General features: G+C 40.6%; 2 protein-coding genes across 8 annotated transcripts; both read left to right on the top strand.

Annotated features, from left to right (window-relative positions):
- The first annotated feature begins 10,774 nt into the window (after positions 1-10,774).
- On the top strand, positions 10,775-59,837 carry usp48 (ubiquitin specific peptidase 48). 6 transcript variants are annotated; one of them, XM_083938384.1, is made up of 29 exons: positions 10,775-10,877; positions 11,077-11,139; positions 11,272-11,409; positions 11,932-12,052; positions 12,237-12,378; positions 13,005-13,132; positions 13,548-13,672; positions 18,589-18,697; positions 22,657-22,790; positions 23,008-23,093; positions 23,438-23,617; positions 23,920-24,057; positions 24,294-24,443; positions 25,667-25,867; positions 27,240-27,351; positions 39,923-40,062; positions 42,965-43,039; positions 43,197-43,321; positions 45,133-45,255; positions 45,656-45,717; positions 45,989-46,099; positions 47,199-47,329; positions 50,202-50,308; positions 50,438-50,536; positions 52,592-52,774; positions 52,991-53,116; positions 53,243-53,291; positions 53,400-53,426; positions 59,236-59,837. In XM_083938384.1, exons 3-29 carry the CDS (start codon positions 11,276-11,278, stop codon positions 59,256-59,258), a joined length of 3,141 nt encoding a protein of 1,046 aa, XP_083794510.1. In that variant the 5' UTR covers positions 10,775-10,877; positions 11,077-11,139; positions 11,272-11,275; the 3' UTR covers positions 59,259-59,837. The 6 variants fall into 6 exon arrangements, 4 of the variants coding, with proteins under 4 accessions (XP_083794510.1, XP_083794509.1, XP_083794511.1 ...); XM_083938383.1 differs by having other exon boundaries at positions 10,804-11,139; XM_083938385.1 differs by lacking the exons at positions 52,592-52,774; positions 52,991-53,116; positions 53,243-53,291; positions 53,400-53,426; positions 59,236-59,837 and having other exon boundaries at positions 10,804-11,139; positions 50,202-50,343; positions 50,438-50,508.
- Positions 59,838-63,376: 3,539 nt separating this feature from the next.
- Positions 63,377-99,896, top strand: zbtb40 (zinc finger and BTB domain containing 40). Of its 2 annotated transcripts, XM_083939971.1 has the most exons (13): positions 63,377-63,486; positions 64,526-64,690; positions 69,523-69,953; positions 81,562-81,734; positions 81,823-82,021; positions 82,124-82,224; positions 82,366-82,516; positions 90,791-90,997; positions 91,368-91,532; positions 91,777-91,991; positions 92,081-92,237; positions 97,465-97,685; positions 99,660-99,896. In XM_083939971.1, the coding sequence occupies exons 1-13, from the start codon at positions 63,389-63,391 to the stop codon at positions 99,867-99,869; spliced, it is 2,493 nt and encodes an 830-aa protein (XP_083796097.1). In that variant the 5' UTR covers positions 63,377-63,388; the 3' UTR covers positions 99,870-99,896. The 2 variants fall into 2 exon arrangements, with proteins under 2 accessions (XP_083796097.1, XP_083796096.1); XM_083939970.1 differs by having other exon boundaries at positions 82,124-82,516.
- Positions 99,897-108,636: the final 8,740 nt, after the last annotated feature.

The following is a 108,636-nucleotide window of genomic DNA, read 5'->3' as shown; positions in this document are numbered from 1 at the left end:
ATTGAACAAATGTATTTTCTGACTTCACATTTTAGATTCACATCTAAAAAGAAATCATTGACATGATGTGAAAAAATAAAGTTTGACAAATATATTTCTGACTCCAGATTCATCTTTGCTCTCCTCCACTACAACACAAATGAACAGACTTTCTTACACAGACGCTGATGATCAGCAGGCTTTAAATAAAGGGCTTCATATTTTCATATTCATCCGTATCAGCGAATCATGTATAAAGTAGTCCCATACACTGGGAGGAAAGGAAGATGGAGAGAAGAACTGGGGCTGAGGAGACACTACATGCATGAGACCCTTAAAAGGATGATTTACTAATATAACAGTTCAGTAAAATGATGATTTACTAATATAACAGTTAAATAAAATGATGATTTACTAATATAACAGTTAAAATTATGATTTACTAATATAACAGTTAAAATGATGATTTACTAATATAACAGTTAAAATGATGATTTACTAATATAACAGTTAAATACAATTATGATTTACTAATATAACAGTTAAAATTATGATTTACTAATATAACAGTTAAAATTATGATTTACTAATATAACAGTTAAAATTATGATTTACTAATATAACAGTTCATTAAAATTATGATTTACTAATATGACAGTTAAATAAAATGATGATTTACTAATATAACAGTTAAAATTATGATTTACTAATATAACAGTTTAAAATGATGATTTACTAATAAAACAGTTCAGTAAAATTATGATTTACTAATATAAAATTTAAATTATGATTTACTAATATAAAAGTTAAATAAAATTATGATTTACTAATATAAAAGTTAAATAAAATTATGATTTACTAATATAACAGTTAAATAAAATGATGATTTACTAATATAACAATTAAAATTATGATTTACTAATATAACAGTTTAAAATTATGATTTACTAATATAAAAGTTAAAATTATGATTTACTAATATAACAGTTAAAATTATGATTTACTAATATAACAGTTAAATAAAATTATGATTTACTAATATAACAGTTAAAATTATGATTTACTAATATAACAGTTAAAATTATGATTTACTAATATAACAGTTAAAATTATGATTTACTAATATAACAGTTCATTAAAATTATGATTTACTAATATGACAGTTAAATAAAATGATGATTTACTAATATAACAGTTAAAATTATGATTTACTAATATAACAGTTTAAAATGATGATTTACTAATAAAACAGTTCAGTAAAATTATGATTTACTAATATAAAATTTAAATTATGATTTACTAATATAAAAGTTAAATAAAATTATGATTTACTAATATAAAAGTTAAATAAAATTATGATTTACTAATATAACAGTTAAATAAAATGATGATTTACTAATATAACAATTAAAATTATGATTTACTAATATAACAGTTTAAAATTATGATTTACTAATATAAAAGTTAAAATTATGATTTACTAATATAACAGTTAAAATTATGATTTACTAATATAACAGTTAAATAAAATTATGATTTACTAATATAACAGTTAAAATTATGATTTACTAATATAACAGTTAAAATTATGATTTACTAATATAACAGTTCATTAAAATTATGATTTACTAATATGACAGTTAAATAAAATTATGATTTACTAATATAACAGTTAAAATTATGATTTACTAATATAACAGTTTAAAATGATGATTTACTAATATAACAGTTAAAATGATGATTTAATAATATGACAGTTAAAATGATGATTTACTAATATAACAGTTAAAATGATGATTTACTAATATAACAGTTAAATAAAATGATGATTTACTAATATAACAGTTCATTAAAATGACGATTTACTAATATAACAGTTCATTAAAATGACGATTTACTAATATAACAGTTAAAATGATGATTTAATAATATAACAGTTAAATAAATGATGATTTACTAATATAACAGTTAAATGATGATTTACTAATAAAACAGTTAAAATGATGATTTAATAATATAACAGTTAAATAAATGATGATTTACTAATATAACAGTTAAAATGATGATTTACTAATATAACAGTTCATTAAAATGACGATTTCTAATATAACAGTTAAAATGATGATTTACTAATATAACATTTAAAATGATGATTAACTAATATAACAGTTAAAATGATGATTTACTAATATAACAGTTAAATAAAATTATGATTTACTAATATAACAGTTAAAATTATGATTTACTAATATAACAGTTCATTAAAATGACGATTTACTAATATAACAGTTAAATAAATGATGATTTACTATTATAACAGTTAAATAAAATGATGATTTACTAATATAACAGTTCAGTAAAATTATTATTTAATAATATAACAGTTAAAATTATGATTTACTAATATAACAGTTAAATAAATGATGATTTACTAATATAACAGTTAAAATGATGATTTACTAATATAACAGTTAAAATGATGATTTACTAATATAACATTTAAAATGATGATTTACTAATATAACAGTTAAAATGACGATTTACTAATATAACAGTTCATTAAAATGACGATTTACTAATATAACAGTTAAAATGATGATTTAATAATATAACAGTTAAATAAATGATGATTTACTAATATAACAGTTCATTAAAATGACGATTTACTAATATAACAGTTAAAATGATGATTTACTAATATGACAGTTAAAATGATGATTTACTAATATAACAGTTAAAATGATGATTTACTAATATAACAGTTAAATAAAATGATGATTTACTAATATAACAGTTCATTAAAATGACGATTTACTAATATAACAGTTCATTAAAATGACGATTTACTAATATAACAGTTAAAATGATGATTTAATAATATAACAGTTAAATAAATGATGATTTACTAATATAACAGTTAAATGATGATTTACTAATAAAACAGTTAAAATGATGATTTAATAATATAACAGTTAAATAAATGATGATTTACTAATATAACATTTAAAATGATGATTTGCTAATATAACAGTTAAAATGATGATTTACTAATATAACAGTTCATTAAAATGACGATATCTAATATAACAGTTAAAATGATGTTGATTTACTAATATAACAGTTAAATAAATGATGATTTACTAATATAACAGTTAAAATTATGATTTACTAATATAACAGTTAAATAAATGATGATTTACTAATATAACAGTTAAAATGATGATTTACTAATATAACATTTAAAATGATGATTAACTAATATAACAGTTAAATAAAATGATGATTTACTAATAAAACAGTTAAAATGATGATTTAATAATATAACAGTTAAATAAATGATGATTTACTAATATAACATTTAAAATGATGATTTGCTAATATAACAGTTAAAATGATGATTTACTAATATAACAGTTCATTAAAATGACGATATCTAATATAACAGTTAAAATGATGTTGATTTACTAATATAACAGTTAAAATTATGATTTACTAATATAACAGTTAAATAAATGATGATTTACTAATATAACAGTTAAAATGATGATTTACTAATATAACATTTAAAATGATGATTTACTAATATAACAGTTAAATAAAATTATGATTTACTAATATAACAGTTAAAATTATGATTTACTAATATAACAGTTCATTAAAATGACGATTTACTAATATAACAGTTAAATAAATGATGATTTACTATTATAACAGTTAAATAAAATGATGATTTACTAATATAACAGTTCAGTAAAATTATTATTTAATAATATAACAGTTAAAATTATGATTTACTAATATAACAGTTAAATAAATGATGATTTACTAATATAACAGTTAAAATGATGATTTACTAATATAACAGTTAAAATGATGATTTACTAATATAACATTTAAAATGATGATTTACTAATATAACAGTTAAAATGATGATTTACTAATATAACAGTTAAATAAAATTATGATTTACTAATATAACTGTTAAAATTATGATTTACTAATATAACAGTTCATTAAAATGACGATTTCTAATATAACAGTTAAAATGATGTTGATTTACTAATATAACAGTTAAATAAATGATGATTTACTATTATAACAGTTAAAATGATGATTTACTAATATAACAGTTAAATAAATGATGATTTACTAATATAACAGTTAAAATGATGATTTACTAATATAACATTTAAAATGATGATTAACTAATATAACAGTTAAAATGATGATTTACTAATATAACAGTTAAAATGATGATTTACTAATATAACAGTTAAATAAATGATGATTTACTAATATAACAGTTAAAATGATGATTTACTAATATAACATTTAAAATGATGATTAACTAATATAACAGTTAAAATGATGATTTACTAATATAACAGTTAAATAAAATTATGATTTACTAATATAACAGTTAAAATTATGATTTACTAATATAACAGTTCATTAAAATGACGATTTACTAATATAACAGTTAAATAAATGATGATTTACTATTATAACAGTTAAATAAAATGATGATTTACTAATATAACAGTTCAGTAAAATTATTATTTAATAATATAACAGTTAAAATTATGATTTACTAATATAACAGTTAAATAAATGATGATTTACTAATATAACAGTTAAAATGATGATTTACTAATATAACAGTTAAAATGATGATTTACTAATATAACATTTAAAATGATGATTTACTAATATAACAGTTAAAATGATGATTTACTAATATAACAGTTAAATAAAATTATGATTTACTAATATAACTGTTAAAATTATGATTTACTAATATAACAGTTCATTAAAATGACGATTTACTAATATAACAGTTAAATAAATGACGATTTACTAATATAACAGTTAAATAAATGATGATTTACTAATATAACAGTTAAATAAAATGATGATTTACTAATATAACAGTTAAATAAATGATGATTTACTAATATAACAGTTCAGTAAAATTATTATTTAATAATATAACAGTTAAAATTATGATTTACTAATATAACAGTTAAATAAATGATGATTTACTAATATAACAGTTAAAATTATGATTTACTAATAAAACAGTTAAAATGATGATTTAATAATATAACAGTTAAATAAATGATGATTTACTAATATAACAGTTAAAATGATGATTTACTAATATAACAGTTCAGTAAAATGATGATTTACTAATATAACATCTCATCTCATCTCATCTTCATCCGCTTATCCGGGGTCGGGTCGCAGGGGCAGCAGCTTTAGCAGGGGACCCCTAACTTCCCTTTCCTGGGCCACATTAACCAGCTTTAACTGGGGGATCCCGAGGCGTTCCCAGGCCAGTGTGGAGATATAATCTCTCCACCTAGTCCTGGGTCTTCCCCGAGGCCTCCTCCCAGCTGGACGTGCCTGGAACACCTCCCTAGGGAGGCGCCCAGGGGGCATCCTTACCAGATGCCCGAACCACCTCAACTGGCTCCTTTCAACGCTAAGGAGCAGCGGCTCTACTCCGAGTTCCTCACGGATGGCTGAACTTCTCACCCTATCTCTAAGGGAGACTCCAGCCACCCTCCTGAGAAAACCCATTTCGGCCGCTTGTACTCGCGACCGCGTTCTTTCGGTCATGACCCAACTTTCATGACCATAGGTGAGGGTAGGAACGAAGATTGACCGGTAGATCGAGAGCTTTGCCTTCCGGCTCAGCTCTCTTTTCGTCACAACGGTGCGGTAGAGCGACTGCAACACCGCCCCTGCTGCTCCGATTCTCCGGCCAAACTCACGCTCCATCGTCCCCTCACTCGTGAACATGATCCCGAGGTACTTGAACTCCTTCACTTGGGGTAAGGACTCATTCCCTACCTGGAGTAAGCAATCCACCGGTTTCCTGCTAAGAGCCATGGCCTCAGATTTAGAGATGCTGATCCTCATCCCAGCCGTTTCACACTCGGCTGCGAACCGATCCAGTGAGTGCTGAAGGTCACTGACCGACGATGCCATCAGGACCCCATCATCTGCGAAAAGCAGAGACGAGATCCTCAGCCCACCAAACTGCAACCCCTCCCCACCACGACTACGCCTTGAAATCCTGTCCGTGAAAATCACGAACAGGATTGGTGACAAAGCGCACCCCTGGCGGAGGCCAACCCCCACCGGAAACGCATCCGACTTACTCCCGAGGATCCGGACACAGCTCTCACTTTGGGTGTACAGAGATTGGATGGCCCACAGAAGTGACCCCCTCACCCCATACTCCCGCAGCACCTCCCACAGTATCTCCCTAGGAACCCGGTCATATGCCTTCTCCAGATCCACAAAACACATGTAGACTGGATGAGCATACTCCCAGGCCCCCTCCAGGATCCTTGTGAGAATGAAGAGCTGGTCCGTTGTTCCCGTCCAGGACGGAATCCACATTGTTCCTCTTCAATCTGAGGTTCGACTATAGTACGAACCCTCCTTTCCAGCACCTTGGAGTAGACTTTACCAGGGAGGCTGAGTAGTGTGATACCCCTGTAATTGGCACACACCCTCTGGTCCCCCTTTTTAAAAAGAGGAACCACCAGCCCGGTCTTCCACTCCCTTGGCACTGTCCCAGACTTCCACGCAATGTTGAAGAGGCGTGTCAACCAAGACAGCCCCTCCCAACCCAAAGTTTTCAGCATTTCTGGACGAATCTCATCAACCCCTGGGGCTTTGCCACTGTGGAGTTGTTTGACTACCTCAGTGACTTCCGCCAGGGATATTGACAATGATTCCCCATCAGCCTCCAGCTCTGCCTCTACAAAAGAGGGCGTGTTAGTCGGATTAAGGAGTTCCTCAAAGTGCTCCTTCCACCGCCCGATTACCTCATCGGCTGAGGTCACCAGCGTCCCGTCTTTACTGTAAACAGCTTGGACGGTTCCCCGTTTCCCCCTCCTGAGATGTCGAATGGTTTTCCAGAAGCACCTTGGTGCCGCCCGAAAGTCCTTCTCCATGGCTTCTCCGAACTCCTCCCACACCCGCTGCTTTGCCTCTGACACAGCAGAGGCTGCAGCCCTTCTGGCCTATCGGTACCTTGCGACTGCCTCCGGAGTCTTCTGGGATAGCATATCCCGGAAGGCCTCCTTCTTCAGTCGGACAGCTTCCCTGACCACCGGTGTCCACCACGGTGTTCGAGGGTTACCGCCCCTTGAGGCACCTAAGACCTTGAGGCCACAGCTCACCGCTGCAGCTTCAGTAATGGAAGCTTTGAACATTGCCCACTCCGGTTCAATGCCCCCAACCTCCACAGGGATGCCAGAAAAGCTCCGCCGGAGGTGTGAGTTGAAGATCTCTCGGACAGGGGCCTCCTCCAGACGTTCCCAGTTCACCCGCACTACTCGTTTGGGTTTACCTGGTCTGTCCAGAATCTTCCCCCATCCTCTGATCCAACTCATCACCAGATGGTGATCAGTTGACAGCTCTGCCCCTCTCTTCACCCGAGTGTCCAAAACATGCGGCCTCAGATCAAATGATACGATCACAAAATCGATCATCGACTTTTGGCCTAGGGTGCTCTGGTACCACGTACACTTATGAGCATCCTTATGTTCGAACATGGTGTTAGTTATAGATAATCCGTGACTAGCACAGAAGTCTAATAACTGACGACCACTCAGATTTAGATCAGGGAGGCCGTTCCTCCCAATCACGCCTCTCCAGGTGTCTCCATCATTGCCCACGTGGGCGTTGAAGTCTCCCAGCAGAACTATTGAGTCCCCTACTGGAGCCCCATGCAGGACTCCATTCAGGGTCTCCAAGAAGGCCAAATACTCTTAACTGCTGTTTGGTGCATATGCACAAACAACAGTCAGAGTTTTCCCCCCTACCACCCGCAGGCGTAAGGAGGCGACCCTCTCGTCCACCGGGGTGAACTCCAACACCGCGGCGCTCAGCCGGGGGTTTGTGAGTATCCCCACACCCGCCCGGCGCCTCACACCCTGGGCAACTCCAGAGAAGAATAGTGTCCAACCCCTATCCAGGAGAACGGTTCCAGAACCGAGACTGTGTGTGGAGGTAAGCCCCACCAGATCTAACTGGTAGCGCTCCACCTCCCGCACAAGCTCCGGCTCCTTCCCCGACAGAGAGGTGACATTCCACGTCCCAAGAGCCAGCTTCTGCTGCCCGTGTCTGGTCCGTCGAGGCCCCTCACCTTCACTGCCACCCGTGCAGCAGCGCACCCGACCCAAGTGGTTCCTCCTGCGAGTGGTGGGCCCACAGGATGGAGAGGAGGGAGGTGCCACGTCACTTTTTCGGGCTGTGCCCGGCCGGGCTCCGTGGCAAACCCGGCCACCAGGCGAGCCCTCCTTCTGGGCCTGGCTCCAGACGGGGGCCCTGGGCTTCCTCCGGGCAGGGTCTCTCTTCCTCTTTGTTGTTTGTCCATTGAGTCTTTGTGAACCATTCTTAGTCCAGCCCCTCGCCTGAGACCACTTTGCCATGGGAGACCCTACCAGGAGCATTAAGCTCCAGACAACACAGCCCTCAGGTTCACAGGGACACACAAACCTCTCCACCATGATAAGGTGATGGTTCCCGGAGAGGACTAATATAACAGTTCATTAAAATTATTATTTACTAGTATAACAGTTCAATAAAATGATGATTTACTAATATAACAGTTTAAAATGATGATTTACTAATATAACAGTTCATTAAAATTATTATTTACTAATATAACAGATCATTAAAATGATGATTCACTAATATAACAGTTAAAATGATGATTTACTAATATAACAGTTAAAATTATGATTTACTAATATAACAGTTCATTAAAATTATGATTTACTAATATGACAGTTAAATAAAATTATGATTTACTAATATAACAGTTAAAATTATGATTTACTAATATAACAGTTCAGTAAAATTATGATTTACTAATATAACATTTAAATTATGATTTACTAATATAAAAGTTAAATAAAATGATGATTTACTAATATAACAGTTCAGTAAAATGATGATTTACTAATATAACAGTTAAATAAAATGATGATTTACTGATATAACAGTTAAAATTATGATTTACTAATATAACAGTTTAAAATGATGATTTACTAATAAAACAGTTCAGTAAAATGATTATTTACTAATATAACAGTTAAAATGATGATTTACTAATATAACAGTTAAATAAAATGATGATTTACTAATATAACAGTTGAGTAAAATGATGATTTACTAATATAACTGTTAAAATGATGATTTATTAATATAACAGTTAAATAAAATAATGATTTACTAATATAACAGTTAAAATGATGATTAACTAATATAACAGTTTAAAATGATGATTTATTAATAAAACAGTTCAGTAAAAATTATTATTTACCAATATAACAGTTAAATAAAACGATGATTTACTAATATAACAGTTGAGTAAAATGATGATTTACTAATATGACAGTTAAATAAAATGATGATTTACTAATATAACTGTTAAAATGATGATTTATTAATATAACAGTTCAGTAAAATTATGATATACTAATATAACAGTAAAATGAAATGATGATTTACTAATATAACTGTTAAAATGATGATTTATTAATATAACTGTTAAATAAAATGATGATTTACTAATATAACTGTTAAAACGATGATTTACTAATATAACAGTTCAGTAAAATTATGATATACTAATATAACAGTTCAGTAAAATGATGATTTACTAATATAACAGTTCAGTAAAATGATGATTTACTAAAATAACAGTTAAAATTATGATTTACTAATACAACAGTTAAATAAATGATGATTTACTAATATAACAGTTAAAATGATGACTTACCGATATAACAGTTAAAATGACGATTTACTAATATAACACTTAAATAAAATAATGATTTACTAATATAACAGTTAAAATGATGATTTACCAATTTGACAGTTGAATAAAATGATGATTTACTAATATAACAGTTAAAATGATGATTTACTAATATAACAGTTAAAATGATGATTTACTAATATAACAACACAAACAACATTTTCATATGATTTACCCCAATATTGTCTGTCTGAACCATAGGTTTGCATAAGAGCAAACTCGTATTGCATTCAGAAGATATTGTTTATGTTACGCACTTACATGACAACTAATAATGCGGTTATATCATAGCCTACTGGGCATCTCTTTGCATTATCTGGTGATATCAGCTTAGCTGTGCTATCAATACCCTGCCATTGAGGGACATGTCATAGTCATGCTGCAGCATTGCATATCTGCATTCTCTACAGACTGCTGAAGCGTGACCCAATGGAAACAGTTGAAATTCACATCATGTAGTTAGTTTCCAAGGTTTGAGTGGTAGATAGTTAGCACATTCTAATCAATTGGATCACCAAAAATATGATGTGTCTGGAGAGCCTATGGCTGTGTGGTGAGGTGATATAGGCCCAATCATCATGGCAAGTGGCTGCCTGCATGTGTATGATCACGTTTCAGAGGCTGCTGCTGTTTACGTGTGCGCGTGGTAATGCGCAGTTTAAATTTAAAATATGTTGACGACAGAAAAACAGACAGCGATTGAGTGAACAAAAGGCCCTGTTATGATGGGCAGTTTAGATGATGCGACATTTAGGAATACACCACACAATAAAAACCACAGAAAGTGTCCTCTGAAGGCTGCGCGTGTGTCCGTTCCTCCCTTACAGTCTATGGTCATAACAAAGAGACGTCGGCTACGTCACTTCTTGACGTCGTGTCGATTTTGACCGGAGAAATAATTTATTTATAAATTGACGTAAGGGCGCTAAATCTAAAATAACCCGTGAAGAAAATGTGAAAATACATCAAATATTTTGGTGAAGCAGCTGCACGCATGCAAGGATCGATAATATTTCACCTCAACACAATAAAGTCGCTACGTTAGCGTCAGGTAGCGTTAAATGGGAAATGCAGCAAAATGTCTTGCTAACACTGCCGGTCGGGCTAGCTACATTTACCTAACATTAGCATGAGTGTTGTCCTTCCTCGTGTCGTTACGCTGCAAATACGTCTGTCGTTTTTGGTTGTATTTCAGTCTTTTTATTGGCGCGTTGTGTGGTGTGATATGGTATCTTTTTTACATCCATTAGGGTAGGAAGGAAACCAGTAAGATAATATTAGCTGGCTAGCTAAAGTAGCACCACATAGCTCCGGTAGGTTGATGACTTGCCCCTGTTAGCACGCTATGTTAGCATTCCTTGAAACAGTTTGGCTAACCTTGTGCTATAGCATTGTTGCTTTTTTCAACTCATAAACCTGACTGTGTGGTTCATTTTACATCGCAGGATTATGGCGCCCCGTCTACAGCTGGAGAAAGCGGCTTGGCGTTGGGTGGAAACGGTGAAACCAGAAGAAATCAAGCAGGTGCACATCGAGCTAGCATATCGCATAAATCTCCCGGCCTGCAAGAGAGGAACCTGCAGGTAACGTTACATTATATGTTATTAAAGAGTGGTTGAACAAATCTCTGTCGCGCTAGCATGTGTCAGTAAATAATACCAGTTGCAGATGTCTAGTTTGATTTCAAAGTCGAGGGCTTAATGGCCAGTTCCGGAGAGGTGTGCTAATGTGCATCATATGTCTGATTTGTTTTCTTGCTTGTGGACAAGCCTTTATACTATGCATGGAAGCTCTTTAGACTTTTTATCAAAGGTAACGGTGAACCACAGCACTCTTCGGCATACGAAAAAATAGCTATAATGTATTCACTAATTCGTACAGTTGAAATGTGACTTAACTTTAGCTTGCTCTGTGGCTCCTTACTGTATATCAAAGGCTCATTTCAAAGTGTGTGCTTAACTTTATGCAAAACCTTATAAAACTGTAATAATTTAAGGAGTTTGGCTTGACCTTTGTTGCCGCATTAGATACAGACGCAGTAACATTCTTATAAAGTAGGTATTGTAACAGTAAGATTAATAATACATAATGTAATTTTATTGCAGGAGGAACTGTAAAGGGAACCCCAACTGTCTTGTGGGTATTGGTGAACAGCTGTGGCTTGGGGATATTGATGAAAATACTTTCCACAATATTGACGACCCAAATTCAGAGCGTCGAGACAAGGTATTTCTTTTATCAGCCAAACATACTGCAAATATTTTCCTCACCTGTCTTTTTTTTTCTCAGAATCTGTTACAGGTGGACTACTTAGGTCCTGGGACGTTATCAAAAGTCCAGAGATAGAAGAATATGTAAAGAGACTGTTGATCATATCTCTCTCTGCATCTGTCTCTCTGCCCTCTTTCAGAACACATTTGTTGGCCTGACCAACCTGGGTGCAACATGTTACGTCAACACATTCCTGCAAGTGTGGTTCCACAACCTGGAGCTGCGTAGGAGCCTCTATCAGTGCCACAATTCCCGAGCACAGGAACACAATATTGAGTCTGGTATGACTGAAAACTAAATACTGGGGATGCTTCTTTATGTTTGTTCTTGATTTATTTCAGCATGTTTAGACAGATTTAGTTAAGTATTTGTGCATGCACTTCCTCCATACAGCTTTTTTTATTATTCTTGGGTTTCACCGTCACCATCAGCAGAGGATTCTAGTTGACTTTAAACCCAACTGTAATAGAATAACATAACCCAAACACATATAATATTCATTAGATTGACATTTTTTCACAAATTAAATTAGAAGGCACTCCACCAATACAGAACAATGTCCCATTAGATTATACCTGAAGAAATCATCAACATCAATTCATATGAAATTTGTTAATTTGGATTATAATTATTTTGTTAAATGTTGTCTTTGTACCAATGACTTATTTGTACCCAAACATTCTAATGTAATGTTAATATGTTCATAATACAAATTTGTTGACGCACACTAACTGAGCAACAATTGCTGACTTGTTGAAAGTTATGACAGTTTTTAAATGATTTAACAGAAGTCAAAGCCACCTTACATATTGGCTAATATTCAAACATGACACTGCAAGCTCATACTTTTTACACGTATTATATGTTAAAAGCATTCTGTCAGACAGACGTCTCTTGTCTTTTTCAGATTACGAGCCTCAGTCCATCTGTGAGCATCTGCAGTATCTGTTCGCACTCCTGCAGAACAGTAACAGAAAATACATCGACCCTTCAGGACTGGTCAAAGCACTAGGCCTGGACACAGCACAGCAGCAGGTAAATCTGTACATATAACCCTGTACATGATCATGACTGTAAGTTAGAAATACAGGGTTTCACAGTTTGTTGAAAGACTCTTGGATATTTATTTCATTATATTTTGTGAGAATTGTGTTCAGAGTTTTATCACGTCCCTGTAGAACTCTGTTATATCCCCTCAATATGTAAATGGCCAAAAATAACAAACATTAATATCATCAGAAGTTACCATGACCCAAAGGGATGTATTGCAATTGGAACTAAAAAGATGGTTTTGAGGGGAAAAGACAACTATTATTACCCAACCATTAGTTTCAGCATTACACTGCAGAATCAACACATAGAATGGGAGTACCAGACTGTTTGTTAGTGGTGATGTTTTGGACACTTGATTTCTTTACAGTGCATTGAATTTAAACCTTTTTATTTTCAGGATGCCCAGGAGTTTTCAAAGCTTTTCTTGTCTCTATTGGAGGACACAATGTCCAAGCAGAAGAATTTCAACCTGCAGAATGTCATCCAGCGGCAGTTCTGTGGACAGTTCTCCTACGTTACAGTGTAAGAACACAAAGTACTCAACCCTTTTTATTATTATTATTATTATTAATAATAATAATGATAACAATAATAATAATAATAATACATTTTATTTGTAAATTACTTTTCATTATTAAAACAATCTCAAAGTGCTATAGAGTACGACAAAGTTAAAAACAAGTGCAGGCAGATACAAAGCTAGAGAAAGCTTTTTTAAAAAGAAAAGCTTTCAGACTTCTTAAAAGAGTCAGTGGTTTGTGGAGCCCTCAGGTGGTCTGGGAGGGATTTCCACAGACGAAGAGCAGCTAAGCAGAAGGCCAAATGGTGCAGAGATTGGTCCTGGGGGGCTGGAGGATGATTTGGTTCCCAGTGCGGAGGTTACGTGTCGAGGTTTGTGGTGTGAGTAGCTCTCTGAGGTAGGGAGGGGCATTTCTGTGGATGCTCTGATGGGTGAGTAGGAAGATTTTGTATTCAATCCTGAAAGAGACAGGAAGCCAGTGTAATAAGTGGAGGATGGGTGTGATGTGTTCATATTTTCGCACCTTCATCAGGATCCTAGCGGCACTATTCTGAATGTATTGCAGTTTTTGTAGGCCCTTATTAGGAGTCCTGATGAGGAGTGCGTTGCAGTAGTCCAGCCTTGAGGAGATGAAGGCGTGGACCAGTTTTGTTGCATCTGAAAGTGTGGGACGGAGTTTGGCAATGTGCCTGAGGTGGTAGAAGGAGGTCTTGCAGATATGTTTGATGTGGGTGTCAAAAGTTAGAGGAGTGTCAAATTTTACCCTCTGGTTGGTGACTGTTGATTACCGGGGTATGTTTTGACCAGAGAATGTGATGTGTGTGGGACCCGGTGTGGTGTGCTAACTAAAATATTGAAGTGTAAACATATCATAATGAAGTTTTTGAATTTGAATATTGTTAACTGTGTACTATTGCAACCAGAGGCTACATTAAACTGAATTTAGTTGATATTTCTGAACAAATCACAAAGAGTGTGATATTTAAGCAGATTAGGACATTTTATATTCAACTTTTTTGTGAGGAAGAATTGAGAGGAGGAGGAGGCGGCTAGTTTGTCCCATTAGTAGTACACAGGAGATAAATTGATAATACCGGCTTGTCAGGCAGGCGTGGAAAACCTCTAATAAAACTCATCACACTCTGAAAGGATTTTACTGTGCATTCTGCCATCACCCTATATTATTGCCAAGCTGATTTCTAGTGCGCATGCGCAAAGTTGCATGCTGCCTGTTACCGCTCCGGTCTTTGAGTTCGCTTTTTTAAACTTTCTTAACTTCTATTCTTCTTTGTTTGTTTCTTCACCCTAACTTCTGTGAAGTTCTGCCCTCTACAATGAGGTTACTTTTGATTGTTTTCGTGTTGTTTTTAACAATGCCGCTTCCACTGCGACACGCTATCTTTGTTTACTCCAGAGAACAGCTGATCGCACTAATGCCGGCCGGCCGGAGGAGAAGATTTAAGCAGTGTCTCCCCTCTGTTGTTATGGGAAATGTACGGTCTCGGTACAACAAAATGGGTGAACTGACGGCGCTAACGCGGAGCCACCTGGAGTACCAAGAGTAGGCAGTCTGATGTGTTTCACGGAGACATTGCTGCACAGGGACATCACGGACCAGAACATCTCAGCTCACGTACTGACTTTCAACTGTACGTGAGCTGTCCTACCAGAGAGGAGAGGACTCTGAACCTGATGTATGTTAACTTTAAGGATGCATACATCTCTTCTCTCCCCCCTTTTGGGCAGCTCAGATCATAACCTGGTTCACCAAAGCCTACGACCACAAGGCCTGTTCTACATCATGTCCTCCACAACCTGATGACCTCAGCCCTCCCCCAATGGAGACCTCTACAGTGTCCTTCACACCTGACCTGGTGAGAAGACAGCTGACGAGACTCCACTGATGGTGTATTTCCCAGGGTGCTTAAAGCCTGTGTCCCCCAGCTGTGTGGAGTACTGAGTCAAGTCTTCAGTCTAAGCCTGGACCTCCAGAGATACCCTGTACTGTGGAAGACGTATTGCCTCGTGCCTGTGCCAAAGACACCGCTTCCCAGTGGCTCTCGGGACTTCCGATTGGTGGCCCTGACGTCCCACATCATGATGACCATGGAGAGACTCGTCCTGGAGCAGCTAAGGCCTATGGTCAGGCCCTTCACTGATTCACTACAGTTCGCCTACCAGCCCTGCCTGGGAGTTCAGGACTGCATCACCTACCTGCTGAACAGAGTCTACAGTCATCTGGACCAGCCTGCGAGCACTGAGAGAGCCATGTTCTTCTGACTACTCCAGTGCATTCAACACCATCCGTCCGGCTCTACTGGGTGAGAAGATGGCTGCGATGCAGGTGGAGGCCCCCATCGTGTCCTGGATTATGGATTACCTGATGGGCAGACCACAGTATGTACGCCAACAGAACTGTGTGTCTGACAGGGTGGTCAGCAACACTGGGGCCCCACAGGGGAATGTCCTCTCTCCCTTTCTCTTCACCCTCTTCACCTCAGACTTCAACTATTACTGCTACTATCCTGCCACCTTCAGAAGTTTTCTGATGACTCCGCAATAGTTGGCTGCATTGGAAAGGGGGATGAAAGTGAATACAGGCCACATCTCATATCTACTGTGGCGGATATGATTGTATAAGTGTGCACTTTTTCAAAGGTGGCATGATACTGCCACCTTTGAAAAATACATTTGGTAGTAGGGGAGACCAGGTACAGTTGTATGAGGGGACGGTTGTAAGATTGCTCCAATCAGAAAGATACATTTTACTGTTGTGTTGTGACATGGACATAAAACAGAAGTGCACATTGCAGCGTCGTATGTAATGCAGCAATGAATTTCATTTTTATCTGTGACTTTGCCAAGAATAAGATAAAAGGAGCGTTGTTGTCCGGTAATATTTCTCCTATTAACCGGCAAAAGGAGCAGTTAGAGCTCAACTGCCCTTTGAAGATCTTCTGAATGGTAACCAATGACAACGGCCCATTGGACTCAGTGGAAAAGGGTTAAGGTGGAGGAGTCACCTGAACAGTGTTTACAGAGACTGCAGAAAGTGCCAGAGGACAGGAAGAGTTTCCCCAAAATCGACATTGTTTATTGGGCGGTGAATCGTGTCAGGCTGCTCTATAGGAGTCATGAATAATAAATTAAGACCAGAAAAGTAGTACAATAGGTGACCTTTAAGGTACAGAGACGGAATGGGGCTACAGATCTGTTCTGCTCTGAGCCATCAGCGGAGATAGTCACAGTTCCGCAATAATGCAGAACTGACATCTGTGCGAAATGGACAGCCAGCAGGGCAGAACAACACACAGTAGTGATGTGGGAGTCGACCTATCGGAGTGTCAAACCATGACACACAGCATTCAGAGTTCAGTTCTGTAAGTTATTATCTGGGTGTTGATTAACAGTGCAGCTTTGCTGACTTTCACCAGATGTCGACACCGTGTTTGGTCAAAATAAAACCCTTAATTCATAGAGTTGGATGTGAAAATGTGGTGCACACTGTTTTTCCTGCTGTTTCTCTCTGCCATTGCAAGTTGTGTATCTGCCCGCTGAGCAACAGAACTCACTGCCGTTTTTCAGTGGTTGACCTTTAAATTAGCCTAAAATCACCCCCCAAAAAAGCAACAGGCATCCACTGATCCAACCCTAGCTAAACATCAATTGTGAATGAGATGTCAGACCTTAGTCAATAAATAGGGCAATAGTATCGGCCTTTGTGTTTTTCACATGAAACTAATTAAATGATTCATTGGATAAAGAACATTTACGTTGGTCATTTTCCAGGTTCTGTTAAGACTCAGTCATGTGTGTCATATGTCAGAGTAAACAATAATATGAAATAGAGATGCTGTGGAAAGAAGGGGCAGAGTTTTTTGTTGCATAGAGGGATGTGCTGTTCCATTCTTTCTTAAGGACATGTTTTTAAAGTTATGCTGTCTGGTTGTTTGACACTTTTATCAGATGTGGTGCCAGTCAGAGGTGAAATTAAGTTTAGCAGCCATTTATTTAACTTTCTTGAGGGAGATGAAAGCCGTATTGTTATGTTAATGGAGCATACTAGATACCAGGTATTTTTACAAGACTTGGTTTAGTAAAGGTTATGTTTTTATTACAGTCATCATTTGGATTGGGACCAGAATCGTGCAGAGGCCTACAGCTATTTTTTGGTCGACTTGCTTTTTATAAGAAGAGTTGTTTTGATTATAAGTATTAAAGATGTACTCCATAAGATTTTCATCTATTTAATTGTCTGTTAAGTTACTATCTATCAAAGAGTGAGTTAAAACAGTGGTGACTGATCATATGACCCACTTATGAAAGCACTTGTTGCATTTTTGCAGAGAATTAAAATATCCATGTCTGTGGTGACGCTCTTGGGCCAGATGTAAATAAGCCGCCATGTTAGTGACGCTGTTGACAGCAGTTGGTCTGCTGCATTCAAATGTGATTTAAAAATTTGGAACTTCCAACTTCTGAGTCAGGCTTGTAGTAAGGTCTTAAGTGTAATAGGAACATGCGTGTATGGATTTAAGAGGGTAACATATAGGGGACAGGCCGGAAATAGAGAGGTGAATGTGTTTCAATGAAGTTTACAAAGGAGCAAAAAAAAGAAAGTCAACACACAGTGACTTTTAATGTGACAAGATGGAGGACTCTGAAAGTACTGGCTCATCTGCAGTTACATCTTACCGCCAAAGAGGCCACTGGAAACAACTTATCTCAATTGTTCTGGAGTACAACTTTAAGCCAGAAAAGTGGAAACTTAGGATTTGCACCATGTTGAATTGAAATCATTCAAATTGAAATCGCATTTGAAAACTTAAAAATGACTATTACCTATTATAGCCCATACAAAATAATTTTTTATGCAGTGAGGATGAAACCTGTTATTGTTGGTTTGGCCTTTGTCCAGATGTAACCAGTGTGGACGATCATCTGCACTGCTGTCCCGATTCTACGAGCTGGAGCTGAACATCCATGGCCACAAGATCCTCACAGACTGTGTCACAGAGTTCCTGAAGGTAGCTTTCATTCCTTGAAATCTAGGCACTAAATTTCCAATGTACCAGTTGACTCCCAGCGTGCCGTCATTGCCAGCAAAGTAATGAAGCAAATTTTTTAGCACCACCTGAAACTAATGTCATGCCATATTTTATGATGTCATGACTCTAAAAAATATGCAGATAAATCATTTGATCTCTTTTTGTAAAAATGTAAGTCATTTACTAGATGCCTAATGTTGGAGCTAAAATGGATAAATGCTATTTATGTTGTTCTGGTTGCTATTATTTTAGACCGCCCTGGTATTGTGAGTGTGTGTCTCCATTTATGGTTGCCCAGTGAGAGAGCATACAGTTTTTTGACCACAGTGTAAATGTTGTTTTGGAAACTCACATAAGTCATAAATTGTTACAGAAATGTGCAAGGACTATGGCTTGCTAGTCGATGTTATTAGTGTTACACAGTCATTGGGCATACACAAATTACATTTCTTGCCCACCTTCCCACCTCCACAACCCTTGTTTTCCTTTTTTCTATACAGTTAAAACTCATTTAGTTCATTTTTGTGTATCGGCGCCCATGTGAAAGTGTCTGATCCGCTCCGTACAGCAGCACAGACTAGCAGGAGTCAGACTTCACTTATCAAGTGACGAAGCCAACAAGATGATTGCTGAGTATTTGTGTCAAGTGCAAAGCAAAACTGCAGATTCAGTGACTTCGATAATATATATAACTATCACCACGGCAAAAGTCTGCATCACTCAGCCCCAGCCAACATTCAAGTGCATAACAAGGCTTTGTGTCGCATCGCTTCCGCCTCCTGTTTCAAATAGGTTCTTGGCTATATGATACATTAAATGAAACAGGTTACAATTCAGTATATTGTAATACTGTAAGCAAGGCAATATATTGTTGTTTTTTTTCTCTTTATCATAACACTGTCATAGTATAAAGAACTTGCAAATATTGCTGGAGTTTGGAGGCAGAACTAAAACAATGGATGTTTAGATTGTATGAAATGGAATAATTGCATCTGAAAAAGTCTTAACCTGTGTTTTACTTCATTTCGAACTCAGGTTATTACTAACGCTACCAAGCTGTCATCGGCAGCGTTGCTGAATAAAATTTATTTAGAAAACTTAACACCACCCAATGTCTTGGCCCAGATGTCAGGTGATAGACTATTGTGTCATGACGCGCCTATGCCCGAGGCTATAACAGACCCTGGGCACCTGCCATCTTCATTCGAGCTTTATTCAACCTGTTGCAGACATCTTGTCTCGTCACCTTCTAACCCATTGGTTAATTTGCAAAGAATAATTCCTCATTTTCGTCGCAACCCCTTCTGGACAGACGGCCTCGCCTTCGTTTGAGCGCCGAAAATGTAAAAAAAGGACGCGTCTTCTCAGGTTAGGTAAAGTTGGTCAGAGTTAGCTAGCGCCTTAGCCACTCCACCGGCTAACCTAGCCCACCACTGAAAAAGTATGTCAGAGGTAAAGGTGACGCGTTGCTCCCAGTGTGGGAGGCGCACGTCCGATACTGACAGGACAAGATCTGTGTCCTATGCTTAGGACAGGAGCATGTGGAGTTGTGTCTATGTGACCCCTTTTTCGGCCTTTTATGCTCCCGGCTACCTCTCCCGACGCTCCACCATCGAGCTCAACACTTTGTTCCCGCCACGGACAGCACAGCTTACACCAAGCCTGCTAGCCTGTGGACGGAGGCTGACAACCCTCCCTTCCTCCAGCGCACCCGCAAGCCAGCCTTCCCCCCCTCGGCTCGCCGAATTTCATAGCGACCAGTGGTCGGCCAAGACGAGTGAGGAGGAGTATGGTGAGGAGGAAGATGGCTCCGCGTTTGGCCATGGCGAAGAGAAGGGAAGCTCTATGGAAAGCGCCACGGGGTCTGTGTTGAAGGAGGCTTTCCACAAAGAGTTTATGGAGGTGATGGCCCAGGCGGTGGCTAGACTGAATATTTCATGGCCTGTCCCCCCCCACACGCAACCCCCTTCAATGATCAGCAGGGCATATTTTCGAGGTTCAGCTATGCAGCCAACCACCTGCCATGTTGCGACGACATTAAGTTGCAGGTCCAGCTCTCCTGGGGTGCTACGCACCAAACGAGAGCCCCCATTCAAGCCTTTATGGGATGGTCTTCTGTGGTCTTTGAACCAGAATTGGGCTACCTATAATATGCCACAGCTGGAGGCTACTCAATGCCTCTGTTGCCACTGCTGGCCTATTCTGCCCAGCAATACAGGACATCGCACACAGGTTTGAGAGGCAGCAGGAAGACTCTGCAGCCTTGTAATCACTGATGCCGCGGCGCACCCATAACCTGGTAGTATACACAGGCAGTTAGCCTGGCTGTAAGAGACCAGCCGCTGTTCCGCCTCAGTGTATCGATCCCATAGAAAGGATGAAGCTGCCCTCTTGTGGCGAGAGGCCGGTGCTGTCAGACAGGTGGAAGCCGCGTGGAGGAGGCTTTGCCATCCTTACCCGTGGATCGCACACACTCTAAAGAAAGTCTATGCCAGTTTGCTAGCAGTCCACCAGTGCAGGAGATATCCTGCCTCCTAGAGAAAGGTGTCATACGCCCAGTGAGTGAGGCAGAGTGAGACACAGGCTATTACCCCAGATAACAGCAGATTTCCTCATCCCGAAGAAAGATGGATCGAAACGGCCTATTCTCGATTTGAGAAAATTAAAAAAATCTTTGAGGAAAATGCTGTTCCCAATGTTGCCGCAACGCCATCTGTTCAAAATAATCAGACAGGCGGTTTATTTCGGTATTAATTTATCGGGGATCTGAAAGACAAGTTTTTTCACATACCCATAATGGAAAGACACAAATATCAGTTTTTTGTCCTTCCATTCAGTCTCTCCCTCAGTCCGTGGATGTTCACGGTGTGTGTGAACACTGCGTTGGCCCCTCTCCGCGAGAGAGGAATAAGAATTTACTGTTACCAGGAGCCATGCCATTACGCACACCAAGACAATGAAAAATAACCTGTAAGAACTGGGTTTTCTGAAAGACTGGAAGAAAAGTTGCCTCGCACCCAAACAAGTGACAACATTTTTGGGTCTGGAGCTGAACTCCCGGTTAATGCCTGTGCACCTGTCTGCGGACAGGCGGCTGCGTATTGAAATGACAGCTCGGGCGATGTGCCAGAGTCACGGTCTCAGCGTGTCAGTGCATGGTGATGCTAGGATGCAGGCTCCACTGATGGCTCGTTGCGTAAGCATACGCTCAGACCTGACCGCTTTGTTCCTGCAGTGATCGTGTATGACCTTTTAAGCTGATACAAGCTGTTGCCCAACAGCTTGTATCAGCTAGTTTCAGATCTATGCTTGTGGAGCATTTTGCCCCCCTCCTTTTGCTTCAGCAGAGGAGGAGCGCTTACATAGACTGTCTCCAGTCTGTGTGCACTGGGCATACTTGGGAAGGGCGCGCAGCCAGACATTGATACATTGGCCTCATTAGCATACCGGCTTTTATGCTGCTAAACAAGGGATGACATGGACAGTTGCCATGGTTCCCGTGTTGCTTCATACTGTGGTCAGAAGGGTTGCACGGTGCCCTCTGAAGGCCAGCAAGGGTGGTGGTATGCTTTGTAGTAAAGTCTGAACTCAAGTTCAAAATGACGTAAAACGTTAGGGTTGTGCTACAACCCAGGTTTTACGAGTGAAGAAAGAGAGTTCTTACTATTTCAGCCTTGTTGTCCCACTGTTGGAGCGGGCTGAAGTAAAGCTGCTGCCAACGACGATGGCAGGTGCACAGGGTCTGTTATAGCCTCGGGCATAGGCACGTCATGACGCAGGAACCTATTACCTGCCATCAGAGCCAAGACGTTACTTGGGTTGTGTTAAGTTGCCGATGACAGCTTGGTAGCATGAGTAAGAACTCTCGTTCTTCACTCGTAAACCTGGATTGTGGCACAAACCTAACGTTTTACTGTGCGTTGCCCTACACCTTGCAGGAGGAGAAGCTTGATGGGGAGAATCGATACTTCTGTGAGAGCTGTCAGAGTAAACAGAGCGCCACTCGAAGGATCAGACTGCACAGCCTTCCTCCAACCCTCAATCTGCAGCTCATGCGCTTTGTCTTTGATAGGTTAGCCATTGTAGTACTGATTAGGATGTATTTTATTCATCCCTAATTACAGAAATTACATTTTCTCTGTTATTGTTGTTATTCATTACAACACACTAAGGCCTGAAAAACAAGTCCCTACAAACTGAGCTACTGCTGCCCCAATACTGATGCCATTAGTGTATACTTTCCAATGGTGTGAGTAGAAAGGTTTACTAAACCGCGTTGTCCTCCCCAGACAAACGGGCCACAAGAAGAAGCTCAACACCTTTATCAGTTTTCCAGAGCAGCTGGACATGGGACCTTTCTTGGAAGGAAATCCAGGTATAAGCAGTATGAATCTCTGTGATAGAGAGACACATACATTCTGCACAGTGCTTTAATCATCAATGCATACTGACGTGTCACCTATACAGAAGAAAGCAACTGCATACACTAGTATTTTCATCTCTCTTTAAATTTAAAGGACTGAGAACAAGTTGTTTGTATTCAGAAAGCAAGAGGGACATTTCCAATAGTCTTCTGGGGCAAACGTGGCCAGTAGTGTCAAAGCAGGGTCTGTCACGTGTTCACTATACTATTACTACATCTTATCCCCTCTCAACCAATATTTTTTGAAAAGTAAATGTGTTTATGTCTGTGTGTCCTTGGACGGACTGTTTCTTCAGACCAGAAGTGTGTTTATGAGCTGAGTGCCGTGCTGATCCATCGGGGCATCAGTGCCTACTCAGGCCACTACATCGCCCATCTGAAGGATGCTCGTACCAGTGACTGGTACAAATTCAATGACGAGGAAATTGAAAAGATGGAAGGCAAGAAACTGCAGCTTGGCACTGAGGAGGACATTGGTGAGTAGTACTAAATGGACACTGTATAGATCCACTTTAGTTACCATAGGTAATCTAACGTTCTAGAGGTTTTATTGTTATGTAGTATTATTTTAAATGTAGAATAATATTCTTCACTGTTAAAAAAAACTATTTTCATCTGCATTCAAGAAGTTTATTTGTTGAAAATGGATAGTCACCATGAAGAAGAAGGTGCTTTGGTAAAATAAAGATGACCTTTTACCCACCTGAGGGTCATGTCTATAAATGTGTACACTTTCTCAAATTTGTTACTCTTACTTCTTGGTTATTTTGGTCCATAGCTGAGACAGTAAAGTCCCAGACACGAAAGCCTAAGTGCAATAAAGGCTATCACTGCTCCAGAAATGCCTACATGCTGGTGTATAAGGTCCAAGAAGAGGAGAATTCAGATCCCTCCTGGACCAACATTGAGGTGCCAGGTGAGAAGTAGAATCTTAACTAATTTTACAGTTAGCATGTTTGTGTATAATGTCTTATTTTTTGATACAAACAAAGATGGCAGCCAGACAAGGAAGCAGTGATCGTTTCGATCTTTGTTTTCACTAAGGAATTGAGAATATCTTGATAGATGTGGTTTAATAGATAAAACACAGCCTGTAGCTTGGCCCATGTCTTCTTGTCTGATGGTTCCTTTTCCCTCTGTCCTGGCTCCCAGCCTTCCTTCAGAGGTTGGTGGACCAAGACAACCATAAATTTGAGGAGTGGTGCAGTGAGATGGCCGACATGAGAAAACAGAGTGTGGATAAGGGCAAAGCCAAGCATGAGGAGGTGAAGGAGCTCTACGAGGTTTTACCCGCAATAGAAGGTTGGTAAAAACATTCCCTATTCACCCATCGTCCACTTAACAGAAACAATAAACAGAGTGCTCATGTTTGTTGTGACTTTAAATTAAAACACACACCAAAAGTACAGACAGTGTAATAAAAGGCACAGTTAAATTGATGGGGGGATATTGCTTAATTTGTACAAGAGCTCCCCCTGGTAAGTACAACACAACACCAGGGTTTCTCCTGCATTATAAATTTTGAGGCATATAGGAATTGTCTGCCACCACAGTGAAAATCATTGTAGTGCCATGGAAGCTCAGTGGCGATGTTTTCCTCTGTGTCGTCTAATAAAATAAAATAGACCTTATGATGAAAATAGCCCACTATAGTAGACTTGTGTGGTTGCATTACAAGCAGCCACACATGCAACATCGTAGCAGTGAAAACCGCAAAATGTTGACGTGTCCACACTGACAAGTGATAATTTCAGAATCAAACTTAAAGCAGACTGACTTGATAACTTTAAAATCAAACTTATAGCAGACTGACTTGATAAGGTCAAGTCTAACAATTATCAAACCTGTGACAAGCTTCAGCTGCTTGATAATGAGCACATCAATGCCACAAAGGATTTATTATTGTCTAACAAAAAAAAACTAAACTTGAACCAAAACAACAAAAGGGTCAGATGGGCTGGGGAAAATAATAACTGGTGCTCTGGCCAACCACACTCTAAGACTACCTAAATAATAAACTAAACTAGAAACAAAGCCACTAAAACACCAAAGCTAGCCCATCCTTCCCAACCAAAATAAGATTAAATTAAACTGCCTCAAATCAAAACAACAGGCTACTGCCACAAGGGTGAGAGAGGGAGAGAGCTCTCTTTATGGTTGAGGCCTCATTAGGTCAACATAGATAGTGCAGCTTGGGTCAATCAGCCAATCAAGGTTCAGGAACAGCAAGACAGCCTGGGGTAATGGGGGAGCAGAGAGACAGGTTAATACAATACTAACACCAGCAGATGGAGCAACAGTTAGAGCAGGGAGAAACCTAAAACATGCAGGTGAGTGGCCCTCTAGGAGCAGGATTGGACACCCCTGGCCTAGGGGAAACACTGCATGTGTTAATATATGGATATGTTAGAAATAATATACATAAAGCCAGTTGCCATCAAAGAATGAGCCTGAATTTAATTAATCAAAATCAGAGGTCTTGTATCTTTTTATGTTTGATGTGTTGCTTTGCGTTCCCTCCTCAGGCCAGCCTTATGAGTTTATCCCCCTGGACTGGTTGAAGAAGTGGCTAGCGGACTCCACTGCCACTAAAGAGATTGACAACTCCCTCTTCCTTTGTTCTCATGGCAAATTGCACCCAGACAAGGTGGCAGACTCCAAGAGGGTTTCTCTGCAAGCTGCTCAGCTCCTCTATGAGCGCTACAGTGGAGGGCCGCGATTGGAAGGTCAGTTAAACAGAGGTTGTGGTCTCTTCTCCAATCATGAGTTGAGAGTTTTAGTGCTTCCAACTTAATATATGGCTTATAAATCATGCATGTGATACTACTGAGAGAAATAGTTAAAGAAGCAGCTGCCACAGCACACTAAAGAGGTTTAAGTTTGTTGAACTTAATTGATCAAATTCTGTTGCTTAGGAGGTTCGCCGAGATCCACCAATCAGTGCGTTTACATGCAGTTTAAAAGTGTTAAGGGCATACTCCGGTTCCTAAAACACCATGTAAACACTTTACCCCGGGAGTTCTCATACCCCCGTTTACAGACCTAGATAGTTTCTTTAGTAACCGGAGTTATCTTGCATGTAAACACTTTACCCGGACATCATCGTGTTTCTCATCTGCACAAGTGCCGTGGCGGTGGTTTAAAAAAAAAAAAAATTAAGATTATTATTTTGGCAGTTTTTTCAAGCCTTTTATCAGATAGGACAGACAGGAAATGGGGTGATAGAGAGAGGAATAGACATGCAGCAAAGGGCCGCAGGTCAGAGTAGAACCCGCGGCCACTGCCTCGAGGACCTTCAGCCTCTTTACGTGGGGCGACTGCTCTAACCACTTACCGCCCCGGCGGTGGCTTTTGACCTGGAATTAGAATAAACATTGAAGCAACAGTGCCAAAACAATGTGAAAAAACAACCACAATAATAGAGCGTTACCTTTAAACAGAGGGAGGACTTCACAATGGCAACTAACATCACTTCCAAGAAGACCTGTTTCTGTCATAATTCTGTTCAAAAGTCTGCCGTTTGTGATTTTGACAAAACAGCTGTATTCAGTCCAGCTGTATGTTGGTGGAGCTCCACCTACTGTACTGAAGGAAGAGTTACTCTGTCATTTTCCCATTCAACCCCCTTTCATGGAAACAAGGGGAACTTCAATAATCTGATTATTCCCTTAACCGGGTTAGGCCATTTTCGGGTTACTGTTGTGCATGTAAACGCACTGATTGATGCTTTGTCATGTTTCTGTGATGTTTTGCATCATTTGACAAACACGTCCAACACGTCTCCATGGTGAAGAAGCCAATCACTGCTCATGTGCACACGCTGCCTGCATTGCCATGGCACAAAGTTGGAAATCAGAAAAGTATCCCATTAAGGGTGATTATTCAATCACTGATAAATCATTAACATCCATAGTTGACTCACATATGCAAAGCTATGGTTGAACTACTGTAATTTGGGGAAATACTCTTGTTTACAGTCAGATTAGATACATTGTACAAAGCACATCTCAATGCCTAGAAATGTCTCTAATTTTAACCGCTCTATAAAACCACAACGGTTGTCTTCTACATTTATCCCACTTATGTGTGTTTGTTCAGGCTCTTCTCTGTGTAGAGAGTGCGTTAGCCAGCGTTGCAGAGTGCTGCGGCTGAAGAACCAGCTCAATGAAGACTACAAGGAGGTCACCAACCTGGTCAAACGCACGCTCAGGTAAACACACTCTGGAGAAGTTAGGTAAAATCGATTGAGGTGTTAGGCATCAAGTCAAGTTTAGATCAAATTATATCAGAATCAGAAATACTTTAATAATCCCCGGGGGGAATTATTTTTGTTGCACATCTCCAAACTACAAATATTATACAGACTAAACTTATATCAGAAAAGACTGAAATTTTAATTTACAGAAATTAATATTTACAGTAGTGAAGTATATACATGATCAAAGGTTGTCTGTGGTTGAGTCTGAATTACAGAGAGGAGGTGACAGACTCTCCTAGGGATGCATTGTATAGTTTAATGACCACAGGCAGGAAAGATTTCCTGTGGAACTCTGTGGTGCATCTGGGTGGGAGGAGTCTTCTGCTGAAGGTGCTCCTCTGCTGGGCCAGTGTGTCGTAGAGAGGATGGGAGACATTGTCCAGGATAGACCAGTGCCTGGACAGCATCCTCCTCTCTGCCACAGTCGTCAGGGTGTCAAGCTCATCCCCCTCCTTATCAGTTTGTTCAGTCTGTTGGTGTCTGCGACCTTCAGCCCACTGCCCCAGCATGTGACAGTGAAGAAGATCGCACTGGCCACAACAGACTCATAAAACATCCTTAGCATCGTCCGGCAGATGTTTAAGGACCTCAGCCTTCTCAGGAAGAAGAGTGGACTTTGGCCCTTTTTGTAGACAGCCTCTGTGTTTCTAGTCCAGTTCAACTTATTATTGAAGTACACCCCCAGGTACTTATACTCCTCTACAGTGTCCACAGGGACCCCCTGGATGGAGACAGGGGTCACAGGTGTTTTCACCCTCCTCAGATCCACTACGAGCTCCTTTGTTTTAGTCACGTTGAGCTGCAGATGATTCAGCTCACTCCAAGTGACAAAGTTGCCCACAACAGTCCTGTATTCACTTTCATCCCCCTTTCCAATGCAGCCAACTATTGCGGAGTCATCAGAAAACTTCTGAAGGTGGCAGGACTCAATAGTTGAAGTCTGAGGTGAAGAGGGTGAAGAGAAAGGGAGAGAGGACAGTCCCCTGTGGGGCCCCAGTGTTGCTGACCACCCTGTCCTGTTGGCGTACATACTGTGGTCTTCCCATCAGGTAATCCATAATCCAGGACACAATGGGGGCCTCCACCTGCATCGCAGCCATCTTCTCACCCAGTAGAGCCGGACGGATGGTGTTGAATGCACTAGAGTAGTCAGAAGAACATGACTCTCACAGTGCTCGCAGGCTGGTCCAGATGACTGTAGACTCTGTTCAGCAGGTAGGTGATGCAGTCCTGAACTCCCAGGCAGGGCTGGTAGGCGAACTGTAGTGGATCAGTGAAGGGCCTGACCATAGGCCTTAGCTGCTCCAGGACGAGTCTCTCCATGGTCGTCATGATGTGGGACGTCAGGGCCACCTGTCTGTATTCCTGGGAGCCACTGGGACGTGGCGTCTTTGGCACCAGCACGAGACAGGAAGTCTTCCACAGTACAGGGACCCTCTAGAGGTGCAGGCTCAGGCTGAAGACTTGACTCAGTACTCCACACAGCTGGGGGGCACAGGCTTTAAGCAACCTGGGAAATACACTATCGGGGCTTGCAGCTTTGCCAGAGTGGAGTCTCATCAGCTGTCTTCTCACCAGGTCAGGCGTGAAGGACACTGTAGAGGTGTCCATTAGGGAGGGCTGAGGGCATCAGGTTATGGAGGACATGATGTAATTAATTTCAATTCAATTCAATTTTATTTATAGTGCCAAATCATAACAAAAGTTATCTCAGGACACTTTACAGAGTAGGTAAAGACCACACTCTATGACTTATTTATGATTTACATAGATCCAACAATTCCCCCGTAGAGTACGGTGGCAACGAAAACCTTCCCTATAACAGGCAGGAACGTCAGACAGACCCAGCTCTGTGGAGGATGGCCATCTGTCTTGACCGGTTGGGGAGGAAGAAAAGGAGAGAGAAAGAGAGAAAAGATGGACAGAGAGAGACCAAGACAGACAGAGAGACAGAAACACTTCCAGAGATTCAAGCAACCAAAAAGTAACAGTAACTATAATAGTATATATAGTAATGTGAATATGACTTGTATGTTAAGGCAATTAATATAGTAGAATAGTAGAAACAAGCGCAGCTAAGGTGATAGAATATGAAAATGATAATTATGGTGGCAAACATGATCAATGATAAGTAGCGGCAATAGCAGCTACGATACAGCGAGACATACCACTGATGGTGTTTTTATGGCTACACATTTTTATAGTTTATACGACCAGTGATAGTATATATGACTAATAGTTATAATAGTAGCAGAAAGCATCATGCAGGACCACGGCAGCCGGCACCACCATAATCAGCAGAGATCTGCGAGAGAACAAAACACAAACAACACTGGGGAAGAAGTTGAATTAGTAACATGCATTGATGAGACATGAACGATACAGACACAGAGGATAAAAGCTCAGAGTATCAGCAACAGTATTATCCCCTGGCAGACTAGGCCTATAGCAGCATCATTAAGCAGAACAAAATCAGATTAAAAATAACAACATAGCTAAGGGCTGGTAAGCCCTAGCTGTAAGCTTTATCAAAAAGGAAAGTTTTAAGTTTACTCTTAAATATGGGGACAGTGTCTGCCTCCTGAATAACACTTGGGAGTTGGTTCCACAGGAGAGGAGCTTGGTAGCTGAAGGCTCTGCCTCCCATTCTACTTTTGGAGATTCTCGGAAAGAGAAGTAGCCCTGCATTCTCAGAGCGCAGCGATCTCGTCGGGTAATACGGTACTATGAGCTCTTTAAGATACGATGGAGCCTGACCAATAAGAGCTTTGTAGGTAAGGAGAAGGATTTTAAATTCTATTCTAGCTTTTACAGGTAGCCAGTGCAAAGAAGCTAATACAGGAGGAATATGTTGTCTTCGATTTGTTTTAGTTAGTACTCGAGCTGCAGCATTTTGGACCAACTAGAGACTCTTAACAGACTTATTGGAGTAGCCCGATAATAAGGAGTTTCAATAGTCCAGCCTAGAAGTAACAAATGCATGGACTAGTTTTTCTGCATCTTTCTGAGACACAATGATCCTAATTTTTGCAATATAACGTAGGTGAAAATATGAGGTTCTTGTTGTTAGTTTTATGTGAGAATTGAAGGACATATCCTGATCAAAAATAACACCCAGATTCCTTACTGTGGTGCTGGAGGACAACACAACATCCTCCAGAGTAACAATATCTTTAGATATTGAGTTTCGGAGGCCTTTGGGGCCAAGTACAATAACTTCAGTTTAACATCAGAAAATTTCAGGTCATTCAGCTTTTTATTTCCTTAATGCACATTTGATTTTTATCTAACTGATCGGTTTCTTCTGGTTTGATCGACAAATATATTTGTTTATCATCAGCATAACAATGAAAATTTATGGAGTACTTCCTTATTATATTTCCTAAGGGAAGCATATATAAGGTGTATAGAATCGGTCCAAGGACAGAACCCTGTGGGACTCCGTGACTGACTTAAGTGTGCATGGAAGATTGTCATTAACACGTACAAACTGAGATCTCTGATAAATAAGACTTAAACCAGCTCAGTGCGGTTCCTTTAATGCCAATTAGATGCTCCAGTCCCTGTAGCAGGATGCGATGGTCAGTAGTGTCAAAGGCAGCACTAAGATCTAGTAAAACAAGTACAGAGACAAGTCCTTTGTCTGAAGCTACTAGAAGGTCGTTGGTCATTTTTACCAGTGCTGTCTCAGTGCTATGATTCGCTCTAAATCCTGACTAGAAGTCCTTAAATAACTCATTATTATGTAAAAAGTCACACAGGTGATTGGCGACTAATTTCTCGAGGATCTTAGAGAGAAAAGGAAGGTTAGATATAGGTCTATAGTTGGCTAGTACCTCAGGATCAAGACTGGGATTTTTAAGAAGAGGTTTAATTACAGCTACTTTAAAAGACTGTGGTACATAACCTGCTGATAAAGACATATTAATCATATCTAGTACAGGAGTGCTAACTATAGGTAACACTTCTTTAAGTAACCTAGTTGGAATAGAGTCTAAGAGACAAATAGAAGGCTTTGATGCTGAAATAGTTGAGGTTAATTTGTTAAGGTCAACTGTAGAAAAGCAGTCCAAGAATATATCAGGTCTTACAGTTGTTTCTAAGGTTCCTGGGTTTAAAGAAAAATTGGTGCCAAGCGAGTTGATTTTGTCTCTAATAGTTATAATTTTGTCATTAAAGAAGGTCATGAAGTTGTTGCTACTGAGGGTTATAGGAATACATGGCTCAATAGAGCTGTGGCTCTCTGTCAGCCTGGCTACAGTGCTGAAAAGAAATCTAGGATTGTTATTATTCTCATCTATTAAAGGAGAGTAATAGGCTGCTCTGGTATTGCAGGAATCTTGAATATTAGGATAAAGCATTTAATTAAATGCAGATGGAAACGCTTCCTTAAATTTAGTCATAGGACTATCAGATAAACATCTAGTGTAGAAACTTTTGCCCAGAGGTGAGTAGTCCTGTAATACCAAGTCAAATGATATTAAATAATGGTCTGATAAAATAGGATTCTGTGGAAAGACTATTAAGTCATTGATTTCCACATCATAAACCAAAACAAGGTTGAGGGTGTGATTAAAACAGTGAGTAGGTTTATGTATACTCTGACTAAAACCAATCGAATCTAATAGAGAGATAAACGCAGTACTAAGGCTATTATTATCAACGTCCACGTGAATATTAACATTTCCTACAATGATTACTTTATCAGATTTAGGGCACACTCACACTGTCCTACCGTTTTTTCAGCTAAATCCTAGTGCGTTTGACCAGTGTTAGTGCACCCGCTCCGCGCATAACTGCGACCAGCGGGCCGTCCACGGCCCGCCTGAGAGAGGTGGGCTTTTGTAGAGCGTGTTTGCACATGTACGAGCACGCGCACGTGTACGAGCACGATCACGATGCCTACGGCGGTTCTGACATCATTCATGTGCGCCTGTTCGGACATAGAAATTAGAAGGACGGACCATGCACGGACATTTAACAACAACAACAATGGTGGCGAAAGGTTCACGTTGGTGTGATTGGTCGGATGAAAATATTCAAAAACAGTCGGACAAGACGCACAAAAACTCTGAGGTCTATGGAAAGATTTGTAAACAAAGAGACGCTTCGCGATGACGTCAATCAATGCAGGCAGTGTGAGTACAAACGGGCCTGGGGCGCGGGGGGAGAGGGAGGGGGGACAAGTACCCTAAAGCCCGGGGCGCGGTGCGGAAGGACAGTGTGAGTTCGCCCTGAAGGACTAAATTTGACAGAAACTCTGAGAATTCAGATAGAAATTCAGAGTACGGACCAGGAGCACGGTACACTATAACAAGTATAATTGCCTGCACAGTTTTCCAGGTTGAATGTGAAAGACAAAGAACAAGACTTTCAAATGAATTATAATATAGTTTAGGATTAGGGTTTATTAATAGGCCTGAGTCATAAATAGCTGCAACGCCTCCTCCTCGACCACTCCCTCGAGGAATATGAGTATTAATATGACTGGAAGGAGTGGATTCATTTAGGCTAACATATTCTTCAGGACACTGCCAGGTTTCAGTCAGACAAAGAGCAAATCAATATGGTTATCTGATATCAGATCATTTACTAATACAGCTTTAGATGGCAGAGATCTGATGTTTTAAGTCCACATTTTATTTTCTGATTTTGTTGCATTATCGCAGATTTGGGGTTGATTTGTATCAAGTTTTTCTGTATGGCTCCTCTTCTGTTAATTGTTGATTGAATTAATAGAGATGACTGTGAGGCACACAGCGTTTGTATAAGATACTGAGCTGGAAAATGCTTCACAGGGAGCGTGGAGAGGTGTGTAAGACTGCAACTCTACTAACTCTGCATCTTTGGTAAGGGCAGCGCAGAGAGGTGTATTAAACATTGACTCTGCTTCCTGATCCCAACACTGGGTTTTCATGGTTTTAAACCGCTAACAACTGCGTCCAGGATCTTAGATATGAGAGCTGCACCCTCCAAAGTAGGATGAATACCATCGCTCCTAATAAGACCAGGTTTTCCCCAGAAAGACTGCCAATTATCTACGAAGCCCACATTATTTACTGTGCACCATCCAGACAGCCAGTGACGGAATGATGACATGTGGCTATACATGTCATCGCAAGTCATGTTGGTCAAGGGACCAGAGAAAATTACAGAGTCCGACATAGTTTTTGCATATGCACACACCGACTCCACATTCATTTTAGTGACCCCCGATTGACTTAATCGGGTGTCATTACTGCCGACGTGAATAACAATCTTACCATATTTACATTTATCCCTAGCCAGAAGTTTGAAATAGGACTCAATGTCGCCCGCTCTGGCCCCTGGGACGCATTTAACTATGGTCCCTGGTGTCGCTAAGTTCACGTTTCTCAGAATGGAGCTGCAAATAACCAGTGTTGTTTCCTCAGCAGGTGTGTCATTGAGGGAAAAAACTTGTTTGAAACGTGAACGGGCGGATGGTTAACCATGGGCTTCTATTTAGAACTATGCTTTCCTCTCACAGTCACCCAGGAGGACCCGGGCTGCTCAGGGATTGCCGGGCTTTGTGGCTATGTGGCTTTGCACCGGCTAAAGTTATAGGTGGCCGGCTAGCTATTGTAGCACAAGACTGAGCTTCCATGGTGCAGAGCCGTGCCTCTAACTCACTGAGCCTCGCCTCCAACGCTACAAATACACTACACTTATTACATTTACCATTATCACTAAAGGAGGCAGAGGAGTAGCTAAACATACGATTCTCCAAGCAAGAGAGAGCAGGAGAGAGAGCAGGGGAAGCCATCACCAGCCGAAAAGCTAACTGCTAAGCTAAAGTGGCTAACAGCGTGTAATGTTTGACACTATGGAATTAGCAAGAAAGAGACTGAAAGAAGGAGAGCTGTGAGTGCTTGAGTAGAACTAGTGGATGTTTAAATGTTACGCTGTAGTTAGCCGCTGTGGTGAATATTGTAGCAAAAACAGCTGAATTTAGTGAGAGCAGCAAAGAGTGAAACAACGAGTGACCAACACACAAGCACTTGAAATTACATAATACGTCACCCTAACACGTCAGCACGGGGGGAGGGGTGGAATAGGTAAGTGTGAGGTGATGAGGGGCAGACAAAGGGGCTGTTAGCAGCAGAGTCCTGTGGGGGATGGACCGCAGTCTCAAACCTATTGAAAAATAGGTTCAGTTCATTGGCCTGGTCCATATGGTCCTTGTTCTACCAGTCTTCTGGAATCCGATGATGGTTCTCATGCCACTCCTCACATCCCTCACATCGTTTCGCTGGAGTTTATTCTCCAGCTTTCTCTTATAATTGTCTTTAACCTCCCTGATTTTAAGTTTCAGTACCCCCTGCACTCTCCTCACCTCATCACGGTTGCCATCTCTGAATGCTCTCTTCTTTTCATTCATGGCCTTAATGTCCTTGGTGATCCAAGGTTTATTGTTGGCGTAGCAGGTTACAGTCTGAGCTGGGACATTGCAGTCCACACAAAAAATAATGTCTGTGATGCACTCAGTGAGCCCATCGATGTCCTCCCTGTGCGGCTCACAAAGTGCAGGTCACTCAGGTCACTTCAAAGCAGCCTTGCAGTGTCTCACAAGCCTCCTCATACCACCTTCTTACAGTCCTTGTGGTCGTAGGCTTCAGTGAACCAGGTTGTGATCTGACCTGCCCAGAGGAGGGAGGGAAGAGGAGATGTATGCATCCTTAATGTTAGCATACATTAGGTCCAGAGTCCTCTCGTCTCTGGTAGGACAGCTCACGTACTGTTGGAAGGTCGGCAGAACTCTATCCAAGGTGACGTGGGATCTCTCTAAGCAGACGGTATGGACTGAGTCCGACAGCCAGCAGTTCAACATCCGGGCTACAGAGCTGTTCTTTAATGTTGATATGACCAGGATCACACCATCTGCTTTTTACTATAAGGGCAAGCCTCCTCCTTTCCTCTTACCGCTCGCAGTGCAGTCCTGGTCAGCCCGAATAGTGTGGAAGCCATCCACGGAGACGTTCTGGTCTGTGATGTCCCTGTGCAGCCATGTCTCTGTGAAACACATCAGACTGCCTACTCACGATACTCCGGGTGGCTCCGCATTAGGGCCGTCAGTTCACCCATTTTGTTGTACAGAGACCGTACATTTCCATAACAACAGACGGGAGACACTGCTTGAATCTTCTCCTCTCCATAAGCCCGCCCCGTCTCAACCCTCCTTTATGCCCCGACGTTGCTTCCCACCTCTGCGTCCCTGGTGTGTTTTTCTCCAGAGTTCGGGTGGAATATTGGCTGGTCTGGCCGCTAGTGCGATCAGCTGTTCTCTTGTACCGTGTATTAATCCATTATTAGTTTCCTTGTGATGCAAACTATCGCTCACCATGATAATCTGGTCTTGAGTCGCATTTCTCATCCATGTTCAGGCACTGTCTCACACCCTCTTTCTCTCCTAGTACTCAACTGACGTTCCAGTAACTTAAGTTTTTCTTTTCCTTTTTTTTTTTGCGGTGGCGGTTAAGATTCTGCCACGGTTGCACATCACATCAGAATGTTACCAGCAGAAAAAATGCAAAGTATGAACAACATAACCTAGCGTAAGGTTATTTGCACACTGCTCCTAAATTCATTTTACGTTTTGCACACATCTCACTGTTGAGCCCTGATGTTACATTTATTATGTACGGTTAGGTATCGTTTGTGTTTTTTACGATTCCGGTGCTAAAACTATACTTTTCGCACTAGATACTTTTCGCAGTACCGTATTTTTCGGATTAAAAGTCATTTTGATTGGTTGACGTGTGTGTGTGACGATTGCTGATATACGCCTAGTCTCTTACGTGACTGAGATAAATAATAGCCCGGGCTATTATTTGATATTTTACGGTAATGTGTTAATAATTTCACACATAAGTCGCTCCAGAGTATAGGTCGAACCCCCGGCCAAACTAAGAAAAAAACTGCGACTTATAATCCGAAAAATAAGGTAGATACTTTTAGCACTAGATACTTTTACTTTAGACTTTAGATACTTTTTTTAGCACACAGTTTATTATTGCTCTGGGTTATTGGTATGGTGGCTATGTTAAGTTATGTGGCCATATTGTTTATTATTGGTGGAAATGCTTACAAAGCATTTCCAACCTATGTTATTCAAATCTTTATTATTATTCCTACCTCTCCCGTACGTCTTTCAGTCGTTTCTAGCTGCTGCATACTTTCAGCTATAAAAACCATTCAACTATCAAAATGTTCAGCTCATTTATACTCACCTTCGACTTTTTTTCTGCCTTTCAAACTTTCTCATATATTCAGCTTTCACCATCATTTTTTTATAATGCAAACCAATGGAGATTATAACTTTAAACTCTCTATAACATGCCTCTCTTTGAAATGCCTCTAGTTTCACCTACTTCCACAGACTGTATTACAACTTTAAATGGTTCGCAAGACTTTTGACCTATATTTCACTTCCATATCTTTTACAGTTTTTCTATAACTATATGGTCTGTTTTATGTTTTTTTTAGACCTCATCAGAGTTTATAATGAGTGTGTATTGCGCGGCAGAGTGAAGATAAAACCCTCACTTTCTGACTAAATCTCCTATAGCTTCCACTACATTCACATCTCAGATATAATTTCTATCTCAAAATGTAGGCATTCTTGTCTTCTTTCAGAAAATGTGCTCATTGTAAGACTGAGTCATATTTTTTTAATTCCTGTAGCTCAAAACTACCAAGAAGTTCTTTCTGCTCCCACATTTGTTCAACTGAACGATCGGCGAGTGAGAGATAACTTCATGATTTTAAAACTATGATTTATCAGGCATTTGGGTATAACGCGAATAAACACATTCATTTCCTATACATTGTGGCAGTCAGCCCCCCTGGAGCCGAGTGACAGACGGGCAGAGACGGTTATACAAAGTCGCTGTGGATTAAAGATAGACTATTAGCGCGCCACTCAAGTGTCGTGTGAGGATTGCCTGCTAACGGGAGGCTAACATGACCTGCTTACAAGTGTAATGTTGTTATCTAACGCTAACCGTACATTACTCACATGCAGTGAAGCTTCGTTTGCCACCGGGGTGAAGTAAATTTAAAGTTGATCTCCATAAGACTTGAGATACGTTTTTTCTGGCAGCCTCTTTGGCGGTAAGATGTAACTGCAGATGAGCCTGTTCTTTCAGAGCTTCCGTCTTGTCACATTCAAAGTCACTGTGTTGACTTTTTATTTATTCATTTTTTATCTTTTGTAAACTTTGACACATTCACCTCTCTACTTCCAGTCCGTCCCCTATAGTTTACCCTCTTGAATCCATACACACACACACACACACACACACACACACACACACACACACACACACACACACACACACACACACACACACACACACACACACACATTCCTATCAACTTCTGCCCTTACTACAAGCCTGACTAAAGTTGAGGGTTGCCAATTCCAACCAACAACTGTTAGCCGCGTCACTCACATGGCGGCCTATTTACATCCAGCCCGCAAATGTCTCCACAGACACTGGAATACTCGACAAAGAGGCAACAGGTGCTTTCATTAGTGGGTCATATGATCAATCACCGTTGTTTTAACTCACTCTTTGATAGATAGAAACTTAACAGACAATTAAATAGATATGGAGTACAAACCGGATTCCAAAAAAGTTGGGACACTACACAAATTGTGAATAAAAACTGAATGCAATGATGTGGAGATGGCAAATGTCAATATTTTATTCAGAATAGAACGTAGATGACAGATCAAAAGTTTAATCCGAGTAAATGTATCATTTTAAAGGAAAAATATGTTGATTCAAAATTTCACGGTGTCAACAAATCCCAAAAAAGTTGGGACAAGTAGCAATAAGAGGCTGGAAAAAGTCAATTTGAGCATAACGAAGAGCTGGAAGACCAATTAACACCAATTAGGTCAATTGGCAACATGATTGGGTATAAAAAGAGCTTCTCAGAGTGGCAGTGTCTCTCAGAAGCCAAGATGGGTAGAGGATCACCAATTCCCACAATGTTGCGCAGAAAGATAGTGGAGCAATATCAGAAAGGTGTTACCCAGCGAAAAATTGCAAAGACTTTGCAGTTATCATCATCAACTGTGCATAATATCATCCGAAGATTCAGAGAATCTGGAACAATCTCTGTGCGTAAGGGTCAAGGCCGTAAACCAATACTGGATGCCCGTGATCTCCGGGCCCTTAAACGACACTGCACCACAAACAGGAATGCTACTGTAAAGGAAATCACAGAATGGGCAAAATGGAAGACTGTTCTGTGGTCAGACGAGTCACGATTTGAAGTTCTTTTTGGAAATGTGGGACGCCATGTCATCCGGACCAAAGAGGACAAGGACAACCCAAGTTGTTATCAACGCTCAGTTCAGAAGCCTGCATCTCTGATGGTATGGGGTTGCATGAGTGCGTGTGGCATGGGCAGCTTGCATGTCTGGAAAGGCACCATCAATGCAGAAAAATATATTCAGGTTCTAGAACAACATATGCTCCCATCCAGACGTAATCTCTTTCAGGGAAGACCCTGCATTTTTCAACAAGATAATGCCAGACCACATTCTGCATCAATCACAACATCATGGCTGCGTAGGAGAAGGATCCGGGTACTGAAATGGCCAGTCTGCAGTCCAGATCTTTCACCTATAGAGAACATTTGGCGCATCATAAAGAGGAAGGTGCGACAAAGGAGGCCCAAGACGATTGATCAGTTAGAGGCCTGTATTAGACAAGAATGGGAGAGCATTCCTATTTCTAAACTTGAGAAACTGGTCTCCTCAGTCCCCAGACGTCTGTTGAGTGTTGTAAGAAGAAGGGGAGATGCCACACAGTGGTGAAAATGGCCTTGTCCCAACTTTTTTGGGATTTGTTGACACCATGAAATTTTGAATCAACATATTTTTCCCTTAAAATGATACATTTTCTCAGTTTAAACTTTTGTTCAGTGATTTATGTTCTATTCTGAATAAAATATTAGAAGTTGGCACCTCCACATCATTGCATTCAGTTTTTATTCACGATTTGTATAGTGTCCCAACTTTTTTGGAATCCGGTTTGTACAACTTTAAGTTGGACATTTACCTGATATTCACTTCGGTCCCAGCCGCTAACTTAAAACTAACCCTGTAACATCCGTTTTGGAGCACCAAAGAGCAGCACAGGCATTTAAGTGGTACCAAAATGAGGCACCAAAATCTGCATTGTCATTCGGTATGATAGATACCATTTGTTTAGGAACTGGTGCCATATAGGCACCTTGTTTAGGTACCTAATCCTAATTCCATGTCTGAAAAGTGCTTTGACTTTGAAACTTGTGTTGTTCCAGCTGACAATATATGATCCAGCAGAGAGAAAATTGGTGTAACCAAAGTCAATAAGGGATATTTCAGGACTAGTAAAATTCCTCCACAAGAGAGAACCTAAGTATTTAAGGGACTATACATAATTTACTATCTAAGATAAATATGGGTATTTATCTTTTTTAAATGTGTGTTATATGTGTGTCTCAGTGGTGAGGGCTACTGGGTGGGCAAAACATCTCTGCGTAGCTGGAGGCAGTTGGCTTTAGAACAGCTGGAGGAGGACGAACACGGAACCAAACACAACATCGGCCAGACCAATGGAAAGGGACCACATAGCAACAGCAAAGGTAGGAGTAATGGGTGTTTTTTTCTTTCTCCTTCTGTACTGTAATGTAGTCTTTTTTTTTTTAATCTGTCAACAAAATTGGGAACTTGTTGCATTGTGTATAATATATTTGCTGCTTTTAATTGTATTGTTGTTAATGTAATACATTTGTTTTTGGGAGGTTTGTCAGAAAGAGAAGCTAACAACTTCTAATGGATGTTGGTACTGTTCTACTGTGTGGCTGATAAAATTTGAACATCCACTCATTTGGCCAATAGACAAAAAATTCCTTAAAATTGAATGGTGATTTTGGCACAGTGTTTCCCACAGACCAGGTAGCAATATGTGGTGTGGGCCGTACGGAGACCTTTTGATGGGCAGGGGCTCTGACCTCTCCCCTGTGCAGACTCTGACAACAGACAATGATAGATTGCATGATGACATTCACCCAAACCTTAGCAAATGTACAGTTCTGCAGGGAAAGGAGACTGGCACGTGTTACAGTTTTGAATGAAAGTGAGGAAACAGGACAGAGTAACACGGTGGATTGCTCTTTTTTTTTTTTAAAGCTGCAGGAGGAATAGTCAGCTTAAATTTTAATTCTACATACACTATACACTAAGGTTTCAAAAGCACTTGCCCTATGGGTCATTTTTTAAATTCTATTTATTTTATTTAACCACATTCTTCTTGCCTGAATGTCATGTTCACTTGCCCAAATAAAATCAAAAGCCTGTTAAACAACAATGAGTATAATTTAATTACAACGTTTAGCAAGCAATGTCTCACTCATTACTAGTCACATCCTGACCACAGAAAACTTTGGGTTACTTAACGTAACCTCGGTTCTTTGACAACAGAGTGAGGTGCAGACTTTGCACAGGAAAACACAATCTTCTGCTTTATGCCGAACCCATGGAATTTCCACTTTCAGTCATCAACAAATGTACGCAAATTCACAAATAAGTGTGTTTACATGTCCATGAGTATCCAGTTTATGAGGCTTATGATCATATTCAGATTATGGTGTATACATGAGCACAGAGAACTCAGATTATTCATATTCTCGTACACATGATGAATACCATTCTGTTAGCAGAGGGGCTGTTTACAGAAACAAACCAGCATCAGGAAATATGAAACATTTACTAAAACTTAATCAATAATTTGTTCTCTGCTCTGTCCCCTTTTCCCCAACTAAGTCAGTTTTTTAAGAACAGCATCGATAAGTGCTCCACAAAGGAGATGTGCAGCCACCTGAACGAAGAACCTAGAAGAGCACTTCGCTACCTATTTCTCAGACGTAGATATGTCGAAGTTTGACTGGGTATGAGACCCATTTCCCTGTGATGCAGGCGCAGTGGACCTGCCTGCCATTGCTGTTGAAGAGCTGATTAAATTTTCCTATGACCGAACGCATCAGGGATTACTACATTCGCGAGTTACAGTGGTGGAAATCTCGTTTGAAGCAAGAGATGAGTACCCAGAGATCTCACTGTGTGCTTTAAAACGGTTTGTTCCTTTTGGTACCGTTCCCGACTGGATGTCAGAGATGAGATGCGCTACTACAGCACCTGACTTTGAAAGGCTGCAGCGCGGTGCGCAGACTCAGCCATCCCATTAAATATGGTGAGGTGACTCATTCTTTCAAATTTTCACCATGGCTAGTAATAAATAAATATAAAACCTAGAAGAGCACTTTGCTACCTATTTCCCAGACGTGGAGTTGTTGAAGTTTGACTGGGTCATATATAATTCATTATATGAGAGTGTTTGCTCAGTACACAGTATAACAAACATGGTAAAAAAACAAATTCTAGAAAAAGAAATATCCCTGGGGTCACCAGAAATGTATGATATCCAAATGGGATCACAGTCCATAAAAGGTTGGGAACCACTGCACTACAGTCTTCACTCACTGCACTGGTCGGTGAAATAGAGTCAATGAATCAGTTAAACAGTGTTGATTTCTTTCTGTGGAGCCAACATGAAAACCTTTTTGGTTTAGAACATTTCTGTCAGTCAGCTGATGAAGACAGGTTATCCAGCCGCTGTCACTGGATTTTTTTTGAGGAAATCTGCCTGGAACGCAAAGGGAAACACACCACAGAGCTCCGGGGCGAAAAGTTGCAATGTGAGCTGGCCTTTTTGTGCAACATTATCAAGCATCTCAATGCGCTGAACCTCAAGCTTCAAGGAGGGGGGTTTGTGATCAGACATGTATGATGCAGTGATAGCTTTCCAAGTCAAGCTGTGCGCCTGTGGGAGACTCAGATGCAGCATGGAAATTGGGTCACTTTCCGAGTAAACCATGTCTCCACCTTGTGTTTACGACTGCGCATTCATCTGATTAACTGGGCGCACAGAGGTCACTCTGTGAACTGCTCAGCAACGCGTTTGTAGTTGATGTTTATAGAGTACCTGTGAACATCCAAATGAAGCTGATATACCTCCAGGGTAATAACATACTCAAGGAAAAGTATGACCCTGTGGGTGCTGCACAGTTTACAGGCCTCATCCCTGAAATGATGTCTCAACTCCACCTACATGCTACTCTGTGATCAAGATGAACAAAACCCACACAGGAGTTGTCTCACTGATGCACACCTTCACTCCATCTTGAGTGTTTGAACGGAACAGAACCTAACTCCAATCTGACACATATGCATAGAAAAATGTATCCTTCTTAAATATGTTTTCTTTTTGCACTTAATCCAATATCCTCTCTCTCCTGTTTAATAAATGATGACCTCTGTTTGGCCCTTAACGTAGTCCCAGTTTTTAATGTTGGCCCTTTCTCTGATTGAGTGTAACACCTCTGGTCTGGACCAAAGTGCTGGACCAACAAACCGACTGACTGACTGTCCATTGAGTAAATCTGTTTTGTGTCAACAGAAAACATTTAGTGAATTGTTTGCTTGCAGAGTTTGGTCCAGAGCTCTCAGAGGGCAACAAGGATGGAATGAAGACTTTCAACGAAGACATTGTCTGCACTCACGGTACTGTCCCATCATCAGCATCGAGAATGATCTTACAAAATACTTTTAACAATGACATGTTAAAACGTACAATTCTGAAAAAAAATTGTCATTGCTATAATATAGTTAAATCTTTAATATGTTGGCTCTTAAATTTGTACATTTGTTCCTGCTGTAGGGGGTCTGAGTATTTTGGAGACTGAACGAAAGCTGGTATCCACTGAAGTTTGGACCAAGCTGAGGGAATACTTTCCCAAAGCCCCAGAATTCACCCAAAACCAAGAGTCTTGTCAGCAGTGCCTGGTGAGTAGACAACCATTTTTCCACTGTCACACGACTGCGAGTTAGGGCGAACTTCGAACCAGGCAAGGTTAATAGCCCTGGTACTGGAACTGTGAGAACTAAAAACATCTGCACGTCGATAGCCCTGCGGTATTGCCCTAAAACCCAGCCAAAAACATGTCTACCTGGTGTAAAGCCACCCATCCCACATCGCAGATAACAAACTTGTCCGACTCATGTAAATTAAGATGGCTATGCTGGAATTACTGTTATACAGCCATTCATAACATATAGGCTAACATTAAGAAGTGTCCAGGTGAAATGCTTTAGCTGTTTAGCTAGCAAAATATATATATTTTTTAAAACCCACCAACTGAACCTGCATCTGGGGACCTGACTATGGTGTCCCTGCCTGGGCAATCTCTCCGACGGCCCATTAATCTGAAACATGCATAGTCCAAATAAAGTCCCATTGGACCTGAGTAGTCCGACGGGACATTATCCAGAAAACAAAAGTTCAGTGCCGCGACGTCTCTGACGCATTGTCAATAACTGCTCTGAGCTCCAACCCAACTGTGAAACTAGGCAGTGCTGATAAAATATGAATGAAATATACTGTTACTGTATTGCATATTTCTCACATAGTTTTTTAGAAACATAAAATGAGGTTTGTCAAAGGGCTTGGTTTTTGGCTCTACCTGGTCACAAACTTTCTGTTGCAATTATGCAAATTAAGTAGGGGTGTAACGGCACACTAAAGTCACGGTTTGGTACGTACCTCGTTTTTAAAGTTATGGTACGGTTCATAGTTTAGGAAGAAAATTTAAAAACAGCATGCTTGTCAGAACGAACGTAAGTTTAATTAGTAAACAATCCAACGCAACAGTTAAACAGTTTTATCTGTCGGTATGAAACATACAAATAAAATATATAACAAATATAAATAAAATACTTCCTAAATAATTGCACCTGAAATAAAATCTTAAATAATTTAGGTCATGGCATATGTCCATTCTGAATTCCCAGGTAGGGGTTGTTGAAATAGTGTCAGGAGCTGGGTTTGCACAGCTTGGTTTTTTTCACAGCAACAGTGATAGTAACCATAGTAACACCCGGATGATGCCTTTTTAAATGTGTGTGCATGTTCATAATTAACCTGGAATCTGAAGTTATCCCACACTTAGGATTTGAATGACAGGGGGACAGGGTCTGCAAGCCCCGGTTTCATGTTGTGGTTCGCCATGCAGTTCCCTCTCTGTTCGCTAGCCATTGGTTTACACAGCCCTGCTCGTGGGAGTGCGGGCCAGCCTGCTGCCTGTTACTCTCACTCGTTGGCTGCTACTGAGCACATACAAGCCGAGCAGGAGACTAAACAGTCTAGGGGGAACTCCGACTTCAAGTCTTAAGTTCCGCACCGCAAAACAAGACATCACATTGTACATTCACCATATTAACGCTATCATTTACGGGCCGTGGTCCACCTTTGTACCCGCCCAGATGTGCCTGTACCGTGACGGTTCTGTAAGAATACGTGTATCGTTACACCCCTAAAATGAAGGTATGATGTCATCTGGCAACTTTTCATGTCTTTTGGAGCTAGTGCAAGCTACTTTCGTTGGAAATTAGTTGGCAACACTATGTGCATAGGCTCTGTTAATGCACTGTAACCCCTTAACGTGGAACTACAAATCAACCCTACGGATAGAAGCTATAGTCAGACAGCAGGCACATACAGTAATGAGTCATGGCGTCCACAGTTAGTAGATGTGTCTAAATAGAGTGAATTATTGGGTTAGTTGTGGAATTAAAACTTTTCCTTCTTGTGTTTACAGACATTAGAGCAGGAAGAAAAGGACAATGAGGCAGTGAGTAAGATGATGGCTCTGGATCAGAAGAACCAATTGCTCAACCTCTTCCATGAGAAGAACCGGCCAACACTCACCAAGTGGCCTCAGGTAGACACAAAGCCAAGCTCTTCACACCAAGACAGAACAAATAGAAATATCTCAAATAAATCATTTAGCAAAAGAGGTTCCATATTCAGATTAGAGGACAAGGACACACACACACACACACACACACACACACACACACACACACACACACACACACACACACACACACACACACACACACACACACACACACACACACACACACACACACACACACACACACACACACACACACACACACACACACACACACACACACACACACACACACACACACACACACACACACACACACACACACTCACTCTCTATCTCTTTGGTTGTTCTACTGGAATAACATTAATTTTACAAACATAGGTTTCAGGTAAAGATAGTAAATTCCTCTCGTTTGTCTCTCCAGGACACAGACGTACTTTACATAGTACCTCTATTTTTTGTGGATGAGTGGAGAAAATTCATCAGGTATGTTTGTTTCTATAAACCAGTGAAATAAACAAAATTTCACTGTGTTTGTTGTCATATAGTCAAAATAAAGTTTAAATTTATGCACTTCCATAAAAGGAGTCAGTTTGGCATGGATATTAGATTCAATTGATTTAGTTTGCATTAAGGCTCACCCTTTCATTTCTAAGTTGGCCAGTCCCTAGTGAATATAATGATTATGACTGACTAAAAATTCATGTCATCCTTTCAAATGGTAATTTTTCCTCCCATCTGTGTGTGAATTTTGAAGGAGGCCCACTAAATTCTCTTCGGTGTCTAACGTGGGAAACACTCTGCTGCTCTGTCCCCATGGAGGCCTCATGTTCACCTATGACTCCCTTATCAACGGAGATGCACAACAGTGAGTTCTGCTAATTTAACTCACTAATAGCTGCTTTTCACCCATAGAAAAATCTTGAAACAATTCAGATAAATTGTTTTCTTGAGAATTATACTTCTAACAGGATAAACAACTGTAACAAGCAACCAAACTTCACTGCCCATTATAATCATACTTTCGTTAACCTTAAACCCAGTAAGGCAGCATTGGCCCTTTTATTTCACATCTTGTGCATGCACGCAGTCTATTCTTTCAATTTATTAGTTGATTTTTTTTCAGAACTAAACAAGTGTGCTAGGTCAGTTGTTGTGTAATCAGCAAATGGTCCATTTTCTTTATACACTACAAACAATTCAGAATCAAAAACTATTTGCAGCTTTTAATTTAACTAGGCAGGTTGCATGAATAGAATGCACTAAAATGGAAAAGAAACAGGATTTAAGTTACTTAAAACATGGCATGGGTGTTAGTGCCAGAAGGGCTGAAAATGCAGATCTACTGGGATTTTCAAATTCAGCCATATCTAGGGTTTACGGAGAATGGACTGAAAAAGAGAAAATGTCCAGTGAGCCAAAATGCCCCGCTTGATGGCAGAGGAGAATGTCCTGACTAGTTTGAGCTGATAGAAAGGCAACAGTAACTCACATAACCACTCGTTACATCAGAGCAGATGGGCTACCGCAACAGAAGACCACACTGAGTGCCACTCTTGTTAGCTAACAGGAAACTGAGGCTACAGTTGGCCCAGGCTCACCAAAACTAGACAATGTTCCCTGGTCTGATGAAACTTGATTCCTGCCCAGACATTCAGATTCTGGGGTCAGAATTTGGCCTACAGAACACGAGAGCATGGATCCATCCTGCTTTGTATCTAGGATGGATCCATGCTTAATGTTGTGTAGGCCTAATTCACCTTTAGTGTGGTGAGTGAGGTGATTTCTAGCAACTTGTTGAATCCATGCCACAAAGAATGAAGGCAGTTCTGAAGGCAAAAGGGGTCCAACCTGGTACTATCTATGTGTACATAATAGAGTGGCCTGAGAGTGTATATAACCCTGAACTGATGTATTACGGATTGGACACTGCTGTAGTCTAATGCTGTGCTGTTTATCCTGCACAGTGTAGCTTTGCTCTGGCCCAGTGAATGGGAAGTGATCAGCAGACTCTTCATTGTGGACCAGCCAATCTCCATCCACTGCTGTAAACAGACCATAAACAGTGGGCCCACCACCCCGTACGCTACTCAGCCTGGTAAGAGTGCAAAGTTGGAGGAAATGTTTTTTTTGTTTTGTATCTTGCTCTTTTGTCCTTTCTCCATTTTTAAAACATACAATGGAGATCAAATTATTATTTTTTAGTATTAAAACTTGATTTATTCTAAAAATACTGTTTATCGTTCATAATTTGATAGAATATCTGCTGTGGTCATACCACTGCTGTCCTATAATGTTTTTTTAAATAACTAAGGCACTTTAACAAAAACCTTTATTTTGTGAAAAAGATTTCAACAATGTTTTCTTCGGGCTATAGGATTCAAAAATCACACATAAGTGTGTTTCCATGTTCATGAGTATCCAGTTTATGAGGCTTATGATCATATTCAGATTATGGTGTTTACATGAGCACAGAGAACTCAGATCATTCATATTCTCGTACACATGATGAATACATTCTGTTAGCAGAGGGGCTGTTTACAGAAACAGGAAATATGAAACATTTACTAAAACTTAACCAATAATTTGTTCTCTGCTCTGACCATCACCAGCTACAACTGTCTGCTTTGACTTCATCCTCTGTCTCTCTCTTCACCTGCACACACGTGGACTAGCCTCCGTTGCGAACTGAGCTATTCCTGAAATGACCAACGTAACAACTTGCTCCGCACTGCTGCCAGCCTGTGTCACTGACAGCGTGTAGGACAGGGAATCAGTGGATGAAGATACACAACTTCTTCACTTCCAAAAGACAAAACTGAGTTAGAGCCTCTGATAAAACCAGGTCCCGAGGACCGGAGCTCTCATCGTATGCCACCATGGTCTTAGCAGCCAAGCGCGGTACTGCAGCCCTCGCCTGTTTAAGAAGCATATTCACCCATTCACTCCCATACATGCAGGGAAAAGGAGATCTCTACTGAAAATTTTTAGATACAAATCAAAAGGCTCATAATTATCTTCAGACCCTCTACTAAAAAAATGTATGTTTTCATCATTTTAGATCCGACCAAAATGGAGTTATGGTTTACTCTGCTGCTCACACTTTAAAACATTGTGTCCAATGTTTTTTCTATAGTTTATCTAATGGACACAATAAAAGTTTTTTCTAGCAGCATGACCTACATGAAACTGATAAAGGTTGTTTCAGGCACGGACGTATTGATTATAAGAGATGATTTCTAACATTGTTAGTTGGCTAACATAAACATTATAACTTGATACACTACACTTGTTTATTTTTTTAGCCATGTAGTCTATGCCAGTGTACAATTTAAGTGTATTACCATATGGGTAGTGAAACCTCATCATACTAAATAGGCCTACTTGTGTTTGTATTTGATTTAGTTAGTACTTGGTAGACATACTATTTCTAATAAATATATGAATAAAATATATGAATATATTTATTCCTGTTATATTCAAGATAGTCCTTAGGACAGGGAAGTAAAACTACTATTTCTATTTTCTTTAGATGGTATTTTGGCACATTTTAGTCATGGGACTGAAATTTTAAAAAAGCCCACTAAAGAATACAAACATCACTTTGCTTGAGTCAAACCGTTAATCCAGTATATATAATATTTTATTTTGGCTAATAAAAACTACTTACTGTCGAGCCATAGACCATGGACAGAAAAGATAATACGAAAACAGAATAAGAGGCTTCGCTCGTGCTTGGCGCTCGTGTCTCCATCCGGCAAATCCTCCGTCGTTCACGAGTAAAATGGCGCCGTCCTCAGTGGAGCCTGCGCCACTGAGCAGCTTTCCATAGGAATGAATGGGGCGCCATTTTGTGTCCTCTGTCCGTTCTTTTTTCTATGGCTATGAGCCTGCGTCACGGAGCAGCTTTCCATAGGAATCAATGGGGCGCCATTTTGTGTCCTGTGGCCGTTCTTTTTTCTATGCCCATGGATAAAACAGACCAGCGCGTCCTGGTGCGGCCGCCGCCATCTTTGCCTCGCTGTCTAATGAGAAGAACTTCGGAAGTCAAATCTGATTCATCTGATTCATTTTAACCACTTTGAACCAGATTTGAACTGTCTCATGATGCATCGGTCCAACCCTAGCTCAGATTTTAGCACCAACGAGAAGTTAGGGGGAGAAAACTGCGGGCACACACCGCAGACTGTCAGCACACACACACGCAGGCTGAGAGAGAGAGAGAGAGAGAGAGAAAATATATATCTATTTAGTGTGAAATAGCCAAAACACATTGTTTTGCAGTCTATAAACACTTATAGCCTTTATTTTAATAGTAATCCATCAAACGTCCACTTGCCCGCCCGGGCAACCAGAAAACAAGGTCAACTCGCTCGTTTTTTTTACTCTCCCCCAACCGTTAGGTTCATTGCCTGGTGCGTCGATGGAGACGTTTCTGCCCTAAATGTAATACTCCAGATCATCAACGGTTATGCTGCGTTCACTTGTAATCGGAAAAATGGTGAATTTCCAACTTCTGAGTCAGGCTTGTAGTAAGGGCAGAAGTGGAATAGGAACATATGTGTGTTAATGGATTTGAGAGGGTAACATATAGGGGACGAACCAGAAGTAAAGAGGTTAATGTGTGTCAAAAAAGTTTACAAAAGAGCAACCAAAATAAAGTCAACACACAAAGTGACAGTGAATTTGACCATATGGAGGCTCTGAAAGAACGGGCTTACCTGCAGTTACATCTTACCTCTCTCCAAAGAGGCCACTGGAAACAATATGCCTCAAATCTTATGGGGTGCAAGTTTAATCTTAACAGTGATAGAGTATCATAATGTCTATAGAACCGGTATGAAGTGAACTATGAACTTTCTAACACCCCTTCTGTTTGATATTACGAGTGGAGTTTTCTTTGTCCTTTTTTGGCTTTCAACATCCTTGATGTATTTGATATTGATGTGGGTGCATGTTCGTGTATTCAGATCTCTGTTGGGAGTGCAGAGAGAGCTACCTTTTCCAACAGCAGAGGGACCTCAGAGAGTATACTCAAGCAACTATCTACATTCGCAAAGTCATTGAGGACCAGATGGTATGAAAAAAAGGACAATTTAGGTCATCCAAACAGTGAGAACTGTTTTTTTCACACAAAGTCTAAAATAAGATCCACCGAATTACAATTGTAGATGCAATTTCCATTGTTGTCCACTGCATGATGAAGGATGCAACTCCAGAACTGAACGCCAGCAGCCCTGAGGCAGAGGAGGAGAAGGAAGAACAGCCAAAGGTGGATGGAGAGAAAGACCCAGACATCAACCAGGTAAGTCCATTACAACGCTGTTGCTACTACTGTAGCGACAGCGTAACAGTAGTTAAGGCGGCTTTACTTTACGGGCTTCGGGGACATCCACCATAAACTCTCTGTGATCAGTCAACATATCACATGACTGTGTGTCTATCTCTTTTTTTGTTTCAAGTTAATGTCCTTATTTTTATGGCAGTAGATAGAGTAAAACAAGTGGAAGTGACCATCTTTAGATGAGAGGACAGAGCCGGGAGGAGCTCCAAGCAGTTTCAGGCGGCAGCACACCGTCATTTCCATGGTGCTGCTGAGATAAATGCTATAGAGGGAAACGGCTCACATGACGACATTGAACAATTATATATTAAACACTGAATATTACATAATAATAAAACATTGTAATTAATTAATAATACGTTTTTGAAAATAACATCTGGAAAAAGAACGATACAAATATAAATAAATGAAGTGCTAAACAGTAACTGAAACAAGAGGAATTTTGTTCAATTTTAACACACTGCAAATATCGCTGAGTCCCCACACTGACCATCCTGGACTGTACTTGGACAGCTAGGATAAAAAGAGTTTCACATTATATCATACATTATATATACACATTACATTATATTGTGAAACAAACGTGAAGCCTTACATCTAATGGCTAATTGATTAGATACCTGTACCTACCTGTACAGTCTAATGCAAACCAACAGCCCTGCTATACAAAGCTTTACAACGTTTATAACGTTATGTTTTTAATGGCAGTCTGAGATCTGTTAATTCAATTATATGTTGAATATTGAGGTGATAGTTATCCTGAGTGAGTTAGTAGCAGTGAGTTACGCCAGCCTGTATCATGTCTTAATTGTATTCTAGATATTATACATTATTGTAAATGTGTTGACATACACTAATGTTAGATATAAGAGTAAATTTGCACTACCTGACGAACGACAGAAAGGTCTAAGGTAACACTGCGAGCCACAGTCAAGCACAGCTGCTTGAGAGGTCTTTAGCTCCGGGTCTGCACCGCAGCAGGTACATCTATCCTCTTATGTCTTGCCGTTTCTTCCAGAACCTAAAAACACACAAACATTAAAAACATCACAACCACTAATACTCACTATCAGCTACTACTGCGCATTGAGCTCAGGCAGAGTCAAAGAACGCGACTCCCTTCTCCTACGTATAATGATGCGTTTGACGTATGATGTTGAAAAAAAAAGTTTTTTTAGAAGCACTGCTCAAAAAAGCCACTTTTACCTCTGATTTAGGCCCACACGTTTTGTAAACCATATAAAATCCTACATTTATGGTATGGTATTTATGGTAATGGTCATTTTCATTGAAAGTTTAAGTGTAAATTTAGTAAAAAAATTAACCTGCAAGTTGCTCTTTAACTGACAGAGCAGCAACTGTCACTGTGACGCCTGTGTTTCCTCTGCAACAAATGTATATCAGTGGGAATCAAAAATCTAAATTGATTAAGTAATTAGTAACTTAAGTTATCCAATAAATGTAGTGGAGTAAAAAAATTAAAATATTTCCCACTGAATTGTAGTGGAGTAGAAGTGTAACTTTGGTACTACTTTCAATATAAAAATAAGGAACATTTCAAACACTGTAAGAACACTGAACAAACAGGGCAACCGGTCACAACCAGCTATTAAACTAAAAATGCAATGCCGTCGAATGTGTGTTAGTATGATGGATGTGTATACATTTACATCCCCTTAAACGGTGGAGCAACCCTGACACACCGCCCTCATCCTATACATAACTCTTTCTCCGGTGCAGTTGTAGAGCTTTTATTCTACAAAACATGCATTAATCTTAATACCTAAATACCTGTGTTCTGCATGTGGCTGTGTCTACAGGCATGAATACACAAACTGTTCCAGCCTAGGTACACACAGATTACCTTAATGTTTGACCATTTGTGGTTTCATCTAAATTGCTTTCTTTGGATTGTCTTCATTGTTAAACAACTTTTGTGTGTGTTGGTGTTGGCAAGGATGAGAAACAGAGGCATTGTCAGCACTAATAGATAAAAATCGTATTACTTTCTTTCAGTCACAAGATGGTGCAAAGCGGCTCAAGTTGAGTGACAGCAGCACAACGTCGGCAGCTGCAGTTCCTGTGACCAACATGACCAAACCAGGTGGAATCAGGAGAAGCACTCGGCACAGGAAACTCAAAAGAGAGAAAGCACTTGTTGTTTCAGCTAATCAGACACTTAAAGAGCTGAAAATCCAGGTGAGGGCTCCAAATGACTGGGTGCAATTATGGGATTGCTGAATACAAGTCTGAAGCATTTAAAATGATTGTGGTTTATGACATCTGGAGGATAGATAGTTTCATAGTTTTTTACAGAATCAGCTGTTTGAAATCCCTTAACCAGACTGTACTCTGTAGGTAATGAATAGTTTGTGTTCACAAAAGTAGCTTTGCTGTGCCTCTGGCCCCATATAGATCATGCATGCCTTCTCCGTGGCTCCATTTGACCAGAACCTCTCTATTGATGGAAAAAGTCTGGCGGACGACTCAGCCACACTGGGTAGTCTGGGCATCATCCCTGAAAGCATCATCTATCTAAAGGTACTTCATACCCTAATTTTGATCAACACAGAAATCTTAATCTTGACTCCTATCAGATCATCTTGATGGTGATTACAGACATTCTCCTTTTAATCTGAAACATTGCTTTTTATTGTTTCCTTACAGGCTGATGAGCCAATAGCAGACTATGCTGCAATGGATGATGCCTATCAGGGTAAATGCTGTTATCTATTCTACATCTCCACTATATTAGAATTACTTTTTTTGGTTTATTTTAAGCTATGATTATGATAATATTGTTTTTCATCTACTTCCTTCACAGTGAGAATGCCTGAAGAGGGATTTAAAGGTGAGAATTGCTTTTCTTTATTTGTTTGGAAACTTTTGTTTTCTTGAATGTTTTCACCCAGTAGGAAATGCACATCTTTATTATCTATATAGATGAGAATTACTCCAATAATAGTACTGAATTCACCTAATTTTTCTGTTTGGATTGCTGATCATTGTTGTTATATCTCATCATAAAATTGTTATTTATTCTTGTGAAGGATTTGACCTTCTCTTGAGAACTTGGTATTGAAGCCAAATACTTTTCAAGTATTTGTACAGCTGAGTTTTATAATAACATAAGCACTGAAAGTTGACTTGATGTTCGGCCTTTTCCGTAAAGCGAGTTCATCAAATAAACCCGACTTGTTTCAGTTGATTCGGTTCCATAAAGCAAGTTCAGAATAGTTTAAGTTCAGTTACTATGGCAACTAATGCTGGCAAAGCAACCTGGTCCGGGGCAGGCTAACTGTCAGGCTAACACTGAGTTGGTGCCTAACAGAAGGTGTTTTATTCAGAAAAGCTCTTACATTGACGGCGAGGCAAAGGCTGTAATTTGACGTCCTGTCTATGTGAAACCGAGGTGTAATATTCCTCTTTTCCCAAAAGACAGCTTTCTGGGATTAAGTTCTTTAATTTGCTGATCACTTGGCAAATTAAGAAGTACTAAGAATGGCTCCAGGGGGGCCTGGAGCCGATCCCAGCTGGCATTGTGTGTAAGGCGAGGTACACCCTGGACAGGACGCCAGTCTATCACAGGGCACACAGAGAGCTGGAGAGCTCAGAATGTGTTTTGTTTTATGTAGTTTTTGTTCTGTCTTATGTGCGTTTGGGCCTCTTTTTTTTTCGTTTGTTCCTTCCCCCCCACTCTCTTCCTCCACTACTACAGATTACTTTAAGGTCATGCAGTTTCATTCTAACTTATTATTATTGTTCCTATGGCTAATGCTGTAAAGAGGGCATGAACAAAGCAATCAAAATCAGTAAGGTCCTAACATAGTTGCAGCACCTTCAGGGGGATGTGATGTGATGTTTCTGCAGGAAACACATCTCAAAGCAGCTGGCACCTCACGTATTAAGAGGGTGTGGATGAGCCACTTATTCCATTCCAAATTAACAGATAGTTAGAGGGGCAGCTATCATCATTCATAAAAGGGTCCTGTTTGAGCCAACAAATATAATTCTAGATACTGATGGCCGCTATGTCATTGTTTCGGGCACACTCCAGAACACACCAGTGGTCTTAGTTTCGGTTTATGCGCCCACCTGGGACAATGAACAGTTTTTTACAAGGCTATTTGCAAAAATCCCAAACGTCATCGCATCATCATAGGCAGAGACTTCAACCTGGTGCAGGATGTGACTCTTGACAGATCTTCTCCTACACAGGTTACGCTATCCACATCAGCACACACAGTAAAAACATATGCATCACAGTTGGGAATTTCTGATCCCTGGAGGTTTAGAAACCCCCATGGGAAAGCTTTCTCCTTTTTTTCCCATGTACACCACACATTCTCCCGAATTGATTTCGTCTTACTCGATAACAACCTCTTCAACTGTGTGAATGCATGTGAATAGCACCCAATAGTCACTTCTGACCACGCACCTACCACAGTTGACATTAGTTTTCCACAAGATACATTTCCACGTTCACCATGGAGGTTCAGCTTACCCTTACTGTCGGATGGTAGTAGCGCTAGGTGCTGAGAAAGCCTTCGACCGGGTAGAGTAGGGCTTCCTATTTTATATTTTGGAGTAATTTGTCTTGGGAAATTTTATTTCTTGGGTTAAGCTTCTGTATGTAACCCCCTCTGCATCTGTAAACACTAACTGCGTCTGTTCAGCCCATTTCCCTCTCAAACGTGGGACGTGGCAGGCCCCCACTACAACTACTAGTTTTAGTGTGTTTTTCTTTTCCTTTTTTTATCTGACTTTATCTACTTATGTTACATGTTATTCGATTACTTGTTTTTTTTTTATTGTGACCATGTCTGACGTGGGTTGTTGGGAGGGATAGCGGGATTCATGTTGGGGTTTTTCTGTTTCTGTCTGTGTTTTTCTTTTTCTTTTTTCACCTTAAAGCAGACGTACTATACATGTGTTATACCTGTTTCTGTGTTCCATTCTGTAAAAGTCAACAAAAAATGTTGAAGAAAAAAAAAAAAGAAGAAAACTCAGAAAGCGTTGGTGATTCACTTGTTCAAAGATCGTTTGTTAAATTGTTTTGGAAGAGGCTCTCACTCCTAATGGTAAAAACTAAACTGAAACTTATCAGAGATCCTTCATTATTTAGTTTGAGAAGATGATTCACTTCCACAAAAAAACAAATAAAACAGAATTAAACAAACTGAATTTTTTTGTTGATTTTTGATTTAACTTTGGAATGTTTCTGTTGGAGAACATTATTTGGACCTTTTGGACAATTATTTTAGACAATTTCTGATGCTGACTGTAGCTCATTGTGCAATACACTGAGTTTGCATTGTGGCTCTGATTATTGCTTGTATAATTGGGATCCTTCTGTTTGGTGATTTTTAACACTGTTTCATTTATCCTTGTGGGAAGTTGGTTTTGACTTCATTAGTGCTCTATTGGGTCTTAACGACAGTCGTTGGAGTCACAGGAGGACATTTGTGAACAGTTGTTCTTTGAGGTTAGATTGTTGAATCTCCTGAAGGGATGAAAGGGCTGCATTGTAAATTGCAGATAAGTGCTGTCTCAGACCTCCTCCTCTGTTTAGCGATGGTTTCTCTACTTTTGCATAGATGGCTTCTTTTACTCCTCTTTCAAACCATCTGTCCTCTCTGTCAACATCCTGATAGTTGGACCAGTCCCAGCCTGGTCAGATGCGTACATGAACTGATGAAGCCTCTTGGATGAGAGGTGAAACGTCTTCCTAGACAAATAACCAAGTCCAGTTGCTTTTGACTAAAATTGCTTTGGGGATAACGTTGACCTGGACAAATGCGAACATTCCAAGGCTTATCCAACATTTAAGTGAATTCTTCAATTCTTCATCTTTTTTTCAAAATGTTTGAAAAATGAATAAAAAATGAAGAACTAGAAAAGCAGGGTTGGAAAAGTGACTAATCCCTTTAGAACAACCATTCTAAACATTCTCAGGTATAACCAATCACCTTCCAGATTACACAAGTTAATTGGCCTCCACCTGACATCAACTGTGGTGTTTTTAATTTTACTTCAGAATAAAATCAGCTGTTCCTTGAGGATTCCACTCCTAGTTGTGCAGGGTAACACAAATAATTCACCATGGTTGGAAAGATGCTTTCAAAGGAGGATGCCTCCAGGATGATGTTGTGGATAGGCACAAGTTAGGAGAAGGAAATTAAAAGATTTCAAAGGCTTTAACTCTCCCTCTGAGGACCGTTCAGAGTATTGTCCAGAAGTAGAAGGCATATGGATCCACCCAGACCTTACCTAGATCAGGCCGCCCCTCGAAACTGGATGACCAAGCCAGGAAAAGATTGATCAGGGAAGCTACAAAGAGGCCCATGGTGACCTTGAAGGAGTTACAAGTCTAAATGGTAGAGGTTGGTCGATCTGTGCATGTGACAACAAAGTTCTATGTATGGCTTTGTGGAGAGAAAGAAGCCTCTTCTGAGAAAACGTCACACTGAGTCACATAAAAAACACATATTGAAGATTCTGATGCCATGTGGCAAAACATTATATTGTCAGATGACACTAAAATTTTACTTTTGGGCTGAACTCCAAGCGTTATGTTTGGCAGAAACCAAACACAGCACACCACCCAAAACACCCCATCCCTACAGTGAAGTATGGTGGTGGCAGCATTATGTTGTGGGCTTGTTTCCCATCAGCAGGGAATGGGGAGTTGGCCATGATTGAAGGGAAAATGGATGCTGCCAAGTCCATCAAAATTCTTGAGGAAAACCTGCAGCCCTCTGTTAGACACTTGAAAATGGGCAGGTGGTTCACCTTCCAGCATGACAATGACCTAAAACAGACCTCCATAAAAACAACACAGTGGCTAAAGTATAGGAAGGTGAATGTCCCAGAGTGGCTTAGTCAGAGCCCTGACCTGAATCCTCCAGAACATCTGTGGATGGACTTGAAGAGTGCAGTCCTTCACCGCTCACCACAGAATCTGACTGAACTCCAACAGTTCTGCAGGAAGAATGGGGAAATATTTCCAATCTAGGTTCACAAAGCTGGTAGAGACAGATCCAAACAGACTGATGGCTGTAATAAAAGCAAAAGGTGCCTCCATAAAGTATTACCTCTGGGGACCAAGCCTGCTATTCTAGTTTTTCATTTTTTTATTAATTTTCTTTCTTTTTTATGTATAATCATTTCAGGCTCAGTGACTATTTCAAAAGGGTATCATGACTTTCTATAGGCACTGTATAGAAAGTGCTTTTCGGTGGCTGTGAACACATGGTGTATCCATTTGATCCGTGTTCCACCTCTCAGGGCTTCAGAATTGCGTGCACACGCAGTGATCTTGACTTCTTGAACTTTCTGATTATGTGAGTTGGAACTGATTTAGCCTCGGCTGATTTGTTAGACTTAGGTTCGGACTTTAGTCATGACCTAAAGAACGAGGTCGCGGGTACAAGTGGCTGAAATGGGTTTTCTCAGGAGGGTGGCTGGAGCCTCCCTTAGAGATAGGGTGAGAAGTTCAGCCATCCGTGAGGAACTCGGACTAGAGCCGCTGCTGCTTTGCGTTGAAAGGAGCCAGTTGAGGTGGTTCGGGCATCTAGTAAGGATGCCCCCTGGGCGCCTCCCTAGGGAGGTGTTCCAGGCACGTCCAGCTGGGAGGAGGCCTCGGGGAAGACCCAGGACTAGGTGGAGAGATTATATCTCCACACTGGCCTGGGAACGCCTCGGGATCCCCCAGTTAGAGCTGGTTAATGTGGCCCGGGAAAGGGAAGTTTGGGGTCCCCTGCTAAAGCTGCTGCCCCCGCGACCCGACCCCGGATAAGCGGATGAAGATGAGATGAGATGAGGTTCGGACTTTAAGCCACACTTCTCTTTGGCTCCGTTCACATTGCAGGTCTTAATGCACAATTCCAATTTATTGCTCAAATCAGATTATTTTGTTTGTCTGTTCACATTACATCTTTAAATGTGGCCTTTCTACAGATTGCTGTGTGAACAGCTCACACTCCTGAAGTGAGTTGTGCGCAGTTGATCATTGATCATCACCCTGCAACGGTGATTATGAAAGTGAACATGGCAACTGGTATTGTAGGACTTCATGGCTTGATGCATGTGTCACCCTAAATACTAATGATGTCTAAAACTTCACTCTCCCTCCACTGGCCGCCTGCTTTACTGCTGTCCTTCCTGTTTGTTTTGATTCTGTTCCTGGCTCCTGCCTGTGGCACACTTTATTTTTTTCAATCAACTTTATTTGTCATTCTTTTACAATACAGTGCAGTGAGGGTCATAATGACGTCAAAGTCACATTAAATGTGACCTGGCTGTTCAGATTGCAGTCACATTCACAAAAATCTAATATGTATCAGATTCAGTAGCACATTTAAAAGTGACCCATATCTGATTGGAAAATGTCAGATTCAATGTGACTTGTTCTGTTCACACTGTCAAAAGCAAATCAGATATGGGTCACATATGAGCGAAAACATCAGGCTCAGGTCATGTGGAACTGCGGTGTGAAAAAAGCCTTATAGTCCTTTATGGAGCAGGCCCCTAGATTACTCATTATCATATTATTTAGTAAATGTAATCAGACTTTTATTGATTTTTAATGTTCAATTATTTGGTGGAAAGTGTGTTTTGGTTGTGATTTGTGATTTAGTTATTTCTGTCTCTCTCTGCAGGCACTGGGCTTCTCAGGCACTGAGGAAAGTTGTGCTGTAGCTACGCTTGAATTGGATGGATGACAGAAGGATTTTTTTTTAAAGGATTGAATTTGTCCATATATAAATAAATGCTTTCATTCATTTTGTTTTTAGTAAACAATTTTAGTAGGTTACTTTTATAAAACTGACTATTGTTACATTTATCTCTACATAAAGTTAGCTGGCCTTTGTTATTTAAAATTCTAATCAGCCTAATAGAATCTGGCTGATGATCTGTTGTATTCTGAGGCTTGGCTTCAGTAAATTCCTGTTCTTTCTCAAGTTTGGGCTTAGTTTTAGACAGTTTTTAATCATGGCTAACGAATATTACAAGAGAATGTTCTTTATTTCCATTATGTGGAAGTTTTATGTTCACACTGAAGTTTTAAGGTTTGTCGAAAGAATGCACGGTTAACTGTTAAGAATTACAAATATAACTGCTCTTAAATGTTAGAACATTTTCTGTTAGAACATTTATTACCTCTACAGCAAATCTATATGCATATACTCCATGTGGCATTTAGAGATACATAGCTACACGGTATGTGTAGAGGCTGATTCCTGCAGAAGTTTCAGCAGTGCAAACCTCAAGAGTTGGAGATGAGAAACCGAAAGCAAGCACTGATATGTGCCGGTTTTTTCACTGTTTTTCTTATGGACAATAAAGTTATTTTCAAAGCACCCTGTCCTCACATACTTGTAATCATTCCATCCAACACATTACCAGTATGTGATGGCAGTGGGATTATATCTTGCTCCATAACTGTACCAACAGGTTATTTCCTCCATTGTTAAAACTAGCTTACTAATTACTGGGTAAATGACTACAAATGTTGCTTGTGTTATGACGGAACCAATGCAATTCAATTCAGTTTTATTTACTGTGCCAATTCATAACAAACGTTATCTCAGGATACTTTACATATGGAGTAGGTATAGACCACACTCAACACCCAACAGGTCCTTCATGAGCAGCAACAGCAATCTTGTGCACACAGTGGCGTTGAAAACCTTTCCTTTAACAGGCAGGAATGTGGGACAGACCCAGCTCTATGGAGGACCGTAACTAAGTAACTATGTTATGGCAGTTAATACAGCAGAATAGTAGAAACAAGCACAGCTAAGGTGGCAGTATATGACAATGATAATAATTATGGTGGTAAATATGATCAATGATGAATAGTGGCAATAGCAGCTACGATACAATGAGATCTATCACTGGTGATGTATTATGGCTAAAAATTTTATAATTTATAAGACTAGTGATAGTATATATGAGTAATAGTTATAATAGTAGCAGGAAGCGTCATGCAGGACCACAGCAGCCGGCACCACCATCAACAGCAGAGACCTGCGAGACAACAAAACACAAACAACTCTGGGGAAGAAGTTGAATTAGTAACATGCATTGATGAGACATAAATGATACAGACAGAGAGGAGAGAAGCTCAGAGTATCAGCAGCAGTATTATCCCCGGCAGACTAGGCCTATAGCAGCATCATTAAGCAGAACAAACTCAGTTTAAAAATAACAACATAGCTAAGGGCTGGTAAGCCCTAGCTGTAAGCTTTATCAAAAAGGAAAGTTTTAAGTTTACTCTTAAATATGGGGACAGTGTCTGTCTTCCAAATAACACTTTGGAGACTAGGAACGACAAGTAGCCCTGGATTCTCAGAGCGCAGCGATCTAGTCGGGTAATACGGTACTATGAGCTCTTTAAGATACGATGGAGCCTGACCAATAAGAGCTTTGTAGGTAAGGAGAAGGAACACATTTATTATGCAAACCTGTTCCTCATTACCTAGTGCCCTTTGCTGGTCAATAAAGCGTGTGCTGTAGCAACTGCATGACAGAAGGGAATATTTTAGCAAATTAAAAGTTATTCCTCAAGTGTGAGGGGATCTGATGCAGCAATCATGAAACATATATCATGTCTGGACAGTTTGGATGTAAACTGGCTGTTGGAGGCATACAAGCTCAGGGACACAATTCTAGCTGTCCTATGGACTCAAGTAGGTAAATACAACCATGACTTTATATTCTTTAAAAAAAAGACAGGCTGTAAATTAAGTGAACAGAGGTGTATAATATTTAATTTAGAATAGCATATTTGAAATCAGCTGATATATTATATCAAACTACTTAATTTTTTCTTGTTGTGAAAGCAGATTTTCTTTTTTTGGGGGGGGGGGGGGGGGGTTCAGACAGTCATTTGTTGGACCTAACCTTTCTTAATTATAACTAGAATGAAAAATTAAAAATTAAGAAGTAATCAGAATAAATAAAAACAAGGGGTTATACAAGTTTAGCAGTTTTGATGAATTTCCACTGTTTATTGACTTTTTAAAGCTTTGAGAAAAGGGAGAGATCCTAACAAACTGTATTTGTGCAAGTAAGACTTTGCCAGCAAAATCAAATAGTTTACAATGTATTTATTATGATTGTTCTGCAAATATATCCCCAAAACAATGCCACTATAGGTTATTGGGAAGTTGAGATTAAGTTTTTTTGAGCGCAGCCATAAGTGCAGTTGTTCCAAATAAGCTGAGGAAAATCTACATGTTAAAAATGTTGATTAATTGAATATCAGCCCTGCACAAAATGTGCAAATATTACATTTAATATTAAACGGTTGGTGAAGGAATTTATTACATGGAAATATTTAGTATTTAAGGAACCAAACAATCGTGACCCTTTTATCAAATGAAACGAGTGAGTTGGAATGGACTTATTAATAGCCAATTTAAACCTTGACCTATTCCTTTCTTGTACAAGTTAAACCTTTGGAGCAAGAAGTCCTTCCAAGGGTAAAACTTGTTTATCATTTTAAAATTAACTTTTTGTGCCTTGGGTGGGATTAGAAAAGAGAGGTGGTAACTAACCTTAAACTATAAAATGACTAGTTGATTCTTAGAACATGTTTTCTCTTTAAGAGTGATGGGAAACAAACTGAAGTGAGAATAGTCCTTAGAAATGTATTATTGTAGTTTAAAAAAAACAAACCTGAATCCATCTATAACTAATAATAGTGTGTGTGCAATATTCGCAAAACAGTGCCTTAATTTAAAATTATTTACTGTGGGATTGGCCTAATTACTGTGTTAAAACACCAAGGCTACAAACAAGATATTTTTCAGCGGTTTGCCAAAAGAGGTGCGCTCCTGAAGCTGCTGTCTACCGTCACTGTTGGATAACCAAGCAATGTACAATTATTTTAGATTAGATTAGAAGTTTATTGAGCAGGGACAAACACATTGTTTCATATAAAATATAAAATAGATGCCATGCATACAGGTTTCTAGTCGAGACTAATCCCCCCCACACCCTGTTATGAATTTAATATTAACTTAATACAATTTTATACGCATTTATGCGTATGTATAAAATATAGCCTACAAATATCTTGTTTTTAGGCTACTAAATAAAACAAAACAGTGAAGGCAACAGGATATGGGACCTTAAAAAGATATATAATATATGTGCAAATAAATGATCTGTACTACAGTGCGATGCAACAGGTAAAAGCAGCAACTGAAGGACTAGAAGCACCTTTAGGTAGTCACTTGAACATTAATGGTAGATTTTTCATCTCTGTCACTCTGTCTGAATGCAGCTGCGTCTACTGCACAGATTGAGATCAAGATGCTAGTGTGTTTTGTGCCAGAATGTCCACGAGGACAGAAGAAGGAGTAGCATCCTCTGAGAGACCTCTGTCAAGTGAGGGGCTTGTACTCCGGGTCTGCAGCTGGATGCTATTGAGAAGAAGAGGAGCCAAAGCTTGATGGCGTGACGTCACATATGCGACATGAAATGTAGCCTTTGTCATTAGGCTTTTTTCCAGAGCCTTTCACTGAACAATCCTACAATAAACTGTCAAACTCTTTACATGAAAAATTATACTTTAATTCCAAAAACATCACATGTGTAATCCAGGACATATAATTACAGGGACCAGAAAATAATTGTTTGTCTTTTTCATAGACAAGAATGTACACTTTTCCAGAGTTGAGGTCCCATGGGCTCTGCCGGAAAGGGCGGGACTTACCAGTCCTATATACAGGCGGTTGGTTGTTTGGTTTAGGCCATAGGCGAACTATCAACCGGAAATGACCCATTTGATTGCCGTATCTCATGTCGCCATTTTCAAAATTGCTTATCTTTATTGCGCACAGAAGATTTGTTCAGCAAAGAAGTTTAAATAAAGAAACGGACCGTTTGAATTGTATAAGGTAAAATCATCCATTTACTGGAAGCTGCATGTCGGGTGGGCAGGGTTTTAGCCAGAGTAGATGTAATTACGCTTTCCATTTAATTTCACTGAGCTGACATTAGCATCCGGAGCTAAAGCTAGTGGCGGGCAGTGCTAAAGCTGATTAGCGTGCATTACCCTTGTAGATATTCACTGAAGACACGTGAACCAGGAACATGAGCAAACAGTCGGCTGCTTAGGAAATTGGGACCGCTGTCTTCGCAATATCGCAAAGGCAGAATAGCAAATATTATCTGACTTGCCACTTTTTCATATTCCAAATTTAATTCAAATGTAAAATAAATGCGTGATTGCTTATCGTAGCAAACACTTTACTCAAAAAGCATAACTTGATACTTGTTATCAGGGGTGCATATTCGATGTCAGAATTGGGGGTGACACAATAGTATAATAGTAATGTAGATTTTTTTTTGCCCGTATGTAACTCATACCATGCCACCATAAATCCCAACTTCATAGAGGCTCACCATATAATTAAAAAAGTACTGCACATGGAATCATTGACTGTGTTTAGCTTTCTTGTCTAACTGTTATATTAGTAAATCATCATTTTAAGGGTCTTCATGTAAACTCTCCTCAGCCCTAGTTCTCCTCTCCATCTTCCTTTTCTCCCAGTGTATGGGACTACTTGATGCATGATTCATTGATATGGATGAATATGAAGCCCTAACCAAGTTGTGTTAGCTGACCCCCCCCCCCCCCCCCCCCCCCAAAAGGATCTGCACCCATGCTTATTATGAATGTCTGTGTTCCAACACGGCATGCATCCAATGATCAAAAACTGCACAATAACTTACATAGCAGTGACATAATACATTTACAGTACATGAAGCTGGCACATCATACAAAATGCCGAGCTTTAAATTAAAAGGGCTCCTTTGTGTGTTTGTTAAATGGGAGTTATTCCACCGGTAGATAAACATATGATCAGAATTCTGTCTACGCTGCTGGAAAAAACAGTATTTTTAAATTAAGTTTGACATGATGTGTCCCTCCAGACCATCCATCAAAATGATGGAGTTACCCAACTACAGCAGCCAGCTGATGCAGCAGCTGTGGGCCCTGAGGAAAGAGGGTCACTTCTGTGACTGCACCATCCTGGTGGGAGACAGCCCTCACCGCGCACATAAACTGGTACTGGCTGCTTCCAGCATGCTCTTCAGGTAGTGTGAGCATTGGATTTTAAAATGATCTGCACAGATTTGTTTGCATGTGATTTATTAAAGTGAAATATTTGATGGGTTGGATTTCATGTTCAGCAGGTCTTGATCATTCATCAAATAATATTTTCCTGGGCTGTCCTTGATTAAAGACAACACTTGTAAGATTATGTCGATTAATTGATTAGTGCAGAAGCATCATTTTAAATCTTGTGTTGACCAGAGATGTGCTCTTTAGTTTCCTGGAAATAAGTCTGTCAGCATAAAAAAGTATTGAAAAATTACTTGTAGACTAAAGAAATCTTAGTCCAAAGCCCAAAAGGATAAGTCTACTAGTCGATTAGGAGGGGGCAGCCATAGTAGTGCGACAAAATAATCTTTGAAATCTCAACTTAAGGTCCGCTCATTCGTTTTTTCCTGAACCTTTTAAAAGATTGTAAGTGGACCTTAAGATTATTTTGTCATGTCATAATTACACATTTTAAAAACATATACACTAGAGATTAAAACAAATAGTACGTTCTCATCTAACAAAAAGAAAGTAATTATATTAATTCAGAATCATTTGGTATCTGGATCAATTGTTTTTAAAAACGAATATTTAATATTCAGAGCAGTTCTAAAAAGTGTCATCCAGTCCTTTGTGCTTCAACTATACAGTTCAGTTCAGTCTGTAGCTGCAGTGTTTTGGGGAAAATCTCATGGTCTATTAAAGGAAGTTAAAGTAAAGGTCTCTGCTCCCTGAGGGCATGTCTAAGTCAAGTCTCAAGTCTTGGCACTCCATTACATTGACACTGCATTTTCTTTTCAAAGCTGTGTTAATAGTTCTTTTTCACAGCTGACTCATTTAAATGCCTAGTCCTTTAATCTTTAAGTTGTGTTCCAAAATTTGATCGGGTCAAAATGTCTCATTTTTGCTTTTAAGTCCCAGCGCACATCCTGGTCACATCTAAAGTTGAGTCAAGTCTATGAATTTAATAAGTCTAACTGGAGTCGAAGTGTTACGTTTACAGCTCTCACAGTCACCCCTATTATAATGGCAATTTCTCCTAAGGTTAGTCCCATTGCCCAGTTGCCATTAATACACAGGTGTTTGCAGTGACCTCCTCCACAGCTACAGTTAACAGGTTGTAAAGTATGTGGGTTGTTGATGTGGTTGATGTAGAGATGCACGTACCAGATTCTGTAACTCTTTCCATTGTGGTGTGTTGCTTCTTTGTTGCCGGTCCGGTGAGAACTGTTTGACTCCTACCTGTGTTACCCCTTCCTGTCACCTCTGCTCCCTTTCATACCACCTTGTGCTCCCAATGACCACCACAATGTGTCCAAAGATAATAGTAATTCAATTCAATTCAATTTTATTTATAGTGCCAAATCATAACAAAAGTTATCTCAGGACACTACAGAGTAGGTATAGACCACACTCTATGACTTATTTATGATTTACATAGACCCAACAATTCCCCTGTAGAGTACGGTGGCAACGAAAACCTTCCCTATTACAGGCAGGAACGTCAGACAGACCCAGCTCTCTGGAGGACGGACATCTGTCTTGACTGGTTGGGGAGGAAGAAAAGGAGAGAGAAGGAAAGAAAAGACGGACAGATGGACAGAGAGAGACAAAGACAGAGACAGACACACTTCCAGTAACTATAATAATATCTATAGTAATGTGAATATGACTTATATGTTATGGCAGTTAATATAGCAGAATAGTAGAAACAAGCACATTTAAGGTTATAAATTACAATAGTAGCAGGAAGCGTCATGCAGGACCACGGCAGCAGGCACCACCACGATCAGCAGAGACCTGCGAGACGACAAAGCACAAACAACTCTGGGGAAGAAGTTGAATTGGTAACTTGCATTGATGAGACATGAATGATACAGACAGAGAGGAAAGAAGCTCAGAGTATCTGGAAAAGTATTATCCCCCGGCAGACTAGGCCTATAGCAGCATCATTAAGCAGAACAAAATCAGCTTAAAAATAACAACATTGCTAAGGGCTCGTAAGCCCTAGCTGTAAGCTTTATCGAAAAGGAAAGTTTTAAGTTTACTTTTGTAATATGAGGACAGTGTCTGCCTCCCGAATAATACTTGGGAGTCGGTTCCACAGGAGAGGAGCCTCGCATTCTCGACAGAACCCTGTGGAACTCCGGGACTAACTTTAGTGTACATGGAGGATTTGTCGTTAACATGTACAAACTGAGATCTATCTGATAAATATGACTTAAACCAGCTCAGTGCGGTTCCTTTAATGCCAATTAGATGCTCCAGTCTTTGTAGCAGGATACGATGGTCAATAGTGTCGAAGGCAGCACTGAGGTCTAGTAAAACAAGTACAGAAACAAGTTGTTTGTCTGAAGCTATTAGAAGGTCATTATTAATTTTTATCAGTGCTGTCTCAGTGCTACGATTCATTCTAAATCCTGACTGGAAGTTCTTAAATAACTCATTATTATGTAAAACCTCACACGGATGATTGGAGACTAATTTCTTGAGGATCTTAGAGAGAAAGGAAGGTTAGACATAGGTCTATAGTTGGCTAGTACCTCAGGATCAAGACTGGGCATTTTGAGAAAAGGTTTAATTACAGCTACTTTAAAAGACTGTGGTACATAACCTGCTGATAAAGACATATTAATCATATGTAGTACAGGAGTGCTAATTAAAGGTAACACTTCTTTAAGTACCCTTGTTGGAATAGAGTCTAGGGGCGCACTCGCACTGTCCATCCATACCATGCCTAGGCCACAGCCCCCTATTTCCTAGGGGAAGCATATATAAGGTGAATAGAATCGGTCCAGGGACAAAACCTGTGCTTGCTGGTCACGGCCCGTTTGGGAGAGTGGGCATTTGTAAAGCACGTTTGCACATGTACGAGCACGAGCGTGCGCACGTGTACAAGCACGAAGCCTGCGGCGGTTCTGACCGCATTTTTTGTGCGCCTGTTCAGACATAGAAAAAAAGAAGACCTTCTCATTCGTGCCGTTCGGTTCAACTCAAGTTGTCGCCTTGCAACGTCGACTAAACGGGGTCATGTCACAATGAGTCCAAAAAAACCCACAAAGCCAAAAACTTTACCATGTTTTCTGCGCTGCTTTCTATTATGTGGCTAAAAGACCGCGCGCTTTTGTAAACAAAGCAACGCATCGCAATGAGAATCAATGCGTGTGACGTGTTACGGCGTGATGACGTATAGGCAGAAAGAAGCATTCTGCCGAGCAGCATCATTAACCTGCCGAGGCCCAGGTAGTGTGAGTACAAACGGGCCTGGGCCACGGGGGGAGAGGGAGGGGGGGACAAGTACCCTAAAGCACGGGGCACGGTACGGATGGACAATGTGAGTGCGCCCTAGGAGACAAGTAGAAGGCTCTAATGCTGAAATAGTAGAGGTTAATTTGTTAAGGTCAACTGTAGAAAAGCAGTCCAAGAATATATCAGGTCGTACAGTTGTTTCTAAGGTTCCTTGGTTTGAAAAAAAATTGGTGCCAAGCGAGTTGATTTTCCCTCTAATAGTTATAATTTTGTCATTAAAGAAGGCCATGAAGTCGTTACTACTGAGGTTTATAGGAATACATGGCTTAATAGAGCTGTGGATCTCTGTCAGCCTGGCTACAGTGCTGAAAAGAAATCTAGGATTGTTCTTATTCTTCTCTATTAAAGATGAGTAATAGGCTGCTCTGGCATTACGGAGGGCCTTCCTATATGTTTTTAGACTTTCTTCCCAAACTAAGCGAGATTCCTCTTATTTAGAGGTACGCCATTTACTTTCTAATTTTCGCAATACGTTTTAATTCACGGGTTTGTGAGTTATACCATGGAGCTAACTTCCTCTGTTTCATTATCTTCTTTTTTAAAGGAGCAACAGAGTCGAGTGTTGTTCGTAGTGAGCCTGTAACACTGACAACAAGGTGATCAATATCAGAGAAACTAACGTTAGTGCAGGAATCTTGAATATTAGGATAAGGCATTCAATTAAATGCAGATGGAAACGCTTCCTTAAATTTAGTTTAGCACTATCAGATAAACATCTAGTGTAGAAACTTTTGCCCAGAGGTGAGTAGTCCTGTAATACGAATTCAAAAGTTGTTAAATAATGGTCTGATAAAATAGTTTTCTGTGGAAAGACTATTAAGTCATTGATTTCCACACCATAAGCCAAAACAAGGTCGAGGGTGTGATTAAAACAGTGAGTAGGTTTATGTACACTCTGACTAAAACCAATCGAATCTAATAGAGAGATAAACGCAATACTAAGGCTATTACTAACAACATCCATATGAATATTAAAATCTCCTAAAATGATTACTTTATCAGATTTAAGGACTAAATTTGACAGAAACTCAGTCAGACAGAGCAAATCGATATGGTTATCTGATATCAGATCATTTACTAATACAGCTTTAGATGGCAGAGATCTGATGTTTAAAAGTCCACGTTTTTTTCTGATTTTGTTGCATTTATATATTCTTATAAATCCTCTATAATAGTCTTCAGTAATAGTACACTGAAGACTCAATACTAAAATGCCAACCGTGAACATACAATAGCTCCTACACCTATATTAATGAATTTGATCCTCAATTTCATTTGATGCTGTGACAGGAAAAGCTTAGGCTGTTCATCTATTGGTTTTTACCTGATATCTTCCTTTTCCCAGCTACCTTATGTGGACAGAAGCCAGTTGTCCTACTAATGTATTTGTTGGTCATTTGACAAATTCATATTAATCTTAAAAGTAAAGATGATTTATAGTGGGATAGTTTGGGATATGTAACTTCTGTTTAAATGGGAACTTAAAAAGAAATACATTGATCCTCATCTCTGTCAGGTCTCTCCTGGATGGCACCGACACCATCTCGATTGACACAGCCATGGTTTCCTCGCAGGAGTTTGGCTGTCTGCTGGACATGGTCTACACGGGCAAGCTGCCTCTTGGAAAACACAACGTCAGCCGTATCGTCGCAGCCGCAGACAGCCTGCAGATGTTCGACGTGGCTGTGGGCTTCAAAAATGTCCTCAGCAGTCTGGTCAACCAGCAGAAACCCCAATTCCCAGTTCTTTCTACACAGACCCCAAACATCACAGGGATCAACAAAGCCCAGAGCATGAACCCTGAAGGTTTAGCTTCACCTAACAAGGACAAGTGGGTTTCAGAGAAGACAGAGCAAAAGGCTGAGCTGAAGAAGGAAGAGAGTGACAGTGAAGACGCAAAGGAACCTGCATGTAAAAGACCCTGTGTGAAGCTCTCTGAGTCCTCAGGTGAGTCTCATCTGCTTACCATGTCAAAGGCCTGTTCTGGGGATTTAGAAGCATGTGTTGAAGGCATAAATACACAGAGTGAGCACTTTATTAGGCACGATTGTACAACCTAATTAGTGATAGAGTTGTTCCCATATTGATAACAGTATCGGAAATGCCTCAGATACTGCCTAAAATACTGTTATCGGTTTCAGTGAGTACTTAAGTCTGCACCAATCTGATACCACGTAATTTAGCCCCCGAAAAAAAATATACTTTTAAAAGCTGAATATGTAGAATCTTTATTAAAAGCTACATTTAAAAAAAAAATATATATATATATACACCCACAGGGCTACTGGAGGGGTACAAAATGAAAGAATTGCTTTTCCATAAAAAAAATATATTTAGCCTGAATTAATATTTTAAAACATTTTTGACAGGTTTGACAATGACTTTCTGTCACATTCTGTTTCCATTGTAGCAGCCAATAGGGTTGGGCGTTGTGGGTTGACAGGTTTGTCTGTTGTTGCTACAGAAACAAGAAATCCTTTTGAGTTGAGAGCTAGCTAATGGATTACACACCACTCAAAGACATTTTCAATTTTATTTATAGTGTCAAATCATATCAAAAGTTATCTCAGGACACTTTACTGAGTAGGTAAAGACCACACTATGAGTTATTTATGATTTACATAGACCCAACAATGCCCTCGTAGAGTACGATGGTAAGGACAACCGTCCCTATAACAGGCAGGAACGTCAGACAGACCCAGCTCTGTGGAGGACGGCCATCTGTCTTGACTGGTTGGGGAGGAAGAAAAGGAGAGAGAAAAGATGGACAGAGAGAGACAAAGACAGACACAAAGACTCACTTCCAGAGATGCAAGCAACCACAAAGTAACAGTGACTATAGTGATAGCTAATGCAATGTGAATATGACTTACAAGTTATGGAAGTTAATACAGAAGAACAGCAAGAAACGGGCACAGCTAGAGTGACAGAACATGGCAATGACAAAAATTATGGTGGCAAACATGGAGTTGAAATAGTTACATGCATTGATGAGACATGAATGATACAGACAGAGAGGATAAAAGCTCAGAGAATCAGCAACAGGATTATCCCCCGGCAGACTAGGCCTATAGCAGCATCATTAAGTAGAACAAAATCAGCTTAAAAATAACAACATAGCGAAGGGCTGGTAAGCCCTAGCTGTAAGCTTTATCAAAAAGGAAAGTTTTAAGTTTACTCTTAAATATGGGGACAGTGTCTGCCTCCAGAATAACACCTGGGAGTTGGTTCCACAAGAGAGGAGCTTGGTAGCTGAAGGCTCTGCCTCCCATTCTACTTTTGGAGACTCTAGGAACGACAAGTAGCCCTGCATTCTCAGAGCGCAGCGATCTAGTCGGGTAATAATGTACTATTTGGCTCTTTAAGATACGGTGGAGTCTGACCAATACGAGCTTTATAGGGAAGGAGAAGGATTTTAAATTCTATTCTAGATTTTACAGGTAGCGAGTGCAAAGGAGCCAATACAGGAGAAATAATTTCTCTACGATCTGTTTTAGTTAGTACTCGAGCTGCAGCATTTTGGACCAACTGGAGATTCTTCACAGACTTATTGGAGCAGCCTGATGATAAGGAGTTGCAATAGTCCAGCCTAGAGGTAACAAATGCATGGACTAGTTTTTCTGCATCTTTCTGAGACACAAAGTTCCTAATTTTTGCAATATTACGCAGGTGAAAATATGCAGTCCTTGTTGTAAATTTTATGTGAGAATCTAAGGACATATCCTGATCAAAAATAACACCCAGACTCCTTACTGTGGGGCTGGAGGACAACAAAATATCATCCAGAGTAACAATATCTTTAGCTATTGAGTTTCGGAGGTCTTTGGGGCCAAGTACAATGACTTCAGTTTTTTCTGAGTTAAACATCAGAAAATTTCAGGTCATCCAGCTTTGTATTTCCTTAATGCACATTTGAAGTTTATCTAACTTATTCGGTTTCTTCTGGTTTGATCGACAAATATAATTGTGTATCATCAGCATAACAATGAAAGTTTATGGAGTGCTTCCTTATAATATTTCCTAAGAGAAGCATTTATAAGGTGAGTAGAATCGATCCAAGGACAGAACCCTGTGGGACTCCGTGACTTACTTAGTGTGTATGAAGGATTTGTCGTTAACATGTACAAACTGAGATCTATCTGATAAATATGACTTAAACCAGCTCAGTGCGGTTCCTTTAATGCCAATTAGGTCGCACTCACACTGTCCTTCTGGCCAGGGCCAAAACCGGTTTTCCAGCTAAAGCCTAGTACCTTAAAGCAGTGTGAGTGCACCCTTTCCGCGCATAACTGCGGCCAAGAAGAGGTGGGCTTTAGCGGAGCCGTTTGCACATGTTCGAGCACGAGCGTGCGCACGTGTACGAGCACAAGCCCTACGGCAGTAGCGTTATGTCCGCCTGTTCGGACATGTAAATAGAAGGACGGACCATGCGCGGACATTTCACAACAACAACAATGGCGGTGAAAGGTTCACGTTGATGTGATGCGGAGGTGGAGTGTTTACTGCAGATTTGGTCGGATGAAAATATTCAAAAACAGTCGACAAGACGCACAAAAACTCTGCATTAATAAGCATTGGCCGAGGCCCAGGCAGTGTGAGTACAAACGGGGCTGGGGCGCGGGGGGGAGAGGGAGGGGGGACAAGTACCCTAAAGTCCGGGTCGTGGTCCGGGAGGACAGTGTGATCACGCTCTTAGATGCTCCAGTCTCTGTAGCAGGATGCGATGGTCAATAGTGTCGAAGGCAGCACTGAGATCTAGTAAAACAAGTACAGAAACAAGTCCTTTGTCTGAAGCTATTAGAAGGTAATTATTAATTTTTATCAGTGCTGTCTCAGTGCTACGATTCATTCTAAATCCTGACTGGAAGACCTTAAATAACTCATTATTATGTAAAACCTCACACAGATGATTGGAGACTAATTTCTTGAGGATCTTAGAGAGAAAGGAAGGTTAGATATAGGTCTGTAGTTGGCTGGTACCTAAGGATCAAGACTGGGCATTTTGAGAAAAGGTTTAATTACAGCTACTTTAAAAGACTGTGGTACATAACCTGCTGATAAAGACATATTAATCATATGTAGTACAGGAGTGCTAACTAAAGGTAACACTTCTTTAAGTACCCTTGTTGGAATAGAGTCTAGGGGCGCACTTGCACTGTCCATCCATACCATGCTTAGGCCACGGCCCCCTATTTCCTAGGGGAAGCATATATAAGGTGAATAGAATCAGTCCAGGGACAAAACCTGTGCTTGCTGGTCACGGCCCGTTTGGGAGAGGAGGGCTTTTGTAAAGCACGTTTGCACATGTACGAGCACGAGCGTGCGCACGTGTACAAGCACGAAAGCTGCGGCGGTTCTGACCGCATTTTTTGTGCGCCTGTTCAGACATAGAAAAAAGAAGACCTTCTCATTCGTGCCGTTCGGTTCAACTCAAGTTGTCGCCTTGCAACGTCGACTAAACGGGGTCATGTCACAATGCGTCCAAAAAAACCCACAAAGCCAAAAACGTTACCATGTTTTCTGCGCTGCTTTCTATTATGTGGCTAAAAGACCGCGCGCTTTTGTAAACAAAGCGACGCATCGGAATGAGAATCAATGCGTGTGACGTGTTACGGCGTGATGACGTATAGGCAGAAAGAAGCATTCTGCCGAGCAGCATCATTAACCTGCCGAGGCCCAGGTAGTGTGAGTACAAACGGGCCTGGGCCACGGGGGGAGAGGGAGGGGGGGACAAGTACCCTAAAGCACGGGGCACGGTACGGATGGACAATGTGAGTGCGCCCTAGGAGACAAGTAGAAGGCTCTAATGCTGAAATAGTAGAGGTTAATTTGTTAAGGTCAACTGTAGAAAAGCAGTCCAAGAATATATCAGGTCGTACAGTTGTTTCTAAGGTTCCTTGGTTTGAAAAAAAATTGGTGCCAAGCGAGTTGATTTTCCCTCTAATAATTTTGTCATTAAAGAAGGCCATGAAGTCGTTACTACTGAGGTTTATAGGAATACATGGCTCAATAGAGCTGTGGATCTCTGTCAGCCTGGCTACAGTGCTGAAAAGAAATCTAGGATTGTTCTTATTCTTCTCTATTAAAGATGAGTAATAGGCTGCTCTGGCATTACGGAGGGCCTTCCTATATGTTTTTAGACTTTCTTCCCAAACTAAGCGAGATTCCTCTTATTTAGAGGTACGCCATTTACTTTCTAATTTTCGCAGTACGTTTTAATTCACGGGTTTGTGAGTTATACCATGGAGCTAACTTCCTCTGTTTCATTATCTTCTTTTTTAAAGGAGCAACAGAGTCGAGTGTTGTTCGTAGTGAGCGTGTAACACTGACAACAAGGGGATCAATTTCAGAGAAACTAACGTTAGTGCAGGAGTCTTGAATATTAGGATATGGCATTCAATTAAATGCAGATGGAAACGCTTCCTTAAATTTAGTTTAGCACTATCAGATAAACATCTAGTGTAGAAACTTTTGCCCAGAGGTGAGTAGTCCTGTAATACGAATTCAAAAGTTATTAAATAATGGTCTGATAAAATAGTTTTCTGTGGAAAGACTATTAAGTCATTGATTTCCACACCATAAGCCAAAACAAGGTTGAGGGTATGATTAAAACAGTGAGTAGGTTTATGTACACTCTGACTAAAACCAATCGAATCTAATAGAGATAAACGCAATACTAAGGCTATTATTATCAACGTCCACGTGAATATTTAAATCTCCTACAATGATTACTTTTTTAGATTTAAGGGAGAAATTTGACAGAAACTCTGAGAATTCAGATAGAAATTCATAGTACGGACCAGGAGCACGGTACACTATAACAAGTATAATTGGCTGCACAGTTTTCCAGGCTGAATGTGAAAGACAAGAACAAGACTTTCAAATTAATTATAATATAGTTTAGGTTTAGGGTTGATAAATAGGCCTGAGTCATAAATAGCTGCAACGCCTCCTCCTCGACCATTGCCTCGAGGAATATGAGTATTAATATCACTGGGAGAAGTGGATTCATTAGGCTAACATATTCTTCATGACACAGCCAGGTTTCAGTCAGACAGAGTAAATCAATATGGTTATCTGATATCAGATCATTTACTAATACAGCTTTAGATGGCAGAGACCTGATATTTAAAAGTCCACATTTTATTTTCTGATTTTGTTGCATTATCGCAGATTTGGTGTTGATTTGTATCAAGTTTTTCTGTATGGCTCCTCTTCTGTTCATTTTTGATTTATTTAATATAGATGACCGTTAGGCACACAGCGTTTGTATATGATACTGAGCTGGATACTGCTCCACAGGGAGCGCAGAGAGGTGTGTAAGACTGCAACTCGGCTTCCTGTGAGTCTGTGGTAAGGGCAGCGCATAGAGGTGTATTAAACTGTGACTATGCATCCTGATCCCAACGCTGGGTTGTTGTCAGGAGGTGGTGGTGGTGGTACAGGACTGGACAGTCAGGCCAGTGTTGACAAATGAAAGTCTTGACCCATCCTGGTTAGGGTGCAGGCCATCTTGTTTAGAAAGTCTGGGTCTGTTTAAAAAGGCCCTAAAGTTGTCCACAAATGGAGTACTATTCACCAGGCAGTATCCTCTCTAAGCCACAGGTGCAGCTGGCGGAGGCGATTTGTCATGACGTCACCAAAGCGCGGCAGGGGAAGCGGGCCGGAAATAATCAGTTGCTTCCCCGTGTCTAGCAGGCGGTTCACCATGGACCTGAAGTCCTGCTCATTGGTACCAGTCTGTAGGACCTGCATGGGGGCCGAGTTGTGCTGCGAACACAGCAGGAGGGCGGAGGACTCCCTGACGTCGGCTCCTTGGTGGCAGAAGGTCTGGCCGCCCTGTTCCATCCCATGCCTGACCATCGAGGTCCTGGCAACCAACACGGAGGGAAAGCTCTTCTCCACGGGCTGTTTGGAGGTGTGCCTGCCCGCCGCTGCTCCTAACGGAGACGGAGGGGAGGGATCTGGTTGGGCGAGTGGACCCTGGCTCCTTGGTCGGCGAAAGCCACAACCGGCTGGATGGAAGGATCTCGGGGACGAGCTGGATCCAGTGGTAGATCTGGAGGCGGAGGAGGGAGAGATGGACGAGCCCCAGTGCTCCTGTTCACCACTGACCAGGGTTCACTCGGCTTGAGTGGAGTTGAGCTCAACAGACCCGGAGCCACCACTCCATCCTCCCTGATAGAGCACTGCCACTCTGCGTGGCGAATGCAGGAGGTGAGCTGTGCCGAAGACTTGGGCTTGGCTTCCTGGTGGTTCTAGCGGGACTCGGTGAGTGCTGGTGCCGGAAAACCGGTGGTGATGGAGCCAGTCCACGGCAGGGTGGTGTTGTCGGTGGCAGTCATGGTCCGGTCACCAGCGCTGAAAGCCCTAAGATGGCCGACGAGCTTCGCCTGGGTCGTGGCGACGGTTGAGAGATCCAGGAGGATTTCGTCCCTCTCCATGAGGTCAGCCTTCAGGCCAGAGACGTTCTCCCTCAGTGTTGAGAGCATGGGAAGACAGGACTCGCACACGGCCATCATGTCGTAGTTTGTGCTGGGGATCCGTCACCCCGGGACACAGAACCAAGACAGGGAGGTGAGTTTAATTCCGGTCCTGGAGTCGAAATGTTCAGGGAGACCTTCTTCACTCCTAGGCAGGCAGCCCACTTCACCAGCTGCTTTTAGATCCCACTGAGTTGAAGAAGTTCTTTAAAAATTGGTGCCTCACAGGCCTGATGGTTAAACGCTTCGGTCCATGGTTTGAAGAAATAAATACAATAAAAGTTGGGCACGAGTGATTCCAAATCGAAAAACGATAAACTTAAAGTTAAAACAATATTTTCTGGAGCCGAAATGGCGGGAAATCCAGTGAAATCTAGCGACGCTGCGCATGCGTAAGCGTAGATGACGTAGACATAGTGCAATACAATACAGTAGTCAGTACAGAGTAGTACAGAGTAAAGTAGTAAAGACTTCCAGTTGAAGACTGGCTAATAGGGGTGGAACAGTTCACAAAATCCACTGTTCGGTTCATATCACGGTTTTCGGGTCACGGTTTTTTGGTTCAGTTCGGTTGTTTTTTTCTATTTCTATTAGATTCTAAAAATACCATGTACCAGAACTATAGCCTAATAATAAGATTATTTTTTAAGGACATGTCATGCAATCATGCAAAAACTGAAATAATAAGGCAGCTTGTTTAGGGATTACTGTAACAATCTTAAATGAAAGTGAAGTGAGATTTTGAAACAGTAGGAGAAACATTGCTGCATTTACGCGTTTATATATTTAGTTGGCAAAAAGGTAAACAATTGTTTGCCTTCTAGGTAAGAATATAAACACATTAAATCTTAAAAAAAAAGAAGAAAATAGGTTTTCTTTCACTAAAATATGCACAAACAGCAATCACTGAACTGACTGAAATAGGCTACATGTTTCTCTGACAAACGTTGTTTCCCTTTAAAGTAGAAAGAGGAAAATTAAAGCTCTGACTGAGAAAAATGTAACTTTCCTATTTTTATGGTCACATTACAGGCAAAGGGCATCAACATAAAGTGAAGAATAACTCAGCCAGCACTAGACTTTCTTTTCTTTAAAATGAACACAAAAAACAATGTCAATAATATTTTCATTCCCTGATTGTCAGTTCTTAGAATCATTAGTTTTTTCCACTTGGACTTAAAGTGCAGTATCTGGTATACAATCATATAATATGGCTGGATTTCTTATCAAAAGTTAAGGTGTCACAGTTTGGCATCAAAATAAAATGCAATATAAATCAAACCAACAAACACACTGCACTGTTTCAAAACAACACTTATCTATTGTCAAGTTCTTTTGCAAGAAGATCAGTTGGTCCACATTTTCTGCCGCAAGACGAGATCTACTTGCAGTAACAATATTCCCTGCTGTTGAGAAAACTCTCACTTGGTACATATGTACCTTGAACAGTGAAGTAACGTTGTGCCAACCTGGCAATGTAAGGATATTTATGTTTGTTTCTTTTCCACCATGCAAGTGGATCTGCATTCACAGGAATGCAGCCTGTGGCTTTGTAGGAGGCGACTTCTTCCTGAGTGATGCTGGACATAGTGGTGGTTCTTTCCTGTGTAGTAAAGAACTCTCCAAACAGCTCTGCCATGGCAGATTCTTTCTGGGGAGGTGATGTATCTAATGCTCCTGGACCTGCTGCTGAGGATGAACAGGCCACCTGGGCTTCACTGGGTTGACCCTGTAGAGGCATAGTAATAGATATAATAGCTAATAATAGTAGTTTTGAAAATATTAATAACAACAAAAAGCTTCCATGGCAGAAAAGAAACTAAAATTATTCTCTACTGGGCAGTGGGGAAAATATATTCTTAAGGCACAAATATGCTTGATTTCATAAAAAATATGATTATGATAATTGATGACAAATTACATTAAATGTAGTTATATACAAAATTAAATTACAATACGTGCTCTTCATTTTCCTCAATGTCTGTGATATCACTGAAGATTTCCTGACGAGATGCTTCCTCCAGGTAAGGCAGGGACTTGAACCTTGGTCTTTGGTGACGGCTGCCCTAGCATCTCTGATGGAGAGACTGTCCTCATCACTTGGTGTCATGGATTTTATTATCATCTTTTGCAGAGGGATGACCATGGACACTGAGGGTGATGTTTCTTTGCTCATGAGGGTGGTCACCTTCTTCAGAGGTTTGAGAATCTTAATGAGGTCGTCTGCGAGTTTGGCCTCACTATCAGTCAAGATGGACACGTCCTTGACATTCTTTTTTACATCCTTGTCCATTAGGGCAGAATAGATGGCAGCCTGCGGTTGTACATCATGTCATAGACGGTGTTCCAACAAGTTGGTACATCATGTATTAGTTTGTGAACAGCTAATTCCAGCATCTCCTGCTTCGTTTTCAGGACACAGGCAGCTGTTGTGCTCCGGTGAAAACAACTAACCACCTTCCTCATCTTCCCGAGGAGTCTTGAAACTTGATTTAATGAGACTGCATTTTTGGCTGCAAGGTTAACAGTATGTGCAAAGCACCATATCTGTGGTCCCAGTCCAGCTGTTGCATTGACTGCATTCACCATATTTCGGTAGTAACAGGGATTGTGCTATTGGCTCTTTCTAGTTTCCATTCTGTTACTGCTTGTGTCAGTGCTTCAGAAAGATGCTCACCTGTGTGGCATTCATAACGCGGATGGGTCTGCAAAATGGAGCTTTTCATCTCCCACTCCGAGTTAATGTAATGAGCAGTCACAGTTAGAAAACTTTCAGTGGCCCTAGAGATCCATCCATCTGTAGTAAGAGCCACGTAAGCTGTGTCGGACAATTATTTCACAATTCCTCGACGTGTTTCTTCATAAAGTTCAGGAATTACTGTGTTGCTGAAGTGACGGCGGGACGGAATATTATACGGCGGCTCAAGTACTTCAATCATATGCTGAAATCCTGCATCATCCACCACGGCATAAGGCTGCATATCTTTCGCTATAAACACCCCCATTGCTTTCCTGATTGCTTTTGCCCCGTTTGACGGGACGATTTTTTTCGATAAACCGTTCCACCCCTACTGGTTAACGTTAAATACTGTTGTCAAATGAATTGATAAGTCCAAATTAGTGGTTACCCTGAATGATTCATCACTGACATGGAGCAGGCTGATGACTGACACATTCACAACGAACCTAACAACATGACTGCTGGAATTATGTTTTGTTGCGACTACGATCTTGAGACACTAAATGGTGGTGTTCTGCTCATTCTACATATTAAACCTTTAAGAATTGTATTTATGTTCGTTTTCAGTTATGACTGACTCAATACTAGATATTAAAGATAAAGTTCTGTGGCATTCATCTCTGTACATATTTGTTAATGTTTTACAAATGGTTTACCCTGAGCTGGGACATATGGCAATGATAGCAATCATATTATATCCATACTAACAAAACAAATAATAATCAGAACTTGTATCTGGAAAGAAAAATGGGATTGGAACATCTCTAAATAGTGATAGACCGATCGGTCAATTAATGCCATGCTGAGATTATTGGCATCGGTGCATGACAGGCCAATTAACAAAAAATGTCTGCAGACACATTAGCAGGCAGCCTGTTAGTGTGGCTGCTAAGGAAAACAGTGGTCTCTCCCCCTTTGGTCAATTTCGCCATTCTATGGACAGACATCAGCGCCACAGTAGCAAGCCTTTAACCAGCTAACATAGGTTACAGGGCTCCAAAAACTATTGTATGGACATCCCCAGCCCCCACTCCTACTCCTGACAAGTAAAACATGTATCAGATTTGTAAGCAAGTGTAACACAGACTAAACAGATACAAAGCAGGCAGTAACCGCATGAAATAAATGTTCATTAAGTTCAGCAATTTTGTGAATCATTTGTTATTATTAAATTATTGTATGTTATCAGATGCAAAAAACAACAACAAGATATGGGCATTATATATCGGCCGCCCTGCTTTCTAAAGCCCTTGTTACACACAGATTCTGCAACAGTGCTGAAATTAATCACAACGCCTGTTTTTTGTTCGTTCACACAGACAGTCAGTGTGTGTGAGCCGACTCGCATCATTAATCGACCACTTGTAGCCAGCCCAACCCGCAAACTGCCAACTTTATAGATTATACTAAAGGCTCATTTATGCTCTACATTAGATACGCATACGGATACGGACAGAGCCTTCTGTCCATACTCTGCAGTGAATAGCAGGAGCGAGCAAGTCATTAAAAGTCCCATCGGACATCCTGAAATACTGAAAGTGACAATTTCTCTTATCTGTCAAACCATTGTGTGTAATTCTCCGTCCACACTCCAGGATGTCTTTAGTGTCTCACAGACCACCACTGTCTACAACGCTGCCCGCCATTTTGCCTCCTTCTCAACAGACGCAGGATCGTTATCTCCTCCATCATTGCCATGTTTGTTGTTGTCTTAAACTTTTTTTTTTCCAAACTTTATTGGTGTAACTTTTTAATCTGAGCGATGCCCTCTAGAGGATGTTTTGCTCAATATCCATTCAACGTAAAGGACGCATGAGAGCAGCGACTTATAGAACGTTGATAACGTACGTCTCTATTCACGCACAAAATGGGAGCAGAAATGAGCCTTGACATGTTGTCAGCGGCAAGGACAGAGACGTATGCTGCAGCACCTGCGTGTGTTTGAGAGAGGGAGAGAGAGAAAAGAGATGGGAAGAGAAGGTTACAATGCTTCTGTAAGTTATTAATAACTTAGTCTACTCAGTACAATGCTTTGACACTTTATGGCCCTCTTTTGTGTCGTTCACCCCTGCTGGCTGTCCCTTTCACACAGACGTTGGTTTGGCGCTGTTGCAGCTCTGTGACTACCTCCACTTCCAGCTCAGAGGCACAACAGACCTGTTCTCTATTCTGTTTCTGTACCTTTCACAAAGACAGCAGAGCGTAATAAAAATGAACAGCCCCGCAATAAAAGGCTGTGTGAACAGGGCTTAAATAATGGCATTGTACATTGAAAAGCCCATATCGGTCGACCACTAAACCTAATGCAATACAACTCTCTCTCTGTCTAAAGCCAAATCTGCAGAAAGTCCAGTGGAAGAAAACAACACAGACGTATTGAACAGGCCTGCCACTGGTTTTCTGGAACATTCCTCTCAGCTTGTGGAGCTCCTCACCAATATGTCATCTGTCCTGGAGCTGCTGAGCCAGGCAGCACAGAAAGGACTGGAAGAACAGGAGAGACAGGTAGAACAGCAATGAGCTTTTTTTCCAAATAAAGGGCCGGATCTCTCTGTAGTTGAGGAAAACAAAGGTGTATTTCTGCTCCTGCCAGGTTGTGTGTCAGTGCTGTGAGGAGGCAGATGCCAGCTCGGCGCTTGAGAATCTGATGAGCAAAGTGAAGGTGGGGCAGCTCACTGAGGGTGCCCTTTTCAGGCTGCTCCGGACTGTTCAAAAGGAAGCTCCCCCCTCCTTCCCCGCACCACTGCTGTCTCTGCTGGAAGAGGCGGAGAAAAACACACAGGAGCCAGAAGGTAAAAAAACAAGAAAGTTGTGACTTTAGATATCTTCTCTTGTTGCTGGGAAAAATGGTAATACTTAAAAATATTTTCTAATCTTTTTCACATATTTTACAGTTGACTCAGAACAGCAGAACGGCACCAGAAGTGAAGAAAAGCAGGTGGGAGAGGAAGAAAAATGTAAGGAGGAGACAGAAGAGGATGAGAGTCTTCTGAATGTTAGTACAGACTCCTCCTCCCCTCCCCTCTCCTGCTCTTCTTCCTCCCCCTCTAAGCCCTACTCCTGTCGCTGGTGTAAGAAGGGCTTTGCCTACAAGTGTCGAATGCTGGCCCATGTTAAGCGCTGCTCCATGTCCCAGGAATGCAAGCAGAAGTGCCCACAGTGCCCAGAGAAGCTGGCCAACCTGAGGGCCCTGCAGCGTCACCGGGCCGAGGCTCACTGCAACACCACACGAGTGAAGAAGAAGGTGGCCTGTGACCTCTGCGGTCGAACATTTGCCCACCCATCAGGTGAGAGTCGGTGGGGAGGGTAATGTCGGGTTTTACACTCAGCTCTGACACCTGAACTTGCTGGTCATGCATGAGTCAAGTTAAGATTTCACATGATGCCAAGCCAAATTAAACGATCTACACTGCAGGGAGGTCACAGTTGAAAGCAGGTTTCAGCTGGCATATTTACAAACCCAGCAACCAAAGTAAAAACAGCGTAGCATTGCTGGCTCTGGGTTTTATGTTGCATGTCAAATTACTGTTAGAGTAACGTCTAATTTCACAATTTTACAATTAAACTTTGAGATGTTTTTCAGATTAAGCAAAGACAGGCTTCCCATGCATCCTGGAAAATCTGGAACACAGTTGTCCAATTTTTTTAGTCATGAAAACACATGGAAAATGAGAGGAAAAGTCAGATGTCCTGAAAAAGTATTTCAACATTCTCAGATTTTCCTTTAGCTGAGAATGAACTACTAGTCTATTCGTCAGAGCTCCTTAAAGAGGATGGCATTGACATCAGAATGTTCACATTAAAGTGAAATCATCCAATGGTCTTTTTCGGCACTTCATAAAATAAGTCATGGACTGTTTTTTGTGTGTATGAATTATTAACGGAGAAATCCTGGAGAGTCGCTAACAGCCAGACATGGCTAACACTGATTAGCTCGGGGCAGTATGGTGAAGGCCTTAAAACGTTTTTTTAACCACTAATACTGCTCAAAATAACACCAAACCTCTGCAGCACTATGAAAACAAAGCACCAACAACGTAGTTGGTGAACCCGAGTTTATTAAAAGAGTGTTTTGAAGACTTACCTACTGGCCCCTGTACCAGCTCCTCTCATCGTAAAGTCCACTCAAGTGGATTACCAAAGTCAATCCCAAAGGAAGGAGCCCATTGGTGCTTTGTTTTCTGTGTAAGGACTCTTCTCCTGCTGCTGCAGAGGTTTGCTGTTATTTTGAGCAGTATTAGTGGTTAAAAAAGACGTTTAAATGCCTTCACCGTACTGCCCCGAGCTACTCAGTGTTAGCCACGTACGGTTGTTAGCGACTCTACTCGATTTCTCCTTTACCAGTTGTTACAGGAAATAAAAACTGTCTCGATGGCTCATTTGATGTGTGCAAGTGCCGAAAAAGACCATGGGATGATTTTATGCTGGAATTAGACTTTTAATGGTGACATTTCTGGTCCCATCCAAAAGCTGGTATGCTGGGGAAACCTGAAGTGTAAGCCACTGTGTTTGAGTGGAGATTAATTAGTTTCTTCGAGAACAGAACATTATCTGAGTGAAACTTCTTTAAAGTTGTTTTTTCTAATTAGGGGATATTTGATCAGTTTATAGACTTGCCGATACCTGATCCAGCATTACATATACACATTCAGTATTGCAACAACTCTAGCCAAAATACACAGCCAAACTGCACATCAAAAATGCCTTTTATGTATTATTTTTATACTTTTACTTAACTTAATTTTTAGTTTTTTAAGTAAGAGACAGGAGAAAAGGTTAGAGACAATATAGCTAAGTTCCCCAAACTATCACTGTAACTCAGTTACACTAATGAAAGTGAAATCATCATTACTTTCCAAGCATATCATAAGTGATTAGTTATTAATTAATTATACCTTGGAAAATTCCTGGAAATTATGTCAAGAAAGAGTGGGAACCCTGAATGAATATCACTCCATCCTGAGTTTTGTATTTACTTATGATCTTGTTTTTTACATTCTGAAAAAGATGCTTGTTGCAGGTCTCTCTAAACTTAGTGTGTTAACTACAGTAGATGTTTAGATGAGCAGGCAGGAGTAGGCACTTTTTTCATATATAAGGCGCACTGCATTATAAGGCGCATAGAATAGACACTACGGTCGAGGCTGGGGTTACGTTATGCATCCATTAGATGGAGCTGCGCTAAAGGGAATGTCAACAAAACAGTCAGACAGGTCAGTCAAACTTTATTACCGTAATAGATTACCGGTACAAACCAGCCTTCTGACAACTCCGTTCACTCCCAAAATGAACAGCTGTTTTATTATTTTCCCCGAGGTAAAGTCAGTAACGTAGTATTTTCGTGACAGTTTAACTTTTAACAACAGCAAGGTATAACATGTAGTGCAACATTTATATCACATAGTCGAGGGGAACTTTTCCTCGATTCAGTAAACACGTAAAAAACGTCCTTAAAAAAGTCTGATACTGTTACGGTAAATCAAACGTTAGTGCAATCACAATATAGTAACACTCGAAATAGTGCAAAGCAATAAAAATATAACAATAACAACGTTGTTCAAACGTTAATGTCCATATTCACAACACACAAAATAAACATGTAAAGCTCACTTTATTACGGTAATTTATTCCTCATCCACGAATCCCTCAAATTCTTCTTCTTCAGTGTCCGAATTAAAGTTGGGCGAGTACGGCATCCAACATGCCCGGCTCCGTCTCGTCAACGTCGTCGTTAATAGAGTCAGTGTCGCTGCTGTTGTCTGGCAGTTCAGAGATGATTCCTGCCTTCCTGAAAGCTCGGACCACAGTTGAGACAGATATGTCAGCCCAGGCATTAACGATCCACTGGCAGATAGTGGCGTATGTCGTCCGGCGCTGTCTCCCCGTCTTGGTGAACGTGTGTTCGCCTTCTGTCATCCACTGCTCCCACGCAGTTCGCAGTCTAGCTTTCAATGCCCTGTTGACACCAATATTTAGCGGCTGGAGTTCTTTTGTCAATCCACCCGGAATGACGGCGAGTATTGAATTAGTGTGCTTCACTTGTTTTTTGACACCATCGGTGATATGGGAGTCGCGCATGTAGTCGTAGATCAAAAGGGAAGGAGCTGTGTTAAAAGCCACCCGGTCTCTTCACGTAAATTGCTCTTAACCACTCACTCATCTTTTCTTCATCCATCCATCCCTTCGAGTTAGCTTTGATGACAACGCCGGCTGGAAAGTTTTCTTTTGGCAAGGTCTTCCTCTTGAAAATAACCATGGGTGGAAGCTTCTGACCATTAGCCTGGCAGGCGAGAACTACAGTGCAGGATGACTTCTCATTCCCTGTGGTGCGAACATTAACCGTACGTCCTCCCGTTTTATCCACAGTGCGGTTCACAGGAATGTCAAAGGTGAGTGGAACCTCGTCCATGTTGATGATGTGCTCTGGCTGGATCTTTTTTTCGGAAATCTCTTTTTTGCAGTATTTGCGGGAAGTGGCCAGCTTTTCTTGGTAGTCTTTTGGCAGTTGCTGTGAAACAGTAGTTCGTGTGCGGATGGATAGATGACGTCTTTTCATAAACCGAAAGCACCAAGAAGGACCGCCTCTAAATTCATTGATGTTAAGTTCGCGTGCTAGCGCTGTTGCCTTCATTCGAATAGTGATTGTACTGACACTTCTACTCGCTGCTCTCTGTTCAACAACCCACTGTTTGAGTTTGTCCTCCAACTGTGGCCATCTTGCATTGTTCCCTCGGAAACTCTGTTTAGTCTTCTTTACTTGGCGCAGGTCATCTTGTTGCTTCCTCCACTTCCGCACCATTGATTCGTTAATGTTAAATTCTCTGGCTGCTGCTCTATTACCGTGTTCTACTGCGTGACTAATGGCCTTGAGTTTAAACTCTGCGTCGTAGGCGTGTCTCTTAATAGGAGCCATTTTGGGGTCTTTAAACACCAATGGAAATGAAACGGCCCCCCTCGCGCAGTCATATATCCCAGCGTGCACCGCGCGTTACTTCTTCTACGGGGGAAAATAGAGTCAGCGGCTGCTTACCGTAGTTGCGAGAGCTGTTGCGGCTCAATATTGATCCATATATAAGGCGTACCGGATTATAAGGCGCACTGTCGGCTTTTGAGAAAATTGAAGGTTTTTAGGTGCGCCTTATAGTGCGGAAAATACGGTACTTTATATTTAGAATATTTTCACAGCTTTACCTTGCTGTCAGACAGCTCATTTCTCCAGTTTCTACTGGATCCTGCATGTCTCCCGCATGTCTAACATGTAATGGCAAGCTGTTCCAGAGTTAGGGAGCAGCCACAGAGAAGGCACGATCGCCCTTGGTCTTCAATTTTGATCTAGGTACATCCAGCAACAACTCACTGGATGACCATAGTTCTCTGGCTGGATTGTGGACTTGTATGGTTAGTTCAGATATCGAGGAGCCAGACCAGTTAAAATCTTAAAAACAATTAATAACACTTTAAAATCAATCCTAAAACGAATGGCAAGCAAGTGCAGTGTTTCCCCTAGGTTTACAGCGTTGTCTTATTCTGTTTTAGTTGTTTGTTGTAGGAGTGAATCTTCTTCCCAAACAATTTAACAAACAGTCTTTGAACAAGTGAATCTCCAGAACAGGGGTGATGTGTTGACGTTTTTTAGTGGCAGTCAAAAGGGAAGCAGCCATGTTCTGCACCAGCCACAGGTGGCGGAACGAGCCCTGGTCAAGACCAACATAATAAGAATTACAATAATCGAGCCTGCATGATGTAAACGCATGGATGACTCTTTCAGAGGCATTAAAACATAAATAAGGCTTGACTTTTGATAAAATTCGAATTTGGTGAAAAGACCCTTTAACCATTGTATTGATTTGTTTCATAATAATCAAGGTTGCAATTAAAAGTTACACCAAGACTCTTGATAAATGGAGTGATTTTAAAAGCAAAGAATGTAGGCAGCATTCTGGAAGGCCAAATATAGTGAACTCGGTTTTATTTTCATTAAGGTTAAGTGGCTTAATAAAGATTTGGGAGGATCCTTAGAGGACAACTGAAGAGGGAGGTAGATCTGCACATCATCCACATTACAATGGAAGGATATGTCGTGCTTACGGAAGATAGATCCCAGAGGCAGCATGTACGATGAAAATTACAGGGGGCCTAGAATTGACTACACAGACTGTTACAGGTCTTTTTAACTGTGCTATATAAATACTTGAACTTCTCTGTTTCAGCTGTTCAGTCTCATTCTGCAGAAGTTCTTGTTCTCTTTACTCCATCTCACAAAGGGATTCTGATGTCTCCACAGTGAACGGCATTTCATAGTAATTTTATTTTATTGTATTTGTTTATTCCATAAACCACAGAAAGTCAGACTAAAACAGCTGATCTGCCCAGTGTGCTTATTATGAATGTATTGAGAAAATGTAGTGCCAAAGGAAAGAGCTGTCTGACAGTAAGGGAAAGCTTTAAAAATGTTCTAAATATAGCTGTAGGAGAGTAAGCCTACCTTTATTATGGCTAGAATATATTAGTCGCTGAATTAATTATGAATTAACTCGACTCGTTAAAATTTAGGATTTATTTTACCTCGGAGTAGGGCACCACACCAAAATAAGACAGGATGTTTATTAAACTTTGGTGAAGGTTTAATACCTAGTAATTTAAAGTAATTGATTGTTTAAAATCAGAATTTAACTGTCACCAACGTTTCAACCAAGAGTTGCATTAAAAGGCCAACCTTTCTTTGCCGCTGATATTACAGTGGCCCTGGCGTCTTACAGTACCGATGCAGGTTTCGTAAGTCCGCGTCCCGGTGTTTGGCGGTCCTGAGTTCTGGTCTGTAGACTGGGTCGGCGGGGCTTGTCTGCTCCCGTCCCGGCTTGGAGTCAGCTCATCAGGTTGGTTGACAAAAAGGTTCTGATCGGTTCCGTGGACTGGTTTCGAGAGTTCGATGCAAATTGCCAGCCGGACAAAAAGGCAAAGACAGCACGAGGGGTTTTACTATACTTCGTCGTAGAAAACTAAGAAATTCACGCGATAAAAATAGGTTAATACGAAACGAAAATACTTTAGTAAGAAAACTAAATATAAAGTAATGTCTCTTGCTAACTTTGGGTTAACAAAGTTGAACAAAAGAAACAAAACGCAGGAAGCGCAGAAGAGGGGGAGAAGAGATGCAGTAAAAGTTAAGGTGAAGTGAGAAGAGGTCAGAGGTGTGAAGAGAGGAGAAGAGGGTGAGAGACAGCAGTCCCTTCCTTATCTACGGAAGAAAAGGGGGAGTCTTGGCATAACCCAACCCTTTGGCTCTGAGTGAATTAACTGCTTTTTATGCCGGAATTTTAACAGGGAAGATTAAACTATCTCTGGTTGATTTTTTGTTATTAATCTTTCTGATATCCAATTAAACCAAAATCTTTAGGCAGACAGTTTTAACAGATACTGAGTGACTATTATTTAATCTAATAATCTCCAGTTCGAATTGCGGTCAGATTTGACGTTGATTTAGGATAAAAGGGTCCTTCATCCTGAAATTCTGGGTTTTAATTACCCTAGGAGGGTTTGAGGTTGTAAAACACACCTTATCTCATTTTGAAACAAGTATAAAAACGTCTTATCTCCCGCTCCCTTCCTGTGACGCTGAGCAGAAAAACCAGACACAAAGAACTCATTAAACAGCACTTCCTCTTGGGGTCCTTGTGACGGAGCGCCTTTGAATGCCGTCACTCCCTGAATGGCGCGCTCTCTCTCTCAGAGAGTGCCGGTGCTGGGAGCGCACGCGGTGCTCTCATTGTTCCGGCGGAGCCAAGCTCCATCAAAACTGTCTTCTCACAGACCACATCTTGCGGTCCAACAGTGACACAAACTTTCGCCCATTTCCCTGAACTCTGTTTTCCCACCGTAGGTCGTCGAGGGTGCACACTCGGCACCTACGCAACACACATACACACACACACATACACAGACGCTCACCTGCTGTTGCTGTAGAGGTCTATCTCGGGTTCACGGGCCGAAGCGAGGCAGTTCCGGATCCTGATCTAAATAGCACTGGTTGGCGCGCTTCAATGGGTCAGCTGACCACGGACTATACTAAAAATATTATTAATGATATATGTATGGGGAATTAAGGTGTTCTGTGTGAACAATGGCACAGCCATATATGCAACATTGTAAAGTTAAAGATTATGGGGTTTTTGTGTTTAGGTATTCTGTTTTCCCTGTTTATGTGTTGAAACCCCTGTGTTGGGATAATTGGTTTGCCCGTGGGAGGGGCAAAGGGGGTATATACGGGAAGCTCAGCTCACTTGAGGGGAGCATTCGGCTGAGAGGCATGTGGGTCCTAATTGCTGCTGTAAAATCCTGTCGTGGATATTTTTCTCTGTGTGCTGTTGTAAATATTTTTCCTCTGTGTCCTGTTGTAAATAATCCTGCTACTTTTGATTTGCCACCTGTGGATATTTTTTGGGGTTTTTTTGTGGTGTCAATAAAAAATCACCACACTGAAGTTTGCCGACTGGGTCATCACCTATCCATCGCGAAGTCCGAACCCCGACATTCCTACATAGCGTACTATTAAACTGAAATAGATTTATTTAAATGTGTATTTATGGGGTAACTGCTGCCTGTGTCTGCTTCTACAAACTGTCATCTACTGTAGGTAACACACTCATACAACCGCACCTCAAAAGATAATAATAGTTTTTTTTATAGCGCTTTTCTCAGTACTCAAAGATGCTTTACAGGTAATACACATTTAAAATTGACAGTCAAACAGAAAGCAATTTAAACAACACTAGGACAAAAGAACATCACATTAATAGAAAACAGAGGGTGGAAGATGGCAGACTTTTTTAGAGCGTGATCACACTATCCTTTTGGCCGCGGCCAAAACCGGTTTTTCAGCTAAAGTCTAGTACCTTTAAGTAGTGTGAGCGCACCCGCTCCGCGCTCAACTGGGGCCAGCTGGGCCGCCACGGCCCGCTTGAAATAGGTGGGCTTTAGCAGAGCCGTTTGCACATGTACGAGCACGAGCGTGCGCACGTGTACGCGCACGAGCACGAGCCCTACGGCAGTAGCGTTATGTCCGCCTGTTCGGACATAGAAAATAGAAGGACGGACCATGCGCGGATATTTAACAACAACAACAATGGTGGGGAAAGGTTCACGTTGGTGTGGTGCGGAGGTGGAGTGTTTACTGCAGATTTGGTCGGATGAAAATATTCAAAAACAGTCGACAAGACGCACAAAAACTCTGAGGTCTATGGAAAGATTTGTAAACAAAGCCACACACGCGATCAATGCGTGTGACGTGTTACGGCTTGAAGGCGTATGGACAGCAAGAAGTATTGGCCGAGGCCCTGGTAGTGTGAGTACAAACGGGGCTGGGGCGCGGGGGGTAGAGGGAGGGGGGACAAGTACCCTAAAGTCGGGGTCTCGGTCCGGGAGGATAGTGTGAGCGCGCCCTTAGTTTGTAGGTGATCCTGAAGAGATGGGATTTAAGCTGACTCTTGAATGAAGGGAGTGTTTCTAAGATCTGAACTATCCCTTGGATTGTAATGTTTCTGCTCCCTCTTGTCATGATCCAGGCATGATTTATCACAAGCGCACAGAGCACTTTGAAGAGAAACCGTTTGCTTGTGAAGACTGCGGAGCAAAGTTCGGCGCCAACTCGTCTCTAAAGAATCACATGAGGCTACACACAGGAGAGAAACCATACCACTGCAAACACTGTGACATGAGCTTCAGCGTGGCTGCTGCACTCGCATACCACACTAAGAAGAAACACTCCGAGGGTAAGACACACACTAACACACACACACACACACACACGTGCAGTAATAAAGAAAATGTTGTTCTGCTGCTGACCATCTTTATAGTTTTCATTTTTACAGTTGGCTTAAATTCTTTCATTTAAACTACAATTTTTTGTTGAACACTGCATGATATACCATATAATTATGATATACCCTAATAAATCCCATGATAAATGATCGTATTAAATGTCTTCAATCCAATCATTTGTTTGTGTGTGAGGTAATGATGCAGTTTGAGAAGTTAGCCTAACCTTTTCTACTGTGATTGGAGGAATCGCTTCTCAGTGATGTCTTTGCAGGTCCAGTCAGTTCATTCTGTGAAGCTTCAGTGTGTCTTTTCTGTGTTTAGGAAAAATGTACGTGTGTCATTATTGTAAGGCCGTCTTCGCCCAGTCCATTGAACTGACGCGTCACGTGCGAACACACACTGGCGACCGGCCTTATGTGTGCAGAGAATGTGGCAAAGGTTACAGCCAGGCCAGCGGACTCACCGTCCACCTGCACACCTTCCACAGTAAGAAAACACTCTGTCATGCCGCAGTGTGAAGACAAGTTTTATGTGTGTACAAATTAGAAAAGATGAAAATAAATATTCAGCTCTAATATTTTCCTTAAATCCCAACCTTTTGTATTGTTATGCTCACTTTCACAGCAATATAAACACATTTCTAGAATAAATGATGTACCGAAAGCAAGCAATTGGCTCATTGTTAAAAAAATAATGTAATAACTATGTATTTGCTGTCACTCCCTATCAGAATTGTCAGGACCTCATGACTGTCAGAAGTGTTGTCTCAGCTTCTCCTCGCTGGAGGAGCATCGCCAGCACATCCAGGAGTTCCACCCAAAGGAGTTCCACAAGTGTCCCACCTGTAACAAGGTGTTCACCAGCGCCGCCCTGCTTGACAAACACAAGGGCACACACATCGGAACCAAGCCCTTCAGCTGTGACCTCTGCAACAAGTCTTACCAGGTAGGTTGAGGCTCAGTTATAGGTGCAGGATGTTGATGGCCAGTATAATGTGCTGTGTATTTAATGCATGTGTCTCTCTGGTGCTGTAGCAACTGTCAGGCCTGTGGTACCATAACAGGACCAACCACCCTGATGTGTTTGCAAACCACACCCGGCAGCTCAAGACTCTGGTCCAGTGTGATGTCTGCTTCAAGTTCTTTCCCAGCACTGCCAGTGTGGCCAAACACCAGGCTGCTGAGCACCAGGGTGAGAACTGCACAAATAGTTTGAGAGCCAAAGTCTCAAAGGCTCAATAAAATGTGTTGAAACTGACATGGCCTGCCATACTTTTTATAGTTGTATTTTTTCTGTTAACTTTGACCCTAAGAACTAATAATTGGAGGGTCTACTCTGAAAAAAAATGGTGGCCATTGCCAGTACATGCATCCTTTATTTTTCATCAGAAAAATGTGAAAAATTATTTTTTTCCTCAAACCTTCAGTTGGTTGGTTAGGCTGTCAATAATTGCATTCCAGATACACAGAACACATATGCTGACAAAATTCACTGAAAAACATCTATTAAAACACATTTTATGATTTTGCATCAATTTAATGTACTTACTTTTTTCCAATATTTTCATCTTTACTTCACTCGCAACCAACTATTCCCACAAGTTATGACTTCAGTCAGTATGCCATTCAATTCAATTTTATTTATAGTGCCAAATCATAACAAAAAGTCATCTCAGGACACTTTACTGAGTAGGTAAAGACCACACTCTATGACTTATTCAGGATTTACATAGACCCAACAATTCCCCCGTAGAGCACGGTGGCAACAAAAACCCTCCCTATAACAGGCAGGAACGTCAGACAGACCCAGCTCTGTGGAGGACGGTCTTGACTGGTTGGGGAGGAAGAAAAGGAGAGAGAAAAGATGGACAGAGAGAGACAAAGACAGACACAAAGACTCACTTCCAGAGATGCAAGCAACCACAAAGTAACAGTGACTATAGTGATAGCTAATGCAATGTGAATATGACTTACAAGTTATGGAAGTTAATACAGAAGAACAGCAAGAAACAGGCACAGCTAGAGTGACAGAACATGGCAATGATAATAATTTTGGTGGCAAACATGGAGTTGAAATAGTTATATGCATTGATGAGATATGAATGATACAGACAGAGAGGATAAAAGCTCAGAGAATCAGCAACAGGATTATCCCCCAGCAGACTAGGCCTATAGCAGCATTATTAAGCAGAACAAATTCAGCTTAAAAATAAAAACATAGCTAAGGGCTGGTAAGCCCTAGCTGTAAGCTTTATCAAAAAGGAAAGTTTTAAGTTTACTCTTAAATATTGGGACAGTGTCTGTCTTCCGAATAACACTTGGGAGTTGGTTCCACAGGAGAGGAGCTTGGTAGCTGAAAGCTCTGCCTCCCATTCTACTTTTGGAGACTAGGAACGACAAGTAGCCCTGCATTCTCAGAGCGCAGCGATCTAGTCGGGTAATACGGTACTATGAGCTCTTTAAGATACGACGGAGCCTGACCAATAAGAGCTATTCTAGATTTTACAGGTAGCCAGTGCAAAGAAGCTAATACAGGAGAAATATGTTGTCTTCGATTTGTTTTAGTCAGTACTCGAGCTGCAGCATTTTGGACCAACTGGAGACTCTTCACAGACTTATTGGAGCAGCCTGATAATAAGGAGTTGCAATAGTCCAGCCTAGAAGTAACAAATGCATGGACTAGTTTTTCTGCATCTTTCTGAGACAATGTTCCTAATTTTTGCAATATTACGCAGGTGAAAATATGCATTCCTTGTTGTTAGTTTTATGTGAGAATTGAAGGACATATCCTGATCAAAAATAACACCCAGATTCCTTACTGTGGTGCTGGAGGACAACACAACATCATACACAATAACAATGTCTTTAGCTATTGAGTTTCGGAGGCCTTTGGGGCCAAGTACAATGACTTCAGTTTTTTCTGAGTTTAACATCAGATTGCAGGTCATCCAGCTTTTTATTTCCTTAATGCACATTTGAAGTTTAGCTAACTGATCGGTTTCGTCTGGTTTGATCGACAAATATAATTCATCAGCATAACAATGAAAGTTTATGGAGTGCTTCCTTATAATATTTCCTAAGGGAAGCATATATAAGGTGAAAAGAATCGGTCCAAGGACAGAACCTTGTGGAACTCCGTGACTCACTTTAGTGTGCATGGAGGATTTGTCATTAACATGTACAAACTGAGATCTATCTGATAAATATGACTTAAACCAGCTCAGTGCGGTTCCTTTAATGCCAATTAGATGCTCCAGTCTTTGTAGCAGGATGTGATGGTCAATAGTGTCGAAGGCAGCACTAAGATCTAGTAAGACAAGTACAGAGACAAGTCCTTTGTCTGAAGCTATTAGAAGGTCGTTAGTCATTTTTTACCAGTGCTGTCTCAGTGCTATGATTCATTCTAAATCCTGACTGCAAGTCCTCAAATAACTCATTATTATGTAAAAAGTCACACAGCTGATTGGCGACTAATTTCTCGAGGATCTTAGAGGGAAAAGGAAGGTTAGATATAGGTCTATAGTTGGCTAGAATCCTAGATCAAGACCAAAACAGTATACTCATTCCACAGAAGAAATTATAAAAATCCAATCAAAATCAATGGATCTGTGATGATTTCACTACTAGTTGGCGATCAACAGGCTCAGAACCTCAATACAATTTTAGAATACTTACCCAGGGGGCAAACTCCCCTTTTTTTTAAAACTGGCATGTGAAGTTGTAAAAGGTTGTTCACCTTAAATGATATCTTGGACATTCCAGGATCCCAACCTAAAATTGCAGGTCAATTGGGGATTTTTTTTTAATTTATAGATTACATTATTAAACGTTGCAAGTTGAATGTCATGTATGTCAGTATTTTCCTAGACATTGGGAAAAAACAATCAACATATACAGTGGGTATGGAAATTATTCAGACCCCCCTAAATTTTTCACTCTTTGTTAATTTGCAGCCATTTGTTAAAATAATGTAAATTGTTTATTTTCCTCATTAATGCACACACCGCATCCTATTTTCATAGATAAACACGTTTATTAAAAAACAAAAACTGAAAAATTACATGTCCATAAGTATTCAGAGCCTTTGCTGTGACACTTGTATATTTAACTCAGGTGCTGTCCATTTCTTCTGATCATCCTTGAGATGGTTCTACACCTTTATTGGAGTCCAGCTGTGTTTAATTAAATTGACTGGACTTGATTAGGAAAGGCACACACCTGTCTATATAAGACCTTACAGCTCACAGTGCATGTCAGAGCAAATGAGAATCATGAGGTCGAAGGAACGGCCTTTAATACAAACTTGCTTTATATGGTAGGCAGTGTGTGTGCAACACAACTGTTTAGAAATCTTGTGCTACATCTCAACTTGAAGGTATGTTTCAGAAACTGCATACACATACTGCAGATGTTATCATTGGAATACTAATAACATCAATTTGTAATAATCACAAACTCATGTGCAGGGGTGCATTAAGGCGGTCACAGGCCCCTAGTCTTTGTTTGGTGCCCTGTCTTAAATGCTTTTCCAGAAAAGTATTTTAGTGACATGCTTGTGTGTTAGGAATATTACATAGCCCACACTCCTGCTCACACTGTGGCTGCACTAACATACACACACATTGAGACACTTTACTGTAAACAGTAAACCAACATGTACAACAAGTGTAGCAAAGCAGAGCTCCCTGATGTGATGTCAAGAATTTTCTTTAGTAGTTCTTTCTGCTGCTTTTTGTGCTCCACAGCCATATTTTTGTATTTAATTATTTTGCTGTCCAGTAGCAGTGACTTATTGTAAAAAAAACAGTCTGAAAACTGCATGCAAGGATTTGCTGCGGTTTCTGAGTTGAAAGACATGTTTCCTCAAAACGATGGAGAAAGGTCAAGCTTCACACACTATTGAAAAAGGGTCCAACAGCCTTGAGTTACTGGGTGCGCTTCTTTTCCTACAGCCGGGGCACAGTCCTGTGAGAAGTGATGACAAGCGGCGAGGGCAAAGCATAGCTCTCAAATGGAGGGGAAAACATTTGATATCCATCCTCTGAATGCTCTAGGTCTCTGGATTGTGGTTGTAAAGTTTCATGAGGTTTTGATTATCCTAGAGGTCGCAAAAGCTCAATTTATACAATGAAATGCTCTCACCACAATGAAATGTCTCCTATGAGGACAGACATCATCACACATGAAGACAGCTGGACTCACTGAATCCAAAAGAGTATCATCTTTACAGTCAGACCCAATTTATGACATTCAACACTGTTTATGGACCCCAGGATGCAGAAATATTACAATTACACATTTGTACTGCATAATACAAACTGCATATTCTTGCCCTAAACTGTCTGGATTATCATAAAGTGAACATCTCTGTAAAGGAGAGAGTCTTGGGTACCATAGACTGTATAAAAAGTGGGCATAGCCTCTCTGTTGAGGTCCATTCTCTCAGCTTGATCTCCATTTTGTCAGACTCTGACTCGGCCTCATTTCCTCTTACCAAAAAAGGGCATGTATGTGACGTTGGGGGGAGGGAGTTACGTCCATCTGGCTGACGTTTACCTCTGAGGAGGAGCGAGGGCCAGAGGCTAACTTTCACTCAAGAGGCCACGCCCCTAATTATTAATTAACTTTAACCTCCAATAAAATAAAAACTAGCCTGTTGTCATGGAGATATGAGCTAAACATACAGACTAGAATGTTTTTTGTACCAGGCCTTAAATTGGTTTAATGATGCTGTGAAAACAGCCTGTTAAACATGGGGGTCAAATTATGAAATCTGCCCCTAGTGGACACTCAGAACTGTTGTTTTTGGCACTTTCTGATTGGATCAACGAGGAAGTCGCTTTGGTGGGGGGTTGGTGTGTACCCACATAAGCCATTTACATTCAGTTATCTTGTGGTCAGAGGTCAACGGACTCCTTTGAAAATGCTAAAGCTTTAAACTGACCACTACAGTCTCTTAAAGACAGAATGTCAGCAGGCCATCAGATCATTAAAGGGTTAAAGCAATGTGACAATGTGTGATAATTGCTCCTTCATTTGAATGCCATTTGTCTATTTGTTCTTTGTAGTTAAGAAGAACCACTGGTGTGGTCATTTAACAGGGTTCTGTATTTAGTCTTTTTATTATCAGTCTTGATCCTCTAGTTGTGCCAGACAACATGGGTTTTGAAAATGAAAGACATTTCTATTGTCTGCTTTTGACGATTTTTAAGAGAGATTGTTCATCCCTGACAGGTTTATCCTTTACTTTAAAGTAATTGTATTCAAGGAATAAGAGCATCACTGCCTCTGTTTGACAGCTTGTTTCTAGCACCTGCAAGTATTTACATAATCAGCGTTCACTGCTGTGACTTAAAAGAAAGCAATACAAATGAAGGAAGATTAGCTGTCTTTACTAATCCTGTCTGTCTGTTCCCCAGGTTCAGCGGCGTCGACGTTGCACTGTCCGTACTGCCCGTCTGTGTTGGGCGGTGAGGAGGAGATGCAGGAGCACATCAGCAGCCAACACGGGAGCCAGAGCAGCGAGGCGTTCAGCTGCCCCCTCTGCTCCCTGGTCTACTCCGCCCAGCTGGAGCTGCAGGAGCACCTGCTCTCCTTCCACATGGGCCCACAGGAGGAGCAGGCCTCCACCTCCCACACAGTAAGAAGCAGACAGGAAATGTGGTGCACACTTGTGCAGTCTCAGCTCCTAGCTGTTACTCATTAGTGCTGTCAGTCAGTGTTGTCTCAGCTCAGAAGATAAATAGTTGAACTTTAGTGGATCAACAAAAAAAACAAACAGGGCAATAGATAATTAAAGGTTGAATATATAGAATGAGCAGAACACCACCATCTAGTGTCTCAAGATTGTAGTGGCAACAACAAAAAGTCGGGTTGTCACGTTCGTTGTGAGTGTGTCAGTGATCAGCCTGCTCCATGTCAGTGATGAATCATTCGGGGTAACGCATAATTTGGACTAATCAATTCATTTGACAACAGTATTTAACGTTAGCCAGTCTTCAACTGGAAGTCTTTCTTTGAGTGGTGTGGAATCCATTAACTAGCTCTCAACTCTAAATGATTCTTGTTTCTGTAACAACAACAGACAAACCTGGCAACCCACGGAAACCCATGAATAATTTTTTAAAATATTAATTCAGACTGAATATATACTTTTTTTTATGAAAAAAGCAATACTTTCATTCTGTATCCCTTAAAACGCCCCGTGGTTGTGTATAAATATATATATATATATATATATATATATTATTATTTTTTTTTATTTTTTTTTTAATACAGCTTTTAATAAAGACTCTTCATATTCAACCTTTAATTGATCAGTTACATTGTCAATCATTAGTAGTTGTTTTACATCATTATTCAAAAAAAATATTATGCTTTATTATTTTAGTTGAAATACCTAAGTTCTTCTAAAATTGTTCTTGCATAGTAAACAATTTGAAGACGTAACTTTGGCCTCAGGGAATAGAGCATTTGTTGTTGTTCTTCTGTGAATCCAGGCACATTAATATTTCTGGGATTCCACTGTCATGGAAAGGCTGGAAAACATTTAATTTCAAAATGTAATTTTCCAGACCTGTGTTCCATGGAAACTTGAAAGTTTTAAAAATCATATAATTTTGTTCTGTTTAATGAAATTAATTGTTACTTCCGTGGATAACCTTTCGGGCAATGTAACATAACGGTGAATTTATGTTTTGTAGCTGTTTACAGAACACACGCACCAAATGTTTTGTTTAGCATCATCGTTCTTTTCTTTATTTTCTCTCTAGTCTGTTTCTCCCTCCTTTTAGGCAAAGCCAGCAGAAATTATGTTTGAATACACTTTGACTCTGATATGTTTAAATGCCATCAAGTGTATATTTAATATTTCATTGCTCTCTAATGACATGGATACAATTTGACAAATACATTGTCATGAAATATATTGTAGTATGTAGGTTACATGGACTTGTATTACTGCATTGATAGAAGTGCTTGTAAAGCATTAAAAAATGATAGAAAACAAAACTATTGACTGCCTTTAGTTTGACATATTTGAAGTCAATAAGAACCAACATAACCAACTATTAAGAGATTGTAATGGGCCACTGTGTATCTTCATACAATAACTAACATTTGGAGTAAAGTATATGATACAGTTCTGTCCGTGTTATAAATTATAAATGGTCATGGAAATTTGATTATGGGTCATGAAAAGTCATGGAAAAGTTTGACATTTTTTCCACTAAAATATGTGGGATCCCTGATATTTGCACTCAAGCGTGTACAAGATGTTGTATATTTTGCCTTAAAACTGAAGCCACGCAACAAAAGTGAAACCAGATCTTCTGTGTTTATTAACCATTTTTAGAAGTGCAATGCAAACTCTTTTACATATTAAATCAACACTGAAATAAACAGCAGAAAACTGCTGCAGAAACTTTCAAGCTGCTGGCCACACCCCAATTAGTGATGTCACTACAGATGTGTTTCCTCTGACAGCTGATGGAAAACTTCAGCTATGATGTCACTGACTGGAGTGTGGACAACACTGTTTCAACCAACAGAGCAGAGCCGTTTGGTCTTTTCAAATTAATATAATCTTTAATATGCTACTTCTCTGTCCAATCAGGTGAACCCAGCAGATCCAACAGGAAATGAAGAGGCGGAGTCAGTCATCTCTGAGGAGCAAGCCCAGCTGGCAGCTGCCCAGCAAGTGTTTGTGGCTCTGGCAGGTGGAAGAGAGGATGCATCATCAGCAGAAGTGGTTGAGGTCAACATGTACGACCTGCTGAATAACTCGGTCACCTTCATCTGTGAGGACAAACCGTCAGACTCTTAACCATGAACTTTGACCTCTGGAGGATCACTCTGGACAGTTTTTAAGATTTTATCTAGGGGTGGGTGATTTTTTTTTTTATCGATTTTATCCCGGTTTTTAAAAATCATTGATTTTTATTATTTTGCAAGTTACTGAACAGTGCAACCAAAGTATTTCCCTATGTAAAAACATAGCCCTAAAAGAAGAAATATCTTTTGGCATTTATGCCAAAGAACCTTCCTGAACAGATTTGAATCAGTTTGTGCAATTTAGCAAATTTGTGCCACATTTAACATTTAGCAAAAAGCGGCCTAAAGCACCTGTTGCCTCTGCTGGCTGTGGTGTGGTCTTCTCACTGTTTCACTCTCTACATTCTGTTTAGGATGAAGAATCTTTAGGTGGATAAAGGGTTTGTTGTGTTACCATCCGATGTGCGCACCTTATGAAACTGTGTGTGTGGCGTAGAAGTGACGGCGGTGCCGCCTTGTTAAACACAGGAGTTTACTTAGGCCTATCTGTTTTCAGGTGCATATTTTACAGCTTGTTCCACAAATTCTATGAAAAAGTGTGGATGGATAGCGTTGATGCAACGCGACAGTCTGTCGTTGGGACACGGTAGTTTGATTTACTTCCCGCTACTCTCCGAATCAAACATGATGGTGAATGAGAAATCCCTTTCACTGCCTGTAGTTCCCTATTTTTGGTTGATCATCGTGTCTTTAGGGCAGTGCATGAGGCGGACTAGCCAATAGTGTGATTTGGCTGAGGAAGAGAACAGCGGTGTATAATATGTGCTCTACAGGCGATACTACGATCTCTCATCAGCAAGCTTTAATCCTTTACCGTCTAATATCGTAATATCGCCCACCCCTAATTTAAGCATTACCATGGCAACGAAGAATGAAAGTGACATCATTCACAAGCCAAGTGTTTTTTTTTTTGCATTTGAAATGAAATGCGAAAAATGTTTGTGTGACTAGGGTTTATGTACAGAAATCCATGGGGAATGGATGTGCAGCGTACGTAGGCGGGCACAGCAGGGTTTTTACCAGCTACACAGACTTCATCAGTAGTGTGTGGCTGCTGCCAGCTTCACTGTGTGTCAGTTCAATACAGTTGGTTCTGCAGGTTTGGATGTTGTGCTGTCTTACATTACCCTCTGGTACAATGAGGTCTGTATCTTTATTAATTAAAATACTTTACTCAGTTGTATGCAGTTTTTCACCTGTTGGAGGGAGAAATAGACTAGCTGTGTAAAAATAGAGCCATGTAGTTTGGTCATTATAATGGAGCACAGAAAGTCAAACGGCAAACACAATGACACATGACAATGATGAGATGCATGTGAGAATACAAATGTGGGAATCAGTTGGACTGAACATCAAACAGAATTTTTTACTCTGCCAGCTCACAAGTAGTGATGTCCAAATGAAGCTTCATGAAGCATTCTCATGATTTTCTGAGTCTTCTAGATGAAGCTCTCTGTTCAACAAAGGGTTGAAAACATACTGAATCACCATTCATTGAGCCATTTTCTTTAAACCAAGAGCTCCATCTAGTGGACTCAACAAACACAACTAATGCTTCATTTGGACACTACTACTGTGGGGCCTTCTCAACAAGCTCTGTATACAAGTAGGAAATGGTAAAATTGATGGTTGGAGTTGGGTGAGATTTTATTTACTAGTTTGGGGCAATATCCTGAGGATTACTGTCCACTCTGCCCTTTGATGTTTATTCTTAAGAGACCCAGCTTTGATTTCTTTAACCTTGGATCATAAAAGCATTACTTAAAGCTTTCGCAAGTATGATGGGATCGGTTTAATTTGTGTCCCTTTGGTTCCTGGAGGGACTGATTGATGAAATCTTTTAGAAGAACATGTGACTTTTATTCTTGTATGACAAAGCAGCATGTGTGAATGCATGTTTATTTCTTCTATCAGTGCTGTAGGAAAGAGTCCTAAAACTGAAGTAAGTTCACATTTTGCACTTCAGGTTCCCTGGTCTCAAAGTCAATGGTGATTTTTAACATTTTGTTCTACAACATAAAATACATCAGTACATTTTGAAGCTTGTACATGTGTTCAAAAAGGAGGTTGCTAAAAGGTGGCTAAATGAGAGTACAAACGTCAACAAGCTAGTGGCTGGTATAGTTCATTTACAGTCGAACGTTATAAAACTGGTGTTGATTTGCTAAGATTATCTTGCTGAACAAAACGTGTAAGTATCAAACTTTTGTTCACAGAGCTTCTGCAACAGTCCAAAATCCAATGGAAGAATCCTGTTGTCTTTTTGTTGAGGGACCAGGGCAATCATAAATTCAGGGTCGGCCTATAAAAATACGTCCTGCCTGAGTTGGAAGAGAATTGTCCATGTGTACTAATATTTTTGGACTGTTTTAGACCATAGGAATATCATGTTTGAATTTTGAAAGTGGGTGTAGTGCCCCTTTAAAAGACGGGGTCACATATACACACAGACAAAAAAAAATAGTGCTGCATGTAGTTTTTAACATGTGTCATTGTCAAGATATTAAGAGATTGTAATGGGCCACTGTGTATCTTCATACAATAACTAACATTTGGAGTAAAGTATATGATACAGTTCTGTCCGTGTTATAAATTATAAATGGTCATGGAAATTTTATTATGGGTCATGAAAAGTCATGGAAAAGTTTGAAATTTTTTCCACTAAAATGTGTGGGATCCCTGATATTTGCACTCAAGCGTGTACAAGATGTTGTATATTTTGCCTTACAACTATAACATTTTACATTTTCATACACTGAAAATTGCACAGCACACCCACACACTGGACACCAAACACTGCTTTTTTTACACGTGTCATTGTCAGGTTATCAATGCTAACATTTTTATAATCAATTGAGGACCCAAAGAAACCATTTCCTAAAAAAGAAAAGAAAGAAAAAATACACAAACCTTTTGCTCCCTGTCCTGATAAAAATGTGACGACTACCCTCCAAAATCTAAAGTGGCTCAGTGTAATATGCAATATTGTTCGAAGTACATATATATTTATACTAAAGATATATATATACACAGTATATCTATATACTGTATATATAGTATAAAGGTGCCATTTATCTCATTTGTTTACAACTATTCTAGTAATGTCTCTAAATTATTTTGGCCATGCTCTATTAAAGCTTCACTGCAACGTTATGGCTACTGTGTTAGTAGCGACTGTGTAACAGCGCCCAATTCACACATCCAGCAGATACAGAGAAACACTGGCATTCAGTTGTGTCCGTGTCCACCTGAATAATGTCAGTCTGCTATTCACTCTCTGTTGGTTTTGGTTTGGTCTCCACCATAGACTGAAATAACGGACGGCTCCACCGCAAGGTAGACAAGGGAAACTTTTACTGATTTTCAACCAGCTAACACAGGTTGTACTGACTAAGCCCTAATCTTAGTAGTACTGGCTGTTGATTTGCTTTATAAGTTTCCGACGTGCGCCCAGCGCGCTCCTTATGCCGCAAAAACGAAAAGCGTTCAGTTTGTTTGCTGGTTTATTTTCCTTTTATAACACACAGCCGCAATAATTTTAACTCAAAATGCATGTAACAAAATAATAAATCGAATCCCTCACTAAAGTATACATATACATAAACACACGAGCACACGAGCACAAGAGCACACGAGCACACGAGCACAAGAGCACACGAGCACAGTCGAAAAACTGTTTGCTCCCTCGAAATCAACAGCACCTGTGATCAGGTTCAATCAGGTAAAAAAGGTCTCACTCTGCTGACCTGAGGTCAACTGAACCACACCGCCCCCTAGTGGCACGGGGTAAAATTACACAGACAAAGCACATTTGATATGGCTCCTACACACCAGCCCCTAATTGCATCTGCCCGAGCAATTACACCAACAATTTTAAATGAGCCATGATGAGCCAAAAAATAAATAAATAAAAATTTAAATATATATGTGTATATAAAGCTCATTTTTAAATGGGAACCAATTATTCCTTAGCTTCATTAAGCAAGCATATTTTGGTTATGGGTCGTTCAATGATATTTGTCTTGGTTTTTAAACAAACCACACGTACTAGACCTCTTTTATCAGGGAAGGTTTCCAGTTTTCTCTGACAGGAAGACCACGTCAACATGGGGTGACTCCTGTTCGTCTTCCACCTCCTCTTTAATCTTCTTCTTCTTCTTCGGCTCTAATCCTCTACTTCGCTGACCTCCACAGAGGCTTTTCTACCCTTTTGTTTAGTTCCTTTTTTCTTTAGCCCCATCTCCGCTTGTTCTACAATCACAATCTCACTCTTTGTGTCTTTTTTCTTGTTGGGCATATCCTCTTTCTCCACCTTTTTGTTCGACGATGCTTTGCTAATTTTGTTGTTGCCTTTGATCTTAGGCATTCCCGACTCATTTCCACCTTCTTCAGCACTGGCTTCCTTTTTTTTCTTCTTTTTCACCTTGACCTCTTCGACCTCAGCAGTCTCTCCCTCTGGTGTTTCTGACTTCACTTCATTCTCAGAAACTTTCATTTTGGCAGAAGTTTCCTTTTTTGTTACACTCACTCCATCCATCACTTCTGTGGTTTCATCATCAATGGTTTTCTTCTTCTTCTTTTTCTTTTTGTTGCCATTTGGTGCCATTTTCTTTGCATTTACATTATTGACCACATGCCCTTTAGAATCAGTCACAGATTCAGAGACAACTTTCCTCTTCCTTGGATGGTACACACCGTGGTGCGGGATATACCACACCTTCCCTGTTGGTGCTTCTAACTGATGCTGCGGCACTTCTTCGGCGTAGCCATTGCTAATGACATCAGTAAGAAAGTTTCTGTACTCCTCATGAAAGTTTACATCTTTCTGAAGTTTTCTTTTCAGACCACGGGCACGTTGCACGGCAACCCTGAGGTTGTTCGGCATCAAAACATCTTTCTCTTTGAAAGGCAATTGAAATGTGTAGTGTCCGTTCTGGAGCTGAGCAGAGCTTTCCATTATCTCCATAAACTTCTTTTCTTCTCTTGACATTTCTTCCTGTTCTGCAGAAGCTCTGTCATTGAAGTCATAGTTATATTGGCTAATTAACAGTTCTGCAATATGGTCAATGGCAATTCTATTTGCATAAAATGAAGGATGGTCACTTCCACAGTCGTCACTTCCCCGTAACGGGCCATTTATTACCCACCCCAGTAGGGTTCTGATCGCGTAGGGTCCATTTTCACCACTGTTAATGACCTCCCAAGGCTCCATCAACTTGGAGGCGTTTGTGCCAATTAACAGATCCACGTCAGCGTTTATGTGTGGAATGTTTACGTTGTCTAAATAACGCCATTTTCTCAGCTCCCTTTCACTGATTATGTTGGCTGTAGAGACGGGCATTTCTTTCTGGGTAAACACTTTGGGAAGTGGGTAGAAGCTTTCACCAGACAATCCGGAAATCTCCAGACTGTCAACTGCAGAACTTTCTATTGAGTTGTTATGGCCCAAGGTGCGGATATGAATTTTGAATTTGCGTCCTTTCATGTTCAACCTGTCAACAAGCTTCCTGGTGCAGAAAGTTCCTGTACTCCCTGGATCCAGAAAAGCGTAGGTTTCAATAACCCTGTTTCCCTTTGCGCACTTCACCTTAACAGGCAAGATGGGAAGAACTCCATTGCAGTGTCCAGCCCCTGTAAGACCACAAGCGGAGGATGTTGTGCAGCTCTCAGATGTTTTTGACCGCTCACTATTCTTCTCATCCTTCGAAGAAACCCTTTCTTTCTCTTCAATGTGCAAAACACTGGGGTGCGTTTGGTTGCACTTTTTGCAAGTGATGCGCCTGTCGCAATTCCTGCTCAAGTGTCCTGTGCACAAACAACTGAAACACAGACCTTTCTCCTTAAGATAGTCCAGTTTCTCCCTGTGTGGTTTTCTTCCCAGTTTAAAACATTGATCTAAAACATGACCACCAGCAGCACAATACTGGCAGAAGACAGAAGTAGTTTTAGTGAAGGTGGTCACTTTGCTGAGAGCCTTTTCCCTCTGGTCACCATCTGGTCTGCTGCATCCATCCTCATTCTTGTGAGTGTCTGCTTTACATCCATCCTCGATGAACACCTGTGTTGCAAAGCTGTTTCTTCTCAGCTGTGGCTTCACCTGTATCTTGCTCACTTTTGTAGCTCCTTTGAGAACAGGTGAAGTGTCCTGTATGTCACCAAAGACCGGATCTGAAATGATTCTGACCTGGCGCTCAATGAACTTGACAAGGTCTGAGAATCGTGCCCTTCGACAAGTTTTCTCCAGTACGTCACATGCCTTTGCTCTCCACTTGTCCCTTAGTTTATAAGGAAGCTTCTGACTAAGAATCTTCATGTTCGCTGGCATGTTAAGTTCCTCCAAGTATTGAAGATCTTCCATAGCGTTGGAACACTCACGGAGGAAAAGCCCATAAGCTGTGAGCGCTTTGGTGTCTTCAGCTTTGATGCTTGGCCATCCTGTGACCTTTTCCATGTAGGCCGCTGTTATTTTGAACTCATTTCCAAAGTGCTCCTTTAGTAACTTTTTAGCGACAGCAAATCCTTTGTCTGCAGTCATGTGAAGGCAGCTGCGTACAATATCTCTAGGCTGCCCCCTAGTGAATTGTTCGAGATAATACAAACAGTCTCCTTTACAGCCAGTCTTTGCTTCCACGCAGTGCTCAAATGCCCTCATAAATGTGTTGAACTGCAAAGGGTCTCCATCATAAGTTGGAATTTCTCTGCGCGGCAGCAGATGTGATGTTTGCATTTGAACAAGGAGAGCCGTTATGTCATTCTGTTGTTGCAGCAGATTGTAAAGACCTGCTGTCTGATTTTCGTTTTGCAGGGGTTGCTGCACTTGTTGGCCTTGAGTGGGTAGAAAGCTTTGACTGAATGTTGGCATTGATTGCAAGTGAGGCAGTTGAGAGCCATGACTGACAGTTGGCTGTGGTTGTGATGCAAAATGCGTGGACAAAGATGCTGAAACGGCAACTTGATTTTTTCCCAAATTTGGCATGCTAGTTGGCATTACCGATGGTGAAGCATTGCGTTGTTGTGGTAAAGCTTCATGCTGCTGTGCGGGTGGAGCTACACATATTGAGGCCTGTGGATTGGGAGAGGTGAGCTTAGATCTAGCCCCTTTTCTGAAGTAGGAAGCCATTCCATCAGATTGCCTTGAATGGATGCTGCTCCCCATCTGTAGCACTGCTAGCTTAGCAGCTGTTGCAGCTATTTCAGTGTCCAGCTCAAGCTTCTCCCTTTTTCTCCTCAAGAGAAGTTCCTGCTCCTCCAAAGCATGTTTAGCCTTTAAAGCAGCAGCTCGGGCCGAGAGTGCGGCCTGTTCCGCCTCTGCCCTGCGTCTGGCTGATGAAGTGGACGATCTGCTGCTTGACGATCTGTTTGAGCCATGGTGTCTTGACTGCAAATTTGAAATGCTGTCTTGAGGTCCAATCTGATCCTCCTCCTCCTCCTCCTCATCCTTTTCAACAGCAGCTCCATTTCCATTTCCATCATTGACATCAGCAGTTTGAGGATCATCCCTTTCATGTTCCTTAAAAGTGTTGTCAACAACCGTGTGTGCTTCTGTTGGTCCAATTTCATTTTCACTTTGGACAGTTTGAGATTGTTCAGTTTGACCCAGCAAATCATCATTAACCTCATCATCATGATCATCACCCACTTTAGTAGCTGTACGAGCAGTAATGTCAGACAACCATTGATTTGTACCCACAAGAAACTCCTTTACATTCAACATTTTAGCTTGATACCATATTTCATGTTTGCTTACTTCCTCAGCAGGCAATAAACCCAATAAAGACGAATGCACCTGCTGTGTTGTGTTACACAACTCATTAAAAACGGTTAACTCATTTTCAACCTTATTCACATGTTCTTTGTCACCCATGAATTTAAGAATAGATTGTTTTACTTTAGACAGTTTACCAAAGTTAGACTTTCTTTCCTTTTCTAAAATGCTTATTTTTTCCAACATAGCTTTAAGTGTTAATTTACCCACACGTTTTTCGGTTACAGATTTTACCTCTGCACCCGCAAGTTCAGTCTCAAGGCCCAGTTGGCCTGTTCCCTCTTCAGCCATAATGACGACACAAAGTCAGTTGGTTTTATTAGTCCGCAAAATAGTTTGTGTTGCGCAAACGACTCGTCTCGACGAGAAAGTTATTTTTAGTCGGTTGCGAGTCTGCTACCAATGCATTGGGTTTACGCGAATGTGTGCACACAAATTACCATGGCCATTCATAAAATCAGCGCTGATCCACACATACCCCAATCGTGCGTTGGCCGGCTTTGATGAATGATGACCCGGTGAGATGATGCTGTCGCTGGCTCACTCCGCTAGGCTCCAGCTCCGTTAGCGATCGGCAACTCCAAACATTTGCCCACCTCACATCCGTGGTTTCCAAAGAAGACGTGAATCGTTGATGAAGTCAATGAAGTCGCGTCCTCTTGGTGAACGTTCTCCCAATCGAAGCAGTTTTTCGACCTAATGTACTGACTAAGCCCTAATCTTAGTAGTACTGGCTGTTGATTTGCTTTATAAGTTTCCGACGTGCGCCCAGCGCGCTCCTTATGCCGCAAAAACGAAAAGCGTTCAGTTTGTTTGCTGGTTTATTTTCCTTTTATAACACACAGCCGCAATAATTTTAACTCAAAATGCATGTAACAAAATAATAAATCGAATCCCTCACTAAAGTATACATATACATAAACACACGAGCACACGAGCACAAGAGCACACGAGCACACGAGCACAAGAGCACACGAGCACAGTCGAAAAACTG

This window comes from Echiichthys vipera (assembly GCF_963691815.1).
Source record: "Echiichthys vipera genome assembly, chromosome: X".
NCBI classification, from domain to species: domain Eukaryota; kingdom Metazoa; phylum Chordata; class Actinopteri; order Perciformes; family Trachinidae; genus Echiichthys; species Echiichthys vipera.
The sequence above is the reverse complement of the archived record's forward strand: the minus strand, read 5'-3'. Positions and strand labels throughout refer to the sequence as shown.

What these genes read in the sequence shown, in the direction of transcription:
- usp48 (XM_083938384.1), top strand. Translation starts at nt 11,276, where the DNA reads ATGGCGCCCCGTCTACAGCTGGAGAAAGCGGCTTGGCGTTGGGTGGAA. An exon ending in TGGAGGGCCGCGATTGGAAG is followed by an intron (nt 25,868 to 27,239) that starts GTCAGTTAAACA and finishes GTGTTTGTTCAG; the next exon opens with GCTCTTCTCTGTGTAGAGAG. An exon ending in CACTCACCAAGTGGCCTCAG is followed by an intron (nt 45,256 to 45,655) that starts GTAGACACAAAG and finishes TTGTCTCTCCAG; the next exon opens with GACACAGACGTACTTTACAT.
- zbtb40 (XM_083939970.1), top strand. Translation starts at nt 63,389, where the DNA reads ATGTCGCCATTTTCAAAATTGCTTATCTTTATTGCGCACAGAAGATTT. An exon ending in TGGAAGAACAGGAGAGACAG is followed by an intron (nt 81,735 to 81,822) that starts GTAGAACAGCAA and finishes TGCTCCTGCCAG; the next exon opens with GTTGTGTGTCAGTGCTGTGA. An exon ending in CCAGGCTGCTGAGCACCAGG is followed by an intron (nt 92,238 to 97,464) that starts GTGAGAACTGCA and finishes TCTGTTCCCCAG; the next exon opens with GTTCAGCGGCGTCGACGTTG.